The sequence below is a fragment of the Danio rerio genome, chromosome 17 (genome assembly GCF_049306965.1).
Source record: "Danio rerio strain Tuebingen ecotype United States chromosome 17, GRCz12tu, whole genome shotgun sequence".
Taxonomy (NCBI): Eukaryota; Metazoa; Chordata; class Actinopteri; order Cypriniformes; family Danionidae; genus Danio; species Danio rerio.
In genome coordinates this window covers 34,155,578-34,299,756 of record NC_133192.1, presented here as the reverse complement: position 1 = coordinate 34,299,756, position 144,179 = coordinate 34,155,578, and the positions used below count along the sequence as shown (strand labels likewise).

Below are 144,179 nucleotides of genomic sequence, written 5' to 3'. Positions count from 1 at the left end.
GCTCTAATAATTTTTACAGGAATTTGAACACCTGTTTTTCAAGTACAACATATGATATTCAAGTTGACACAGTAATGGGTTGAGAAAACAACTGCTGTCATTAGTATTTGCAGCTAGGGTTAAATGTCGACTATAGACCTCCCACAGGCTTGCCAGCCAAACATTGTTCACAAGACAGGTCACTTATAGCTTGCTTGGCCAGGCATTTTCCTGTGCCATCATGTGAATTCCTCAAGAACAAACAAACAGGTGGAAGAGTAAACAAGTGCCTTTGCAAGTGGTTCATCTAAGTGGTTTCATTTTCTGTAGTCAATTCGTAAATAAAAATCCTGCCTTGAAAATCCTCCCTTTATTTATACTACATCATGTCATAGTAAATAACTCCTACCAAAACATATATTTTCAAGAATGTTTCCAGTTTTTTCCCCAAATGATGAATTAGATTTGATTAAATGCAAATGCAGTGTAGATGCTTATGTAGTAAATGTGTTCAACCAACCACAAAATACCCCATATTTTCCATCCATTTTCCTAATACTTAAATATTATGTCATGTGTTGTTCAAATGCACTAGCCAGAAGAGATTTAAGGGATGGTTTAAACAAAAATTTAAATTCTGCCATCATTAAACCATCGTCTCCTTGTTCCAAACCTGATATGCTTATTTCATGCGGCCGCCATTTTAAAAACGAAAGCGAGGCTTTCGGCCTGCGAGGCTTTCGGCCTGTGTAGACTACAAAGAGACAACTGTTGCTGCGGTTTCAAAATGCAGATATGGGGTAATAATCACTTTAATATCATTCACTTAAATTTAATTGAAACAATTAAAAGCATATTAGGCATCAAACAAAATCATAATCTCTTTAATATGCTCAAGCATCCTCCTAGGCATCAGTTCATGGTGGCAGGTAAACACCATTGGGATGCTTCTCTGCTCAGCCTATGTAACTCGGTGAGCGATAAAACTATGCAGTCCTCTGTAGCACACCCTCGTTTTGTCTGTAATAATGTTTTACCGGGACTAAAATTTGTAAAAAATTTTCATTTGCTTAGCACTGATTTGCCATAGTATTCACAAAAGCTTAACAGAAATGACTGTGATTGGCCGTGAAGGTCATCAGTTCATCGCTCTTTACCGAGTGTGAACACAGATACACGGACACTGGATCGTTTAAAAGCTGAGAAGATCAGCGGATCGCTCATCTGTGTTTGATTGGTAAAAATCGGTGAAGTGCAGTGAACTGATTAGTTTACGTTTGTGTTAAGCAGCGCTTAAATGTTAGATGGAAATGGACGTTTTAGGTACACAACATTCCTGTGTGACTCAGGCGATACTTCCGGGATTTTTCCCATCGCAGCCTCGATTTTGCTTTTAAAATTATGTATTTAATTCACAACAGCATCCATCTATGAAGGATGTAGGCTGTCAAACATTCAGAAATGTACATTCATGAGTGGATAGCTGTCAATATTTTTTAAAATGTTTAAATATGCAAACTCTTAGCCAATCATAGTTGGAAAACTTATTTCTAAATGTTTTTTTTATGTATATATATTGATATTATCTCATGACCCCTTTAAAACCCTGTGTAAACAGGCATGCGTGACTTTGCAAGTGCATTTATTCTCCTAAAAATAACCCTAATTTCACAGTCTAGTAATTTTCTACTAAACAAAGTTGCCAAGTCCACTCATAATACATAACTCTGAGCTTCTTTTTTATATTAAAAATTCATAGGTCACAGGGTACATTGTTGAGGATTATTTAAAAAAAAAAAACACAATTCCTAAATGTTGAGAAAAATATGATAAACAACTTTGAGAATGATGATAGTTATAATGATTTCAGCACAATAACTTTCATTTTTGATTCTCAGTGTGGTTTCATTGTAATAAGTTTCAGGCCAATACATAATTGATAATATACACTCACTGGCCACTTTCTTAACTACACCTTAATTGTACTGGGTTGGCCTCTTTTGCCTTCAGAACTGCCTTAATCCTCCATGGCATATATTCAACAAGGTACTGCAAATATTCTGCAGAGATTTTGGTCCACATTGACATGATAGCATCACACAGTTGCTGCAGATTTGTCGGCTGCACATCCATGATGCAAATCTCCCATTCCACCACATGTCAAAGGTGCTTCATTGGATTGAGTTCTGATGACTGTGGAGGCCATTTGAGTACAGTGAACTCATTGTCATGTTTAAGAAACCAGTCTGAGATGAGTCACACTTGACATGATGCGTTATCCGCTGAAAGTAGCCATCAGAGGATGGGTACACTGTGGTCATAAAGAGATGGACATGGTCAGCAACAATACTCAGGTAGGCTGTGGCCCATAATGTGTCAAGAAAATATCCCCTACACCTTTACACCACCACAACCAGCCTGAACCATTGATGGATCTATGCTTTTTATGTTGTTGATGCCAAATTCTGACCCTACCATCCGAATGTCGCAACAGAAATCGAGACTCAGGCCTGACAACATTTTTCCAGTCGTTTATTGTCCAATTTTGGTGAGCATGTACAAATTGTAGCCTCAGTTTCCTGTTCTTAGCTGACAGTAGTGGCACCTGGTGTGGTCTTCTACTGCTGTTGCCCATCCGCCTCAAGGTTTGATGTGTTGTGCATTCACAGATGCTCTTCTGTATACCTCGGTTGAAACAAGTGGCTTTTTAAGTTACTGTTGCCTTTCTATCAGCTGGAACCAGTCTGGCCATTCTCTTCTGGCATCAACAAGGTATTTGCGCCGACAGAACTGTCGCTCACTGGATAGTTTCTCTTTTTCAGACAATTCTCTGTAAACCCTAGAGATGGTTGTGCCTGAAAATCCCAGTAGATCAGCAGTTTCTGAAATTCTCAGACCAGCACATCTGGCACCAACAATCATGCCGCATTCAAAGTCACTTACTGTAAATAATTTTTCTTCCCCATTTTGATGCTCGGTTTGAACTGCAGCAGTTCGTCTTGACCATGTCTACATGCCTAAATGCTAAATTTGCGTTAACGAGCAGTTAGACAGGTGTACCTGATATAGTGGCCGGTAAGAGTAAATTATTTATAATAATAGATAATCTAATAATATTGTGGTTGTTTTGGGCTTATTTTCAAGTTAGCCACAGTGCTACTAATACTCCTAATAAGAATTACTTAGCATTGTTTCTATCCTGCAGAATATCTAAAAGTTCCAAACATCAAAATAAACAGAAAGGAACATCTTGCGGTAAAAATCTATTACATAAACATATTCTTCAGAGGATTGGGTTATAAACTGCACACAAACACAAGGCTGTTTAAATCCCTAAATATCAGAGGGAGCCTCGGTCTCTCCTTATGAAGTGGCCTTATAAAAACACGTCTTCTCGCAGAGGTCTGTTTATTGTGAACCCAAAAGATCCAGTGGAGAAATGAAAGAGAGAGAATTACTCAGACTTTATTATTGTTTTTATTGGAGAGGAAGATTAAACTAGTCTTCACCAAAAAAAAAAAAAGAAATTCATTGGGTAGATTCAGGTTTCTATTCTTAGAGGAAATGTTTAAAAATAGAGGACTACACGCAGTTTTCTAACAGCTGTTTTTGATCAGAAGGAATGGCTTCGGTTGAGGATTATTTAGAGAAAGAATGATAAAGAAATATCGCAAAACGAGAGTATAAAACAAAGGAGTCCCTCAGCCCTTAGTTTTGCAACATAACCAGACCCTTTAAATTCGAATAAACTGAGTGTAGGAGTATTTGCTCAGATGTAAAACAAACTGAATTTCCACCAATAATGACTGTTTTGTATCATGTAATTTTGATGTCATCCGGGAGTTGGTTGTAACCACAAAGCACTCCATCTTCTAGCACCTCATAAAGAAAGATTAGGAGAGATGGATTATATAAATGTGCAGGATGTCTGTGTCTGGTCACATATATTTAACTTTGTCTAATAATTTATTTCACTTAATCCACTGTAAGCCTGTGTGGTTTATTGACTTAACGGACGAGCATATTTACAGAAACTGTAGCTTACAAAGAAAAAAGCAAAAGGTTTTTTTCAGTAACTAAGCTAAATATAAAGTATAATCTTCTACATAAAGTATATAAATTGATTCTAATAAGATATTAATTAAACACAGCTTTTGATCAAATTAGGATATCAATTTAACTAGATTTTATTATTAATATTTGTTTAAGCACAACGTAATTTAAGGCTATATCTACAATTAAATTTGTAAGCTGCGTTTTCGTCTTAAAAACTTCCATGTCCACACTTTCATTTTTAATGTTTTCCATCATCCACATTAAACGTCTGAAAACACTTTCATTCAGTGTTGCACATGTGCACAGACATAAGCCGCTTTTGCCTGCGTCATATCAGCCTGCCGTTTGTTTACTTTTCGTCTCTTTGAGACGTCATGGCAAAATGTCCCAAGTGTCGTCTGCATCCACCTCTGAACAACTGCTCATAGCAAATGTTCATTGTCTTTTGAAAAGAGGCAATAGGGTCATGTACAAACTGACAATAATCTTTAATAAAGCTGTCATAACGGACATCATTTTTAAGAAGGGGGACTGGAGGGTACATGGCCATGGTACACTGGACCAGCTATATCCTCAGGGTACCCGAGGGTTCATGGGAGTATGCCCAACCAGTCCACATGTGTTTTGTGGACTTGGAGAAGGTATTCAACCATGTCACTTGCGGCATTCTGTGGAGGGTGCTCTGAGAGTATGGGATCAGAGGCGGTCTGTTAAGTTCTGTCTCGTCCCTGTACGAACAGAGTAGGAGTTTGGTTCGCATTGCCGGCAATAAGTTAGACTTCATTCCAGTCCATGTTGGTCTCTGGCAGGGTTGCCCTTTGCCCTTTGGAAAAAATGGTTGGAGGGAGTCTGGTTCGGGGACCACAGGGTTTCATCTCTGTTATTCGCAGGCGATGTTGTATTGTTGGCTTCATCGAACATGGACCTTCAGCATGCACTGGGACGGTTTGGTGCAGAGTGTGACAGAGCTGGAATGAGAATCAGCATCTCTAAGTCCGAGGCCATGGTGCTCCACTGGAAAAAGGTGGTTTGCCATCTCCAGGTTGGAGGAAAGTCCTTATCCCATGTGAAGGAGTTCATGTTTCTTGGCGTTTTGTTCACGGGTGAGGGAAGGATGGAAGGTCAGATTGACAGGTGGATTGGTGCAGCGGCAACAGTAATGCAGTCTATGTATCGGTCCATTGTGGTAAAGATGGAGCTGAGCCAAAAGTAAAAGCTCTCAATTTACAGATCAATCTATGTTCCTATACCCTCACCAATGCTCATGAGCTTTGGTTCATGATTGAAAGGACAAGATCTCAGATACAAGTGGTCGTAATGAGTTTACTTCGCAGGGTGGCAGGGCGCACCCTTCTAGATAGGGAGAGGAGCTCTGTCACCTGAGAGGAGCTTGGGGTAGAGCTGCTGCTCCTCCACGTCGAGAGAAATCAGCTGAGGGGGCTCGGGCATCTGTTTCAGATGCCTCCTGCATGCCTACCTAGGGAGATGTTCCAAGCATGTCCAACTGGGAGGAGGCCTTTGGGAAGACCCAGGAAACGCTGAAGGGACTATGGCTGTTTCTCAATTCCAAGAACGCAGAGAACGGACTTGTGTTCTTGTGGAGAGCGGTCTTGCCAGGTATCCTCGGAAGAACGAACTCAGGAGACCGCGAGGACAGAGAACGCGTCCTTTGAGAAATGGGATACTACGTTCTTCCTGATGGTCACGTGACCTTCACGTGTTTTAAATGGTAAATTATTTAAACATTACAGCATTAATACAACGATTTATTGTTTGTCCCCTTTTCAAAATATATACTTTGCATAAAAACATGATAAATATACTCTGCACAATATAAATAAAACAGATTTTAATACGAATTTCAGCAAACAAACACCCTTAATGTGTTTATTCCTTTAAGATGTCCATGGTAATGTTTACTTTCACCGTTGAAACTCTTGAAACTCCTGACGTAAGTGATATCTCTAAACTTTAATAATACATCTAAATAAAATGCAGCGCTTCCCACCTCCAGTCGCAATGACTTCTGGGACTTCAAGAGCGAGTTCGGTGCTCAAGTCTGCATCGTTGCGTCCTCAATATCAAGAACACATCCGGGAAGTTTCATGCGTCCTCCGTACTTGCGGTCTTGAGTATTGGAACTGAACTTGGGCAGCTGATGATGACGTTGCACGAGAACACGAGGACGCAAGACCGCTGAAGAACGCATATTGAGAAACAGCCTATGTCTCTTGGCTGGCCTGGGAACACCTCGGGATCCCTCCGGAGGAACTGGAGGAAGTGTCCAGGGAAAGGGAAGTCTGCGGTTCTCTCCTAAAACTGCTGCCCCTACGACCCAGCCCCGGAAAAGCAAATTCATTAAAAATGAATGAATGAATAACAGGCATCATCCACAAAATTTGCTTTACAATGTTGTCCGCTATGTTAGTTGAATTAAACACATTACTGAATGAATGAATCATTTCGAAAGTCTCTATTTTTCAAGTCCAAACAGCATCACAAAAATGGCGTTTTCAAATGTATACACTTTGAACTGCATTTTCAAATGAATCATTATTTCATAAAAGATCATTTCAGTTCCTAAAAACGCTGTCTCAGTGTGGATGGAAGGCCAAAACGGAGAGAAAAATATGCATTTTTAAATGAAAGCGTATCAGTGTGGACATTTTTTTATAAATCTTTAAATTGATTTAAAGACAAAACAGTAAAATAAAAGAAATCAATCTAACTTTCCATCACAACTGAAATTAAAACATTGTTATTCTGTCATTTTCTGACAAAAAATGCTGTAGATTTTATTTAATCTCTTTTTTTATTTTATTTTTATTATTAGACATTTGAATATAACATATTTTAACATTTTGCTCAAATCCATACTCGAAAAAAGTCAGAACCTAAAAAAAAAAATCAATATCAACTCAGTATTTCATGTTAGGGCTTGACGTCCTAAATAAGGCCATGATTTATTTCACTCTCATTTGCCTGCACCACACCGCTTCACCCTCATTATAATCACAAAACATGACTTTAGGCAGATTCATTTGCCAACCTTAATGCTACACTTCCTCTCTGCCTTGTTTTTTTTTATCCTTTTTTTCTCCCTTGGCTTTTTTTCTTCTTCTCTAATATTAGGTTTCAGAATGCAGGGCCAGTCTCGGCTCTCTCCAACTCAGCCTCTGTTAGCTCAGTGAAGCAGAACAGTGGAGCTGGAGGACCTAAATGTACTTAACCCCACACAGATGGGAAGCGAAAGCTTTTCCATACCTCAGCTAGCCTCCACCAGCACACAGACGGACAGAACGCTGCTATTATTTAACAGCACTATAGTCATTTGCTTTTCAGAACCGCTTTTATAACGCCACATTTAACTGTTTATTGTCACTATGAAAGATTTATTTGGATGAAAAACAGAGGCCAGTTGAAGGATTGTGCCCTTTTGTACTGATTTAGCACCGGTTTCTTTCACCCTTGACCACCATGAGAGGAAAAAAAAGACAGTTTTGGATGCATAGCAGAGCCATGTTTAACATACTGAGCGTTTTTCCTGAGACGGCAAGAAAAACATGATGAGTTCATTTAGGGCTGGCTTCTCTGAAATAGAGCGAACAAAACTTTGGACTAAAGAGAGCTTTTAGTAGAATCACCTTTTTTGAGCACTTTAGTGGAGAGCTGTGTCCAAATGGATGTGAATGTGTTTGTATAACTATGTGTGCCTTGGCTCTACACGCTTAAACAGATCCCAAATGGTTTTCATAGCGAGTGATGCAGTGTATGGACACTTTTGAGATTCCCTAAAATAAAATTATTTTTCTGTCAAGCGTTATTTTTTATATTAATTACATTTTCATTGCCAAAGTGTGAACCAATTAGAACAAAACTTTATAAAACAAGACTTTCCCCAACCTTCTAGCTTGTAGACTTTTTTATGGAAAGGATATTTGTAGAAAAAATAAATAAATAAAAGGATCTGATGTTGCATTCTATGCAAATTTACATTCTATGTCACATAAAACGAATGCTTATCCTGTCTTTCTTTTCTTTTTTTATTTCTTTAAAGCCTGTTTTAAGGTTTTAAATGAATAATTAAAAAATAAATAAATGAACAATCTGTTTTTCATTCATTCATTCATTTTCCTTCAGTTTAGTCTGATCTTCAGAGGCCACCACAGCGGAATGAAAGCAAACTATTCCAGCATATGTTTTACACAGTGTTTACCCTTCCAGCTGCAACCCAGTATTGGGAAACACACACTCACATTCACACACTCATACACAAGGGCCAATTTAGTTCATCCTATAGCGCATGTTTTTGGACTGTGGGGAAAACTGGTGCACCACACGAACACGGAGAGAACATGCAAGCTCCACAAAGTAATGCCAACCGGACCAGCCGGGACTCGAACCAGTGACCTTCTTGCTGTGAGGCGACAGTGCTAATAACTAAGCCACCGTGCCGCCCTTAATCTGTTTTAAATTATTTTTATTTTTTTGTTGTTTTTATGTCTTAGTTATTTTTTTATGTTTTTTATTTGTTTTTATGTAAACTGCAAAAAAACGATTTTCTTAATTTTTTTTGTCTCCTTTCTAGTCCAAATACCTAAAAAAATTCTTAAATCAAGAAGAGTTTTCTAGGCAAGCAAACCATATAGTCTTGTTTTCAGAAATAATGTGCCAAATTAAGTGAGTTTTTTTCCTTAAAACAAGCAAAATAATCTGCCTTATGTCAAAAGGCAAAACAAGATTATTTTGCTTACCCCATTGGCAGATTATTTGCTTGTTTTAAGGAAAACTCACTTAATTTTGTCATATTATTTCTTAAAACAAGACATTATGTTTTGATTGCCTAGAAAATTCTTCTTGATATAAGAATTTTTAAATATTTGGACTAGAAACAAGACAAAAAATATTAAGTAAGAAAAGCATTTTTTGCAGCGTAAAACATTTTCAATTATCATTGTGTTTGAAATGTGCTACATAAATAAACTTGCCTAGTCTTGCCTTATTATGTTCAAAATAATGCAAAAAGCAGCTGTTCTGTATTTTTAATGTCAATGTGTCATGCAACATATCTATACCAAAAACAAAACTGTATGAATGGTAATAAATTATATGGTAGCAATAATTTAGTTTTACAGACTGAAAGTAAATAAATAAACAAACGTATTTTATGTAAAGAGCCCCTAGTTTGCATTACAAAAGGTAATATTTTGGTTTGCTGATATGCTTGGAAAGTCAAAAATACTTTTATTGTCTTATAATAAGCATTTGCCTTTACCTAATTTTCCCAACGACTCTTGTATGATTTTTTCAGCAATTCATTTGATCCCAAATCCCTCCTTAGTGCAAAGCTAATCTGCACTGATTGGATCGATGACCCAGTCTGTTGTGATTGGTTGACTGCGTTCAGCGTGAGACAGATAGAAATGCCCACCACGGCTACAGTATGAAGTAGCAGAAAGTTTGAGAGCCTAATGCAGGAATGCAATAAATCAATGCAGTTGAACACCAGCATATTTCTAAAAACCTATACGGAAATACTGATATCTGTGCTGGAAGGGTCTTTATATACAGCAGGTGGCAGTATATATATTTTTCTTCGACAAAGAAAAACCAGAACTGGTGCTGCACACATAAAAATTGTAAACAAAGCAGCTTTTAGGTGCCATTTTCATATTACTTCATCACAGAGGGATTCACTCGTGCAAATATGTCTGATAATTAAAATCGTTTACAAATGTTTACGAAATGTGAAAAAAAAAGTTTTGCAATTATATTAGCAAAACTTTTGCTAATGTCAACATAAAATACATAAACTTTTCACAATCCATTTTCTTAGTTTAGAAAAGTACAGTCATTTTCAAACCAAGCAGCTAACTGTTGGACAGTGTGGTAGATTTAAAAACAACAACTAAGTCTGCATCCTGGATTCCAATTGAAATGAAATAGGGTACATGCAGAGCTGTTGCTTTCCATACTGATAAACCTCCGGTAAGCGGTTAATGTGACTTTTCAAGTTTTATACATTTCCTTTTACAGCATGGATGTTGTAATGTTATTAAAATATAATCAGTTTAACAGACTTCAGTGTTCATTTACTTGTTGAAGCATAAACCGAGATGAAAAGCCGTTTACTCGCACACACTCGTCAGCATTATCAGGCTAGCGCAGAAACGCCATTGGAAATACTGGATTAAAATAAGTGCAAATACTTTAAAGACATGGCACGGAAAAATGAAATTTGATGCAGTGCTTCTTGTACATTCTGAGACCCACTTTATAGCGTGTATCACTTAAGCAGTTTATTTTCAAAGAAAACAGACCTTAAACGCGTCAATTTAGCAATGGCATACAGTTCACCGGAAGCATTTGACCCAGGCTACTGACATATCTGCTTACTCATACCATATTGGCCTTGATAATTTTAGAAAGCAATGAGATATGTGGCTACACATTTAAAGTGAAGAATGTTTCAACAATAAAAATAACTTTATTGTACTATAAGGAACTCTTTGTGCAATAGAAATGTTAAAGGTACTTTAATGGAACCACTGATATCAATAAAGAACATTTTTTTAAGAGTGTAACTGGCACCACATTCCCAGTTGAATCATATTCTTCACTTAACATTTCTTTAAATTTATGTAGGAGGTGTAGGTAATTATTCCTGGAATTATTAACTTCCATATGGGCATGCAATATGTGCAAATGTAGTTCAGGCAGAAACATACCCAGAGGCTATTAAGTCATATGTCATCTATACTTGTTAAAAATGATTCTTTTAAAAACAGCTATGCTTCATAAAAAAAAAGAAAAACCTATAATATTCTCAGCATTAATACCTTGTAACCTTCATACTATTCCACCGTCCTTCACAAAGGTCCTGTTGCTGAGAACACAGACTTAGCTTTACCACGTAAGCAAGCCGGAGGCAAGATTACACTCTTCCTGACAGATCAGACTAACACACATGGAAGCACATGCATTCAGAGCAGAGACCCCACAGGATAAGCAAACAAACATTCAGCCAGCCCTCTCGCCTTCAGTGCACCACATGGCACACAATATCCTCATAGATTAGCTACCTGAGATGACTGTTTGACCATAATGAAGAACACTCGAATATTTGTTTCATTTGGAATCTTATTTAAATTGTATCATGTGTCATAGGCTATAAATATTATTTGTTTGAAATTGTGAATCGAACTGGAGCAACACTATCAAGCTATTCAATAATGAACAGTTTCCTCCAGTGTGTGATTTATAGGTGTTTTCTGTTTATTTACTTTCAAATTGCATTATTGGCTTTTGATCTCTGCAAGTTTAATGTTGAAAGGTTAAATAAAATGTCAGTTCTCATTGTCTGGGTAAATTACAGTGCAGAAGCAGGTAGTGAGCTAACACAATCTCATGATAATTTGTAACTTTTTGATTTAGTGGCTAACTTGTATGAATTTGTACGATCTCATTCATACAATTTAGTGCGATTTGCAACATAATGTAAACAAACTGATTACTAATAATTCCAATAAAATATTACAGTCTACATTTAAAATTTCCAGTATTAATAGTTGATGGTCCAATTTTTTTAAGTATTCAAAAGCGTAAAGAATTGTCAACGCCAATGGTGTAGTGCAAGGGTTCTTAACCTTTTTCACATTTTGGAACGCCCACGTCTGAAATTCTTTCTAAAACTAATTGTCTAGAGAAAATGCTTATTTTAAACCTTTATTTATTATCAAAACATTTATTTTGCTTATACTATTATTATCTTATGTTTCTACAGCATTTTATATAAAAAAGAAACATTATATACATGTGTATTTTTATTTTATTTTCAGTTGCCCATGTCAGACCCATCTGGGGTAGCCCATGGGACTCACCTGTGATTTCCCAGGCCCATATACCTACCTGGGATTGCCCATGCAACAGTACTCTCTACTGTTCTATACATTAAAGTTGAAAACCCTGAAAAAATAGTTATATAAAAAAAGTGTAAAAAATTGGAAAACACTACTTTTTTTAAAAGGTCAATACTTAAAACAATAATATTTACAAGTAGAATATCATACTTTCTACTTCAGCATTTCATGTTTAACTCAATTGAAGAGTTCAGATGCAAAAGTCTCTAAGTGCACATGACGCAGAGAAAAAAAAGAAAAGAAATTCAGACTTTTGCATCTGAACTCAACTGTTGTCATTTCTTTATAATTATATGTAAAATAACATTTTTAGATGACATCTATTTCCGAGTAAATCCAACACATTTCTTCACACATACAGTATTTGTTCATTGATTAACTTTTTGTAGTCAAAAACAAATCTTAATCTTTAGTCCTTCCTGCAACAATCTCTTCTTTTTTTTTTCCTGACATTTTTTTTTATTAGCGTGAGGGCGGTACAGCCTGTCACTCAAATGAGATCAACCGATAGCAAACCACAACCATCCAACCAGTTCCAGATGGACAAAATCAAGTTCCACCCTGCATTTTTCTTCAAGAAGCTGTTTCACTCATAGATGTCACAATATGGAAGAAAACACTTCCATTTCAAGTTGACTTGAAACTAAATCCTGAGTAATCGAAACAGCTGGTTCAAGTCATTTACTACATTATGTGTAAAATAATCTGAAGACTGGAAGTAAAGGAATTCATTGTGACTAGTGGTAACAGCAGCTGAACTGTTGCTGTCTCTGTTGACCTGCTTGAGGCGACGGACACCTGGCTCAAAATTAAACAATTAGCTCCTCCATAATTACAGGCCCAAGAGTCAGCCCTATTAACATCAGACATCAACTGATCTGCATTGTAATACTTCATTTGGGAAAGAAAGAAAGAAGCTGTCAGGTCAGACAGATGCTAAGTATTACCATATTTGTGCAAGATCAAGCTTGAACAGAAACTAGACTGCAGTTCAACTTCCATCAGTTTCTAATGCCGATTAGACACGCTGGCTGCCACAGAACTGTTAAAAGTATTTTGGGTCTTATTATTGCCGGGCTTGTTCACCACACAAACTCATGAAAAGCATTTGAGGGATGGTTCACCCAAAAATCAAAATTCTTTCTTTATTTACTCACACATATGATCTTGTTCCAAACCTGTATAAATTTCCTTCTCGCATTGAACTCAAGCACAGAGCTATGTATAGTGGCTATAATGAAAGATATCTAAACTATCTATTGTAACATTACTGCTAACTCATATTGAAGTTCTTTTAAGGGCAAAGTTTGCTTAATAGCTATTAAACGAACACTTTCTTGACTGGTTTAACTCCTTATCTGTATCTAGTCTAGTTAAGCATAAATTATTGAATCGGATCAGATCATTAGCATCTTGCAAATAAGAGTTTAAATAATTTTCCTATTTAAAGCTCGACACTTCTGTAGTTACATTGTGTATAAGATCAATGAAAGATTAAGTTGACACTTTCTCCTTCAATATAGCTATGCTAATTTGAGATGCTAACGGTCTAATCCAATCAATGATTTATGCTATGCTAAGCTAAAAGTGCTAATAAATTGGCTAAATGGATTTAGAATTGGTATAACTTAGCTGTTTCACTGTAGGGGACTTGTAAAATGAGCCTAAAAAGTGGAGAGTTCCTTTAACATCACCTCTGTCAAGCTATTTCAGGCATTTGCATTGGGAAATCTCTCAAAATTGCTTGATAAACTTAGAATTAAATAACATGCATCAAATAAGCAACATATGTGACTTGAACTATTATAAATAGTCAGGTATCCTCTTAAAAAATGTCAAATTCAAAGGTGGACCAGCTAATCTTTTATTAATGTGATTTAGGATGACTTTAGTTAGCTTTTTAAAGTTGTAGTTATTCCGCCTTTTTCATGTTGCACTGTCCTCCATGTCCGACATCCATGCACTGTCCTCCATGTCCGACATCATGGACAGTCTTTGTTTATCTTAAGTTCTCATTGACAATAACTCTTTTTGCATACTTCTACTTTAGGGATAAACCTTATATTTTGTTGAATTATGAAAAACCACGAGTTGCTTACTGTAAGTAATGCCCTTTTCTATTTATGTATTTATTATTCTATTTATGTATTTATTTCTTCATTTAATATGATGTAACCACTGTGTTATTTCCCACAACAGGAGAAATGGATTTGGAGAGCTCACTGCGAAGTGAAATTAGTTTAGAAATTTACCCTAATATACTGTTGGGGATGTATTCATCCAGTCTAAGGTGATTTTGAGTTTTAATTTGGCCATTTTTTTAATCTTTTATCAAAGTCTTAAACATGTGAAACAACAGTGCCTTTGATACATTGTTTTTGATTTTTTTTTTTTCTGTCTAATTTACTGTTGGTGTCTGTTTTTGCCCAATTGACTTCTATTATAACCACATTTGTTTGATTGCAAAACTATTACAGCTTTTAATCATACTTTTTTGACTGTTGTTGGTTTTTCCTGTTGGGAAGAGGTTAGATTTGTCATTTTTACTGTTGAGCATCAGTTGGCACCATTAACCCTTAGATAGGCTTGTGCAAAAAAAAGCTTAGTTTCTGGATTTTATATGAAATATAAAATATGAAAGTGACCTTTGTGCACTTTTTACAGCAGTTTAATTTAGTGGATGTTTTCATCCCTAACATAACAAAAGGATAGTAAATTTGAACAGTGCACAAGGGTTAAAAATCTCTGCCTTGTTCGCTTTGCAACTTTAAAGTTAGTTTTTAACTATAAATAAGGGTATTCTTTAGATTTAAATTTATCATTTGTAACTTTTGAAAGAAAAAAAGGTATTTATAAGGGGCTCTAGACTTTGTCTTAAAGGTTTGAAGTTTACAAGTTGCAGTCAGATTTTTAAATAACTTTTTAAAAAATTTATAAGGTGACTCAGCAGTCTGAATATGACATATGACCAAATCACACCAGCGTGCATGTTTTGTATAAACAACTGAACAATAATTTGAAGTACGTAAATAATAAAATAATTGATTCAGTATAAACATAAACACAATATTCAATATAAAGACAAAATAAAAGAGCTTTTAAACATGATGTGTCTTTGATGACACAGGGCAGTGGAACAAAAAAATCCAAAGTTTAGAGATTAATTTTTAATGCTGTTTTTTTTTTAAGTGATGTGTCATTCATGAGACACTGCCACAGACACAAGCACAATACATTAATCATGTCTGTCTTGTGTACTTTTACTTAACACACACATAAAAGGAAAATATATCAGTAGTAATCAATTCTGCATGAACCGCCTCCTTTTGTGAGTTCATTTCAGTTGCAAAATGCTAAAATTGCAGTTTTGCAGGAGACATGTTGCAACAGAAATGACGTAAACCCTAAAATGGACAACAAAACCAGCCATTGTTTCTAGTTTATTTCCTTGTATTTATTTTGTTTTAACCATAGCCACTTGTTCTTGTTAAATTGCTGAACTGCAGCCTGTTGGCAGCGCTGATGTATGCTGAATCATGAAAGCATCTGATTGGCTGGCCGCAGTGCAGCAAAAAACATATCTCATTTAAAACATAGGCAAATCCTTGAGTATAAGGGCACAGGGGCTCATAAAACACCACATGCTGACTGCAGAGTCCTGTGTATTTTTGAGCCTGATTCATAATGACAGAAGGCTTTTTTTCCCTCGCACTTTGTAGAATTGCATTATAAATGGTGTATAGTGACTTCAAGCAGCCAAACCAGCAGGGTTGGGGATGAAATAAAGATTGGAGATCAACTAAAGTGAAGAAATGGGGGGCATGGAACAGGCTTAGGACACATTTGAAAACTGTGTGCTGATGCTAAATTGTTATTTATAGTTAATTAAAATACTAAGAAGAATTATAAGTAAAATGGAACTTTTTTGTCTTTTATTGGCAGTCTTTGCAGTCCCTTTATTGTCAAATTTACACAATGCAAAAAGACGGCAACACCAAAGCTCCAAAAATGCCAGTTTATTAAATTAGAAAGGCTGATACAAGCCACCTTTTGTACATATTTTTTTTCCAAATTTGCACAATGCACATTTAGAAAATATGATATTTAAGTTCAGTCTTTCAGAAATAATGTAGATAACCATAGGCCCTTTATTTGACGTTTACAAACAAAATAGCTGCAAGCAGCAATTAAGGGGCCAAGCTCTACAGAAGCAGAATGAAGAGCTAAACATAGCAGTGAGCACACGACCAGCTGCATTTTAAAGACATTTGAAACTGGTTTCAAAAATGGTAATAGTCAATGGGTTACGATATATATACAGTTTGATGCTAAATGTCAAAGCTTTCCAGAGATACAACCTCAGATGCAATTTGACAATACAAATTTGCAAATGCTTTTAGTCTAAAAGCCCATTATTTTCTCTCCATGGCTCCATTGGCAGGTTTCCTATTCTATGTTATTCGCAACACCAACTCCACCTCAATAGTGTTCCATTTAAAAGACTCTGTGCTTTTCCTCGACATATTCGGAAGGTTTAAAAAAGCCAGAAACAAAATAAACACTTGGCAGTCATGACAGTAAAAAGCGTCTTTCAACATAGCGCAGGAGTAGTAGACAGACAAAAGTGTTTTCTCTGGTTTCAGTGTCAATGACCAACTTTTGTGAAACAATTGATGGCAATAGTGTGGACAGGATTTTCAGATTAAGGGCCCTATCATACACCCGGCGCAGTGTGGCGGAAGGCGTGGCGCAGTAGTCTTTTGGTAGTTTAAGCTTGGCGCAAGAGTCGTTTTGAGACATTGCGCTACGCTGTTTAAAAAGCAAATGCATTAGCGCTCACTTGTGCGCCTATAGGCGTTCTGGTCTAAAAAGGAAGGCGTTCTGAGGTGGACTGCTGGCGCGTTGCTATTTTGAGAAACTATAATAGATTTTTCATTAGACCAAAACTAACCCGGTCTAATCTTCGGCGCAGATTTGCGCCTCGCTTACGCACTGCTTAATACGCACAAGAGAGCAGTAGGCAAATATCTTTACATATGAAAAAATGTAAATATTAAGGATATATATAGGATATAATAAGAATAGATATAGGATATAAATATAAAGGATTAAAATATTACAAAACATGTTATTTTCTAGCCTACATAAATATGAAAAACCACTGCTTTTATGTCTTCATCTCAGGAGGCTTTTTCAGTTCATTCATAACAATTTGCTTTTGTATAATGTTATTATTATTAGCAGTATTATTTATTATATCCATATTTATATTAGTTTTTTTTAAAACAAGCTTAGATTTTCCCACCTGTCAGGTTTTAGACCATATGGGGCACAGCATGTGTTTTAGGATATAACTCAGGTTTTTGAGCACATTTTGCTATTATTATTCATTTATTCGTTTGCTGGAAATTAGAACTGAATTTAGAAATAGTTTTGAAACGAATATTTGCGCTTAACAAACAAAATTATTTATTTATAGACTAGTTAATGTCTGTGCATAAAGGTTTCCCTATCCAAAAGTGAAAGTGTTCCATTATCTCTCATTCTCACGCTGTAGATGCTCTGTTTCTGTTAAAAAACTGTTAACTGTTTGCTTGTGAAATGCTTATTTTTTCCACTTAGACTTATATTGTGTCCTGTAAATAGCGAATGCGCTCTTGGCGCGACGCAGCTGACTCTTAAAGGGAATGGGAGATGAGACTCTAATTGGTTTATTCTTAAAACACACCTATAACTCATTAAGAAAATAAACTCAACATTTTTGGACCATGCTCCAAAGCGCAAGACAGATTTCCCGTCCTTAAATTAGCAAAAACGCATCCTGACACGCCCTGAAAGCATTTGCGCCCTGCGTTTTGCGCTTTGCGCATGGACCGTCAAAATAGAGCCCTTAAACTGCATCTTCAGACTAATCTGTATTTATGTAGATGTGGTCTAAGTTGAGTCCACGTTTTGGTGTGGTCTATAGATGCTCTAAATCAAAAATGTGTTTTTCAAAACTATTTTACAGTGGCTGACGAAGGCCATTCAATTATGGGATATTTGGTATCGATGTTCATGTCAGGATTATAGTTGATTATAGTTTTAGACCACGAGTTGGAGCTGTCTCAAAATATTTTAGTACCTTTAGGGCTCTGCTGAAGACACATATCCAGTTTCTTATGGCTAAATGGTTTTTTATGACTAAATGAAGAGCATCTTAAGACTGAAATAAAAATGGTCAACATGACAATTTGAAATGAGAAAAAATGGTGCGCTGTTTCAAATCTAAAGAGAAAAATATGTTCCGCTGCGTGGAACATATGCTAGATAAGTTGGGGGTCATTCCGCTGTGGCGACCCCTGATTGAAAAAATGAATGAATGGAGGAATAATTGTATTTGTGAATTATTTTGTTCCTGTTTTAAAATGTGAAGGTGCTGTTTGTTTAAGCATCACTGTTTTTTTGAAGCCATAATTTATTTTATTTAACAGCGAGGACCACAATGGAAACTTGACAGTTTTTATTTCAAAATGTATGGGATACTTGTATTTTTACTTGTATTTTTGTACAGCTTGTCTAAAATCTGTAAAAAAATTTAATTCAATTCAGTCTTGTGATTATTGTTATTGATACCTTTTTCTGTCAAACCATTCAAAAGTGAAAATTATGATCATATGACGATTTAATAATAATAAAAACTGTATTTTAGTTCCCCTCACTCCTCAACAAGTATTTTCAATTTAACACTATTGAGAATTTTTGGGATCTTTTTGATTATACTTTTTTTTAATCCAAGAAAGTTTGCATTTTCACTTGCTTGACGTTTAATGCATTATATATTATTATTTATTAAAATAAATGACAGTACATTTCAGATAATAAAATGCATTTTATGTTCCAGTAAATATAGCAAGTTCTTTTAATGACCAGAAAAAAGCAGTAGGAACATTATTCTAAATATCTGCTTTTTGTGCTCCCACAGGAGAAAGGAGGTCATGCAGGTTTAGAACAACATGGCCATTCAGTTTGAAGTTCCTACATCTACTTCACCTAAGATCTGCTTGAATGCTGTGCGTCCGGGCTGTTTTACTGAACAATGCCGCCCTGTGTGTGTGTGTGTGTTCAGGGCCACTGGCTCCAGCCTTACTACTCTAGAGCGGGAACGGGGACAGGAGCTGACACAAGGCAGCTGTCTGAGACCACTAGAGTTGCAGGACGTCCTGCCAACATCTGGTCCTTCTATTAAAGACCCTCGAGAACCAGAGCAGGCGACAGCAGCCTCTTAAAGTGAGACCGTCTCTAAAGGTGAGTGAAAGTATTGTTTCTAGTCATGAGGTCTGTGGCCACAAGCACATCACACTCTAACAATTGTGTAAATAGCTATTAGCTAATAGTTCAATTACGCTGCAAACATTGAGCTCTTTGTGGGTGGACGTATTAAATAAGAGGAATGAGTGACGGAGGTCACTTCCTCCCCATTGACGCACAGAGAAGCTACTGTTAGTAAAGCCATTAGAAAAAACATATATAATACCTAGCAACCTGACTGAGGTAAATGGAGCTGTGATAATGTGTTTATATGCTGAGCAATTACTGTCTACTTTAATAGTTTGCATCAGCAATTTACTATTATGTTCAATAAGTAAACTGGTGTTGATGGATTAACTAACATTAATTATAGTACTTTTAAAGTATTTAATAATATTCATTTGGTTAGACTTCACAAAACAGATTCTTTTGTCAACATTAAACAAAATGATGGGCTTTATTTAACTCAACATTGAATCAAAAATGGACCAACTCATTTGCTGGGTTAAAAAAGGTTATTTCAATTGACCCAATGTTGGGTTTGTTCATATGTGACCCAACATTGAGTTGAGCCAAGCATTTTTAGAGGACACTAAACTATATTAGTTGACTAAAAAGTATTTTACTAATTAATAACAAACATTAATTCTGTAACATTTATGGACCGGTAAGATTGAGACAAAATACGAGACTGTCGCAGTACAACAGTATTGTGAAAACTGCTCTAAAATCTGTTCTTTTTAAATATCTGGGTAAAAAACAATAACTTTACCCCCACTGAACAATATATTTAATTTTAAGAAACATTTAGGATATTTTGGAACAGTAGCTTTTGATGTGGAGGGTCCTTTTTTGCTGGAGATACTGTTGCCCAAAAAACATTAAGTCATTAAAAACACATTAAAAACTGTACATATATTGTAGGAACGATATAACCGAAAATTCTGGTAGTTTTAAAAACCTTCACTTTTCCAAACCACGTCAAACCTAGTAATTAATAATAAGTAAATCTAGTAAACCTAGTAGTTAATAATAAGTAAATAGTAATTTCAACATGTGAGGTTACACTTGTAAAAATATATAAAGTACCAGTTACCATTTGTTAATGCTGTATTGTGACATAAACAAAAAAATAATAAGAATTACAGAACAGATTAGTAATGGCTGTAGAATATGTATTGCTGATTGTTATTGTTTTCTAACACATTAATGAATGTTAACAAATGAGACCTTGTCATAATATGTATGTATATTTTTTACACATATTAATACATATTTAGCATTTCAAGTTCAGTATCAGTTAGCATCATTTAATGTTGTGATAATTCCAAATTAACAATATTGTAATATATGCAGTAATTAGGGGGCTATAATTGGTGTTATTACTCTTAGTGCTAATCTGCTAAATAAAAAAAGTTCATGTTAATATAGACTTAACACTCCACATGTTAAGAAATCTTAATGTATTCATGTAAATTTAACACATAAATTAAGAATACTTATCAGAGCAATGGTGCTTTTGAATATGACTAAGAGTTGTTACTCTGAAAAGTCTATTTTTATTATTATTTTAAGCTTCTTTAAAAAATGGTAGAATCACAATAATTATCTTTAATTAAAAAGAGGCAAAAAAGGCAGAAACTAGGCATGCACCGATATAGAAAATGTTACCGATATTCATAACTGATAATTCTTTAAATTTGGAGACATACAGCCAATATATAGGCTGATAAATTTAAATATGTTTTTTTTTTTTTGTAGTTTAACTCAATTTCATAGAATCATTAGACATCAACTGCTTTAATCTAGCAGCAGAACACAATTTTCTCACATTTCCTTTTTCTTTTTCTCTCTGGATAAGGGAAAAAAAACACAAAACCAATTAAAAACTATAGTAATAATAATAATAATGATATCAAATAGTAATTATTATTATTATTATTATTATTATTATAAGACAGATAAAATAACATTATAGATAAAAGTAACATATTAGGCCATACAACAATACAAAAAATATATGAATACAAATATGAAAAGGGTACAGCAGCAGAATAAATAAATAAATAAATAAATAAATAAATAAATAAATAAATAAATAAATAAATAAATTAATAAATAAATTAATAAATAAATAAATAAATAAAACACTCTCCATTCATAACTAAGCCAGGGGCAGGGAAAATTGGTCAGCTATATTATATATATATTTATTTATTTATTTTATTATTATTTTTGTATTTAATTTAAGAGGAAGGGTTGCCAAATAGTGTCACATTTTTCATTATTTCCCCAAACCATATATCTATTCCTAAATATAAATTTTTTTGCATGACTACAAAAACAAAACACAAATTTATACAGTGAACAACTAATTGTACTGTAAAACTCCAACTTCAGAAGCTTTGAACTGATCTCTGAACTTTATTAATTAACTATTCATTGCGGTGGCCAACTGTATGTAAATAAAATGTATTGCCTGTCAAATAAATGAAACATAAATAGAGTCGAATTAGTGAAACGTCAGAGAAGTGCTGTTGCAGACTGCAAGTCCTCTCTTTTTCCATAATTAAAAACTCCCCCATCGCTTATATCTACTCTATAGCAGCTTTAGCTCTTGTATCACACAAATCTGCATTTACGATGTCTCAGAAGTGACCATCAAAATTCTAATAGCCAGCAGAAAGCACATGAAGTGGTTCAAGAATACATCATTTATTGGCTTAAAGTTATCAACCCAATTTTGTTATTGGACTAATAAGGATAAAATAAAATAATAGCATTTATCGGCCGATATCGATATGGCCACCGATATCATGCATGCCTACTACAAAAAGCAACATATCAAACATCATAAAATTTCTCTTCTAATATAACAAGCTATTGGGAATCTTATTAGACAGTTGTAAATATTGCTAAATAGCATGCTTGCTGAGTGACAGACAAAGGTTGGTTGTTATTGTATGATAGCCAGTGCATTATGCATCAACTAATGGTCCACAAAGAGTAATAATGAACGTTTGGGTTTAGTTTGAGTCCCCTGCGGGTGTCTGGTTGTGCGTGAGGGATGATGTTGACCCTGTCCAGCACTTCTGAAAGAGGAAAGACATCAATCTAATGTGAAGCGTTAAAGGAAATCTGCGAGCGTGCTGTTGTTCAAACACAGTCCAGAGCCCCTGAGAGTCATTCAACAGCTTTTATTGAATGCAGAGTGCAAAGGTGTTCCCTTTCATCCACACCACGACACTCTCACAAAGCCCACCTGAGACAGATGAAGTCTAAACTACACCTGTGAGTGAGGAGAATCTACTCGCATGCAGTTGAAAAGACTCATTTATCATCATCAAGAACAACAACAAAATCCCTGCAATAATGACAAGTGGTGTGTCTTGCTATGAAAGTGTCTTTAAATGATGCTGTTGTGCTCCAATAAAACTATAAAAGCCTTCATAATTCATAGCTTTAGCTTATAAATAAATATCATATCTGTGTATAGGGCCAAAGATGTGGAAATGCCATCAAATACACTCATTTGATGAGGAAAAGACTTTTAATTATGACCCTACGGTGATTTCTTAATACATAAGGCATATAATTACAGTTATATTATTAATATTAATTATAAATACTAGCTTAATAATAGTAAAATAATGACATAAAACCACTGTAAATACATTTACACAGTTTTGGACATTTAAAACCATTTAGATAACAAAAAAAAATACCATGATAACATTTAAAATTTCATTTTACTCATATACCATTAAAAAAAAAAAAAAATCTATATATATATATATATATATATATATATATATATATATATATATATATATAATTTTTTTTATATATATATATATATATATATATATATATATATATATATAATATACAATAATTTTCATAGAATTATTTAAAATTATGAATGAAGCGTGACACATAACACAGCCCAAAACTTCAACTGCTCCTGATACACTAATACGCTCACTCAAACTTACCCAGTATATTCAGTTCTTCCTCTTATCCATGCAAACACATCAGAGCTGAGGTATTCCTGTGCAGAAAAGAGCCTCCGTGTACATGAGAATCCATGCAAGTCCTCAAGACCTTAATGAAGGTAAAAGTGGGAAGGTAAACTCTCCTGTAGAATGTGTTTGCTTATTCAAAAGAAGGCAGCAAAAGTCAGCAGAGGTCAAAATAAAAGGTGTTCAAAATGCAGAGGGCAGATGCTTCTCTTTATAACCCGAGTTAGGAAGAGCTCTGGAAGCTGGAATGTGACACGGAGAAGGCAGAAATATTCACCGCTCTGACGGACACAGACGAGTCAGAATGGAGCTCTGGAGAGCAGAGAGTATGGAAGAAAGAGAAAGAGGGAGGAGAGAGAGAGAGAGAGGAGGGGGGATGGTTGGACGACTAGTAGGGAACACGACATGACATGGGAATTTCATTCAGCCTGGACTTGGAATTTGCCTGCTAACTTTTGCTGGGAATTCTGCCCTGAGGCTTTCTGGGGAAAAAGCATTTTTAGTACATGTATATCTAATGTGTACATGGGAAACATAATGGTCAATAAAATGTACGAGCCTCAACAGGCATGAAAAATATACCTCATCAGAATAAATTTAGAAACACAAGCCATGGTTAATAATGTATGGTGTTGTTTGCAGAATATAACAAAAGAGTTGCATTTATATTCCGGAAGGACAGCACAAGAACAGTTGAAACAGCAGTTTTTCCCAGAAAAAAGATAGTTGCTTTAAAAACAAAACAATATTTATCACTATTAATGTGTTTATCATGTATTTTGGATTGTTCATATAGTTAATAAGAACTTATTCAGCATGAAAGTTACATTAAACCAATTAAAAGTGACAGTAAATGCTTTTAGTATTTTGTTTCGCAAAAGTTTTTTATTTCAGATAACATGCTTTTGGACATTTTTATCATCATCATCAAAAAAAAAAAATAATTATAGTCTACAGAACAAACCATCGTTATACAATAACTTGCCTAATTACCCTAACCTGCCTAGTTAATCTAATTAACCCAGTTAAGCCTTTAAATGTCACTTTAATACAAAATAAATCAGTTATTAGAAATGAGTTATTAAAACTATTATGTTAAGAAATGTAGTGAAAAAAAAATTTTTCTCAGTTAAACAGAAATTAAGGGAAAAAAATAAACAAGGGGGCTAATAATATTGACTTCAATTGTGTGTGTGTGTGTGTGTGTGTGTGTGTGTGTGTGTGTGTGTGTGTGTGTGTGTGTGTGTGTGTGTGTGTGTGTGTGTGTATACACGGTTTCCACAGAATGATTAAGCAGCCAACAACATTGATAATGATAATATATCAAATTACACTTTCATCATAATTGTTAAATTTTTTTCATTGTTGATTCCTGAAGGATTATGTGACAGTGACTGAAAACAGATTCAGCTTTGATGTCACAGGAATATATTATAAATATTTAAAAATGTATTATAAAAACAAAATAATTGTAATAAACTGTCATTAGATTGCTTGCTTTACTGCCTTACCGATTTATAAATGCAGCTTTGGTAAGCATAAACAAACCAACCAACTAATAGAAAAAAATATATATTATTATTACTATATATATATATATATATATATATATATATATATATATATATATATATATATATATATATATATATATTAACTGACCATAGATTTTTGAGCCATAATCTAAAATGTGCTCCACATAGTTCTAGCATCATTTGCTTGCCACTTCAACTGTTAATTTTGTTATCGAATGCAAAATTACCAATGCAATCTCTCGGCAATTCGTAATTTTTTGATTTAGTGGCTAATTCGCATGACTTCATACAATCTAATTCATACAATTTAGTACGATTTGCTCATCACCTAATGATGATTAAGTTTAGGGGCGGGGTTGGGTGCCACGCCTCCTTTTTAAAATCATACTTTTTTATATGACTGAACTCGTACAAATTAGCCACTTAACTGACAAAACATAAGATACTTATGTTTTTTTTCATGAGATCAGGCTGAAATGACAGACTTCATAACTGTGGTTTAAGTTCCCAATTGCTTTTGTTTTGTATTTGACATACAAAAATCCCAAAATAACAGGTTTACCTCTTTAAAAAGCCTAGTTTGTCTATATAAACATTGAATGTTCCCATGACCTTTGTGCAGCACTCATTAAGCTGAGTTTCTGTTGCTTTTATAGACCATAAAAGCCTGAGATAGTGTTTTACCTGCCCACCCAGTGTGGCCATCTTCCTCTAATCTGATAGCAAACAATCCAGCCGTCTTGTCTGCGACTAGACCTGAGCTTTTGATCGCTCGGCCCGATCCTTTAGCAACTCCACCGTCACCATCCATGAAGTGATCAAAGTCGCTTTGTGTGATTATGCATGTGACAGGAAGTTGTAAAAATCAAGCTAGCAAACATCGTCTTCATGTCTAAAATGTGATCTGAATTAATGTTTGAATAAGAAAAGAGACTAAATAGTTGCTAAGGCCTACATTATTTTATTATAAGTAGCAAAGTGTCGGATATTGCATGATAGTGCTTGATCAAAGAGTAACTGGGTGTTGGTGTACCTCATGCGAAATGTTCATTAATAACCTGACTAGATAACGGCTGGCAATAAAGCTGTGCGAGTAGAGACAACCAGATATAAACAAACAGTGATGCTGTTTTCCTGCCCATCTTCCATTTTCATTTTGCAACAGGTTGAAAAAGATTGGCACTAACAGTTAAACTTAATGGGGCCATCGTGATTGAGAAAACCTCTTTTCCCAGGGAAGGTAATTAGGCATTTAATGGGCATGTTAATAGTTCAGCAGCAGCACACAAGAGCACGTGTGTGAATAAAGGCTGAGAGACAGAGCCGCGTTCAGCCAGATGAGATCCACAGATTCTGAAGGCACATTATGTAGCAGATTGCAGAGCTACCGAAGAACAAACTCACTCATGGGCATGATTTGATTAGTGCGATTGTTCAAAAGCTTTACGTAATGCTGGAGCATCTCCGGTAAAAAAAAATAATGAGGAAATCTTTTCCCAGCCAAAAGATTACATCTATGGCAAAAACTATACTGATGATCCACATACAGCGAAAATCAATGCACTCTGCTAAACTATCTAAAAATGCATTTAGCATCTAAACCAGCTTAAAGTAAACAGGTTATAACAGCATTTGGACTTACCCGATGTGCCATTTAAAAATGATCATTCAATTTGATCATCAGGATATAGAACTTTTCGATGGATATAAGCATGAAACACATCCTCTAGAAACACCCCATCCAGCACTTGTGTGTCTGTTGAAACAACAGGCGTAAGTGGGTCTGCTGAAGCAGCACAATTCAGCATCAGTCATTCAACTGCCCCATTGCCCAGGCCCCATGTGCTGGCCTTGACTGCCCTGCTGCCCAGAGTCAACAAACCAGGGCTGATGGGGTGTGCCTGCATTTGACACAGAGCCCCTGATGATAGAGCAGCAGTGGAAAAATGACCAATTGAAATGAACACTGTTGACAGATTTTAGAAGGCATTCATTTAAAGTGTCTGGGTGTGCATGATGGTTTGCAAATTTGTACTGAAAAAAAAAAGTTTTTGAGTTTATACTAAGGATTTGTACTGAATGAAAAGAGTGTTGTTTTAATCACTGTGTTATTTCTAGACTCAAATAAAAAATGTAAAAATTATATCCTAATTTGCCAGCGGCCATTTTACGAAATAGACAATATAGGCTCTTTCTGAAAATGTAGCCTTATATACATTTCTAGAGATCCCGAATTATGTACCCAGAAGACTGTATGGCTGCATTTGATCATTAAAACAAACGCTCCAGAGTGATATGAAGCTTTTTCTTTTAGCACTTACCAGCTGAGCGCTTACCTCTGTATGGACAGCTTTCCCACTGTTACCAGTTTGTCCTTTAGCTCACCATGTACTACGGTGGACTTGAGATGCAGAGAGAAGTTTACCGTGATGGCGGGGTTTAATTGTGGTGAAGAATTGTTCCAGAAAGCGGGTAAGACAAAAACAGAGGCCAAAAAATAAAGTAAACAAGTAAATAACAGGGTGAGTTGGGTTTAGAGAAGTGTGTGTGCGGGTCAATCTGTGCTTTTTAAAACACTATCGGTTGGGTTTAGGGAAGGAGGAGGGTGGGTCAGTCAATCGGTAAGTCAGTCAGTCAGTCAGTCAGTCAACAGAGGCCTCTGGTGTATTTATGCAAGAACAGCAGAGAAATTTGAGAGCTCAAAAAGCTGGTGGATTTGCAAAAACAAAACTGCAAAAAAAAAAAAAACATGGGTCCTGGGTCATATTTGGCATTCTCCAGAAATGTATATAGAGGTACGTTTTCAGAATGAGCCTGGGTTGGAAATAGAAGAAGGGGATGTAATGTGTTGACTTAAACATGTATAGTTTGAGCTGACAAGTTGCTGCCTGATAATCGGACCATATAGTTGAAGCAAATAAATCATCAAATGCGATCTTCCTGTGTACAGTGTAATTTAGTACAAAAAAATTGAATTAAAATGGAAAAGTATGCGCGACCTTAGAGCACCTACCTCTAATATCAGGAACACTGATTCAAATCTTTGTGTATTAGAATCAGAGGGATTGTACTTGTGCCGTGACCTGGACAGGAGTGAGGTTTGGGGTGAATGTAAAGGCCACCAAGTAGGAGCTGAAGAAGTAAACTTCACTTCCTTCACCTTAAGGGGTGAACTACTGTAGAAAGTGATGCAAGGAGCTGTGTTGTTAGTGTTTTTATTACTGTCCCCACCTCGCATGCTGGAGATGATGTTTTGAATCCTTATTAAGTCAGTTACTGGAGAGTAGACGCTCTTTTGTAATTGCCCAAAAGAATTTATACTATGAAAGCAGATTAATCAAATGGGTTTTTGAGCACATCTGAAAGTAAAGATACACCAAATATTTGGCCGCCAAAAATTTTATTTTTCTTTTTTTTTGGTTAAAAAATATGAGCCGAAAAGTTTTTTTCTGCACCAGACTTCCCAGCCCACATGCCAAAAATTCTCTGGCCCAGCTCTGGCCTACAAAATCAACTTTTGCTTGGCCCAAATGCCACAGTGAATTACGATAAATGACTGGACCAAGTCTGGCTTCCAAACAAGGGCCAAACATCAGTCTCAGCCAAGATAATAACCCTTAAGTTGAGGTGTCAAACTCAGGTCCAGGAGGGCTGCAGCTCTGCACAGTTTAGTTCCAACCCTAATTAAACACACCTGATCAAACTGAGTCCTTTGGGCTTGTTTGAAACCTACAGGTAAGTGTGTTGAAGCATGGCTGGCACTAAACTGTGCAGGGCTGCGACCCTCCAGGAATTGAGTTTGACACCTCTGCCCTAAGTGGACCTGAACTTGGCCACATATTTTGGTGTGTCCCTAATGCAATGAATAAACCCATGAAGCATTGCACTTTATGCGTACTATGGGCATAAAAATGTTTGAAGCAACCTGATTGGTAGAAATTTTTTCTTTACTTCAAAATAATTTAAATGTGGGTCAAGATTATATGGCCCACATTTTATTTGTAACATTTGGGCTAAATATTTGACCCTCCTCTGCCAAACCTGGGCTGTGTTTTGCCCACATGCTGTATGCCAGTGCCGGAAGAACACCTGCTGTGCCAGCTTTATGCCAAATCTGGGCCAGAATTCTTTGCTACCTGGGAGTAGTGCGTCAGTTTCACTCTCTCTTCATCCATAGTCATCAAAGAGCAAGAGCAGAGGAGCACACTATCAGAAAAGTCTGTTCAAATGATGCGTTGATAAAACATTTCTATGTAATATATGTTTTCCTGCTGCTTGCAATAGCACTACTATCATGTCAACCCTGGTAAAATCAACTCATTCACTGTAAATACATTTGCCAAGAAAAGAGAGATTATTGGCTTGTGCTTTTTTAAATAATTGTAATTTAAGTTATTGAGATCATTTTACTTTTCGCATTTTCAACTTCAGTTAGAGTTTTCGGCCAAGTGCTTTCTGACTTTTCTGTTTTGGCTCAGAATTTTCATTTTGGTCATTCGAGTGATCAAAGGTGGACAAGTTTGAAACATTTAAGACACTGTTTACATCTGTAATATACTGTTTATTTTCCCCTTTGCTGTCTGAAAAACACATTGAAGGGTGTATTCTTAGCTCCTAGTCTAATGGTTTATAACATAACATTATGTACAGGATTATTTGAATATTAAAAAGCTTTTGTCAGGGTGATTCAAAGCATATTTAATTATTACAGTACTTTATAATGGTTGTATGGTGCTCTCTTACATTACAAGCTTATTTGAGGATGTAGTTTGCCTTCTCTGATGCTGATGACAAGTGAAAACCAAGATTTATTAATGCACAGAGAATCTGATGTAGAAGTTAGCAACCACGAGGGACGTATTTCAGTTTAGTTAATACATAAATCCTCATGATTGCTTTTACTGTTCTGGAAAAAGGGGGCACCCTTCATACAGACTATAAAACATTGGATTGTGACAGCCTTTTAAAATGTTTTATTTGATGTAGAATTCTATATCGCTGAAATGAGGTTTTTATCTATATTACTAAAATAAATGCTGTAGTTATAATAATTTGAATACTTCTTATTGTTAGTAAGTAACACTTTACATATGTAATGTAATAGTAGATGCTGAAATCAACATGAACAATAGACTAATCAAATCATTTCTGAAACTCGCAATGATTGAATTTGTACAGATATAAGATTAAAAGGTGACTGTTAAGGGATCTGAGCTAACATGAATAATAGTAATTAGAAATAGCAATAAATATATTATTAGTAATAGGACATATCATTAATACTAATATAAATAGTCATTCTAAAATAACATTTTGCAACACGGAAAGCAAAAATGCAGCCAGCAGAGTTGATGCTATTCTGGTCTCACGACAGGCTGCCTGAACAATGCCCACCCAAGCATTTATATGCCCTAATTCATACTTTTCCTTCTGGCCATGTCTGCTTGCACATGAAATGTCTTGGCAATGCTTTTCTTATTGATATTCCAGCTGAACATCTTTAAAACCTCTTGCTTTTGGAATATGAAGATTTACAAATTGAAACACAAGTGTATGTGTAATATACATACGTATTATTATTTCTGAGAATATATAAATAAGAGATAAACGATCAAAAATTAATTAATAACTACACTTGCATGCTGCGAATCTCCTGTCCCAGCAGATCCCAAAGAAGCTCTACTGGATTGGGATTAATGAACATCTTCTTAGAAAATAAATTCTGGGAAGGCTGCAAGAAGTGCATATTTTATCTTCTACTTATTAATATAAATAAAGCATATCTACCTGTACAGTTAAATCAGTACCGCTACATATATCCTGCACTTTGTCATCCCGTTTTGAAGTGTAACAGCCACATCCTGGACGAGTTTTTGAATGTGAATCGGATGAGATGCTCTTGTTTAATGACATTATATGTCAAAAGAGAATTTACTCGCAGGAAAGGTTAAACTACTCATCTTATTAGACACGGATGACAAGAAAAGAAACAATCATCAGGCATAAGCTGTTGACTACATAGTATCTGGAAAGCAAACATCTAACAAGCTAAGTGTTCTACTTTAAATAAACTATGGTTCTCCATTATATATGAAATTTATATTTAAGTTTTAGAATTTTGTCATGTTTGATATTTGACAAAAGGAAAATCTTAACCTTTAGGCTAGTAACCCAAAAGGAACCCAGCACTTTTTCTATATGATTTCATAAGTTCCCTAAACCTTAATCTTTGAGTTTTACCATTTTTTAATTTGACGTTTTTTTTTAATATTACGCTGAGATTGGAAATCTTATAACCATGGAGCCATTTGTGAGAGATGGTTATATTGTTATATTGATGGGAATATTGTGCCTGCTGCAGCAGTAAAGATCATTACGCTGGAATGAGAGTATTGTTCTTAGTTATATCAGCTTAGAAAATAGCAACATTTTAGTAGATTTTAGTACATGATGCAACAAAAAAAGAGTCAATCTTTGAATTTATCAAAGCTCTTTGCTCATTTTTAAGTGAGATGCTAATTGTATTATCTGATTTGATGATTTATGCAAATTCAAACTATAGGGGGGGAAATAGGGTGGGGGGTGGTATTCTGGGAGTTTTCAGGGAGACAAAACAATATGGGAGATGGGCGGGAGATGGGCCTGAAATACGGGAGACTCCAAATCTGGAGCTTGGCTAAATGGATTATTTAATTTTTAAAAAAAATTTTTTGAGGTAAAACTTAACTTTTTACCTCTTGGGAAGTTGACTTTATGTTCCTTTAACTTTTAAAAAGTTATTTAAGATGATTTTAAAATGACGTCATGGTATAGTTGAATGTAGTTAAGAAGAAATTTCAGTAACACTTTAGTTTGGGTCATAATTCATACTATTAAAAACCAGTTACTACCACTACTAGCCTAATAAGCTACTAGTTAGCTGTTTATTAATAGTTATTAAAGAAGAAGTTGGGTTTAGGTTTTGGGATACACAATAAGATTATACTTTATAACTACTAATTAACAGTTAATACCTTAACAGTAGATAGGTAATAAACAAGTATTAATATCATGAATTATGACCTAAACTAAAGTGTCACCGATATGTATTATTAAGAAGGTCAAACTAGTGAATCCAGCCCCTGGTGGCCATAGAGGCTATTTGAGTATAGTGAACTCTCTGTCTCGGTCAAGAAATCAGACTGATTTGAGCTCTGATATGCATTATCCAGTAAATTGTTGGATTATGAAGGGATGCGAATTGTCAGCAATAATATTAATGTAGAATGTGGGATTTAGACAATGCTCAGTTGATAAGGAGCCCAAAGTGTGAAAAGAAAATCTCCCTTAAACCATTAAACCACCAACTGACTAAACCGTAGATACAAAGCTAGAAACTGTAGATACAAAAATATAAAAGTAGATACAAAGCAAGTTGTTGTGTTTATTTATATGCCAAATGATATCCCTATTATCTGAATCTGTCAACAGAAATATAGAGTCATCATATCAGGTTACATTTTCTTGCTGAGCCTGTGTTAATTGTAGCCTCAGTTTGCTGTTTTTAGATGACAGGAGTATCATCTCTGTGCTCTTCATCTGCTGCTGTAGATCATCTGCTTCAAGGTTTGACATGTCGTGGGTTTAGAGATGCTCTCCTGCAAACCACGATTGAAACAAGTGAATATTTGAATTAAAGAATAGATGATTGCCTTCATTTTTGTTTTGTTGGAAGAAAGTATTTTCACATCCTGATAGCAATCATTAAATTAAGTGGTCTGGATGAATTTCTATGCTGTTTATTATTCTGTGGAAGGTGTAGGACCAGGAAAACTTTGTTAAATCAAAACTTTTGGTCCGAACATTACGATAGGGTGTCTTATCAAAATATGTAATTGCACACCTCTGTACACCCTGTTCGCACAGAAATGATCGTGTCATCATCATGTTCACGAAAGTGGTTTAGATGGCAAGCAAGAATGGTAGGCAACACATTGACACCCTACCTTCTTTTTATCAGTCCAAACTGGTGTGGCCATTTTCCTCTGACCTCTGGCATCAACATGGCGTTTTTCACTCACATAACTGAAGCTTGCTGGATATTTCAAATTTTGGACAATCCTGTAAACCCTAGAGATGGATGTAAGTGAAAATCCCAGCAGATCAGAAAATTCTGAAATCCTGATGAGCCTGTATGGCTTCAACAAGCTTGACATTTTCAAGGTCGAATCACCTTTATTTCCCATTCTCGTTTTAAAGATCATCTACATGCATAAATGCATTGAGTTATTGTCATGATTTGATATTTGCATTATCAGTTGAACAGGTCTACAATTACATAATCAAAACTGTCAGAAAAAGCTAAAAACAATCAGATAGATTGAGAGTGTAGTCAAAGCAGCACTACAAGTGGTTAAATCTGGAGTTACTTTAACAGAGCTTGACATTTGGAGTCCTGCTCTGGTTGCCTCCAGATAGCATGTGTTCACATAGAGTTGACAGTACAGTCAGAGTGCATTAGACCTGAGTGCCCTTAACTCTCTTGCGTCTAACAGCCTTCCCTGCAGACACACAATTAATCATGTGCTTTTGTGCATGACATAAAAATATGGACTCTGTGAACCTAAAGGGCAAATATTACCTCAGTCTACAGTGGGGGTCCCATGTTGAAGAGAGGGATTCAAAATCTAATTTAAAGCTGGAGGTAAATACTTAGGGGGGTTGAAAAACAATGTATAAACAAAAATCTGTAAAAATGTATGATATACATAGGTAGTTGTATGTGGTTGCCAGTACTTTACCTTAAAAATACTGAGATTTGCATTGCAACTTTGTAATACACTAGACAGGAAACATAATCAAAAGCAAGTGGTGGTGATGGTGAGAAAACCACATGATAGTCCAAGCTCTGTGCAATGCAGAGGTCTGTGCGGAACAGATTTTTTTAGTCTCACTCCCGCTAGGTTTTATTCCACACCCGACCGCTCCCACTGTATATTCAGCCTTTGTACACTCGCTGCTCGCTTAGAATAATTTCCTACCTGACCCAACTATTTCCACTAAATTTAGATCTGGTTTCTAAAATCTCATGTTTATATTGGGTACTAACAAAAAAGAGAGAGATAACAGGTAAAACTGTAGATTGTGCAAGGATTGCAGGCTAAACGTCAGTTTTGTTTGCCCCTTTGTGATGAGACATGAGTGCCGCCTTAAACCTGGAAAAAAGGTTCCAGTCTTCTGATTGCTATAGGGTAGTACTTTGAGGTATTATCACATCGCGCAGTCTTTTTTTTTTTTTTTTTTCATTTGCATGTATGACGCATGAAAAAGACAATTTCCTAACAGTAAACTGAACATTTTCGAGTGGAAGCTGAAGGACAGCTCATCTTTACTTTGATCTCCCATGTAAGGAATTCTGAGAATGTTACCGGTAACTTGCTGTTAACAGATTTTATTTATTTTCTTATTTAATTCTTATTTTTTATTTCATTTTTATTTATTTATTATTTATTTTCTTTTTTGTAATAAGATTTATTTATTTTTTTAAGGAATGTAAAATGTTGTGTTACTTTGACATTACTATTTTCATCTGAGCTGGACTTGCTTGTTAGTAATAATCTACAAAAAAAAAAAAAATTAATTAAATAAATAAATAAAAACTTTAAAATTAAAATAATAAAAAAAAATTTGGAAAATTGTAAAGCCCCTTAAACCAAAAGGGAAATGAAAAGTAAATAATGTTCAGGCTGAAGAAAATGTAAACCCACATCTGTAAAGTTGAGCTCAAACAATCTGCAAACAAGTTCTGCCTTTATACAGAAAGAATAGAGTAAATAAAAAGAAAGACCAACACTCTTTGCTGTGATTATTAAGAGTTAGTTATTTATTTTAAAGGTATTAGGGTTATGTTTTGGGGCATGTTAGAGGTAAATAAATGTTCACTTTTTAGCTACAGAAAGTATTATGTGTACACATCATACAAAACATGCAAAAAATGACTTTTGCTGTTTGTTAAATTGTTTAATTGATAGGACAGTAGAAGAGACAGGAAAGTGTAGGATCAGCATAGGACCTCGAGGTGGGAATCAAACTCTGGTCACTGTGAGCACTGGAGTGCCATGTGTCGACACATTAACCACTACGCTATAGGCACTGTCCCACTTATTTAAAATGAGCTGAAACAACACAATTCTTGAGTTTTTTTTTAAAGACAGCCTAATGTTCAATCTACTTAAATTTGTTAAAAAAAAAAAAAAAAAAAAACTAATACGTTAATTTATTTATGTTCATTTCTCTTAACACAGAGAACAGTTAATTAAAGAGAAAACTAAGAAACTAGCATTATATTTTTAAAATAACTTTGTAAAGTAATGCTTTAGTAACTTGAATAAGTAATCTGAAATTACTGTACCACAACACTTGTTTTTATACTAAACTTTTTACCTTTTTAAACATTTTGCTTTGAAGTGTACTAAAATATCTGCAGATTTACTCACACATCAAATGTGCTGTCAGATTCTTTCTGAGTCATCTTCACGAATGACGCAAACGGTAACAGTAGGAGCAGGCCTGATGATATAATTCCACCTTGTGACTCATAAGATGGAGAAATCTGATAGTGAAGCAAAAGTTCAGGATGAGGCAAAATATCGATGTATTCAGCAAGTCCCATGAAAATGCTCAGCCTTTGTTTTCACAGAAGTTGATCTCTGTGTCTGTTTAAGTCATTAAGGAGGGATTACCACCCCCTCCTGACCGACACCGGAACATTTGAATCCCCATCAAACTCTACCCCTGGGATAACCTCTGTGGGTATTTAGAGTACGCAAAAAGACGTGAATGAATCACAACAAGGATCGAATGCCTCAGCTTGAGGGAAGAAGACAAAAGGAAATGTTTTAAAAGACCCCCATATATAGCATAAAAGTAGAGCTTAGATCTTATTGCAAACACCAGTTTAAGAGTGCACGCCAAATCCTAGCCTTTGCTCCAGATTGACTCTTTGTGAGGTTTGTAGACCATTGTATTGACATCTAACATTCATGCCACTACAAATTCTGGATCTGCTGAGGTAAAGAAGTTCAACCTTAGAGTTATTTTAGGTGAGTTCATTACACTAAACTACTTATTCGTATGTTAATGAATTTCCTGTTCAACAAAATAGAATTATTTTATGATCACTAAGACTGAATTTATTTAATTTAAAATACTGTCGAATCAGTAATACTGTGAACATGTTGAATATGATTTAAAATGACCACTTTCTATTAGAATAGACTTTAGAAATGTCATCTATTTATGTCATACAAAAGCAGAATTTTAAGCAAATGTTCTGGTGTACATCCTTCAGAAATCGTAATATTATGTACACTGTATATAAATTCTTACAAACACCTTTGAACAGGGGAGTATAAATAAATTAATAAATAGACTTCAGCTTATATTATCTATAATTTTCTGATAGATAAAATCCCCTCCCCCCAAGTTATGCACTATTTGAAATTAATGTGTAATCACTTATTAATCAAAGACCTGGAAGCTTACAAATATGAAACAAACAGCTACAAAACCCCACAGTTGAATGTGCAATTCTTGTAGAATCTTCATGTTTGCTTGATTTCTGATCATATAAGCTGTGCTCTGAGCCCATTAGATGAACTATACCTGACGAATTGAATGTGGAAGAAAACAAACAGAACTCAGATGTCATTATCCGTCATGTGCCTGTTGTCATGTGATGTGCACAATTCATTCATTCAAAACCCCTGATTATATTGATTCTGCGATATCAGATGAGATTAAGCACTTCAAAGCTTTGGAAAGAAACTAATCTAAAACATCACATGACACTGATCACAGAACAGACCTGAACATAGACTGAAAAGAGCACCTATACTGTGTAACTACACATTCAAATAATAATAAATGTAGTTACAGTGGTTGCAATTACAGTTTTACATTATTGTAATCTCATTAATCTCAGTAATCAAAGACTTGATTTTGGTGTATTTATTTCTTTATTTATTTTTAGTTTTCATGAAGGTTTTTTTAATCAAAGGAATCTCTCACCTAAAGTGAAAATAATTGTTAACATAGCACATTTTTACCATTTAAAATTCATAAAGTAACTTAAAAAGTAAAATATAAACTAAAATCTATTAGCAATGCATCTGCAAAGTATTCATAGTGCTTAAATTTTTCCACATTTTTTTTAAGTTGCAACATTCCAAAATGGATTAAATTCATTTATTTCCTCCAAATTCTACACAAAATACACCATAATGACGATGTGAACAAAGATTTTTTTTAATTGTTGCAAATTTATTAAAAATAAAAAAGCTGAAAAATCATATGTACATCAGTATTCACAGGCTTTGCTCAATACTTTGTTGATGCACCTTTGGAAGCAATTACAGCCTTAAATCTTTTTGAATATAATGCCACAAGCTTGGCACTCCTGTCTTTGGGAATTTTTGCCTATTCCTCGTTGCAGTACCTCTCAAGCTTTATCAGGTTGGATGGGAAGCGACGATGTACAGTCATTTTCAAATCTCTCCAGAGATGTTCAATAGGATTTAGGTCTGGGCTCTGGGTGGGCCACTCAAGGACATTCACTGAGTAGTTGTGAAGCCACTTTATTGATATTTTGGCGGTGTGCTGTGGGTCATTGTCCTACTGGAAGATGAACTGTCGCCCCAGTCTGAGGTCAAGAGCACTCTGAAGCAGGTTTTCATTCAGGATGTCTCTGTACATTGCTGCATTCATCTTTCCCTCTATCCTGACTAGTGTTCCAGTTCCTGCTGCAGAAAAACATCCCCACAGCCTGATGCTGCCACCACCATGCTTTACTGTAGGGATGGTATTAGCCTGGTGATGAGCAGTCCCTGGTTTTCTCCAAATGTAACGTCTGACATTCACTCCAAAGAGTTTGATTTTAGCCTCATCAGAACAGAGAAGTTAGGTTCTTATGGTCTGAGAGTCCTTCAGATGCCTTTTGGCAAATTTCAGACGGGGAATGGCTTCCGTCTGGTCACTCTACCATACAGTCCTGATTGGTGGATTGCTGCACAGATGGTTGTCCTTCTGTTAGGTTCTCCTCTCTCCACAGAAGAACGCTGGAGCTCAGACAGAGTGACCATCGGGTTTTTGATCCCCTCCCTGACTAAGGCCCTTCTCCTCGATCACTCAGCTTAGATGGCCGGCCAGCTCTAGGAAGAGTCCTGGTGGATCCAAACATCTTTCACTTACAGATGATGGAGGCCACTGTGCTCATTGGAACTTTCAGAGCAGTAGAGATTTTTCTGTAACCTTCCCCAGTCTTGTGCCTTGAGACTATCCTGTCTCGGAGGTCTACAGACAATTACCTTTGTCTTCATGCTTGGTTTGTGCTTTGACATGCACTGTCAACCCTGGGACCTTATATAGACAGGTTTATGCCTTTTCAAATCATGTCCAATCAAGTGAATTTACCACCAATGAACTCCAATTAAGCTGCTGAAACATCTCAAGAATGATCAGTGGGAATATATATATATATATATATATATATATATATATATATATATATATATATATATATATATATATATATATATATATATATATAAATAAATTTGCAACAATTTCAAAAAATATTTTTTTCACATTGTCATAATGGGGTATTATGTGTAGAATTTTAATGGAAAAAATGAATCCTTTTTGGAATAAGGCTGTAACTTTAAAAAATGTGGAAAAAGTGAAGCCCTGTGAATACTTTCCGGATGCACTGTAAATGGTCATGCTTTATTTTAAAGTGTAATTCGCTGTTAACAAAACATTATCTAAGACGTTTAGCTCAATAAATGACTTATTTGCTGCTTATTTATATTTTTGTAAAGCAGCAGTTGGGTTTATGTATTGTGTAGGGATGTAGAATTTAATCATACTTTATAAGTACTAAACCACCAATATCTTAATAGAAGGCAGGTAATAAGTCAGTAGTTATTAGTAGGAATTGCTACTTAAACTAAAGTGTTACCGGAAATATTATAAACCCTCATCTTAGTCCAGCTCTGCATTGCACATTCACAAGATGACAATTTTTGATCAGAGTCACATGAATTATTTTGAAGCTGCCTAAATATAGGTTTTAAGAGCCTGACCTTACAAGAAATTTCATTCAAATGGAAATAATGAGTTGTAAAAGAGCAATGTAATTTTAAAAGGAGGCATGGCCCCAAACTTCACCTATAAACCTATACTCTCATTGGGGGAGGGGGGTGATTAAATTGTACTAAAATGTTACAAGTTATTAATACAAATTAGCTGCTAAATTAACAAAATATGAATTGAAGTGAGATTGCGTTGGATTATAGACTGTCAAAAAGGAAAATTCATCAGGAAAACTCTGGAATGCTCAACTAAAGAAAGTCAGTCTTCTACATCTTGGTTGACTTGAACGAGTAAATAATAAATAAATATTAATAAAAAAAGACATTTCCTAAACGTTATTTTTGAACATTTAGTAATGCATTATTAAAAATCTAAAGTTGTAGCTGTTTAACTTTTAATGAACCCAAGCTAACATGACCTGACAGTGACCTTTTTTATTATTTACTTTAGCAAAGATGAATAAATAATGTAATACATGTATTTTTATCATCAGTGCATTAAATAATGAGACTTTAATATACCAAAATATCGGGTCACACTTTATTTTGATGGCCAGTTTGTTAAATATATGTTACATTGCATCTACATGCCAACTAATTCATTAGATTGTAAGTAGACTGCTGGTTGGGGTTTGGATTAGGGTTAGTGTAAGATGACATGTACTTGCAAAGTTTCTTATAGTCAGTTAAATGTCTGTTGAAGGTGCAGTATCAATAGATATTAAGCAGACAGTCTACTATTACTTATACTCAAATGGACCATCCAAATGAAGTGTTCCCAAATATTCAATCCTAGATTTTCAGTGAAGATTCTGTCTATACTAGTATGTACAGTACTAAAATGTTGATATAACATTTCTTTTCCTTCTTTTATTCCACCTTCAGCGGTGCTCTCCTGCTAAGTTTTTATCCTATTATTAAGTTCGCAAAGCCTCGCTTCAGGGGTCAAGAGATAGAATAGTAAATATTGCACAGCATGAACAAGATTATCCTTAAAGTGAAGCACAGTGCTGTTGCATACAGTGCACAAAATACACTTTCTCATGAGACTTTGGGTTGGCATTGTGACAGTTGTAGAATCATTTGAAGAAATCTCTCACCATTGTAGAGATCCAGAATAAAACAAACCTTACAGCACAGTGATAAACTAGTCTAGAAGTGTGAGATCCACCATCCATCTTCACGTCTGCATGCATCAAACAGCGACTACATTTATACAGAACACACAGAACAAACCTAATGCTGAAGTGTTCAGAGGTTTGTGTCAAATGTTGAGAATCATGCTTGAAGTATGGACCGAAATCTGTGCCAAAATTTCACAAGCACAAAATTTGCTATGTTTTTTTTGCAAAACACAATCTGCTTTGCAAAGAATCTTTGACTTGCAAACAAACAGAAAGCACTTTGCAGAAACTGTCAGTTTGAGCAAAAACCCAGTGGTGTTAAAGAAATGTACACTGAAAAACCAAGCCGCAACATCCCGCTCTCTCTCGTGAAGCCAATACGGAAGTAACTGAAATTGCAATTCATCGACTGGCCTTTGGGGGCTGGCTCTAGAAACTTCAGATGTTCATTGACTACTATGCTAAATTAGTGAATTTTACAGCTGATAAAAACATGTTTGCAGCCTGGTACAAAAGATGGTTTAGCTTGTATTATCCTTGATGACAACTGTGAGGTGGTGAATTTTTTAGAAGTCATTTATTTCATTTATATTAAGTCCGCATAATTGAGGGTGTGGCCACTCAAGTGACAGCAAGGTCTCGCTGCTGGTCGTCACGTCACCTCAGCTGATTCCGGCTGATAAGCCAGTGAACTTGGTAAATCCATCGTATTTTTGTTTTGTTTTATGTGGGACTATTTTTTAGAATTATCAGAAAATATGGCATGCTGTGCACTTAATTGGGCTCACTTTTGGCCTCCATTTCCCATATGAGTGAAATTCTTACATACTTATCTATGAATGTTTTTGTTTTATTTAGGATCACTTATTTATCATTTATGATTTTATTTAGAATTTTACACACCAAAATCTGACAGATTAAATGTTAACATTGTCATAGTGTTATGCCTGGATTTCATAAATACAGATTACATTTGAAGAATTTGGAATTAATTATTTTACACCTGTAGAAAGAACAAGGTTTAGTGGCTCAAGGAATTACAACAGTGTTTTGAAACGACCAAACACAATAAACACTTTATTGATATAGTATCGAGGTAATAAAGTATTGAGTCGCAGGTACTGAAGGATTAAGCGTTTCTCTCAAAGAAAAACTCATCAAAGCAAAATGCTAGCAGGCATCTGTAGCTCCGCCTCATTGCCCTTTTTGGTCCTTTTAAGGTAAGTTGTTGCAAATAATTTATTTGGGCTGAATTTAAACAATCAAATTAGATTGAAAAACTACATTTAATTTGTTTGTTTAAATTCAGCCCTTATCATTTGCTTGCAACAACTTACCCTAAAAAAAAAAAAAAAAAAAAAAAAAGTAAATCCAATGAATACTTTTTTCAGTGTATCATGTTTTACAAATATGATTACAAACAATACGAATTTTAATATTAAATTTTTTATATTTTACATATTTTATTTTGTTTTTGTTAAGTGGTTTCTGTTTGTTTGCGGGTCGGGTGATTGTTTGCAAAGTGGATAGTGTTTTTTTCTCTTCAAAATGCTAGATTTTTTTGTAAAAGATTGGCACAAATTTTACTCCATATTCAAGGAGCATCTACGCTCTTATTTCTTAGTGGCAATAGTTGACTGGTCTGATGGAAAGACAGTCTGTAAATGCAAGTTGTCTCTGAGGATCCGCTCAATAAAATACCATTGTTTGGTTTAGGAGTAATGATGTCATGAGTCATTCTCATAAACTCAAACATGCACAAGTGGCAAAACAAGCCACAACAAAACAATAAACCTATTTACTGAGTCTCAATTGTCTCTATTGAGAAATAAAAAGAGCTATAAAATTTAAGCAGACTTGTATATTTTCTGGATGCAAACTCTTTTGCCTGTGTAAAATCACTGAATCAGTGCCAGGGTGTTGCTGATTTTTTGCTTTGATTGACAAGTATTGCTCAGAAACCACATAACAACAAAAGCTTAAGTAAGTTGAACTTTACAAAAGGTTTCATTATACCAACATGAACTAAAAATGAAAAATATTTCTACAGCATTTCTCTTTTTTAGAGATTTCTCAAATGATGTTTAACAGTGCAAGGACTTCTTCACAGTATGTCTGATAATATTGTTCGTCTGGAGAAAAACTTATTTGTTTTATTTTGTCTAGAATAAAAGCCGTTTTTAATTTTTCAAACACCATTTTAAGGACAAATTTATTAGCCCCTTTAGGCTATTTTTTTCCCGATAGTCTACAGAACAATCGTTATACAATAACCTGCCTATTTACCCTAATCTGCTTAGTTAACCTAATTAACCTAGTTAAGCCTTTAAATGTCACTTTAAGCTGTGTAGAAGTGTCTTGAAAAATATCTAGTAAAATATTATTCACTGTCATCATGGCAAAGATAAAATAAATCAGATATTAGAAATGAGTTATTAAAACTATTATTTTTAGAAATGTGTTGAAAAAAATCTCCCTGTTAAACAGAAATAATTAACAGGGGGGCTGTTACGTTTCACATATGTTTTGTAGTATTTTTTGTTGTTTTCTGCTTTGCGCTCTTCTCTCTCTTGTTGTGGTCCTATCCTGTTTCAGGTGTGCTACCATTGGTCGGGTGAGCTGTCATTCACCTTCGTCACTAAATCGGATGAATAATAAAAAATAATAAAACTAAGTCTTGAATAATAATTCAAGGTGACTAATAATTCTGATTTTAACTGTGTGTGTGTGTATAATAAAATAAAATATTTATCAATACAGCTGTGTTCAGCAGTAAAGAATAAGAATAAAGTTTTGGTAACACTGTCTTCAAGGTGATGTAGATACACATTTTCCCTCCACTTTACTATAGTAATTACAATCAAAATATACATAATCAGATGTAGCTAAACCTAAATAGAACCCATATTTTGAATAATATTACTCAATTGGTAAATGAATAGTTACAATGGAACAACGACACATTAGAATAACGTGTAACTAATGATTTTTTTTTTTATTTATTTTGTCTTCTATAACTTAAACGGGTGGTGCAGTGTTTATTTATATTGTAAGGTTTGGTTGCGTTTATTGGGGGTAAAAGGTGTACTCATGCTTCATTTGCAAATAATCATGTTATTTTCCGCCATATCTTTCCTCTAATTGGTCAGCTACTGTAATCTACTGAGTTGTGATTTGCAGATCCGCATCACGTCATGTCTCTTATGCGCTCTGTTTTGTGCAGCTGGTATCAGTTTGAACCTGAATCATACAGAAAATGGAGTGCTAAATAAAAGTTTTCTGAGGTATTATTTTTATAGCAATAAGAAGGTTGAAGGTTGATTAAAAGGCCAACCTGCATCTACAAGCAATAGCGATGTGCTTTCGTAGCAAGCGCAACTAATATTATACCACCGCATCAATGGATGTCTACACATTCAAATGAGTGAAAGAAAAACATGTTAGCAATCAGGGAAACATCAGTTTTACTAATGGCTGCAAAGCTTCTCTGTCTCAAACATCTGCAAGGGTATTTTCTTAGAAGGCTGAGTTCCTTCACAACAGGAATCCTCTTAAAAAAAAAGAACCAGATTCATGGCCGCTAAATCACCCATTCAAATGCTGTCTCTAAATGCTACATCTTGGACTAAAACCAGAATTTTCTGATCCAGGAAACGGCTCTTTTGGGGATGTATGTTCCAGAGACACAAGACTCTAATAGACGTGGCAAGCATAAACAGGTAAAATGAGTACCGTAAATCATTTCATAAAAAATAACAACTGCATTCTGAAATAATAAACAAATATTTCATTTTATGACAAATAATGACCGTTCCAACCAAGGTAAAGGAAAATGAAAACCATGTGCTCCAAAATAAAACATTTTATTCACTATACATACACATATCAAAGTGACTTTTAAAACATACTGTATAAAACCACATTGACACAAGATGCCTGCTACTAGAGAGCCTTTAACAGGTCTTTGCAATTATATTTTTCAGTGATAGTCCTAATACTGTCATGAGCCTTGATGATCTTGAGAACAAACAGCACATCAGATAAAAGTCCTCTGAAAAAAGGAAGGGGAAAAAAGGCAATATTGTAATATAGGTATTGTATAATTAATGTTCCAGTCATGCTATTTAACCATTTTTTTATATTAGGGGTGCGTGATATGACCAAAACTCATGTTATGAGTCCTTTTATTTCATGGTAACAATATTTTTCACCATATAGTTTATTAAACAGGTGGTTATTCCAGAAACATCAACAAAAAAATATAGGATTAGGCTGCGTCTGAAATTGCATACTTCCATACTGTATAGTACGCATACTAAATTAGTATGCAAGAAAAGTGATATGTCCGAATTAATAGAATTCGAAAAACAGTATGTGAGAAGTGCCAGCATGACTTACTACTTCCAGCAAGATTCTGAGGTGTGCAGCTGATACACGCTACACTATCCCATGATGCCCCGCAAGATAATTCATGACTAAGAGTGAAGCGACGCAACTGATGCGGGTAAGTCATGCGATCATGACAAAATGGCAAATGTAGTGCGTCAGAGTTCCATTCATACTACTGGCATTCATACAGTATAGATCGGCAGAATAGTGCATTGGACGCAGCCTTAAACACTTCATTAATGAAATGGACTTTACATTTTTTTTTCTTTCATTTGGGCCTTATATAAATATAATAGCTATGTACAATATTGGATTTCTTGCCAATATTCTTAAACTTTGAGATTTTATTCCTAATAAGTGCTAGCTACAATAAATTATAATGACCCCAATTAATGCTCCGTTCCTAGATAGAACTCATTTTTTTCTTTAATTGTTTTTGTGTCTTGGGGCTGGCACTCGGACCTAGTGGGATGCTGCTTTGGGAAATTAATGGAATAAAGCAGATGATGCTGAATTATGCTCTGAATGATTGTAGTCATTCATCAAGTCAGTCCTTTTTCCTTAATTCTGACCAGTATATCAAAAAACACTAGTATTTTAGTATTTTATTAAATAACTTCATATTATACTATTCTTTCCTCTTCCTAGTCTAAAGTTAATAGGTGGCCGTTAGGACCTGGGGAGGTTGTAAGTCAGCAGAGGCTTTAGCTCTACATAAGTGAATGTTTAACTTATTAAGGGAGATTGTACACAGAGTTGTTCTGTACTTACATTTTCAAGTGCAAAATGCTTGTTAGCCACACCCACTTATTTACATACTGTAATAAAGACTAAATAAAAAAAAATCTTTTATTGTTGACAATTTATTTTACTGTAATGATCTAAATCATTCATACAACCTAGTCCTATTTAATTTCATAAAAGAAGGGGGAATTAACATGCATTAACAGGTGTACATTACCTGGAGTCCTTGTTGTCCTTGAATATCAGATGTGCGGTTTGAAGAAGATGTTTGCTGAAGTTTTGCAACTGAGGTAGTGATGATCCAGTATTTAAATCAATAAACCATGATTCTGGAAAACAACCTGCAATCTTTTAGAAAGATACAAGTTAGATTTCTAGTGGATGACCTTGGTAGTATGCATGAGATTTAGGTTGAGACTGTAAACATGGGCACCTTTTTGCATTTCTGGACTGTGTGTTTTGGATCAGATTCATTAAGAATGGTTATCATCAAATAACGGCCCAGAAGTTTCTCCAACATCAGCTCTTTAAGAATGTGCTCAGGAATCAAACCACCCCATAATGCCATATTACCTAGCAACTGGAAAAAAAAAACAGTTCATATTCAAACAATCAGCATGTAATAAAGAAATATCCAAGCCTAAATATTAGACTGAATAATAATTAATGTGTATATTTATTAATGTACACAAAATTAAAGGGATAGTTCACCCAAAAATTCTGTCATCATTTACCCACCTTTCACTTGTTCCATATATGTTTGACTTTCTTTCCTTTGTGAAACACAAAAGAAGATATTGAAAAAAAAAAAGCTGTAACCATTGACATAGTATTTGTTTTGTTTTTAGTGCTATGGAAGTCAATGGTTACAGGTTTTCAGCTTTCTTAAAAATATGTTATGTTCAACAGAAGGTCTGGAACCACTTGAGGGTGATAATTAAATAGTGAGCAAATTTTGTATTTTTGGGTGAACTATTTCTTTAACACTGATCAAAACTATTAAAATGATAATACTTTGAAGTTTATTTAAAATGTAAAATGTACATTAATTATTTTTAACATTTTAAATCTTATATGCTCTTTTGTGAATATTTTTAAATAAAATATTCAAAAGAATAGCATTTACTCGAAATAAAGTCTTCTGTAGCATTATAAATATTTGCTCGTCTTTGTCAATTTTGAATTTCCTTTCTGGCTAAAACTAATAAATACTCAAAATAAGCATAATTGAAAAAGAATTACATTAGTAAATTATGTAGGTAATAATGTTAACACATTTCTTAACATGAACAAATTATGAATAATACATTAATTACAGTGTTTATTTATCTATAAACTTACAGTGCATTAATTCATCTTAACAACTTTGGATTTTAATAATGCTTTAGCGAATGTTGAACTATGATTAATTAGTAGTGTACAAATATAGTTCATTCTTAGTTCATGTTAGTAAACGCATTACCTGGCATTAACAAGTGGAAATAACAATTTTTTTAAAGACAAACTTACTAAGCCTAAATTACTGAATGGTAAATAAAAAAAAATGAAAGAGGATGTTATATTAATAATCATAACATAACCAGAAGTCAAACCTTCACCGCCGACCAAAACTGTTTGTTCTGAAACTGGAACTGCGGTGACCGCTTATCCTCTAAAAACCTTTAGGAAAAAGCACGTTTTGTTATTAAATCATGACATGACAACTTATATTAAAACACACAATCATTTTCTTAATCCACTGATCAAATAAAAATATCAAGAACAACATCTGAAACACGACTGACTGACTTTTTGGGGTACAGAGGGACAAAGACATCATCGTCTACGGCAGTCCTTAATCTCTGAATGACTGCTTCCACAAAGGCCTGTGGGATGAAATCCTATATTAGTTCAAGAGTTCCCACTTAGATATGCTTGTCATTTATAGCAGGTTTGGCATGCTGTCCCGGGAGAGAACCCTGAGCTCTGAGATATTTGAGCCCAGGGCTCCCGCCCGGTCAATAAGCATATCAGGGGATCCGAGATCAGGTAGGTCTCGATAGCTCCCCCTTTAGAAATGGGAGAAAAAGGATGAGATGGGGTGGAAGGGGAGATTCTTCCAAAACGAAGACAGAGCAATAAGGATAAAATGATCCATTTATATTAAGCTAGGATCGCTCTGATTGGATTATTACTGATTACAGATGAGTGGCCAGCAGTGTTTAATCATATCACATGCTCCTCTCGAAATTAGTTTATGAAACTTCACTTGTATTTACTGACATTATATTCATCTATTCAGAGTATTATTGCATCATAAATACGATACCTTGACAGGTTTGCTTTGTTCGCCATTAAACACAGAATAGTCATGCTGTATTCTTCTGCATAGTGTTGTCAGGGTTCGAGTCTGCTGGGCAGAAAGAGGGTCCCAGACCAGCTCTACAAAACCTGCCAAAGAACAAAATTATTTCTAAAAGATTATCTGGGACTATTAATACATATTTAATCATTTATCCTGTCAAATTATCCTGTTAAATTTAATCATTTATCCAGTCGCTTAAAATTTAAAAAGTGTCAAAAGTAATCATTCATTGAAATATTCAGTTTCCAAACTCAACATAAAATGCTTTGAACAGGTGAGTGGTATAAACCTATTAGCATAGTTATGTACAGATGTTAGAATCACCTTGAACTTTAGAGAGGATGGTCTTCTCAATTATGGTGGGCAGTGTGGTCTTGTCCATGTTCTCTGATTCCTCGTAGCCCTGACCATGACAGAACCTCTCAACAGCACAATACCATGGCAATGCCTCAAAGTCCTCACTTTCTGCCTACAGGAAACCAATGCAGTCAATTCATGTCGGAATTTCTATCAAGAATGACGAGTGGCAAGAAATCAATGACAGACAGCTATGAAAAAATTAAGGACCTTTGGTGACATTTAAATGGTCAAACATTACAGGCATGCATGTTAACATCTATTAGTTTTAATAAATTAAAAAAAAACACCTGATCATTTATATTTTTGCAAAAAAAAATGTATATGCTGATTTTTTGTTTTGTTTATGCATTGGTGACACAGTATCTCAAAATTATTCATGAGGCTGAGTCTTTATCCTATAAACCCTAAATCCTATATCCTATAAAGATTGCTTAATTTTTAAGTCAGCCTGCCATGTCCACTTTGCAGCATTTTTCTCAACTGCTAAGAACCAAGCGTTAACCTTTAAACATAATTACAAATAAAAAAGTATCTATTGAGGGAGGTGGGGAAACATTTTTGACTAATATGCAAATTTTTATCAGATTTATTTCAACACAGTTTGTAATGTAATATTTTATATCTTTTAGCAGATAAAGCTGAAGTCAGAATTGTTAGCCCCCTGAATTATTAGCCCCTCATTTATTTTTTTCCCCAGTTTCTGTTTAAAGGAGAGAACATTTTTTCACCACATTTCTAAACATAATAGTTGTGTAATAACTCATTTCTAATAACTGATTTATTTGATCTTTGCCATAATGATAGTAAATATTATTTGATATTTTTCAAGACACTTCTATACAGCTTAAAGTGACAATTAAAGGCTTAACTAGGCTAATTATGTCAGGGTAATTGGGCAAGTTATTGTATAACAATGGTTTGTTCTGTAGACTATCAAAAAATATAGCTTAAAGGGGCTAATACTTTTGACCTTAAAATGGCTTTTAAAAATTAAAAACTGCTTTTATTCTAGCCGAAATAAAATAAATAAGACTTTCTCCAAAAGAAAAAATATTATCAGACATACTGTGAAAATTTCCTTGCTCTGTTAAACGGAAATATTTTAAAAAGGAAAAAAATATTCAAAGGGGGTTAATAATTCTGACTTCAAATGTATATTATATAAGATACTTGCTTTGTTTACAAAACAAATTAATCTTATTGGATTTGCATTGTAAACAAGGCCTGACACGATATCAGTTTTATTATTTTATGCGCTTATTTTTATTATTTTCATTTTATGCACTTTATTGCAAGACCATTTTATGCCACTCATTATATAACTCCAGAATGCAAGTACACTCTTCCAAAGAACATATAATATTTTATTCATAAGAGTATTTAATTTAATTATAGTAATTTTAAAAATTGAATAATTAGGCACAGGAATCAGAATGTAAAAACGTATATTCTAAAAAACAAATAAATACTAATTATGATAAATGATAACAAAATAAGTGAAAGGTAAAAAGAACTAGTACAAACACTCTATTTTAGTCAGGCACCCAAATAAAAAATATACTATAGTAATTTATAGTATAGTATTTAAAGTGCATTGGGAAAGTATTCATAGAGCTTGACTTTTTCCACATTTTTTATGCATTCCAAAATGGATTAAATTAATTTAATTCTTCAAAATTCTACACACAACATCTATAATGATAATGTGAACAAAGATTTTTTTGAAATTGTTGCAAATTTATTAAAAAATAAATAAGCTGTAAAATCACATGTACATCAGTATTCACAGCCTTTGCAGTGAAGGTCTAAATTGAGCTCAGGTACATTCTGTTTCCACTGATCATTCTTGAGATGTTTCAGCAGCGTAATTGGAGTTCACATGTGGTAAATTCAGTTGATTGGACATGATTTGAAAAGGCATACACCTGTCTATATAAGGTCACAGGGTTGACAGTGCATGCCAAAGCACAAACCAAGCATGAAGACAAAGGAATTGTTTGTAGACCTCCGAGACAGGATTGTCTCGATGCACAAGGCTGGAGAAGGTTATAGAAACATTTCTGCTGCTCTGAAAGTTCCAATGAGCACAGTGGCCTGCATCATCCATAAGTGGAAGATGTTTGGATCCACAAGGACTCTTCCTACAGCTGGCTGGCCATCTAGGGTGGTAATCAAAAACCTGATGGTTACTTTGTCTGAGCTACAGCATTCTTCTATGAAGTAAGGAGAATTGTACAGAAGGACAACCATCTGTGCAGCAATCCACCAATTAGGCCTGTGTTAGAGTGGCCAGACAGAAGCCACTCACTGCTTGGAATTTGCCAAAAGGCATCTGAAGGACTCTCAGACCATAAGTAACTAAATTCTCTGGTCTGGTTTCTCTGGTTACGTTTGGAGAAAACTAGGCACAGCTCATCACCAGGCTAATACCATCCCTACAGTGAAGCATGGTGATGGCAGCATCATGCTGTGGGGATGTTTTTAAGCAGCAGGAACTGGAAGACTAGTCAGGAAAGAGGGAAAGATGAATGCAGCAATGTACAGAGACATCCTGAATGAAAACCTGCTTCAGAGTGCTCTTAACCTCAGACTGGGGCGACAGTTCATCTTCCAGCAGGACAATGACCCAAAGCACACCGTCAAAATATCAAAAGAATGGCTTCACAACAATTTGGTGAATGTCCTTAAGTGGCCTAGCCAGAGTCCAGGCCTAAATCCTAATGAACATCTCTGGAGAGATCAGAAAATGCCTGTACACCGTTACTTCCCATTCAACCTGATAAAGCTTGAGAGGTACTGCAAAGAGGAATGGGCAAAAATTCCCAAATACAGGTGTGCCAAGCTTGTGGCATCATATTCAAAAAGACTTGAGGCTGGAGTTGCTGCAAAGGCTGTGAATACAGACGTACATGTGATTTTTCAGCTTTTTTATTTTTAATAAATCTATGAATACTTTTTGGATGCACTTTATATTGAATCACCAAAATGTACTGAGGTCTTGTCCATGTGTTGTGTGATCAGTCGACATATTGATTATTGTGACAAGCCTATTGTAAACCTTAAGTAAAATTTAAAAAAGTATATGTTTATTTTATTTCATGTTTTACGTTACTCCCAAAATCATTCTGCGTAAATCCACAGATTTTCTTTATTTTTTTATACAAATGTGCACAGAAGATGCCTGGTCATGGCCTAAAATATGGGCCGTTTCACTTCTAAACACACCACTTTTCGATCATTTTAATGTGGCACAAAATGATATTACACAAGAGCAATATAATCTTCTCTGAGTTCTTATACAATCTATCCGCTTGTTAAGTCGTGACGTATTGGTCACATATGAAATACTGTTTCTGGGTCCAAGACGCTAGTCATTTGAACTGAGAAAGTATTGGTTTATGGCCAATTTTTAGTCCTATCACACTTTAATGTGAATGTCATATAAAATCATAGCGTACATGTCGCTCTCTGGACTTGCTGCATCACAAATACCAATTAACCTTAATAAATTACACAATTTATAAAAAAATGTATCACTTTCTGGCCATTTGATATTAGGTATGGATGTATACATTGTGATTGTGATTTTCGAAAGTATTAAGGCCAGTGCACACAGAGATGTTTTTTGCTCTTGTTTTCCATAAACGTTTAACGCCTCGTGACTAAATAAAGGGCGTCAATGTGATCGTGCGCACCAACAAGCAAAACGGCAGGCGCAAAAGCGTCATTTTTAAAAAAAAACGCTTCATGCTTGTTTTTTTGTTTTGACGTGCCGCGCCAAAACCTTCTCCACCAATCAGATTGGCACTTTTGTTCATGTGCACAGATCTGCTGAAATTACAGTAAACAACACTTGGAGGCGCTTAAGCGCAAAACCCAATTGCAAGCTCACATTGAAGAAGATGCCCAGAGGCGATATGAATGTGGAGCTGCTTATTGCTCTGTGAACAATAATAATTTCTTCACCGCTAGAGCTGGAGCTGCTACTTGAACCATCTATGCATGTTCAAGTCACCAGTAACTTTAACAACAAGCATGTGAACTTCCTCTCATTATCTTTTTTTGCGTTATAAGCGGGTGTCAGAAGCTTAAAGTTGTGTAGCGCCATCTAACATCAAGGAGTGATTTTGCATACTCTTCTGCTTGACGCCAGTGAAAATCAATTGGGTTTTAATATTGAAAAACGTCTCTTAAAACGATGACGATAAACGCAAACGAAAAGCGTCCCGGTGTGTAGGAGCCTTTACAGCGCTTTGTAAGTGTTTATTATTACCCTTTCATGAGTCTCCCCATACAGTTTGATAGAGTGCTTGGACCCGGAAGCCATTTTGTGTGATGTCACACTTAACAAGCAGATATACACAGGTCCTATATTACCTGTAGAGGGTTCCAGCCAATGAGCTGGTGTCGGATCAAGGGTGCCAGGAGTTTTGGGAGACACAGCCCAATGTAGGCATTATTGTAAGAGTCTTTAAAGGAGACGCGCCACTCATCAAATCTGGAGAGGATTTTCTTTACATCCCAGAACTCATTTTGAACATCAGCAAACACTTCCTGTGCCTTTTTCAGCAGAGCAGCTGAAAATAAAAGTCATTTTTAATATCAACTTTAAACACAGGTATTGGAAGCAATCTTCCTATTCTCATGGCATTTCTATCTCTGAAACTACTCCCACCTCTTTTACTTTCAATCTCCTCCTTCTGCTCGACCGTTGGTTCCCAGTCACACGGCACACATCCAATGTCATCTTCAGACAAGCTTGGGCACGAAAAAAAAACAGAGAATTGAAAAACTGGTGATAAATGACTTTGACAACTGTAATTTAAAGATTATAAGCATCTCGGAGAGCCTCAAAAGGCTGTAATCTGTAGGGTTTCATAATGTCAGGCTTCGTGTATCCAGTGTTTACAGCAATAACATTCAGTAATGGGGAAAGTGCAGACATAATAATCCATCTCACCTCTGCTGAGTAGGGCTGCAGTCTCCGGCTGTGTCACCATTGCTGTGTGAATCAGTGTTATCTATGAGACAACCAAAATAAACAATATCATATGAATAACGGTGTGTTCAGTCCTAAGATTGACTAAAGATATGATTATTATAATTATACAAAAATGGCCTCAAATGTGAAGTCTCATCTATTCATTTATATTTATTTATAAAGCACTTTTAAAAACAGCTCAGGGTTGACCACAGTGCTGTACTAATTAAAACAAAACACAAACACACAAAACTACATATTTCTAAACAATCAACTCTCTCAAAAAGAAATTTTAAAAACTAAAAAAGTAAAGTTTGTGGACAAACTACATACACGTTAGCACGTTTCTAGTTTGGACAGGCATGTTTCTTATTAGGCGGCTGATAGGGTGTTCTGAATGGTTGCTAAGCCATTGTTAGGGTGTTCTAGGTGGTTGCTAAGGTTTTCCAATTTCTTGTGTTGGAATATCTTGCCAATTCCATGCGTGTTCAAGAAAAAAAGGTCTGGAGAGTGTTTTCTTCAATGCCAAAAATATTAGTAATTTATTAGATATAAATGAATAATTCGATGACAGAGCTCTGGGTTACGTTACCCCAATGCAATACAAGAATTACATTCAGGAGGTGCGCAACTAACATACATTTCCTGACTCCAGCATATATACACAACTGATATTAACAGGTGGAGTTTTGGTGTAACGTCACTTGTCAGTCATTGTTCAGTCCTCCATTGGCCGCACCTTTGACATACTTCCTCTTTTTCTACAAATTCTCTGCACAACAACAAAGCATACATCTTTCTGTGTTCAGTTTTAACACCTCTCCTCAGACAGGACGTTTCTGCTGAGCTGAATTTAATTTTGGACCCGCATCTATCTACTTCTGCAAAAATGCAAATTAGTATGCACAGCACTCACACACAACAGTAGAAGTACACTATATGACCCTTACATGACCAATACAAATAATTGTTTGACTAAAAGAAAAAGAGACAAAAATAATAATAAAAAAAAGATTCCTATTTTTCAACACTTGCTAAGGTGTTGCTAGGGTGTTCTGAGTGGTTGCTAAAGCCTCCTTTCCACTGCACATGACAAACGACAAGCGTCAGACCGGCAGTCATTCATTTCCAATGGAGAGTAGTGTGGGAGCTGCGTAGAGTTCCGATCATCTCCGTATGCGGAAAGTTCGGATGCGATTTGAGCTGCGGATCCGTTTAAATATTTGAACTAGTGCGACTAGACCGTATGCGACCAGCCGACCGGATGTGATGTATTCCAGTGTTGTCCAAGCAGGTCCGTGTGCGCGAGATGAGAAATAGTAGTTTATTTTGGTGATCAGAAAAAGTCTATATTTAAAAAAAACTTTTCTATTCATAAATGTAAGTAATAAAGTAATAAAAATATTATGTTTTACGTTGTCTCCACATTCCTTCCAATATTTTTTGCGTTCCATGAGTTTCTAGTATTCGTTCATTTATTCAACCATGATAAATGCACAGAGACAATAGCCCCTTTCACACATACAGACCTTTCCGGCAATTTTCCGGAAAGGTTGTATGTGTGAACAGGTCCTTTTTAAAAATACCGGTAAATTCGTTCTGGCTATTTTCCGGAAAGAGAGGTTGTAACATTACCGGCAATTTGCCGAAATGCTGCGCTGTGTGAACGCAGAAGGAAGATTGACGGAATAAGCGCGTGCACGTCTAGAACGTGCTGACGTGAGACATCCGCTTTCGCCAATCACAACAGTCAGATGCATTTACGTCCGCGCGGTTATGAGAATAAAAGTCTTTGAATATTTTTCCAGACACATTTAGCTGCTAGAAGTTAGTCAGATCACGTTTTTATGTTCTTCTTAATGCCAACTCTGTAAATAATCATCGATGAGATGCTTATGATAAGCCGTTGTTTGTTAACCTTCAAGCTTTGCTTGTGCCTGTGAAACCGCCTGTGAGCGCCTGCACACGCACATATTATGAACATCTCAACATGCGAAAGTGATCCTGCGAAAGTTGTTCACAATATTGATCATCCACAGAGTTTGTAATTTAGTCAAATGTTTACAAATACAAGCACAGCCGTTTAAAGCTCATTTCTGGTTAATGATGTCAGAATTTACCGGTATTTTGGAATGGATGTGTGAATGCTCTTTTCCGGAAAATTTCCGTAACGTCCTCGCCTGTGTGAACAGCGCTTTTTTGAATATACTGGTAAAGTCGTTCCGGAAATTTTCCGGATATTTACCGGTATCACTGTGTGAAAGGGGCTTTTAGGCTCTTGCTTTTATTTCGCACACTGCCAGAACAGCTTCTCTCCCATGGTGCACGTCAGAACTGAAAATTTGTGCGAATGCTACAAGGGGGTGTAATCCGGCAGTCGTATCCAAATGTTGTGTGCAGTGACGTTGCTAGCCAGTTGCTAAGATGTTCTGAGTGGTTGCTAGGCGGTTGCTAAGGTGTTCTGAGTGGTTACTAAGGCATTGCTAGGTGGTTACTAGGGTGTTCTAGGTGGTTGCTAAGGCATTGCTAGGTGGTTGTTAGGGTGGTCCAGGTAGATGTTAAGGTGTTGCTAGGGTATTCTGAGTGGTAGCTAAGGTGTTTCTAGGCAGTTGCTAGGGTGTTCTGAGTGGTTGCTAAGGTGTTGCTAGGCAGTTGCTAAGATGGTTTGAGTGGTTGCTAGGCGGTTGCTAAGATGTTGCTAGGGTGTTCTGAGTGGTTACTAAGGCATTGCTAGGGTGTTGTAGTTGGTTGCTAAGGCATTGCTAGGCAGTTGTTAAGTGTACTCAGTGGTTGCTAGGGCGTTGCAAAGGGGTTACTAGGGTGTTCTAAGTGTTTGCTAAGGTGTTGCTAGGCAGTTGCTAGGCAGTTGTTAGGGTCTTCTGAGTGGTTGCTAAGTCATTAGTAGGCGGTTGCTAAGGTGTTCTGAGTGGTTGCTAGGCAGTTGCTAACATAAATTTGCATGGTTTTTATGTCAAATGTTGTTAGCATGAATTTAGTATGAATTAGCATGTTGCAAGCATGATTAGTATGTTTCTACTATGCATTTGTATATTGTTAGCATGTTGCTAGTATGATTGGTATGTCGTTAGTTTATTTCTAGTATGGTTTAGTAGGTTGCTAGTATGAATTGGTATGGTGTTGTTAGTATGTTCAATGTAAAGTTAATGGCAGTTTTTTTCAATGGAAGTCTATCGGACAGTGGCTAGGGTGCCGTAAGTGGTTGCTAGGGTGTGGCTAGTAAGATGACAGGTCATCAGTTGATTGGCAGATGGGTAGACTGAGTTGAAAATGAGCCCAACCTTAAGCATGTATGACAGTCTGGCACAAAGTTATTTAAAAAAGTTATAGTCACTTAATTCAGTATGGTTTGGAGGTTTGGAGTTAGCTTTGTGGTTGTAGTATGAACAGTCTAGAAAGAGATGCGTTTTTAAAATAGTCTAATAAGAAGAATATGGAGGAATAATAAGTATTAGTTTAACAGTATGTTGGCTCTCAAGGCACTATAATAAGGAAGTCACACTAAACTGGTGTCTCTTGAGTTCTGATTTAAAAGATAATGAAAAATATTTGTACTATATCTATCTAACTAGAAGGCTGAATGCAGATGCAGTCTTACAAGTTAACTTCTGAATCCGAGAGGACTCCTCTTGTAATGCTTCTCTTCTCTGACTCAAGAGTGCCTCCGCCTGGTCAATATAGAGACCGTGCATGTCCAGCTCAACTGAGTTTATTAAAGCCATCTGAAAGATAAAACAAACCTACTTTAGAGGATTATATCATATGGAGGATCTTTATAGAACTACACTGAATGACAAAGATTACCTTCTCAGATAGGCATTCCAGCAGGTTCTGTGAGAAAACGTTCATGGTGCGGTAAAATCGGAGCTGCTCATCTGCATTGTTGTTTTCAAGGCCCTCTAAAGAGGTTTTGGCCATTTCCACATCCAGCTGCATCCTCCTTAGCTGCGCCTCCCGTGCCCTGTGTACCTCCCTCAGCGAATCCAATCTGGAGTAAATCGGTTGATTTTTTTAATGCCTTATTTGTATTTATGACTTCACAATACCATACAAAGGTCTGAGGTTGGTTGTGCAGTTAGTTTTTTTACGATAAGTATGCATTTACTATAGGGAGGCAACTGATATAGATTTTGGTTGTACAATTATAGTCTGAGGAATAATCATGGTTTAATGGTGATATCGATTAATATACATTCATTAGTTTCCAAACTCTACTAGTTTAGAAAAATCTTATGTAAACTTCTCACACTTTAAAGCGTTATTTATTGCTGCACAGTAACCAATTGTTTGGTATTGTTTGGTATTTTCATTTTGTATTTCTTTTTCATACAAACTATCAAGCTGAATGGTCCAGTTCTTGTCACGTGACTCGACGTGCACACATGCCACTTATTCAACTAGGTGCACATGAAAAGCGTGAACGTGATGCCTCCATTGAAAATAACGTGAGCAAAAGACGACATAATTATTAATTATTTATTTATTGCCACATCAGCAACTTATGGCTATTTCATGGCAAAATTGATATATATAAAACATTACATAATAAAACAAATTCGTATTACAATAAAAAAAAGTTACTTAGACAAATATAAAAAAATGTAAATAGATGAAACTCACACAAACATATATTCAAAGTTAAATATGATATTTCAGTTAAATTTTTGATAAATAATTTAAATTTCTGATAAATTTAAATTTAAATTAAAAAATAATTTAAAGTACTCTCCTTATAAAAATTGTGTCTATTGGAATTTAAACTTCCACATTCCAACAAAATATGTTTTATGGCAAGAGCAGCCTGGCAGTGATTACATTTAGGTGGTGCTTCGTTATTCAGTAAATATATATATATATATATATATATATATATATATATATATATATGTGTGTGTGTCAACCTACAATGTCCAATTTGACATCTGGTATAGACAGTCTGGTCATGCTTGTTCTTAAAATTATAACTTGCTAAATGTCTTTCATTTCAAAAGATGCGATATATGAATGGCCCTTAGTTAATAGCTTCAGCCATTGTTAAAATCAGCCTTTAATCTAGTGTGCGTGCGTATTGCGTACAAGCTCGGAACTTTAAACACTTAAGGCCCAAGGTGTTTTTTTTTTTTTTGTATGCATTTATTTCTGTTTGCTATTTGGGCTAATTGGAACCTAATTAGAAAAATTAAGTATTACCTTTTAATAATATGTACTTTTAGAGAAAAAATATGTCCATATTTGTGGACTCATGGTCCGAATTTACATAAAACACTTTTTCCTGACTGTTTTCAATGCATACATAGTATTTTACATGTTTTGACTATTAGAGGGTAAAAACAACATTTTTTCCCCCATTTTGGACAGTTAAAAATGGTGTTTGGGACATTTCATATGCAGAAAAAAACAGTTGCAGGATGACACTGTATGTCTGTAACAAAATATAAAACATTCAAAGTATTTTAAATAGCCACTTAGGCTACGTTCACACTGCCAGGGTTAGTGCTCAAATCTATTTTTTTCTCAAGTTTAAACACCCCGGATCTAAACTATTCAGCAAGTGTCTTAGAACTAATAAATATCACCCATTTTTGTCCTAGGACAATTCTGAAAAGGTTTTTTTGATCCACTTCAAATGTTGACTACCGTACACTGATGAAAGAGACGTTGGTGTGTACTTAATGCTATGCAACTCTACAGACTTTTATCATACTACACACTAATGGAAGTGAAAAGAGGTCAAAAGCATTTGGGGCTTATAAAACAAATCCATATTTTACAACTTACTTTCCAGTGATTCTCTTCTTAATGACACCAATACTAACTACTGGAAGCGTTTCTGGGATTTCCACTCTCTTCTGTCGGGCTGCTTTCGGAGCATGCCATTCCTTCTGGGAATATAAGGAAAGGTCTTTGAAACACTATAAAACCAAAGCGTAATAAGAAGATAGTAAATATCGAGATATTGAATACTGAATGTTATCAAGTGTCACAATAAGAAGGTCTCACTTGGTGCCTTTTGACTCCTTTTCCAATCTGTTGTTCCTCCCACATCTGCTGCTCTTCCTCCTCCTGGCTGTCAGAAAAGCTCTCCTCACTATCACTCCCTACAGAAGACAAACACAGCAAATGTTTTGTATATCTCAACCAATTTGAATGTTCTATCATAAACAAATAGTGCACGTTTCTCACCCATCTTCTCAGCCATTCTCTCTCTCAGAGTTTTGGGTTTGGGTGCAAACTCAATTCTGCGCTCATGATCATCCAGATCATTGTCACTGTCTTGTTCCTTATCGCTCAGCTCGTCCTCCTTCAAGCTTCCAGGAGTTCGAGGTGAATCCAGAGAGATGTAATCTTGCTGGGCTCTGGCTTGTCTCCTTTTCTCTTTGGCAGCATGAATCTTTCTGGCATCAGGAATGATGACTGGACAAACAATAAAGGAAACAAGTGCATTTACATTTAAGCAACAATGTAACACAAACAACATAAGAAATAACCGAATTTTCAGAGACTTGAGGGACCTTGTGATGTTTTTTCATTTTTCAACAGCAAAAAAAAACAACAAAAAACCTGTAAAGTGACAATTTAACATTTTAAATGTTCCAAATTTTGTTTGGGAGGTTTCCTACTGCTACTTTACATCCATCAAAGTTCATTATTTATTTGATTTTCTCATAGTATACATTATGTTCCCGTAATATACAGCTGAAGACATTTTGAAGAAAAAATATGAGCCCGCCTGTGAAATTTGAAATCTTTTTGTGCTATTTAATAGCTTTTTTTTCAACACATTTTTAAACATGATAGTTTTAACTAATTTCTTTTGTCTTTGCCATGATGCCAGTAAATATTATTTTACTAGTTATCTTTAATTCATCTTAACATGCTATTTAAAGGCTTAACTGGCTTAGGTTAATCAGGAAAGTCGTTGTAAAAGTGCTTTATCCTTAAGAGGGCTAATAATATTGACCTTAAAAAGGCCAAAGTCAAAGAAATAAGACTTTCTCCAGATGAAAAATATTAGAGAAAATACAGTAAAAAAAAACTCTTGGTCTGTTAAACATCACTTGGGAAATATTTGAAAAATATTTAGAATATCAGATGTGGGCTAATTATTTTGTCTTCAAGATTTGTTACCACATCTTCCTAATACTAAATCCACTTGCTCTATTTTACTTTAAATGATCTATTGTTCAAAACTATTTTCTTTCAATATTTACATTTTTGTACATCAAAAGAGAGAAAATTCAGACAAATGTTGCTATGTACATTTTAAAGAATGAATAACAAAATCAAGGATTAAATCCACAGGATTGTAAATAGTTGTCCTCTAGAATTACTTTTAAACACTGCTGTTTTCAAACAACATAAGATTAATAGTACTACCTTTTGTATGAATTCAAACAGAACAATAGCACAATTTTTTAATCCAGTTTACTTTCAAATTTGTATTAATAAAAATACAATACTTCTTTATATGTTTATACTACTTTAAGCAAAAATAATTATTTGATAATTTAGAAATTATTATTGCAACGAAATAGTCTCAAAGTGTAAGACAGAAATGATGATAATAAAAACAACAAATGTCGAAACCAAATCTAATATTTATTAGATTTATTTAAATAAAAATGAAAAGTTGTGGTTATAGTATTAGAGGGAAAATTATGTAGGTTCATTTTTAGTCTTTAGATTTAGTTACCTCGTTGTGGTAGTGAAGAAGCGGAGGAACTTGACATGGTAGAACAGGTTTCTTCATCACTGTCAGGAGGAATGTCTTCAGCTGATGCATCAGAATCACTGTCAGAGAGACTGACATCCTTACTCTTCTTTCCTGAAAACATATGAAGAATCAATGTACAGAACTATGTACAATACATCCGGAAAGGATTCATAGAGCTTCACTTTTTCCACATTTTATATGTTACAGTCTTATTTCAAAATGGATTCAATTAATTTATTCCTTAAAATTCTACACACAATACCCCATAATGACAATGTGAAAAAGATTTGTTGAAATTTTTGCAAATTTATAAAAAAAAAAAAAAAAAAAAAAAAAAGAAAAAAAAAAACACACAAGTGCATCAGTATTCACATATCTAAATTGAGCTCGGGTCCATTCTGTTTTCACTGATCATTCTTGAGATGTTTCCACAACTTCATTGTAGTTCATCTGTGGTAAATTCAGTTGATTAGCCATGATTTGAAAAGGCATACACATGTCTATATAAGGTCCCAGGGTTGACAGTGCATGTCAAAGCACAAACCAAGCATGAAGACAAAGAAATTGTCTGTAGACCTCAGAGACAGGACTGTCTCAAGGCATAAGCCTGGAGAAGGTTACAGAAACATTTCTGCTGCTCTGAAAGTTCCAATGAGCACAGTGGCCTCCATCATCCGTAAGTGGAAGATGTTTGGATCCACCAAGACTCTTCCTACAGCTGGCCGGCCATCTAAGCTCAGTGATCGGGGAGAAGGGCCTTAGTCGGGGAGGTGATCAAAAACCCGATGGTCACTCTGTCTGAGCTACAGCGTTCTTCTATGAAGTAAGGAGAACCTTACAGAAGGACAACCATCTGTGCAGCAATCCATAAATCAGGCCTGTATGGTAGAGTGGCCAGACAGAAACCACTACCCACCCGGAATTTGCCAAAAGGCATCTGAAGGACTCTCAGACCATAATAAAATAAATTCTCTGGTCTGATGAGACAAAAATTGAACACTTTGGAATGAATGCCAGGCGTTACGTTTGGAGAAAACCAGGCACCGCTCATCACCAAGCTAATACCATCCCTACAGTAAAGCATGGTGGTGGCAGCATCATGCTGTGGGGATGTTTCTCAGCAGCAGGAACTGGAAGACTAGTCAGGATAGAGGGAAAGATGAATGCAGCAATGTACAGAGACATCCTGAATGAAAACTTGCTTCAGAGTGCTCTTGACCTCAGACTGGGGCGACGGTTCATCTTCAAGCAGGCTTCGAGTCCAGACCCAAATCCTATTGATCCTCCTATCTCTGTAGGGATCTGAAAATGGCTGTACACTGTTGAAAATGGCTGTACACTTCCCATCTAACCTAAGCTTGAGAAGTAGTGCAAAGAGGAATGGGCAAAACTTCCTAAACAAAGGTGTGCCAAGCTTGTGGCATCATATTCAAAAAGACTTGAGGCTGTAATTGCTGCCATCAACAAAGGTGCATCAACAAAGTATTGAGCAAAGGCTGTGAAAACTTATGTACATATGATTTCTTTGCTTTTTTATTTGTAATAAATTTGAAACAATTAAAAAATATATTTTTTTAACATCATCATGATGGGGTATTGTGTGTAGAATTTTGAGGAAATAAATGAATTTAATTAGATTTATTTGGAATAAGGCTGTAACATAAAGAAATGTGGAAAAAAGTAAAGCGCTATAAATACTTTTCCCACTGTAGTTATTACAGTTGATGTAAAATAAAACACACACCTTGAGAACTGGTTGCAGGTGCAGGAGAATCCTCTTTTTTCCGCGCTTGGAACAAAACTTCTCTGTTGACTGAACGTTTCACTTGAAAACCTCCCTCTGTAGCTGTAAGAGTCAAATTTCTTCATTAATGTGAGACACTGTAGTAGGCAAAACACTGTTTATTCATGCAACTCTATATCGTGAGGTTTTGGGCTTTTTATTTACATTTCACACCAAGTTGAAAATTCCATCATTATTTACTCTATTTAATTGTTCCAAACGAGATATAAGATATAAATAAGACATCTTGAAAGCTGTAAACCTGACCTCTAAGTTATAGCATCAGCTGTTTTTTTCTACTATGAAAGTTTACAATTATAGGTTTTCATATTTTTTTCTAAATATTTTATTATTTCTAATTAAGATTATTACTAATTATTTTATTATGCATTTAATGTAATCAATCAACTGATAAATAATTGTGATACATTTTTACCCCGATCATCTGCAGTGTTTTGCTTTAAGACACATACATTTATCAAAAACCTGGCTATAGTGTTTATACTTACAGTCTTTATCATCAGAGAAGCTGAGTGTTTTGCTGTCTGTGTGCAGTTTTCTGTCTTTGGTCTGGAGTGCTGAAACTGAAGCCTCCTCTTCTGCCTCACTCGAGTCACACTCTCGAGCTTCTCGTGAACTGCTTGAAATCCCTGCTTTTGAGGGTAAATCTGCCTTTAAATCCGCATCTTTTCCACCTTCACCAGCAGCTAATTTTCCATTGTCGTCTTCATCACTGGATTCATTTTTCCTTTGCCGGAAATTTCGGCGCGGCTTCTTATTAAACATTATAAATCCAATGCTGAGTGAAATCAACGCTTTAAAATGACGTATTTTGTACTTCCTGGTCGTCGTTGAAAAACATTTCATAATAAAAGTCCTGTGTGAATGTATTTATTTATTTATTTGTTTGTTTGTTTATTTATTGCTTTCAAAAACAGTGGCGCATTAGGTAGTGCTGTCGCCTCACAGCAAGAAGGTCGCTGGTTCGAGCCTCGGCCGGGTCAGTTGGCGTTTCTGTGTGGAGTTTGCATGGGTGCATCTTTGCATCTCCCTGCGTTCGCGTGGGTTTCCTCCGAGTGCTCTGGTTTCCCCCATTGTCCAAAGACATGCGGTACAGGTGAATTGGGTAGGCTAAATTGTCCGTAGTGTGAGTGTAAATGAGTGTTTCCCAAAGATGGGTTACAGCTGGAAGGGCATCCGCTGCGTAAAACATGCTGGATAAGTTGGCAGTTCAGTCCGCTGTGGCGACCCCGGAATAAAAAAGGCAGAAACTAAGCTGAAAAGAAACTGAATGAATGAATGCTTTCAAAAACAGTTAACAGTATATTAGAGAAAATTGGAGCATTAGAAAAAGACGGACATGTTGTGACAATCTGCAAAACACATTTTAAAGAAGGTGAAAAAAGGAAAAAACATAAATTAAGTAAATAAAAAAAACAATAAAAAATCAGAGACCAGAGGGGAAATTATATAAGGTTATACATTGAAATCCATTTTTAACTTTTAAAAGACTTTTTGTTTTTATAGCCACTAAAGACAAAATATCCTATATGACTTATAGTCAATTAAATAATAATAATCTTTTTCCAAAAATTTACACTTTATAATATGTAATTCTATAACAAGCAATAGAAAGTGACCCTCATCATCACTAACAGAATGCAAAATCTCCCCACAAAACTTGTTTTTGAAAATAGCGACACCTGCTGACCGTTCTGTCTCATGAGACATCCACATCAGTCCCCCCACTGAGATCTCCAGAATTTAGCATCCTCCTAAAAAAACAGTCCGAACCATAGTTTTTACCAAACAAAAAAAGTGTTTTGCGCATAGCATTGTTTCTTAGACCCCTGACATTAAGTGAAATGAACGATAACGACATATAAGTGACAAAAGACAAAGAACAGTTGTTGACTATGAGGTCAAACAAAGGCAAAAAGTCAAAACTGACTAAATGTAAAGGTGTTGAGATGAACAGAGCCCAATAACCAACTTAAATCACTTAGTCATAAATCCAGCAGAAAAATAAGGTAATCTCTAAAGCCGTAATGACTTGAAACAGTCAGGTTGTCATTTCAGTGCTTAAACAGTAACCTTTACACCTTCAATGAATGCACGTGTCCCGATGTAATATGCCACTTTTCCGGCAGCCCTTGACTCTTTTACTTTGGGCCACAAGCTCTTCCTTCTTTCCTGGTCCAGAAATGACAGATCCTCCTCGAAGCGCAAGTTATTTTCTTTGAGAAGCTGTGAATTCTTAGCCGCTTTACACAAGACATTGTGAACTACCCGTGAGGTAAATTGCATGATAATGGCGTGAGGTTTTGCGTTGTCATCTCTCCTCCCTATGCAATGCACAGTGTCGACAACATCAGGGTACCTCATCCTGGCATCTGGATAAGTTTCGCTGCAGATTCGAATCACCTCAGATCTGATGTCTCCCTTGAAAGATTCAGGTACCCCAAGTAGCCTCAAATTTTTCTACGAGAATATCTTTCCAGATTCGTTATACGCATTTCCCAAGCGCCCGTGAGCTTTTCTTGAATTTTCAGCCTTGCACGGCTTCCACATTCTTCTACATCTTTAACTTCAGCACACACAAAGTCTATTGTTTTTTTCATACCTTCAATCTTAAGGGTGTTAGCACTGATCAGTCCTTCAAGTGTGTCAGACATCGTGTTGATCAAAAAGAAAAATGTGGAAATAACCTTGGAATCAGCCTGCTTGGTTGGGCTGGGGTTACCTTATTTATGTGCAGGTGACTTGCTAGGAGTTACAACTGCGTCACCTGATTATTATTTGTTTCTTAATGTTCATTTTTTTTTGTTTAAAAATACAGTCAACAATTCTTGAAAATCACAAATGTCTTTGATTTATACTGAAAGCGAGGGCCGGCTTTTGTCACCAAAGATTATAGTGCAGGTTAAATCTAGGCCTACATTGTGGTTGTAGTTTAGACACATGATGAAAAGTGCTTGACCAACCCATTATTTTGATGGTATGTCATGACTCATGAGTTTTTTCTTTAAATGACCAACTTCTTCTGTGCTGCACTTGGAGGTTCAAAGCTGATATTTGTCACAAAAAAAGATAAGGTGGAATGACCAGCACTGCTCCAGAGACACCAGCAGCGGCGAAGATACATACACAGGGTGCAGCACCGAGGACCGTCCATCAGGTACAGGGAGGGTTTTATTCCTTACCTTTTGAAAATGTTTGTAATTAGGAATGTTTCTGCAGGAGACATGTCAGTGTTTATTTTAATGTAAGCTATTATTTTGTAACAAATGTTTGAATGTTTAAGTATAATTTTGAGTGTTTAAATGCATATTTATGTATATACATAATTAAATATGTGTTTAAATACATATGTTTGTGTGTTTTTTTGTTCCTCTGTGGGGGCATCACAGTAAAATTTTGCATAGGGCACATTTTGGCCAGCAGCGGCCCTGTCCGTCACTGTTTTGTCTTGCTTGATATTCCGGCTTTTTGTGCTTTGAATTATGTGTTGGGGTATCGGTATACTTATACATGTAGTGACTTTATTCTTCAATGCGAAAGTTGTCGTGTTTTCAGAGCAGTTTTTTCCTTTGCTGCTATCTCCATGGTCTCTGGCCAGGGGGAAGCCAAGCCTTCCCCAGCCTTAAACACGCTCCGCAGTCTTCGTCCTTGGGAATATTACAAATCTTCTTTGCTTCTTTATTAACAATGTTCTCCAAACTTGTGTAGTAGTCCCCAGTCTCTTGAATGAAACAAGCTGAATTTGGCTTTGATCTAGTTTGTCTTTTTTTATGCACATGAAACTTACCCATAATAATAAAAAGTTGCACCAAAAAGATAATTTTCTTTGCATTTATTGACAAAATAACTGCAAATGGGTCGTTATCACTATAAAGTGCTTTTGATGTCCCTCAAGACGGGATCAATCCTTTATGAACATAATGCGAAATAATGAAACTCTCATGTTTCAATATGGTTGGTTAAACCTTCACACACGCAGGTAGCATTGAACGTGTTTTGAAATATGTTTTTGTCAATCTGTCCATGTTCTTTCATTAAATGGATGTGATTTTGCCATGTCACACCGCTTCAGTGACTACAGAATGTAGGTCGATTAGATCAAATGAAGAAAGAGTTTTAAATATTCTCATTGTCTCTAACAAGTTATTTGACCAAAATAAAAACAACGTAATTTTAATAACTATTTTGTTTTTATAACATGATTAATCATTTTGCACGTGCCCTTGAAATTGCTCTCCACCCTGTCACGATGTGGTAAATGCCCCTTTAAGAAACCGTCTGATGTACTCATTGGCGTCCCCCATGCCCGTTTTTCCCCTTTCTTCAGAGGAGGGTAAAACATCCGCTTTGACACACAGTAACTATGTTTCCTGTTTTTCCTCATGTTGTGTTTGAAATTGAATGTTGTCAAGCTTAACATGTCCACCCCCAGCAAGCATTTTTGGTCTAAAAGACGTCTCTTAGACGTCTAAACATAGCCTAGACGTCTAGGCTAAATCAAGGCTAAATTTAGGCTGTCAGTGAAAATCTAATAGACGTCAGCATAGCCCAAGTTTAGACTAGACGTAATTTAGACGGCTTCATATAAACGTCCAATAGCCGGTGAAATTCAGTGAAAATCTAATAGACGTCCAACCGTAGCCCAAGATTAGCTTAGACGCGATTAAGGGCCGTGGACACGTACAACTCGCCCAAACTCACCCTTCCGTTGGTCGTTTGATTGACATACGCTCTGGCCAATCACAACGCCGCTATGATTTGCCCACGCCCCGAGAACCATGAAGAGACCCAGGTAAACAAACGATTAATTCGTCCTCCTCTAACAGTTTCGTAGATCCTACATGAACCGCATTACTGCTGCACCAATCCGCCAGTAAATCTCTTGTTCCATCCTTCCCTCACCCGTAAACAAAACGCCAAGATACTTGAACTCCTCCACCTGGGGTAAGGACTTTCTTCCATCCTAAAGATGACAAACCCTCTTTTTCCGGTGGAGCACCATGGTCTCGGGCTTGGAGGTGCTGATTGTCATCACAGCAGAGTCACACTCGGTAGCAAACCGCCCAGTGCAGTCATATTTAATTGTAATTTTTAGTTTTAAATAATTTGACAAAACATTCTTTGTTTTACTTTAGTATTTCAGTTTGTCATGTTTATATTTATCTTTTCCTTATCCAGTTTGTTTCAGCAAAAAAAATATTTTCACCATTAGTTTCACACAAATTTTTGCACTTTAAAGTATTTAACATTTTAATTTACTATCCATCTAATCTTTATTTTATTTCATCTTTATCTCAATCATCAATGAAGTTCAATGTTGTTTTGCTTTTAATTTTACTCAGTAATTTTGCCACATTTTTTGTTCAGTTTCATCAAAAATTTAATGTAAAATATTAATAATTCATTAGTTTCTGAGATACAAATATACAGACTACAATATATACAATATAAATCAAGGTCTCCAATAGAACTATCACAAGCAGGCTTCATACACATTTTTTACTACTAAAATTCCATAACTTTCAAGTCAGTTTTCATGACCTATTGATTTTTGTAATGTCTACGTATGCCATGAAAACAATGACGTTCAAATGTATTACAGCACATATAGAACACGCAACTGTCTATTTTGTTTAAATTTGTATTTATATCTATGTAAAATTGAGTTTGATCATGCTTAAACAGCTCTAACAATGTCAGAGCAAGTTTTTGGCCAAGGACAGAATAAAAGTAAAGACAACTAATCTAAATTCAAGTTAGGGCATCACAATATATTATTTCAGCATCGATATCACAATGTGTGCATCTGCAATAGTCTCATCTCAGGATATGCAATGTTGGGATTATAGATTAATATAGGGTTTAATCATAATGGATTAAAAGTTTATCATTTCCTAGCATTTTTAAAGAGATAGTTCACACAAACATTACTTACCATTTTCATTACACCCTTCATTTGTTTTAAACACTCTTTTTTTAAATAGAACACAAAATATATAATTTAATAACTCCTATAGTATTGAAATAAGTGAAGTGAGTAAATAGTGAATACATTTTTAATCTTTAACTCTTCCTTTAAGGCCTGTCTGTGACTGTGGGAACATTTCAATATTGTTGATTATTCAATATCTGTAGCTGAATAGTGAATACCTGAAAACTATAATTCACTTTTGTCTTTGCTAAATGTTATCTATGCTGGTAATTTATTTGTTATATAATATTCAAGAATCCCTACTTAATCACCCCAATCAATCCAAATAAATCTGTTAAATCATCTAGTGAAATTGTATTCACATCGCAATATACAGTTGAAATTAGAATTATTAGCCCCATTGAATTATTCGCGCCATGTTTTATTTTGTCCCCAATTTCTGTTTAATAGAAAAGATTTTTTCAACACATTTCTAAACATGATAGCTTTAATAACTCATTACTAATAACTGATTTATTTTATCTTTGCTATGAAGACAGTAAATAATATTTTACTAGATATTTTCCAGGATACTTTTATACAGCTTAAAGTGACATTTAAAGGCTTCACTAGGTTAATTAGGTTGACTAGGCAGGTTAGGGTAGTTAGGCGAGTTGTTGTTTAACTATGGTTAGTTCTGTAGACTATGGAAACAAAAATTTAGCTTAAAGGGTCTAATAATTTTGTCCCTAAAATGCTTTCAAAAAAATTAAAAACGGCTTTTTTTCTAGCCAAAATAAAACAAGTAAGACTTTTTCCAGAAGAAAAAATATTATCAGACATACTGTAAGAATTTCTTTGCTCTGTTAAACATCATTTGGCAAATACTTAAAAAAAAATAATAATAATTCAAACGGGGGCTAATAATTCTGACTTCAACTGTATATCACAGAAATACAAAATATTGTAATGTCAGATTTTTTCCAATATCTAGTAGTTCTAATTCCAGTATACAGATATTTGTTAAACTAATTTCCATGATTTTTCCAAAACTTTTTCAGGCCTGGAAAATGCCATGTCAAAACTCCATGACTTATCCAAGTTTTCCATGACTGTGCAAACCCTGCACAAGTCAGTATTCAAGGAAAGGAAGAAACAGAAAGAAAAAAAACCCACACAAGCCATAAAATTGGTTTATAAAATGTAATTTTTAAGCATGTTACATAACATACATAGGGCATAAAACATTTTCACAAGGCTTTTGTGAGACTAAAATCCATGGGAAATTTAAAAAAGAGAGAAAGAGAAAAAAAAAAAAATCAACCACATACACAATAGAAAAAAAAGACAAAAAGGAGAAACGAAACATAATAATAATAGTGGTCCAATCTATAATGACACTCTCTGGACAACCACACACACCTGCGCACAAAGCATTACAAACACAACTCCAATATTAGCAAGGTGGCACTGCAATGTTTTAAAGTCAACAACACTAACTCACTCGTTCCCTCTCCTCTCCAGTTCCCAGCGAGAGCGTGATGTATAATCCTTTTCACTTAAACCTGACCATCAGCGAATAACCGTGCCACAGATAGTGTCAGAATTGGTCTGCATGCTAGAGGGGAACCGCTAACTCGAAAGGGTCACTTTGAACGTAGCATTACTAAAAACAAGATCAAATCAAAAGATGCCCTAAGTTGTCTTACAAATGGTTTTAACGTCTATGGATGATCTCGATGTCCATAAAATAAGAGCAAACGGGACACTTAACAGGCCAAAATCAAGTGAAAAATAAAATGAAAACTAAATATATTATTAAACCGGAGGACCGTCAGATACTACATAACCACTGCAGATTAGCTAATATTTCCAAGGAAAATCTGAAATGCGATTGGAAACGTACACCATTTCAGCAAGTGTCGTCATCTTTTTTTTGTTTTGTTTATAATTTAATTTCCATATCGAACTATCTAAAGCGTGACTGAACACTGGTTTTCAGTGGACGTGCACAACCCGCGGTAGTGCTGAGGTGAGACGGGTAAAGAGTGTTAAAGTACAACATACAGTAGGTGTTAACTAAATTAGCGTTTCTCAACCACGTTCCTGGAGGACCAGCAGCTCTGCACATTTTCCAGGTCTCCTAAACCAAACACACCTGATTTAGATCATCAGCTCATTAGCAGAGACTGAAAGACCTGTTATGGGTGCATCAGACAGAGAAGACAACTAAAACATGCAGTGCTGGTGGTCTTCCAGGAACGTGGTTGAGAAACACTGAACTAAATGCTTCAATATCCCTGCAATTATTATTATTCTTTTTTTTTTAGTCTCAGACTTACCTGTGATGAAATGCATGTCCTTATTTTTTATTTATTCATTAATTTATTTCTTTTCCGTTAACTATCACTTTAAGATTATACGCTTGTATAAAATGACACTAGTCATACTTTTTTTTTTACTACAGCAGAAACTGCACATTATGGAAGGCCAAGACAAACCGACTAAGGGAACAAGGGTTTCTCCCCGAATATCTTTCTTTTCTTGTCCAGAAGCTGCACTGTGAAAAGACTAAATGATTTCTTTCTCTTTTTGTCATAAACAGCTCTTCATTATTAATCATGTGTTTGATCTTTACTGGAGGAATTCAGACATGGAGTGAGAAGGAATGGAGATGTGTAAAAAGGTTGTTTGTTGTTGTTGAAGGAGCGAGTGTTTAGTTCTCTCCTCCCTCGCCTCCTTCTCCCTCATCCGGTGCGTTGTCAGATGTCCATAACTGGTGGAAGAGAACAAAAAAAAGAATAATTATTTGATGAGGTCAGAAAATCATTTAGTCTTTTTACAGCTATCTAGTACAATTTATATATATAATTAAAATATTTTCAGGTTTATTTGTTAAACATGTTCCTAAAATAGCTTATTTCTATTTTAGTTAGTAATTTTAGTACTTAGTTTGTCCTTTAAATAAATATATTTGTCCTTTAGTTTGTTTTTCATTCCATATATTTTATTTTAGCTTTTAGCTTTTTTCTTTTTTCTGTTTCTATTTTTTGGTTAATTTCTCATTGTCAAATTTATTTCTAAGTAGGGATGTAATGAATCAGAGTATCTTCCGTTTAATCCATATATGTTTACAAACAAAAAAAGGAAAATGAAGAAAATGGCCATTTTTCTGTTTTTCATTTGCTCACAAAAAACGGAAAAAAAATTTATATTGGCTGGATATTTGTTTTTTAAATTCAGGGCAGGAAAATGGATAAACAACTTCAAAATTCATTATACACATGTAGGCGGTGCTGAAACACCCTTTTTTTATTGGTCAACCAAATCTGAGCTTGTGACGCAGCCCTTTAAAATAAGAGCCCTCTCTGGACCAGCACCCAGGCTCTTTAATTATTATTATTTATTTATATATATACACTAGATTTACATATTCTGTCGTTTGATCAGTTAGCAGGCTTACATCAAAAACTACATCTTTGAAGCATGCGCTGTAAAACTATAAAGCTATAAAGTATAAAAATAGTTATTCATTCTTCAGCAGATCTGTCAATGATGTATTTTATAAACTGATCATTAATAGGGACTAAGCTATAAATAACTGTAATTCTCCAAATGAAAAAGGCTTGTTTTAAGCCATTTTAAAGATTTTCTACAATTTAAGCAGAATTAGATTAAAGAGAACTTAATTCAGAATAGTGCGATGATTTCTGTGCGTATTGCGCTTTACAATAGATAATGCATCAAATAAATAAATGCACTAAATAGTAGCCTATATGCAATATTTATATGTGCAATATGGAATTGGGCACGCTATAGCACTTTAACAATTTTATTACGAAGAGCAAATGTCAAGTTCACTATTAGCGGTAATATAGCCCACATGCCATGGGCTATGTTTTTATATTATTGTTAATATCATCAGCCTATTTTTATTATTATTAATATCATCAGCCTATTATTATTATTATTATTAATATTATTATTATTTAGATCTACAGTAGCTCAGAAACAATCATGCAAACTAGGTGAAGCTTGCAAATGGCGGTTTTTGCTCAGCATCAGGTGTACAGCAGCAAGATGTTTGGTAGCGAACTATAGGCATTTATTACTATTATTATTATTATCAGCATTATTTTTATATATAGGCCTTGCTTGGAAATAATCATGCAAATCAGGACGTTTGTCAGCTAACTATGACCTTATTTTAATGACAAATGTCTAATAATACTGCTAATTTATGTTTTTATTTAATTTATTCATACGCAATGAATGTAAGCCTGCTAACTGATCAAATGACAGAACATGTAAACCTAGTTTATATATATAATTAAATAATAATAATTAAAGAGCCTGAGTGCTGGTCCACAGCGGGCTCTTTTTTTGAGGGCTGCGTCACGAGCTCAGATTTGGTTGACCAATCAGAAGAAAATGGGTGTTTCAGCATTGCCTACTTGTGTATAATGAATTTTGAAGTTGTTTATCCATTTTCCTGCCCTAAATAAAAAATAAATTAACTAAAAAAAACGAAAATTCTTTTAAGTGCTGCAGTCAAATTTGCGTTTGATTGAGAGAGTTTCAGTTTTTACACATTTTCAGTTAGTAACAAACAATTAAATAACACAGAAGAACTGGGAGAACAGTTTATAGTTCAGATATAAACACTGATGTTTATGGTAAAGATTAAAGTCTCATGTGAAAGTTTGACTTGGGTGAAAGCAAATACATTGTGTAACCAACAGGTGGCACAACAACCATCAAAATGATGTCACTGAAAAGGTTTTCAAAATGTTTTATGTGTGAATTGTTGAATCATAAATTGAAAATAAATATGATGTTGTACAAGATGTTACATGTCTATATTTAGCATAATCAGCAACAGTAGCAAAGATCATTTGTCGCATTGAATATTTTCCTTTTTTTCAGCTGGTTCTTTCTTGATTTTTATTTTTATTAAAATTACAGGTTCTAAGTTTTGTTTGTTAAAACCAAGGGTTTTTGCAGTAGTAGTTTTGTGTAAATGGAAAGCAATTGACATTTGTCTCTTCTTTTTTTTTGCTGATTCGAAAAATGGTCTGATGCGTGACTCAAAAACCGTACTGTGAGCCGAACTGTATGATTTGTGATCCGTTACGCCACTAATAGTAGGATAGAGACAGGAGTTGAACATGATTATGAAGGTGAATAATTAATATTACTTTTATAATTAATTAGTGTAAGTAACACTGTAATACACTTACAAAGAGATAATCTTGAACAAAAAATAATCTAACACCCACTTCTGTAACAGCTGTATAGACGTCTGTGACAGTAGTTTTTCACTGTACTGACGGTTTATGTGCTTCATATTCGTTCTTCTGTCAGCGTAAGTAAATGTCTTTTTGCAGTATTTGCACACAGTTTGTGTTTTTTCTGGCGTACTTCACTGCTGTCGTTTTACTTTGCCGCCCCACCTCTTGCTTGCCACTTGTGTGCAGTTAAAGCGAGCTTGCGCCTGTAAACACATCGCCGCCTCTGTTCAAAACAAGTAACACGATTTATTTAACATTTTAACCGGTTTAAATATTTACATTTGATTTGATTTTCACCCGACTCACAGTGAATTGTTACATCTCTATAACTTTCGCTTGGTTGTTGAATTTTCATTTGGTTTGGTTTACTGTCAAATATTTTAGCCTATTTGATTAAAAATAGTCAGTAGACTTTTCATTTAATAATTTAAATACTTTCATTTATTCAATTTAATTTAGTTATTTTAGTTAGTAGGGTGGCACAGTGGGTAGCGCTGTTGCCTTACAGCGAGAAGGTCGCTGGATTGAGCCTCTGCTGAGTCAGTTGACATTTCTGTGTGGAGTTTGCATGTTTTCCCCGTGTTCATGTGGGTTTCCTCCAGGTGCTTCGGTTTTCCCCACAGTCCTAAGACATGTGCTGTAGGAGAATTGGGTAAGCTAAATTGTCTGTAGTGTATGTCCTGGTCCTCCAGATTGGGGGTTAAGTGTTGGGCTAACAACTCACCTCATAAAAACTAGATGTTACAAAACACCAATATGGTGTGGCTAAATATCAACTTCAATATAAATGACCCTGGGGGTACATATTTTAGTTGGTCCCAAAATTTATAGTTAATCTAATCTTTATTTTACTTTGAGCTTTTTTTGATTTATATTTTTAGTATTTCACTTTTTTTTTTTCATTTTGTTTGGTAATTGCTACTTAATTTTAGCTTTATTTTAGTTTTACTTCAGCCATGTTACAACTTAAAATATGACAGAAATATGTTGATGTGCTACAATTAATAACTTAAAACTATCACTGAAATAGAAACTTTTTGTTAACTGAATAAAGCTTCAATAGAAATTATACATACATACATACATACATACATATATATATATATATATATACGAAAAATAAGCTGTTTTCCATTTAATATTTTAACTTTAATGAGCAAAACTATTTATTTTAGTTTTATTTAATTTGTTTTAGTAATGCAACTTATTACAATTGACTGGTTTGTTTTGCATCTAGTGTTATATTTTATTTCAGCATTTTTTGAATTCACAAAAAAAAAACAGTTTCTGCTTTTATTAAAGTCATTTTAAGTCAACTTCAGCTTATTTCAGTCAAAAAAAACTAATATTTCAATAGTCCAATTGTTTCAGCAAGAAAAATAATGATAACAATAAAAACCATCGCCATTTTTCTCCACTGATCTATTAGACTGCATTTTTAAATCCTTTTGCTTTCGCATTTCCACAGCACATCACACCACCACTCCATTAAATCACCATCTGGCCACGTTTGCTCTCAGAAGTGCCTGTGTAAAAGTATAAATGTGTGCTGTGACTCACTGTGAGGTTGTCTCTCAGTAGCTGCATGATAAGAGTGCTGTCTTTATAGGACTCTTCATTCAGAGTATCCAGCTCTGCTATGGCCTCGTCGAATGCCTACATTTGAATGAAAAACACTCGTGGTTAAAAATAAAACATGTCTGCATCCAAAGGGGACACCAAGCACGGTCATCAGGAACGTACCTGTTTAGCAAGAGAGCAGGCCTTTTCTGGAGAGTTGAGGATCTCGTAGAAGAAGACCGAGAAGTTGAGAGCGAGACCCAGACGAATGGGGTGTGTGGGCTGCATCTCTGTCTTGCTGATATCAAACGCTTTCTGGTAAGCATCCTGAGAGTTCTCAATGGTTGCTGGGAAGAATAAATAAACAGCTTTGTTAGGCATGTAATGCATATCGAGTACAATAATGTCAACAGTCAGGGGTTGTTTGAGGCTAGAGGAGCTTTACAGCTGGTTAAGCGTTGTACATTAAGTTTGTGTTGTATCTTGTAGTTTTTCTTATAGTGTGACTTAACTTACATTATCTAGCTTGTCCGAAATATGTACAAAAATGGATCATATTTTGAATGGGTTTAATAAGTGATGTTTGTTGCCGTAATCAGATTATGAATTGATACGAGTTGCATTAGATTAGCTTAAGAATTTGTACCTTTTACAACAACTTTTTTTTTTAAATTAAAGATAAAAATGTAATGTAAAAATGTAACAAAATTGTATTGTATGTTTTGTTGTTGTTTTTAGATACTTTGTGTGTGTATCCTATATACATAATAAATATCAATAATACACACACGTATATTATAGCAAAACAAACCTTAATTTTTGATGCGATTAATCGCAATTAATCTCTGCCCAGCACTATAAATACTATAAACACGTTTCTGTAAGTTTTCGTAAGGTTAATTTAAGGCTTTAAAGATTTGTGCAAACCAGGACCAACATTTAACACCTTGTGACTTAACAAAAGGTGTTAATATGAATGTGCACATCAAAGCGCAAAACACCAGGGCTAAAAGTGTAAAAGAAAAAACTCTGGCTCATTTTTTGGGTTTGAGATGCTGCATTAAAATATTAAATTAGGGCTGTGATGATAAATAAATGCTGCAATTTACAAACTCCATTGTGATTCTCTTTTTAATAGATTCTTAGCTTGCCTTTTACCACCAGATGGTGCTGTTTACTTTACCAACTCTGACAATCCTTTCACGTATCACTTGAACGTAAAAAATAATTGTTAATAAAGTTAATGGTTTAATGAAAATGTTTAAGCGAATTGCAAGAGTGTTCATAGTGAGCTGTGTGCAATAAGGTATGTGCACAGCTAGTGTTTCTTCCCATACGCATAAACTTCCGGTGAAAGCTTAGTGTGACTTTTTTCAATTTTATACAGTTCCTTTTACAGCATTGATGTTGTAATGTAATCTAAATATAATCAGTTAAATAGATGTCAGCATTTATTTAGTTGTTTACCTATAAAACAAGATGAAAAGCCATTTTCACGCACATGCCCGTCAGGACAAGCAGGCTAGCACAGAAGCTCCATTAAATATACTGGGGTAAAATAAATGTTCATATTTTAAAGACACAGCATGGAAAAATAAAATTGAATTCAGCGCTTCTTGTACATTCTGAGACCCACTTTATATTGTATATTAATCAGGCAGTGGAGATCACTGATTTTTTTTTTTTAACAGACCTTTAACGTGCCGATTTTGTAACGACATACAGTTCACCAAAAGTACTTGACCGAGGTTACTACAAAATTAAAATTCCTACCACATACTTCTGCATACACCCTAATACAGAACATAACCGAATGCACAAGCACTCTTCTTTGTGCTCATGAACAGTGTAGCCTAGAGCACCATCTGTTGGTAAAAAGACTCGATTGCAGAGAGAATTGCGATGCGCTTCAAAAATAATTACTGATTCATAAATAACAATTTGAATAAACTGATTTATTGTCCCATCCCTATATTACATATACAGTGCCTATAGAAAATCATCATAACCCTTTGAAATAATTACTTCATTTGTCATACAGCCTGAAATCAAATCACATTCCAAATACATTTTCCAGTCTTTGAAATGTTTTATAGCCTTTTCCTAACCTGTGCCTTTCTACAACCTCATCCTGAAGAAAGATTTTTTTCAACACATTTCTAGACATGGTTAGTTCAATAACTCATATTATTTAATAAACAATAGTTTTAATAACTCATTTCTAATAACTGATTTCTTTTCTTTGCCATAATGACAGTAACAAATATTTTACTCAATATTTTTTTTAGATAGTAGTATTTAGCTTACAGTGCAATTTAAAGGCTTAACTAGGGTAATTAGGCAGGTTAGGATAATAGGCAAGTCATTATATGACGATGGTTTGTTCTGTATCGAAAAACATAGAGCTTAAGGGGGCTAATAATATTAACCTAATGTTTTAAAAAAAAATTATTTTATTCTAGCTGAAATAAAACCAATAATATCTTCTCCAGAAGAAAAATATTATAGGAAATACTGAAAAAATAATTCCTTGGATTGTTAAACATCATTTGGGAAATAAAATTAAAAATTAAAAAAAAATCACAAGAGGGCTAATAATTTTGACTTAAACTGTATTTATACACATTTAATTTTCATAAATGCATTGGTAAATTAATAAATACTGCTATAACAAATATTTGAAGTGCACATATAAAAATATAAACACTGTTAAAAAGAGAAAATCCTTACTGTTGCGACCTACAAAGCTCACATGATGAAATCAGAAAGAGTATCTGTAGTGAGCAGATAATGATCAGCCTATACTCCGACACGAGACAAACTTCCCCTTGTTTAGATGTTTCCAGTTACATCATACCAAGGAAAGTCCAGTCCTCCATTTCACAGAAGCATGTCTGTAAAAGCCACTAAACCAGCAGCCCGTGCATTCTTACCTTTCTTGTCGTCTCCTGCAGCCACTTCAGCCAGGTATCTGTAGTAGTCGCCCTTCATCTTCAGGTAGAAGACTTTGCTCTCAGGATTTGAGGAATTCTCAATTAAATATTTGTTCAGAAGCTCCTGTGAGAAAAAAACAAACAAACAAATGAAAGAAATTAACCAAAAGTCGGTTTTTACATGTACTTAAGAGTACGTAAACACAAATTTTGTCACCTGAGTACCAGTATTTGAATCTCCATATAACTTTTAAATTGGAAAAGCACAGATACTGGATGAAAATTAATATTTCTGGGGCGCATGTGTTTTGGAATTAACTCAAAGACAATGATAAGCTCTGAACTTTATTACTCTATATTCATCTAAGAGCCAATCACACACCAGAAATGTGCAACAATGGGAATCTAAAAGTGTGTTAATATTAGAACGCACAGAATTTTTGCCACAGAAAATTTATCGGCCGAAAATGTTATGCCATTTAATGGTTCCTCTAATTTTTGCAGCTTCAGTCATTGTTGGGGTCCTCATTATATCTGGAAGCATTAACTTATAACTAAATACATATCATTATCATTCAATATGGAAAATAATTATAGAGATTGCATTTTTACCAAATCGCCTAGCCCTAGCCTTTAGTTAGGGCTGGGCCGATAAACGATATTATATCGAATCGCGATAAAATTTATGTCAATAACAATGTTAAGCTCTGGACTTTGATCTAAGCAAGAAATGTGCAACAATGGAAATCTAAAAGTGTGATTTGGGCCACTGAAAATGTATTGGCAAAAATATGCCATTTAAGGGACCCTCTAATTTTTGTGGCTTCAGTCATTGTTGGGGTACTCTTTTCAATCTGGAAGCATTAACAACTTATATCAAAATATATATTGTTTTCGTTCAATATGGAAAATAATTATCAAGACTGCATTTTTGCCATATCGCTAAGCACTACCTTTAGTACATTTCAGAGCTCATGATTCTGAATAAACTGAGTTGTTTTATTTCTGCTTTTCAAAGTAATTTACTAAATGTTCTAAACTATTTATTTTGCTGAACTCTATTTTATATTATGTTTATTATTTATATTGAGATTTGAAAAAATAATAACTTAAATTAAAGATTTATTTATTCACTTGCTCATTACTGGATGAACTGCACTGACAAATACATTTTTAATTGGAACCCAAGACATCAGTGTTTATTTCTCAATTATAAACATTTATCTCAGCACTACTGTGACATTTACAATATTAGTAAAACAGAAATACTGGTTAAATAATCTTAAAGATTTAGGTTGCTTTATAATGATACTTGATAATTGCTCTAAATAGCTATGTTTCCATCCAAAGATGCGACTTAAATTTATGATCAAAACAGGAATGTCAATGAAAAGACGTGTCGATAAAGCAACATTTCCATCTAACGAGTCAAAGAGAACAAAATCGTTTATTTCTGATGAACTGGCACCAAATATCTAAAGTAAAAATGGAATTTACTGAGATAGGAGAAGCAGTGCAAATCTTTTTCTCATTTAATAAACAACTTGCGTCTCAGAAAACAAATGCTGACACGTAATGAACATGTGGCGGCGTCTGAAGGCGTGAGACGCAGAGTACAGATAATTAATAATATAATAACACTAATACTGAAATGGTTCCAGCATTTTAGAATGACCAAAACCCCATTTCAGATGTTTTACAGTGGGCTCAGCCTGCTGGCTTATCCATTCACACATATTTTTATCATCACAAGATCTCTTATAACAAAATCACATGACCTTTTTTAATGCGCATTTGTTCGGTAAAAGTGTTTCCATTGTAGTTTATGGGCATCTTTTCTTATTGAATAAGAAGTTTATCCTACTCAGTTATGTACATGCGCTTTTTATGTGCAAATCCAAAATGTGCATAAAAATAGGTGGATGGAAACGTTGACTATGTGTTAAACATATTTAAATGTACTGCTGTGATTATATAAAGTTGAATAAAAACATTCAAATCATGAACATTTGGAAGTAATATTTCATGGATGTTTGAATCAAAAATACAATCGTCTAAACAAATAATTCTTAAACTCTAGGCCTTATTATTTTCACTGTTTCTTCATGTCACTTGTTTAGGCCCCCAAAATCTCATAAAGCACCAGGTGAATGACCTTAAAAAAGGCTAAACATCAGCTCATCCTTCTGTTAGTGCCAATTCCAGACTGAATCGAAGTATGTTATGGGATTTTTCCTCCAAACTTCACTTTAGTCCAGGATTAAGCTTAATCTGGGTCTCGGAGACTTGCCCCTAACGCTGGAGTTCTGTCTTCCAGTCTAAGACTGTTTCAGCAGTAATCTATGTCAGTGAAAGCAGCAGCTTTAAGGCACGGCTAAATACCAGATTAGCCACCACACCAAGGATGAGAAAGATTAGCACAGAACAGCCAACACAACATCACAGCTCCTTATCTCACCGTAGCCCTGTTTCCACCTGCTATTAACCTAAGGTCTGTCCCAAACCGCAAATTTATGCACTACTCTACGCCATTTAGTAGAATAAATAGTATAAGTAGTGGATTCACACTAGAAGTTTAAATACAGTGCATTTTAAAAACCTAGATGATGCACTTATTCAACTGTTTATAAGTGTGAATCGACTCTTCACTTCATGTACCCATGAAGTAGGCCATAGTAGACCGATTTGGCATGGAGTTGGATTACTTTTATTTTGGATTTGTGCAAGTTAAATTCTTCAACATGAAAAATGATGCTGCCTTATCAGGAAGGTGAATGAAATTGTACTCATAACAGGTGCTATTTGGTAGTTTGGTCATTTAATTCACTAATTTGGCAACCATTAAACAACATCTGAGAAACGGTTTGAATTTGTGTTTGGTAAAAAACGCTAGGTGGTTAATTTGTGACGACACTAAACTCATTCACTACATGGTTGAGTATACATGTACATAAGTGCATAGTGTATTTCACACAGGGATTCGATCATAGTCTGCATTACGTCTTAAACTAGTGTCTCATGAGGTCATATCCTCTTTTCCACTATCAAGGTGAATGGTTCTCTTTGTTTAATTTAATAACATTCTGTTCAAGTTAACATGAAAACAGTTTGACAATGATGGTGCTGATCCATAAGCTCTTTGGAATGTTCTACAAATGCGCCAGTCATTGTCAATATAGCTGTTTACAAGAGTATTGTAAACAGCTCTATGAACAATAATCAGATATTTAGGTTTTTTTCTTTGATATTTACTTACAATAATAAACAAAAAAATAACACTATTGCTTAGCCAGCTATGAAGAAACTGGCTGCAAGGCAACATATTGTAAATGTAACAAACACGCGCTCAGCACAGATCAGCCAAGATGTTGTCATGCTTGTGCTGTGTCACACCAGGTTGTTGTAGATATAGAACTGGAACTGTTCTTAGAACCATTCGGCCCAATAGAGAAAAAGCACTTCATGTGTGCTCAGATTTTGTCCATTTTAATTTGTCCCATTCTACATGAATTTTACACTCTAGCTATGTTTCTATCAATGTGCAGTAATGCTAATTTTAAAGTAGTGCATCAAATAAATTCAGAAAAAGATTTCCTAAAATTACAAAAAAGGTTTTCAGCGCTGGTAAATGTAAATGCATGTGCCATGTAAATTCTGAAATAGTGGACATTAAACCAATGTGAACATCATTAGCCATATGAAAAACGTGATGGACCACACCAAAACACACCAAATTTACATTTAGCTCATTAATATTGTTATTTTGCTAACTTTAAAAAGATTTGCTTTACATTAAGATAGAAACCCAGTATAGAGTGCAAGAATACCATTGATTAAACAAACCTATGCTATAAAGCTTACAAGCTAGTTGGAATTTTTAATTAGGAAGCTGGAAAAATATGTGTATTGTGTGGAAATATAAATTTATATTATCTAATTTTAAATGAACAATAATCTACGTATAACTAAAAAGTTATATTCTCTGGTTTTAATGATATCATTTCATTAACATCCCAGCTAGGAGGGACATTAACCTTTTGTCTTTCTGATTACAGGCTAAGCCAAAGTAATGCAAATTGTTAGTTTCACAGCATGGTTGTGTCTATTGTTTTCTCTTTTCGATCAACTGGTCAGGTGGTTTCTGTCTCCAAAACATGACGAGATCAGGCCTGAAAAGGCAGTTTACCCTGCCGACCACAACTCTTAATTTGCATGCTTTGTTTAGCCATATCCCCTCCTCCTAAGAACACAATATAGACATGAAATCTTTGTCTTAATTCAGACTTGTGAGAGACTTGTGAAAGAACTTGCTGACTGCGGACCTCTAGTAGGCTCTTGCAGACACATGGACATCTAAAAGACGCTGTATGACTGCAGATTAACCAACACGTCTCAATAAAGGAATTCTGCTTGTTTTGAGTCTCCTGGACTGGGTTCTCTCTTTTTTTCACTCATTTATTTTTTACAACAATTGAAACTATACAGTTTCAATCCTGATCCATGTATTTTGGCACAATGCAGCAAAGTGTGAACATCTTATTTTATTATACTGTCTCACAACACATCCCATAACAAACACATGAAGTTGTCGCATTTATCCAACATCATCCTGAAGTGGCTAAATGTGCACATACTACTACAGGTTTTAGACACTTTTGAAGCCCATTTGTAATATCGTCCACTTATGATAAGATTAATAAAAATGCATCTTGATGGCGGGTCAGAAATGCACCTTCAATAGTTGAATATTTCTCTTCATCCTCCTACACTTTACTGATATCTGCTTCTGTGCCTCACAAATAAAAAAAAACAAATCAGCATGAAACAGATCAGCTCAAATCTAGACTAGTCCAACATTTCATGCTCTCTGTGTGATTAAAGCGACAGTTCACAAAACAAACATCATCTCTCATCATTTACTCACCCTCATATCTTTTTAAAACCCAAATGACTTTCTTTTGTGTTCATTAAAATAGGGTGAAAGTCAGGGTGTTTTGGACCCTGTTTACTTTCACTGTATAGTTTTTTTCAAAGGAATCCCTGTTGCCTTCATAAAGGTTTAGGACATGAGTAAAGATGACAGAATTTAGATTTTTGGTTAAGCTCTCTTTTTCAGAAATGCCTTTAAATTATGTTTTGTGAGAGTAAAGGCAGCAGTCTCAAAGCAAAAGCGTCAGAAACATTCTCCAGCATGAGGGCCTGTTTCTTCTTGCTTGCCTGAGAAAAAAGACCTGCCAGATCATTTTTTTTTTTCATTTTTCACACTTGTCAAGGATTCTCAGCACAAAGATGCCAATCCGGAAAAACAAGGTCAGTGCTATCCCAGAATCCTGCTTCTGACCTGAAATCTAAAAGCTTTTAAAGCTGCACAGCATTTACATTAGTTCTCATCAATGATCTGTGTTAGCATTCATTTATGTAAATGCACTTTTTAATAATAATAATAATAATTTCTTACAATTATTTAGCGCTTTTCTGGACACTCAAAGCACATTACACATTTTTGAGGGAAATCTCCTCATCCACCCCCAGTGTGCAGGATCCACCTAGATAACATGATGGCAGCCATACTGCACATACAGCACACCAAACACCAGCTGATTGGTGGAGAGGAGACAGTGTGATCAAGCCAATTATGACATGAAGATGGTTAGAAGGTCATAATTGACAGAGGCCAGAGGGCAAGTTAGAGTTTAACCCTATTCTATTTCGAAGGACAACCAGGGATTTTTAACGGTTTAACATCTTATCCGAAAGATGGCACCATCAACAGACTGGGGCATTAGGACCCACACAGACCACAGGTTGAATGCCCTCAGCGGGTCTTACTAAAACCACTTCCAGCAGCAATCTAGCTTTCTCATGTGGTCTCCCATCCAAGTACTGATCAGGCACAGCCTTGCTTAGCTTTAGTGGGCATTGCAGAGAGCTGGCTGTCGGATAATTTTAGTTTTTATTCATTGAAAAGTAATAATAATTCCGCAAGATCCCATCGAATGTGACAGTAAAGATCTTTAGATTGGGTAAAAAAAGGATGCTTTTTCTTCTGAACTTTCTATACTGTAGCAAAGTTACAGTTTTAACATAATAGTGCAATAACAATAATAAATATTCTTTGATATTCAAATCAGCATAATAAAATGATTTCTTAAGGATCACGTGATATGGAAGACTGCAGTGTTGGCTGCTCAAATCCCAGGAATACAATTTTATCTTATTAATATATTCAAACAGAAAACAGCTATTTAAAAAAAAGCAAAATAACATCTGACAGTACTACTGTTTAATCACATGGGTAATTTTTGTTTCTAAAGTCACCCCTGCTACAATCAAACAGCTTCTTTTTGTTAGAAAACTACTGTCAGGCTCCAAATATGTTTAGCTGTTGACCACACGCAGGTGAATGATTTTGTGTACATTCCCCTGATGTTCAACAAATATAAATCAATGCTAAATGCAGGAGGCGCTCGGCTCTCCTTCACCTACCCTACTGAGCGTATGAGAGCTGGCAGCATGTGGCAGTGTGTCTGGACAGGTGGGGGTGTGTGGAACAACCTTGATCCGCGGGCAGATTCAACAGTGCGATGAATCACAGACACACCCTCAGCCGTCACACACACACGAGCTGGGAAATCAAGCTTCAGTTCTCGCTCAAACTGGTCATGACTCACTGCACAAACACACTTTACCCCTCACATGGTTTTAGACTGGACTGCTGAAAATCCACTTATGACTGACCCACCGACTTACCAGAAGGAAACTTCAGGGAATACTTTCTCTTTCTGCAGGAAGCTCTTTGTTTTACTTTTACTGGTAGTAAAACTTTCGCCTGAATCTGATAAGCCAATGTGTATAGAATCAAAATGCAGATAATAAAGTAGCACGAATAGGAAATTCACCACTTTTTTTGGAATGCATTTTCCCCCCATCAAAATGTCTTTGTTTAATCTTTTTTCTGACTTCCTAGTAATTAAAGGGCAGTTCACAACATAAATGTAAATTCTGTCATCATTTACTCACTTCTACTCAAATAAATTGAATAGAAAAGAATATATATTATAAAGTTGCAAACCGGTAGCCATAGTATTATTTACACACATAGCAGTGTTTTAGGACATCCATAATATTTGTTTTTCCTACTATGGATGTCAATGGCTGCCAGTTTTCAGCATTCTTCATATCACCTACTTTTGTGTTCAATAAAAAAAAATGCCAACTCTGACAAATGTGAGAGTAAAAATTTGTAGTGAACTTTTACTTTAATGTGTGTTTATGTCAATCCAAGCACAGGAGGATAACATTGTACTATACTGGGCTAACATGTGATTATTATGGGATGTGTTTTAAGAAAGCCAACCGAAACAGGGTATTCACACTCTGCTGTGTTGTACCAAAACACACAGATTATGATCTAAATAGTAGCTGCCATCCACATCATTATCATTCACTTACTTTCCCACTCAACGTGTAAGTCAAGTAACAAGAGTTCAATTACTCATTAGTACTCCTATGGTAGTGCTGTATTCATTACATTGTGACTTAAATATTTTATAGCGCATTGCCTAAATGCATTAAAAACAAACACTGAGAAATTAAAATCAATGTTTACATGAATTTTTTAAGTGAATGTAGGCATTACAATATTCATATGTACAGTATAAAAGGGATATTCGTTTTGAGATTACATTTAACAATATTAATAATCCTCTGAGGCACAAGATGTGTCTATCTAAAGTTATATTTTCAACAAGTCTTTTCAACAACTAGTCTTTTCAACAAGTTCGTTTTATCCTTCAGTATTCTATTCCATTTGTTCCTTTCTTTTTTAAATAAAACGGAGTCACATTATCAATGAACATCAAACAAACAAAATTATGAACATTATTTGACCTCATATGAGTAAAAATGATGTATAAGTACAACTAAAAAAATTAACATTACGCTTTGTGGAAATCAAAAATAAGATATTTAATTAATGTCTGTAATACATTCATACATTGTCCTTCGGGTTAGTCCCTTTATTTATCAGGGGTTGCCGCAGCGGAATGAACCGCCAGCTTATCCAGCAAATGTTTTACACAGCGAATGCCCTTCCAGCTGCAACCCAGTACTGGGAAACACCTATACACTCTGACATGCACACACAAACACTACAGCCATTTTAGTTGATTCAAACTTATAAACGTATAACTTCACACAGAAATGCCAACTGACCCAGTCGGGACTAGAACCAGCGACCTTCTTGCTGAGCCACTGTGTCGCCATGTCTGTAATAATATTTGCTAAAAAAATTTGGAAAAATTTCTGAAAGAAACTTAGCCTTGATTTAAACAACAGAAATGAATTTGGATCATCTTAGACCTATTTTGTGCTTTAGAAGGGGTTTGAATAGCTTTTGCATTAAAAGGGTTAAACTGGTATTTTTAAGGATTAGGCGATTGTGGCATTAATAAAAATAGAGAAAGCAAGCATGTACACATGAATCAACAATCAATCACCCAATAATTTATCTAAAAACAAACACACATCAAAAGGATTTAATATTATTAACAATTCTGTTAATATTCATATATTTTAAACTATACCCTAATAATATATATATAAGTAAGCCATTAGTGAATCTCGCAATACTAGGGGTGTAACGATACACTCAACTCACGATACGATGTGTATCACGATATAATGTTCACGATTCGGTATGTATCACGGTATTTGGAATAAAAATTGAAAATTAAACTGAAATGCAAATTTTACCAAGTAAACTATTTTTTATGTATTTCTTTTGTTTCAACTTGTTAAACTGAACCTTCTTTTAGAAAATATATTAAACAGACCTGTCTCTGGAAAATAAAACAATTTAAAAACTTCTTTAAAAATATCATTGAAATGACAGAGACAAAATTAAGGAACAATTTAAGTAAAGGTGCAAAAACAATAAGCTTTCTATTCAATTGAATTTAACAGTAAGAGCTTAAGGCTTTGCTTGGTCACTTGCGTTTTTTTGTGTGTGCAAAAAAAATCCACATTTCCAGGGATTTAATTCATATTTAGTTTAATTCATTTAGAGATATCTCTAATTACAATTGTGACTAGTCAAAACTCATTTAGATATATCTGCAAATATTTTTCAATGGAAGTCAATGGAGGAATATGACTAGTCATAATATATTTGCAGATATCTCCAATCTGATTTCGTACTAGTACAATTATAATTGCAGATATCTCTAATTGTCATTCTGACTAGTCGAATTATAATTATGACTAGTCAAAATATAATTAGAGATATCTCTAAATATATTTATGGATAGTCAGAACAAAGGTTTAAATGCTAAAACGGCTTGCCATACGCGCGCGTCTATCAAAGTCCGCCCTCTGTAGTAACAGCTCACGGTCAGCTAACGTCATGTATGATTTTGCGGCGGGAACATTATATGAAGACAGAATGATATTTTTAGGGTGAATTGTACCTTATAAATACAATATGTGACTCTTTCAACACCATTAGGAGGTATCCCTGTCGCTGTGCAAAGTATGTAAATCACTGTGAAGACTTTAAAACTTAGGATGTTTGACCCAGTATGCGTGTCAAAAAGCGGACAAGTCTAAAGCAATGACTGTACAAACGAAATGTTGCCAGACGTCTGATTTTGAGAAGATGGGCCATCCTCTATTTCAGCTCCACTGATCTTGGTCTGCTAACATTACTGCTGCTGCAATCTGAACTCACGTGCGACAGCAGGTGGAACGTAGCTCACGTGCAAACAGCTCAACTAATAAGAGAAAACGGATGTCATATCGTAATCAAATCGTCATAATGCCACAATGCATATTGTGACATTTTTGCATCGCAATAAATCGTACAACGATTAATCGTTACACCCCTATGCAATACTATTACCTATAGTCTTTGAATCGTTAATAAAATTCGGTCTCATATTAATAAACTAAGATCTTCTCTATATGAATATATTTCAGCTTTTCTGATCCACAAGAAAAGCCTCATACTACCATATCAGTTTGGCCTAAAAGAATAAAAATAACAGTGCTTCCATTTTTGGAGCAAACCTCCTTCAGGCAACATTAGACATTATTGCATTTATTTAAAGAAACAAGGTGTCTGAATAGATGAGTCTGAATTATTTCCCCAGTAGCACAAACACTGAGAAAAGGGAACTGCAGAGCTCACTATTACCCAGCAGCCATTCAACCAGCGTTACTAAATTGCACCTTCACACACACACGCAGTTGAACTTTGATCATCTCGTCTCTCTGCGAACAAGGTAAAAGACACAGCCAGAGCCATGATTTGATTATATAAATAAACACTTCCTTCTGTGGGAAGGATCTATCAGGAAACACTTCTCCTTTATGCCATATCAATTATATCAAGGCTTATACAAAAAGGTTATAAAATGCAAACTGCGCAGCGTCTAATTGGACTTATCACTACACACACACTGGATATAAAAATAATGAGACGGTGACTGTCCTTGTGCAAGACTGTGCATGCTCCCCTTAATATAGACACCCTCGTCTCCAGCGAGAGCCAAAACTGGGCTGCTGTTCCATCGGAAAAGAGGACATAATCTCTACTATGCTATGTGTAATGCACATATGTAGTATATGGAATAACATACACTTGAATACATACATCTTCATAAGAGCCAATCACAGCAGTGATTCATAACAACTGCACTGTTGCTTATGTGATTTATACAGCAAAAATGTTTAATGTGTGCAGATTATTTTCAAAGTGTACATTATTAAAAAATATCCACGCATAATTAGGAATGCACAGGAATAAAAATTCTAGACCGAAATTGAAAATCTTGGATTTCGTGTTTTACTTAATAATACAAAAGCTATTTTGGTTTTAAATTGTACTTTTTTTCTCAGGCATTTAACTTATAACTTGACTAAACATTACAAAAGTCAATGAAATACTCACACTTTACTGTGATTATTATTGAAGAGTGGAGAGGCGTTATTATTTTTTCAGTGTTACCATGACATCACAGAAGCGCTACTGCAAACAGCAGAAACAATTATACTACATAAAAATGTCCTGTCGTCTGTGCATTATTTGAGCAGATGGCACTTTCCCGGTGAGCATGTGTGGTTCATGAATAGATAAGTAAATGTAAATGACCAGAATATCCACCCACACAGTGTAAAATTGAGCTATTTTGAAATAAGTTGGTCGCCAACTTGCCCTTGCCAGCACAAACCATTGAAATGAATGGGTTTCATAGCACATCGCTATTCGCATCCGTGACTACGGCTGGAGGAAGAGTGAAACTAGAGTGCTGACAATGATGGGCAGTGTATGAAGCATATCCTTTTTCATGTTTTTGATTGTTTTCTCTTTAGGATGCACTGAACTTTCACCTACCGAAAATTATCTGCAGTTCTAGTTTTTGCTCAAATGATTTTAGTAGCTAAAAATTCAGCATAATAATTTGGACTATTAGAGTGCTTTCACACCTGCCTCATTTAGTTCAGCTGAATTGCACTAGAGTTCGTTTTCCCTCTTGGTGTGGTTTGTTAGGACAGGTGTGAATGCAGCAATCGTACTTGAGTGCGCACCAAAAGCGGACCAAAAAAGAAGAGGTGGTCTCGGTACGCTTTCAAATAAACCCTGGGGCGGTTCGTTTGTAGTGAGAATGTGATCCGAACTAAAAACAGACCCGACCGCAAAAAGTACTGCCCCTTTTGGACTAATCCAGCTGCCGTAGGCCGATGCGTTGTGCATTATGGGATATGCAGGAAAAATGTTTAAATTAATTAATGATAAATTAATTCACGCCTCCTCTTGAAGTGACGTGCGATGCATTAAAATGTTGTTTTCCAGCCGCAGCCGCACTTCATTCTTGAAATGTATAGTTTGTCTAAAGCAGGGATACAATCAGTCAGCAGTCATCCCTCCATAGTAAAAAGAGATATTTTGTGTCTGCTTTGTTTATTTGCGGGTTGATTGGCATTTTCCCGCACGTGAATTCTGACCAATCGATAAGCAGTTTAGGAACTATGTTTAACATCATTTGGCCAATGAGAGATGTGGATTTTGTCAGATGACTGCATTTTGGTTCTTTTTAACTGGTTCGGACCAAAGCCAGTAGTATGGTGTGAAAACGAACCAAAGATGGCAGAAAATGCAACAAATTATCATTTATTGCCCTTGGTCCGGACCAAATGAATCGAACAACAGATGTGAATGCACCCTTACAGACGAAAAAAATAAATAAAAAATTCTAAATGTTGTTTTAGGTTGCTCAGTGGTTAGCACTTTCACCTCACAGCAAAAAGAAAAAGGTTGCTGGATCAAGTCCCGGCTGGACCGGTATATGCCAAGCTAGTGTTGTTCCCATACGGTTACAGCTTCGATGTTGTAATGTAATTTAAATACAATCCGATAAATAAACTTTGGCATTCATTTAGTTGCTCAAGCGTAAAACGAGACAAAAAGCCGTTTACTCGCACGTGCCTGTCAGAATCGGCAGCTTAGCGCAGAAGCTCCATTGAATATACTGGGGTAAAATAAATGCTTATATTATAAAGACATGGTGGGGGAAAATGTAATTTAAAACGGTGCTTCTTACACAATATGAGACCCACTGTATATTGGATATCACTCAGCCAGTGGAAATCGCTGACTCTTAAAGAAAACAGACCCTAAATGCGTCGATTTTGCAATGGCATTCAGTTCACCGGAAGCAGTTAACCCAGGTTACTGGCAAATTAAAAGTCCTATTAGCATGCTTCGGCATATACCCTATTGGCATTTCTGTGTGGAGTTCACCACAGTCCAAAGACAAGTTCTATAGGTGAATTAAATAAACTAAATTGGCTGTAGTGTATGGGTGTTTCCCAGAACTGGGTTGCAGTTGGAAAGGCATTCGCTGTGTTAAATATATGCTGGAAAAGTTGGAGGATCATTCCACAGTGACCTCTGATAAATAAGGGACAAAACCGTAGGAAAATTATTGAATTAATGATTGTTCTTTTAAATATATATATATATATATATATATATATATATATATATATATATATATATATATATATATATATATATACATCTGGGTTTCCCATGTTTGTTTGTTGGGCTACACAACTTCCTCAAAAGGTTGATAATATATATTTTTTCCTTTTTTGTCAACATCCAGTTTTTAAGCACTTCTCAATAGAAATTTGTAAACATGGTTGGAACATTTTGCATTTCTAAGTGCAATTTGCTGCAATTTACTGCAAACGGAAATGCTCTGACACTCTAGAAAACACTAAATCATGAGCTGCTGGGTATACTTAAATTTCGACATTCTGCATTTACTGTGCATTGATGTCTGTGGGCCTTTTCTGGTGATAAAAATGATGTCACATAAACAGCTGTGAAACGTGGATGGCCAAAGTATACTAAATGCAATTTTGGTTAAATTTATATTAATCATGCAACACCAATGCAGACATTTGCATTCTTATTTGTTACTTTTTTTTCTTTCTTACAATTCATCCGTTGATCTCGTAAATAATTTTATCTAAAGAATATGTATTACTATATATGGAACTATATACCCACCAACACATCATTGCAGATATCTCGCAGCTCAGACTCCACTTTCTCCCGGTATTCCTTCACCATCTGCAATTTCTTGTCGTTTCCTTCGGTCTTCTGCTCAATGCTGGAGATGACCCTCCAGGCAGACCTCCGGGCACCCACCACGTTCTTATAGGCAACGGACAGCAGATTTCTTTCCTCGTTGGACAGCTCAGACCCAGCTTCGGTCACCGACTTCATACAGGACGCCATATCATCATAGCGTTCTGCCTGCTCTGCCAGCTTCGCCTTCTGGATGAGCTCTGTTCTGTCCATCCTGCTGCTTTTCTTTAAGTCTGTGAGTGTTTTAGGTCTATAGGACACTCGACTGATCAAAGGAGGGGAATGAACCGCTGCTTAATCCCTGGAGAGGCTGAGGGGGGGAAGATAATGACAGTGAAGACTCAATATATTGATTTGGGTATCATTTTTGTGAACAAATCTTTCTGTTTACTTCCACATACTGATGTCTACCTCTTAGAAATGAGTGACTTATGAAGACAAGAAGCATTTGACTACAAGCTGTGAAGCACATAAACTAATACATTTTACTGGATGAGTCGTAGGTGAACTAAATAAGCAATGCCTTCAGACACTTAAATAAACAATATTGGGTGAGAAAATGATTCAATTACTCATTTGCCCACCTTGTTTTTAACATAAGAGCGGCAGAGATAATTGCTTTGTAAAAATTATCACACAAACTAATACATTTTACTGGATGTGTAACAGGAATATCTTGTCGTAACTGAATCAACTATGCCATTGCACACTTGAATGAACACAATTGGTTGGGAGAATGATTCAATTACTCATTTATCCACCTTGTTTTTAACGTAAGAGTGGTCATGGTCATCTGTAACCTAAATGCGCAAGACTTCCAGAGTCTTCTTCCCCTTCTAGTTATTTTTAGCTGTATGTACAAAAGACCTTGTTATTCTGCATGATATTCTAAAGTGGTGTTAATTATCAAATTATTTTAATGTACTGTCAGGATCAAGAACTTACTGGTTTGTAGCGCAAACAAATGTATTTGTTTTTTGTACTCTTGTGTTACATAAAGGAGTGCTGTCAGAAATGAAAGGCTCATTTCAGTAATTTAAGTTAATTTCAGTAATTAAATTTTTTTCAAGTTCTGAATAAAATAAAGTCCATTGTAAACAAATTTGTCAGTATAAACTGAACACGTGTCTCAAACCTTCTTATCTAGTTACTTATTAGAAACCTGTTTTTTTAAATACAGTGTTAAATATTTTTTGTCGTAAGATATATTGCACCAAAATATATAGCAATAAACTATTTTATTGTCATTATAAGACCATTTTTATGACACTCATTATAAAATGCCAGAATGACAATATAATATTATCAAATTCTTCCAAAGAATAATATTTGATTCTTAAGAATATTTAATCCTATTAGAGGCATTTTAATAATGTAATAAATAGACATTGGAATAAGATTGTGAAAAGTCAAATCCGACAAGAATAATAATAAATCCTAACAAAAAAGTGCAACGTAAAAACACGCTTTTTAACCATACTGACACCTCAAATAGAGATAGAGATGTTGCACAATCTGTAACAATGTTGCTAGAATTGGGTATGTATGGGCGATATATATTGCATCACCTAAAATTATTGAGGTCATGTCCATATGTTTTGCGATAAATCGATATATTGATTAATGTGACAGGGCTAGCCAAATGCCTTGAAAAACAACAACAACATGTGAATCTTAAGGAAATCTCCCATCTAGATATTTTTTTCTAGGTATTTAGCAATAATTAGCTTACTTCCGAGAAGCAAAAGGCGGTAGATGCCACATCAAAGCACACGCAAACATTGTTGCCATCAACTGTCGTAACGATGCAATCAGTAATGCATGAAGCAGATTTCAAATGACTCAAAAGATTCGAATCACTGAAATCAAGCTTTCTCCGTGAATCTTACATTTACATTACCTACACACATACTAGAAACACGGAGATCAGCTAAGACGAGTGGATGCGATTTAAATCCTAGCGAGCTGCCTGCCAAAACCGCATTTCCGACAGACACGCATTGCTGTCTAGGTAGCCAGCTCACTAGATTTGAAGACACGGACAGGGTGTGTATGAATGCAAGTGTGTGTGTGCAGCTTAACACATCTGTGTCAGTGTGATCCATACAGCCCAGCCCTGTTCACAAACACACACACAAACATGCGCACACACACACACACACACACACACACACACACATATATATATATATATATATATATATATATATATATATATATATATATATATATATATATATATATATATATATGCGTATTTTAATGTCAAAATAGGGGATTTTATTTATGTATATATGTAAACGTATAATTTTAATGTCAAAATAGGACATTTCAGTTTAGCACACCGATGAAAATCATACCGAGTCAATATGAATCAATGAAATCCAGCCTGATTTCCGTAGCAATGAGGTTTCTCGTTCTACAATGCGTTTTTTGCCAAACAAATGCGCACGTTAAGACTTAATATTAGTTTATAACACCAATACAACCCTATCTAAATCAACGTTTAACAAAATCGTATTGAAAAAGCATGTTTTAAAAAAACGTTTCGACGACCCGCCTTAAACAGCGATGGGTCTCATCTTGTCCAACACATATTATAATTTTAGCCAACACATATTAAGCAAATATGCATTCTAAGGACGCAAGTATCGCACACCAAATGGAAATACATGTTTACTACAATGTAATAAGCAAATCAACCATTTTTTTCCTGATCGATATGGACGCAGTTTGGCAGCCCCTCCTGCCTCTCAACCGACCAGCGCGGTTTTACCGATTACGCCGTCCAATGAAACGATATAAACCACACATAAGAACATAAGCTTAAATAATAAACACACATCATACTCTGTGGCTTAAACACATTAAATTGCACCTCACCTCGCAATCTATAGTTGGCTCCACCGGATTGATAGCCTTTGAGCTTGGATGGTTAGGAAAAAAAATGTAGTAGAGAAAGACAATCGAAAGTGTTACCACAGAACGTCGCTAATCCCGCCTGTCAGCCAATCAGAGGCTGCGTTTACCGCCTGTCACTCGTTGTTCTTTTCGCGATCGTCCAATAGCTGATTAGCGCGGGGAATGGAGGCGGGCCTGTGCCAATGCGTTCGGTTGCCCAGTAGACTCTGACTTGAAGCCACGGGGTTTCCTCCAATTAGAGCAAGGGGGATGACGTCACTATTGCTATGGTGATTCCCCCCTCCTCCTCCTGCTCATCCCAGCATCACCATCAGCATCATGATTGGGAAGTGGATGCAGCAGCAGCAGATCCAGCTTTCCTACCGAGACCCAAATACCAGCTCTCATTAATCAGATCGCTGAGATAATTGCTTTGCTTCTTCATTTAAAGGCTGGTTGACTTTCTACAGGATGTGTTTCATGTTTACGAGAATGTACTGTGTTCTGCTTGCTGATAAGATGATTCAAGCACAGATTTAAGGTTAAGTCTGAATTCTGAACAAACACACACATGCATACACGCGCACACACACGCACGCGCACACTGTACATACACCAGAGGCTGTTCTGCATTATGAATATATAAAGGACATAACAAGGTTGTCACTGCAACCTATTTAAGTGTGACTTTATTTGGAATGCAACAAGCAATAAGTATATTTTCTGAAATTATTAACCAGTAACTTCATATTACAATATAAATTATGCATGCGTATGGGCTTATTATTAAAATGCAAATTCATTAAGTGGCATCAGTTCACTAGAATGTGGCCAGTGACGCATTCATGTTGCTATGCAACAAAAATAACAGCCTGCTATAGAGTGTTAGTGCAGAGTGCTGCTTCTGAATGTATTTTTCCCATTCTGTTGTTTCCTTTTGTTAAAGCATTATAAGCACTGAACCAAATCAACAAGCTACAAAGAGAAGCACAACATTACGAACTTTGATATCAAGCAGAAAATCAGACCAATAAACTAATTATTTGCTTTAGTGGGGGAAAGAACTATAGTCTCATGAAGCATTTTGAATGACATAATTGCATTAGAAATATTAGAAATTAGTTGTGGCAAAACAAAATGTCAAGTTTCTCACAAATGTGCATTTTTGCATTATTTTTTTGTTATTATTGTATTTAGGCCAATTTGCGGTGCTTCGAGGGAATAAGAGGACCTAAAAAACTGTTTCTGCCCCTCTTTTTCTTATTTCTGTCTTTTTTCTTTTCTTTTTTATGTATTTAACCTATAGAAGAGTAACAAACAGGCTCTATTTCTGTTGTTAAACATATAAACACCAAGGCTAGGACCATCAAATAAATAAATATGAATAACTAAATAAATAAATAGGGCAGCATGGTGGCGCAATGGGTAGCACATTTGCCTTACAGCAAGAAGGTCGCTGGTTCAAGCCTCGGCTGGGTCAGTTGGCGTTTCTATGTGGATTTGCATGTTCTCCCTGTGTTCACATGGGTTTCTTCCGGGTGCTCTGGTTTTCCCCACAAGTCCAAAGACATAGGCTTTAGATGAATTTGGTAAGCTAAATTGACTAGTTTATGAGTGTGAATGAAATTGCGTGGGTGCTTTCCAGTGATGGGTTTCAGCTAGAAGGGCACCTGCTGCGTAAAACATATGCTGGATAAGTTGGCGGTTCATTCCGCTGTGGCGACCCCTGATTAATAAAGGGTCTAAGCTGAAAAGAAAATGAACGAATGAATATATGAATAAATAAATATGAATAAACAAATATATATAAAGAAATATATAAATATAAATAAGCACATATGAATAAATAAATAAATATGAACAAATAAATATGAAAAAATAAATAAATTAATTAATTAATTTCAGGAGGTTTAATATTATTCTGTTGTCAGTCTTCTAAGGCAGTCTTCTATTTTCAAATAATTGTAAAAATTAAACCATTTTATTTTTTTAAATGTTTTTACATCAAAATTCATCCTCTTTGTTTACATACATGCTCAAAATTCAAGAAGTTTTTTATTTTAATAAAAAAAAAATTGTGAATCATTTGAATATTAAACAAAGATCTTTTCATACTGATCTTTAATCTTAGATTAGTAATGCGCTTGGCTAAGAAACTGCCAAATTTCGACAACTTTAAAGTCAATTTTCTCAGTAGTTAGACAGGTAGAGTCCTCAGATTCCAGTATATTAAACAGTTTTCATTCATTCATTCATTCATTCATTCATTCATTTCCTTCACCTTAGTTCCTTTAATAATCAGGAGTCGCCACAGTGAAATGAACCACCAACTTATCCAGCATATGTTTTACACAGCGGATACCCTGGAGCTGCAACCCTGCACTTGGGAAACATCCATACACACTCACATTTACACACATATTGTACAATAACTTCAAGCATTTCTCTATATTATAATACACGTCTATAATTGGTAAAGAACTGCATTATTCAGCCTGACCATCCCTAGAGAAGACTGAGAGCTTCAATAGACAATAGAGATTTCTTCACTTTGTTGAAGCATGTTTTGCTCTCCACACTCAATTTCCTGTGAGGTAAAAGTGCAAAAGAGTGAGTGTAATTGGGTGAGGCTGAATGGATGACACATTTTGACATCCTAGCTTTGTCTCAACAAGTAGTTTAAATCCATTAAGGAACACAATAACTCACAATAGGTGACTGTGGTTAATAAAACTGTTTTGTTTTTTAAATAATGAAAGACAGACATTCAGCCCAATCAACAAGTAAATGAAGCAGGTCATTTATTTAAAATTGTCATTGATAATTCACACTGTACTTGTTAAACTCCAAAAAAAATAAATAAATAAATAAAATAAAATAAAATATAAATAAATAAATATAATAATAATAATAATAATAATAATAATAAAAATTCATAGGAAAAAAAGTGTGTAGAATGTGCTTGCTCGGTTAATCATAATTGATAATTGTGCCTTCAGTTGTAAATGTTTAATTTAAAATGCTGTTTTATTTTTTGTGATTTTTATTTGGTTATTTTTAGTGTTTAATAATGATGTTTTATGTATTTTGCCAGTTTTTACAACTTAAATATACATATTTTTGTTGTTAACAACTGTTTATTGAGTTTTTCAGAAAACAATATAAAGTGATAAAAAAACAAGTGCAAATTTTAAAACCCACTCCTACCCATCCCACCTAGACTTCAAAAGATTAATAAAAAAATAATAAATACATAAAATAATAATAATAAATAAATAAACAAATCAAATAATTTTACAAAGAAATTCTACAAAGACTTTAAAAAAGACGACACAACATCAAAAGCTGAATGCCATATACTGACAGTTTTCACATTAGCGCATGCTGTATATGGAAAGTTGAGAGTTCCATCAAGAGAATGTCCAACAAATCCACAGTCCAGGTTCATCTGTCCATGGTATGAGGAGGATACCAGCGATTGACCAGCAATTTTTAGCTGCTGTGAGAGCAGTTAACAGAAGACATCATTGTTGAACGGACAAAGTGAGGTCCCAAAAGTCATTCGTGAAAAAATGGCGTGGAGTCAAACATAGCTCAGTTCTCAACAAATATGATAGATCCTGTGAGAGCAGAGTCCAGAAAGGTGAGAGAGAGGGACAATGTAAATCAATTAAATAAGATCTGTTGCGTAAGACATATGCCTGAGTAGCTGGCGGATCATTCCGCTGTGGCAACCCCTGATAAAAATGTCATTTTCTTTTCGGCTTAGTCCCTTTATTAATCTGGGGTCGCCACAGCGGAATGAACCGCCAACTTATCCAGCATATGTTTTACACAGCGGATGCCCTTCCAGCTGCAACCCAGTACTAGGAAACACCCATACATACACATTCACACACATGCACAAAGGCCAATTTAGAATGTTCAATTCACCTACCGCATGTTTTTGGACTGTGGGGGAAGCAGAGCACCTGGAGGAAGCCCACGCCAACAGAAAGAGAGCATGCAAACTCCACACAGAGATACCAACTGGCCCAGCTCGGGCTCGAACCAGCAACCTTTTTGCTGTGAGGTGTCAGTGCTCAACACTGAGCAACTGTGTCGCCTGAAGGAAAATGAATGAGTGAATGAATAAATAAAATAAAAATAATTTAATAACTAATTAAACATATTCCCCTTTGTTAGTAATGTTTATTAGTACATTATAGCAGACTAGTACAAATGTAAATAATATTATAATTATAATTTAATATTTCTAAAAATAAATAACATACAATTATAATACTACTAAATTTTTAAAAATATTAATATTCATTTATATCAATAAACAATATAAGAGTCCATAGTTAACGCATTACCTTAAAGTATTTTTGCAGGTCATTTTTAATATGATCGTTTAGAAAATGTACAAATTATTAGTTTCAACATTAAATGTAGTCATTTTTACATTTACTAAAATATCATAAGTTGATATGTCATCTACAAATATTTCATTTTTTATTTCTGTTTCCTTTAAATTCATTTTACTTCAATTAAATGTCGCCAAAAGCTGAAATATGTAAGCGTCTCCTGCATGTGCAGCGCTGAGCAGCGGGTCAGAGACTGTGGCTCACAGGTCAAACCGCCTGAGGGGAATCAATATGTGGCGTCAGTGTGTTCTGTCACAGACCAACAAAGACTTTCGCAAAGTCCTCAAAATGGCTCTGTTGCAGAATACAGAAGCAGAAGGCCAGACAGACAGACAGACAACAGGCTTCTCTGTCTGAACTGACTAACCCAAGCACATGGTGGCTTATGACTGTCCTATATGAGCTTGCAGACGGGCTATTCAGTTCATTCGAGGCTGGTATTTCAAGGTAGTCTGTGGTCTTAGAGATCCATACACAGCAACAACTACATGGAGGTGTTAAAAGAGCTGCTTCACATGAAGTGAACAACCCGCCCACCCTAAAGCACAAAACACACAGCATGAAAACACTCAAACACATGGTCAGCGCTGCACTTTACCCTGTCCCAATTTTCTGTAGAGAACTCTATGAAAGGCAATATCGGTCATTCTGACTGTTTATGTACCGAACGTTGTTTTTCTCAGATTATATTTACATTTCTGCTGTGTTTTAGAATGTATATCAATATATTATTGGTAAATGATCAACCTTTTTAATATAATTAGTTGTCTAAGCGCATTGCTTCGTGTCAGCTAAGCAGGAAATGTTGTTTTTGAAAGTCTAAATGCCAACAAAATGAACTGGGCCAGAATACTTTGTAGATAGAACTGGTGTGCATTGAATTTTTGAAAATATTTTCTTTCTTTTTTTCTCAATAACACTGTGAAGTTATTAGAAATCCTCCTGCAGCCACCAATAGAATCAAAATAGGATGTTAGGATCAAGGCCAGGCAGAATAAGCAACTCTTGTTTTGCTATTTATCATTCATTTATTTTATTTTTGGCTTATTCCCTTTTTTAAACTGGGGTCACCACAGCGGAATGAACTGCCAACTTATCCAGCATTTGTTTTTATGCAGTGGATGCCCTTCCAGCTGCAACCCATCACTGGGAAACATCCACACACACTCATTTACACACATACACTATGGACAATTTAGCTTACCCAATTCACCTATAGTGCATGTCTTTGGAATTGTGGGGGAAACCGGAGCACCCGGAGGAAACCCACGTGAACGCGGGGAGAACATGCAAACTCCACACAGAAACGGTAACTCACCCAGCCGGGGCTTGAACCAGCGACCTTCTTGCTGTGAGCTGATCGTGCTACCCACTGTGCCACCATGACGCCCTTTGCTATTTATGTGCAGAATATTCTAAAATGTATTCCAAATTTATGTGGAATGATTTTGATAATAAATGAGCTGAAACTCAACACATGAAGTGGAAAAAAAAGCATTTAAGGTTTACTACTAATTAGAGCCACTTGTTTGATAAACAAACCCATAGTCGGTCTCTTAAAATACATCCACTAAAAGACTATTATTTTATCATTTTATTATTTGTGAATTATCTAAATATTTGCATATTATTCAACAATACTACTAAAATTATTTAAAAAACTGGAAAAAATGATTTACACAAATTTACAATAAGTAAACGAACGCCAAAATCTTTGAAAATTGACCATCCGAAGCAGTAATATTTTTTTTTCTTGTTTTGTAATGTTAATAAATAACGATGTTAGATTCACTTATACCAAAGTCCCTTTAAGGCAAGTCATTTAACTCGGCAGCCATCTTTGAAATGCCTCATAGGCAGTATGCTCAAACATTTTGTTTGAATAAGGAAACAAATTCTCAAATCCCCAATAAGATTAAGAGTCTCATAAGTTTGGTTTCTAAATGTTCGGATCAAATGAAATCTGCAATTTTTTTTTTTTTGGGTTGCCCAAGCTAATGTGCACGCCCACTCGAAGGGAACGAGATCACGACACCAACTTTATTTATGGCTGTTCTACACATTACCATTCTCTGGATTATGATCAACAACTTGGTCTTGATGGTGAATCCCCTCCAGAAATGACAACGACTCTTTGTTTACAAGTTTGTGAGTGTTAGAGTAGTTGTTGTCATGTGATGTACGTTTGACACGACGGACTGTACCTCGCATTAATTTCATACACATTAAAAAAACAAAAAAGTCTTGTTTTCAAGTATACTTGTTTCATTTAAAAGCACAAATTTCAAGCTATATGTGGATATATTTCTGATGTCTGTAAAGTAAGTATTCACTGAGATTCCAGTTCATTCGTTGAACACAACAACTGTCGTGAAAACACACATCCGGTCTGAGCTTCTCCCTGGAGAAACATAAGTTTATGACGATCGATGATTGGCTCCTGTACTAGTAGGCGGGGCTTTATTTGCCATATTGATCGTTATATTTTTTTCCTATTCAAAACTATACGAGTGACATATCTTGTGTATTCTAGAGTCTTCATTATACTTGATTTTAACAAAGGTATTACACTGCAAAATGTAAAAATGCTTTGGTAATTCTAAGCGTTTACGCAGTTTCACACAACATGCTGATCTTCACAAGCAAGCACCGGTTCACATTCATCCATCTTTACTTAAATTAGATTCTGTTCTAATTACCATATGAAAAATACAATAACCTTGTCTCAGTGGAAACATCAAAGCGTTTGCTGAAAGTGCTCAGACCTGGAGTACTGATTATTGCTTTGCACTGTAAATGAGGAGCTGGGGTAGGGGGTGCGGGGTGTTGTATCTGTGTGGGCTCGGGGAGTTTGTGTAGGCAATCTGATTGAATGAGACGAGGGTGTATTTGGTACTCTGCATGGCTGCGTGTGAGCGTGTAGGAGTGACGGGGGTGTAATTGGCCCTTGGCACTCTAATTTTCTGTCCTTTCACCATTGTGATCATTGTCGGTGAGCGTGTTGCGTTGGATCTACTACTACTCTGCTTTTTAAAACAGCAACAAAGAGATCTTTTCTTTTTTTCTTGCACCATTTGGTAATGTTAGGCCAATTCAATTCAATAAAATTTTTATGTACTTTACTTTCTTTCTTTTAACTGTGCATTATTTAAATGAGCTTTTTAGTATAAGCTTTATATAAATAGCCACATAAAACTGAACTTTCAGTGTGTGCTGTAAAACAATGGTTGTGATTTAAATGATTAAAAATGTGTAAAATGGTTGAAGTATGTGTTCATAATATACAGTATAGGGTAAATAAACCTAAATTCACTTTTCCAGAATCTCCTACATAACCCTTCACTTTTAATGCTTTTTTTGTTGACATTACTGATTCTTCTCAGTTTTTGTTCTCATTTTATGAACTTTGGAGGTTATGGGCCATACACCCAGCGCAATACGGCGCAAGACGTGTTTGGTGCAATTGTGTTGCTATTTTCAAACCCTAATTTCCCCATTTTGCACCACGTTGTTTAAATAGCAAATCCATTTGCAACTCTTAGTGGACTCATGGGTGTGCCGGTCTAAAAAAGAGGAGTGTTAAGGCGCATTGTTGGTGCGTTGCTATTTTGAGGAACTGAAATAGACCCTGCCATTGACCAGCTGAAATCTGAAAAGAGGAAAAAGAGGCAGAATGGAGAAGGCTCATTCTTGATCTTGGCGCTGCAGATGATCTGTTTTCTCGCTAGTGAAGCGTTCCGTTTTTCCACTTACAAAGTCTACCATGTAAATTACATTTGTGCCGTGGCGTGATGCAACTGACTCTTAAAGGGACTGGGAGATGAGACTCTGATTTGTTTATGTTCAAAACACACCAATTACTCATTAAGAGAATAAGCACCACCCTGTTGGACCATGCGCCGCGGCACAGAGCATATTTTTACGTTCATAAAAGTACAAAAGTGGATTCGAACATGCCCTTAATGCTTTTGCGCCATGCGCTTTAGACTTTGTGACTAGATATAAAAATAAGGCCCAACGATACATCTAATTTCGATAACTAATTTTTTCATTCCACTGTGGCGATTCCAGATTAATAAAGGGACTAAACTGAAAAGAAAATGAATTAATGAATCAATCAATCAATGAATATCCGAACAACAAACTTACAACAAAATCTTATCCATCGTCATACCATACTAATGTACTCCTCTTAATGCTACAGAAGCTTTGGAGACTTTCATTGTGATCTAATTGAAATTTAGTTGCTGCCCTTCTACTCCATCTGAAAGTCACACAATATGACATTGTGCTGTTTTATTGTAATTGTTTTACAAAGTGCATGTATAATCATGGGCGGATTTAACCAATAAGCTAGGTAAGTGGCCGCTTAGCACCCCAGGAAATCTGGAGTCCCCCAAATATCTAAAAGTATAAATTATACCTATAAAGTATATATAACATCGTTTCCTACATATTTTGTACGGTGAGAGTTAAACAAATACAATTGTATTGTAATTTAATATTTAGTATACAATTAAATAATAATTGTGTAATAATATATATATATATATATATATATATATATATATATATATATATATATATATATATATATATATATATATATATTACTTTTAGTTGTAAATTCATTTTAAGAAAATTAATCATTTAAAATGTAGAGATTTCATTCATTTAAAAGAAGATTGAGTGATAAAAAATTATTATATTTTAATTATATATTAATAATATATCAATAAAAGTACAAACTGTGCATTGCAGGACTTGGACAGCTTGTGGCTAAATTCACCCCTGAGTATAATTACACACACACACACACACACACACACACACACACACACACACACACACACACACACACACACACACACACACACACACACACGCACGCACGCACACACACACACGCACGCACACGCCCACACACACGCGCATACACACACACACATACTGTGGTACACATTGTTACCATTCATATATACTGAAATAGTTATACCCTGCTTTGTTACATTTTACTTATTTACATTTTAAAATTTTGTGTTGCTGTGCAAAATTGGCACACATGCATGCATTCTCTAAATATACGAGTCCCGTTCTATAAATAATGCACCTACTAAGTGCAGAATGCTCAGAGGACCTTAACCACACAACCACGTGTAAATGCATGCATGTGGGCATGTTTTTGTGTGTGTGTGTGTGTGTGTGTTTGCATTCGCTATCCTAGTCTTAGTGGATGCTTCATGCATTTAAATCATCCTGTCCCTGTCTTTATATCCTAGGATTCTGTCATTGTTAACAAACCACATTCTGAACCTCACACCGAGGTGTTAGTGAAAGTGTGTGCTTTTTTTCCTGATGAAGGTGTGATATTAGCTTGAGCTGTATTTTTGCCTTGTTCAAACCTGCCTAGCTATAGTGAGTCACAACCGAGAGCTTCACTAGACTTCAATGGTCTATTAGTTAACATGAAAATATTTTGGTGCTGTTTCCATGGATTTGTATCACCTCGGATGTGATGGGTGGACAGAGAGATGTGAAGAACATAAATCTAACCAGCCAATTGCATAGCAGAAACTAAAATTTATACATATTGTCTAGTGTAGATGATCTGACGAAGTTAAAACTGAGCATCAAAATGGAAAAGAAAAGTGATTTATGTCATTCTAAACTTGGCGTGGTTGTTTGTTCCAGATGGATTGGTTTGAGTACAGTATTTTAGAAACTGCTGATCTACTGCTATTATCCCAAAATCATCACTAGGTTTTATAGCAGATGGTCAGAAGGAAGGAAAAAAATCGTCTTTGCTAGACTAGTACATGGTGATAGTATATTACAAATGACCTCTCTTTGAAGGGGTCATGAACTGAAATCTCAACTTTTAATTGAGCTTTTGTTATGTAAGAGGTCATTGTACCAAAAGAATATGCTGTAACTTTCAAAACTGAAAACGCCATTATTGCTAAAATACATTATTGTCACCAGGCCCAGAAAACACCAAATCCTGGAATGTACCCATCTACGACATCATTGAACACATTCTGAAATGAAGAATAATTATTGCTTGTGGATAAACCCAATTGCTATTTGAAGCTGTTTCAGAAGGTGTGGATATTAGTATTGAACATTATTGAAGGATCTCATACTGTTATCTGTATGACCAAAACCAAAAAATGAAGAATATTTTGAGCTGTCAAAACATTGAGTAATTTACTTATCCCAATGGTTGAGTTACAGATTTTTGGTGCTTTGTTGGGTTGTTTTCAACCTTTATTGGGTTATTTATTTAATGATTCAACCAGTTGGGTTAAATGTTTTGTGTTTTGTTGGGTTATTTGTAACCTTTATTGGGTTATTTATTTTTTTAGCTCTACCAGTTGGGTTCAAAATTTTGAGATTTTCACAGAATATAACACAGAATTTTTTTTATTTCACTGACACAGAACAGCTGTATTATTATGCGCAAGTAATGTTGTTTTTTGCATTATAAAGTTTATTTAAGAATTGACGCAAAAATTTTATTATTCTTTGTATCAAATTACCTCTCCGTGTTGTGTTTTTTATATCCATTTCACCAGCACTCTTATATTGATTAAAATGTAATAGAAATAAAAAATTTCAATATTTTTGAAAACTGCATGTTATTTATTTACACAGCCATAATTATAAAATTAAGAGTAGTACTAGTAATAGTAGAAATAGTAATATCAGAATGAATTTTTTAAATCAAAATAACCCAATGCATCGGGTTAAATTTGATAACCCAATGCATTGGGTCAAAATAACTCATAGTTGGGAAGGTCCTATAATAATAATAGTTGGGTTATTTGGTTTTTTAACCCAAGTATTTTAATTAAGTGAACATCTGTAAGCTCATCAGAGAATTATATATATCATAGATCAAGTGATGCTAATCAAGATCGTAGCTTGATTGTCAAAAACACTATACTAAAAACTTGAATGGAGTCTTAAATTGATACTGAAGTTGTGGGACATTTTGCATAAGTAAAATTCAAAAGTGAAAGAAAAACACAGAAAAAACACTGAAGAACTGTTATTCAACCAATGGATGTTTACATTCCAGCTATCAAAGTGGACCACTCAAAGTCAGTGTCAAGAGCATGGTGCGAAAGCATCTTATTCAATTTGATGTTTTGGAAAGTAAAAGCCATTCAAACATCATGAGTGAACCTCAGACGACAGAATAAAACAATATTAAATGACAGTTCATGACATCTTTAAAACCAAACTAAACCAAACCATACAGAACAGCTTCTCTGAACACACAACACATGTTGAAGCAGATGAGCTACAGCAGTAGAAGAACAGCAAATTGTGGCTACAATTAGAATGGGCTCACCAAAACTGGACAATGTAAGGCTAGAAAAAACCTGCCAGGTCCGAATTTGGCAATTCATAGATCCTGCCTTGTATCAATGGTTCAGTATATTAGTCATATGAGAGGGGCTAGACGAATCAAGGAATGACATGCAGTAGTTTAGATGACCAGTCAAAAAGCAGTCGTGAATAGCCATGACTTAATTTTCAAAAGTTTGTCTACACTACCTGATAAAAGTCTTGTTGTCGATCCCAGTTGTAAGAACAACAAATAATAACTGGATTTCTAGTTGATCACATAAAAAAGTGGCAGAAGTTAGATTTTTCTGATGAATCATCAGTTAAACTGCATCCCAATCATCACAAATACTGCAGAAGACCTTTTGGAACACACATGGACCCAAGATTCTCATTAAGTGAAGTTTATTCATAAACTAATTTCGAGAGGATCACGTGCTTATGATTTATCACGTCCAGTCTCGTATTTGCTAATCACTAATCTTCCAATCATATGAGCCCTAAGGCACCATAAATAGTCTAAGTTTTCAGTTCACTTTATCTTCGTTTGGAAGAAGCAGCTTCACCTTAGCTAGCTCCGTTGAAGAACCAACTCTAAACCAGCATGGACAACTAAAGCAGCAACAAGCTACAATCTTCAGGATCTTCATTTGGAAGAACGCTCTGCTCTGCTCATCAACTACAAAAGCTACAAGTGCTACAAGCTACAAAAGCTTCAAGCTACAATCTACAATATACAATCTAAAAGCTTCAATCTACAAGCTACAATATACAAGCTACAGCAACAACAACAACAACTACTATTGCTACCATTTCAAACAACTACAACTCCAAAAAATTCATCAACAGCTTAAACAACAACACCAAAACCTTCCACTTCAAAGAGCCTCCACAACGCATCTGCTGTGTCTTCAACCTTATTTCCCAGCAAGATATAAGCCAAAACTCCAAAGCTATTGCAATAAAACGGAACCCTCACCTTCTCCTAGCAGTACACATGCTATCCATCGTTTAACAGATTGTTTGCTGGAATGTGTTCAGCAGAGCAGCAGCTCCAGCCACAAACAATGTTGAATTTGATCAACAAAATGGCCGCCAGGCTTTTTGCACCTTTTGCATGGCCTGACTGAAACTCCTTAAACCAATAGCTGTAAAGATAAGTGACTCCATCCAATGAGCTAAAAGACTGGAGATGGTCCCGCCCTCTCTCTTGACTCTGTTGCAAAGACCTTATGAATGAATAGGCCAGACACGCTTGTAAATTTAGTTAAAAAATAAATAAATAAATAAATAAATAAATAAATAAAAATTAAAAAAAAAAAAAAAAATCCATTTGACATTTAACTTCTGAAAAGATTATTACCCAACCAGTAAATATTAACAAGCTATTGAAAAACATTATGCCATCAAGCACAGAAGTCCAATTGTAATACGCCAGCGACTCATGTGTTGATTTACAAGCGTCATATAAGATTATATAGCAAGTCAGTCGGATGTGAAAACGGCAAAGAAACAAACTTCCCACTTGACTGTTATAAATACAAATTTAAACTTCACTATCACTTCACATGCTCAGTCTTCAAGGGGTACCAGTTTTCCAGGACCACCAGACTAGCCATATCCCCAGCTCTCCATTCATCTGTCATCCCGTTAGGAGACGAACACCCACCCCTACCATCCTTGCACATCGTATCAATGAAGTCATCGGACCATGCATTATCAAAAGCGCTTCCATTTACAGCCGCCCATGCCCCTATTAAGATGCCTCGCATGGATATAAACTAAAACAATTTTCATCTCTGCCATACTTGTATTATTTTGCAAAGATTTAATTTCTGATTCTCTTTGTTTTTTCTATTTTAGAGATCATGACTGCTGGCTCCAGAAGCTGACCCTCATCCAACCTATTACACTCCACATCCTCTTCACAAAGGATACATTCCATTTTTCACTTTATCCAATCTGTCCTAACCTGCAGTCTGCAACCTCCGAACCTGAAACCGTCGATTATCTTATTAAAAAGAAATCGACAACAACTTCATGATTGGAACTCCAAGGCTCCTCCTTTTAATATCTCGCGCATTAGCCCCATTGGTGTCGCTACTCAAAAATGTTCTGGCAAAAACGCCTTGCAGTCGACCTTTCGTCCCAACACAATTGCTCCTTTCCTAGCATTAACAGCACTATCCCATTGGACGAATATTTACTTAACTACCACGACATTGATCAAGAGATCTCTCTCATAAAGATAGCCAGTCGTAACACCTGGCTAGCCAAAGAAGACATTTCCCCTACCTTTAAAATCATGCCAATCCACCCAGACTTCTGGCACCTTTTGGCATTTATTGGCGAAATCAATTCTATTTTTCGGATGCAAAAGCAGCCCAAAAAATATTTGACATGATGTCAGAAGCTTTATGCTGGATTCTGTCTAATATTTACGAAATACCATACCTCATTCACCTTCTAGACGATTTTCTTATTTCCCCCCCGTCATCTCCTCCAGCCAAACACCTAGCGATCACCCAGCAGGTTTTCGCTGATCTCGGAAGGACCCAGTACTTCAATCGAATTTCTGGGTATTAATCTAGACTCGCATAAATTCCAAGCATCCCTTCCTAAAGAGAAAATCAATTGAATAATTTCTCTATCCCAAATTTTCCTTGAAAAACAGATGTGCACACAACGAGAACTCCTACCAATTCTCGGCCATCTAAATTTCGCTATGCGCATTATTCCTTTCATTTCCCACCTCCTTCAATTATCCACCACAGTTCATGGTTTAGAAGAAACAATTTTTCTCTCCAAACCCAGTCGCGATGAACTTTGCTTATGGATCTCTTTCCTTAAGCAATGGAACGGCTGTTCCTTTTTCTACAGCGACTTGATTGCATCCCCTATTGACATCAACACATACACAGACGCTACCCCTCCAATAGGTTACAGTGGCTAATATAAAGGACACTGGTTTGTCTCAACATGGCCAACACAATTGTAATTCCATTCCAAAGACCAATGTTTTTCAGCCCTCTTCAAATTCTACCCTATCATCGCAGCAGCCATCCTGTGGGGGGACGAATGGTCTACATCTAGCATTCTCTTTCACTGCGATAACGAAGCTACAGTGCATTGCATTAACAAAGGGCGCTCCCACTCCCAATCGCTTATGCCATTTTTAAGACACCTTATCTGGATATCTGCTAAAAAACAATTTATCATGATTGCTGAACATGTACCTGGTTGCAAAAACCAAATCGCTGACTCTCTCTCTCATTTCTCTTTGCAGATATTCTGGCAACTAGCCCCGGAAGCAGACCCTCACCCAACGCCGGTCCCTCCTTATTCAGTAACGATATTTCCATAAACCACCCACTTCATAATCTTCATCAAACTTCTCTATCTCTTATCCTACAAGCAATAGCTCCCAGAACCCTCAATGCATACCTCACAGCATGGAATTCGTTCAAACAATTCCATACCATGCTAGACAACCCATTACACTCAAAATCCTTACCTCATGCATCTACACCCTCTGTAAAGGTTACATTTCCTCCCATACAGCCCGCACCTTAGATGCTATGTTCAATCTAGCATTTTTTGGGGGGGTTTCTTAAATGTTCTGAATTAACAGTTACATCCAAATTTAACCCTCTACTCCACCCCACCATCTCAGATCTAGCTTTGCAAGACAGGGAAACTATCTCTTTCCTTATCAAACAAAGCAAAACAGATTAATTCCAGAGAGGACACTCTATCCTCATTTTCAATATTCCTTCACCTACACGCCCATTCCAAACCCTCTTAGCCTAGAAAATCTCAAGAGGCTAACCCACTGGCCCCGCTTTTTACTGATGACGCTAACCGTCCAGTATCTCGATTCTGGTTTCAAAAACACCTTAAAGAAATCTTTCGCCTATCAGGTTTTTTCCCAGAGCCCTTTTCCAGCCACTCATTCAGGATTGGCGCAGCCACTACAACGGGCTCTCACACCATCAGATCCAGACCCTTGGTCGCTGGTCTTCTGAAGCTTTCAAATCTTATATACGTCTCAGTAAATACCACCTCAAGAAAGCCAACAGGCTTTAACCAACCCCCAAGCACCTCCTCACACGGCTCCAACTCAAAAAGGTGTCTAACAGAGCCTCGACTCTCGCAAGAGTCATCCAAACCAAACCCCGCAGAAGCTCAATTGTCCACCCATGGCACCCTTACATGTTTGCCAAGGACTCCCTCAAGGGCCATTGCAGTTAGCATCTTCTGCAATCACCAATAGCTATTTACAGATGCAGACGTTTGTATCCACATGTTCTTTGCGCATTTACTGCGTTTGTACATATGTATTATATTTGTGCTTGTTCCCTTCTTCCAACTTTTCCAAATCTTTTATCCTTATAACCCTACTTTTCAGCCTCTCGTTCCTTTCTTCTCTACACTCCACTCCCAACTAATCTATTTTACACTCTACCTCTAATGATCTTGTTTCTCCTGTCTAGACTCTTCAAGCTAAAACTTCTTCACTCTACTTCAACTACCTCTCTTCTCCTTATGACTCACCCTCTAGCTCTGACCCCCACAGGGGTCGCTCCGAGCCCCAATCTCTCGCAAGAGTTATCCAAATCCTCTTTCCCACTCACTGATATCTATCTCCTCCTATCCGCAATCTACCCTCAAGCTCTGACCTCCACAAAGGTCGCTCAGAGCTCCAACTCTCACAAGAGTTACTCTCTTCCACTCACTGCTACCTATCTCCCCCTATCTACACTCTACCCCCAAGCTCTGACCTCCACAGAGGTCGCTTCAAGCTCCAACTCTCGCAAGAGTTACTCTCTTCCACTCATTGCTCCTCCCAGCTACACTCTACCCTCAAGCTCAAACCTCCGCAGAGGTCACTCCTATCTACACCCTACCCTCAAGCTCAAACCTCCGCAGAGGTCACTCCTATCTACACCCTACCCTCAAGCTCAAACCTCCGCAGAGGTCACTCCTATCTACACCCTACCTTCAAGCTCAAACCTCCGCAGAGGTCGCTCCTAGCTACACTCTACCCTCAAGCTCAAACCTCCGCAGAGGTCACTCCTATCTACACTCTACCCTCAAGCTCAAACCTCCGCAGAGGTCACTCCTATCTACACCCTACCCTCAAGCTCAAACCTCCGCAGAGGTCACTCCTATCTACACCCTACCTTCAAGCTCAAACCTCCGCAGAGGTCGCTCCTATCTACACCCTACCCTCAAGCTCAAACCTCCGCAGAGGTCGCTCCTATCTACACCCTACCTTCAAGCTCAAACCTCCGCAGAGGTTGCTCCTATCTACACCCTACCCTCAAGCTCTAACCTCCGCAGAGGCCGCTCTAAACTCAAACTCTCACAAAAGCTCCATCTTTCGTAAGAGCTACTCTCCTCCACTCACTGCTCCATACCTTCACTCTACTCTGGCCCCCGCAGGGGTCACTTAGAGCTCCAACTCCCACAAGATTCACTCAAAGTTCTCTTTTCACTGCTTCAAACCACCTATTCTCCCCTTCTTCTCAACCCCGAAAACCATGACCCCCGCAGGGGTTCCTTCAAACTCTAACTCCAGCAAGAGTTATTAGAATCCTCTTTTCACCCTTATTAATCCTACCTAATTAATGCCAATGCATTTAACCTCTTTCCTTCTATTATATCCAGCAGCCGGATATAGCTCTAAATTTCCTGCCTTTTGGGGGGTTTTTTCTTCGAATACGCGGCTGCTGTCCCGAGCGATTAATTTCTGCATTTTGGGGAGTTCTGAGATCCACCGAGCTCAGGCTCCCTTCTTGCTCTGCCAACGGGAGGAAGCCCCGGGCTCGAGGAGCCCTTGAGCTCGGGGCTCTCTCCCGGGACAGCATGCCAAATAAGCTTTGTAAATCATCAGCTAAGTGTGAACTCTTGAAGTGAAGTTTATTCATAAACTAATTTCGAGAGGATCACGTGCTTATGATTTATCACGTCCAGTCTCGTATTTGCTAATCACTAATCTTCCAATCATATGAGCCCTAAGGCACCATAAATAGTCTAAGTTTTCAGTTCACTTTATCTTCGTTTGGAAGAAAACCCCCCTCCTCCCCTATTCTCCTCCTTTACCTGCAATTGGGCGGCACGGCGGTCCAGTGGTTAGCACTGTGAACCACACAGCAAGAATACTGCTGGTCCTAGTTCGATAGGACCGGTGAGTGTTTCTGTGGGGAGTTTGTATGTCCTTCCCGTGTCCGCGTGGGTTTTCCCCGGGCTCTCCGGTTTCCTCCCACCATCCAAAGACATTCAACATACTTAACAATCAAGCTTGTCTAATTCCTTACGTTCCCTTAGCTACAGCGGCAGGGGAGTTCTGAGATCCACCGAGCTCAGGCTCCCTTCTTGCTCTGCCAACGGGAGGAAGCCCCGGGCTCGAGGAGCCCTTGAGCTCGGGGCTCTCTCCCGGGACAGCATGCCAAATAAGCTTTGTAAATCATCAGCTAAGTGTGAACTCTTGAAAATCAGTCAAGTTTGGTGAAGAAAAAAATCATGGTTTGGGGTTACATTCAGTATGAGAGATCTGCAGAGTGGATGGCAACATCAACAGCCTGAGGTATCAACACATTTGTGCTGCCCATTACAAACCACAGGAGAGGGCAAATTCTTCAGCAGAATAGCGCTCCTCCTCATACTTCAACGTCATATTTCCTGAAAGCAAAGAAGGTCAAGGTGCTCCAGGATTGGCCAGCCCAGTCCTCAGACATGAACATTATTGAGCATGTCTGGGGTAAGATGAAAGTGGAGGCATTGAAGATGAAGATGAGTCTTGATGAACTCTGGGAGTCCTGCAAGAATGCTTTCTTTGCCATTCCAGATGACTTAATAAGTTATTTGAGTCACTGCAGAGATGTATGGATGCAGTCCTCCAATAAATTTTTTTTTTTTTACCACTTCACCATGCTTTATATTCTATACTGTACATTATTTCAGTTAAGTGACAAGACTTTTGTCTAAGCAAAGTCAGACCTTACTGTCCTAATTTAATAATTAAAAATCAAGGCATGATCATATTTTGTTTTGGTCAAATAAGCGTAATCTAGAGGCCTTTGCCTTTCTTATAAGCCCCTTCTGATATCAAATGATCAACTAGAAGTCAGGTTATTATTTGTTGTACCTAAATCTTGGATAGCTCAGGTAGTGTACATTAAAATGCCACACCAGATTTCTAAACTAAAAACTTTAGCATTTTCAAAATGCTCCGTCTTTGCAAGTCAAAGATGACAGAATAGCGTGAATATCATAACTGTAACAAAGCGTATACGTTTTAAAACAAAAAAAAAGTGTAAATGTTTAGTGTAAATGTCATCTTACACTGTGTATGCACTGAATGAGCCTAAAACAATGCTCACGATGTGAATGATGAAGAGGTATTTAGGAAACGCTGATTTAAAATCAATGAACACCTGAATCAAAGGCGCTAATGTTGTAAGCAAACCCAGATCTTGCTTCAGAGCTGCAGACGTACATGGAGCGGTTAGGAGGACGTATAGATAACTTGTGTGAGGCAATAATCTCTGCTCTCTGTACGGTGTGGAGGTGGAGAGCTGTTATGTAAGCAGTGGGTGTCCTCCTACTAGCTGCTGTAGATTTCACTGCACAACTCTGCTGTGTGGGACGAAGTGCTTTTGTCCCTTTTCACTTTCTCTCTTCCTCCTTAGCCTTCCCACCTCCTCATTTAGACTTACTTTCTTCCAAACTCTCGTGCCAAAGGTCATGACTGAATTACGTAAAGCACGCACAAATGCACACATACTGTACAAGCGTCTTCCTGGGAGGAAACGCAGTTGTAGCGCTGCTGTGTCAGCAACAATGCTAAGCAACTGCAGGACAAGATAATTCAGGGTTTCATAGCAACCCATTTAATTGGAGAGCATGGCTTGAATACTAAATATGGAACAATTTACATTTCTCCTTACCTTATTATAATAAGAATGATTTGTCTGTTTGCAAAACAGAAATATTAGTTCATTACTTGCTGAGTGACCAATTACAAACCCATAAATAGTAAATACATAGTAAACATTTTCTTTAAACTTTAATGAAGCGAATGCAAGTGGTGTTTGCCAGGCTTGATAGTGTGCACTGAGTGGTTTTAGTGTGTTGCTATGCAGGTGCTAGCGTGATTTGAGTGATTTTGGCTTGTAGTCATTTTCCAAGGCTGTTCTTGGTGGTTTTAATATGTAGCTATGTGGTTGCTAGGCTTTTCAGTTTGGTTCAAGTATGTCGTTGTGTGGTTGTTAAGGTGTTCTGATTAGTTCAGTGATACTGTGCGGTTGCTTAATTGTTTTGATTGGTTTTAATTGTTGCTATTTGGTTGCTAAACTAATTGTTTTGAATGTGTTGATAAAGCATCTGCGAGGGTGTTCTGAGTGGCTGTAATTTGGGGGAACAGAGGTAACAGTAAGTACAGTAACAAAGCAATTTTCTTAAAAGTCCTGACAACATTTGCTTTACTTTTTTAAATTGTATGTTCATTTATTTATTCATTTTCTTTTCGGCTTGGTCCTTTTATTAATCTGCGGTCGCCAACTTATCCAGCATATGTTTTATGCAGCGGATGCCCTTCCAGCTGCAACCCAACACTGGGAAACACTCATACACACTCATTCGCATACATACACTACAGACAATTTTTGCTACCCAATTCAACTGTACCATATGTCTTTGGACTGCCTACGTACTGTCATACCTCTTAAACTTATTATTCCTCCGTCTTCTTCTTCTACTTAGACTAAGAACGCATCTCCTTCTTGACCGTTCATAATACAGCTACCAAGCTAACTCCAAAACTCCAAACTATACTGAATTAAGTTGCTATATTTTTTCCAGTTGATCTGACCTGCGATTTTCCAAAAACTGACCTGGAAAATTCTGAAAAGTCCCATTGACTTAACATTGGACCAAACTTTATGACCTCATAACTTTGTGCCAGACTGTCATACAGACCTAATGTTGGGCTCATTTAATTCAGACTTCCAATCTGCTAATTACTGATAACCTTTAAACTTACTAGCCACACCCTAGCAACCACTAACAGCACCCTAGCAATTGTCCCATAGACTTCCATTATAAATAAATCATTGACTTTACATTGGACATACTAACAACAAACCAGTCATACTAGCATACTAAACCATACTAAAACACATTATTGACATGCTAATCATACTAGCAACATGCTAATTTATATAAACATACTAGCAACATGCTAATTCATTCTAGAAGAATGCTAATAACATGCTAATTCATACTAGAACCATGTTAAAACATGGTAATTTATGCTAGAAACAAGATAGCAACATGTTAATTCATACTAGAACCATGCTAATTTATGTTAGCAACTGCCTAGCAACTACTCAGAACATCTTAGTAACCACCTAGCAACGCCTTAGCAACCGCCTAACAACCACCTAGCAACACCTTAGCAGTGACCTAGAACACCTTAGCAATCGCCTAGCAACACCATAGAAACCACCTAGCAACACCTTAGCAATGACCTAGAACACCTTATCAATCATCTAGCAACACCTCAGCAATCACCTATGAACGCCTTTGCAACCGCCTAGCAACCAATCAGAACAACCTAGCAACAGTTTAGCAACAACCTAGAACACCTAAGCAACTACATAGCAACACCTTAGCAACCACCAAGCAACACTTTAGCAACTGCCAAGCAATACCTTAGGAACTACATAGCAACACCTAACAACCTGACAGAACACCCAAGCAACCACCTGGCAACACCTCAGTAATGACCTAGCAACACCTAAGCAATGACCTAGCAACACCTTAGCAACTACCTGGCAACACCTTAGATACCGCCTAGCAACATCTTAGAAACCACCTAGCAATACCTTAGCAACCATCTAGCAATGACCTAGAACAACTATATACAACTATAACACCTAGCAACATCTTAGCAACCACCTAAAACACCACATAGCAACACCTTAGCAACTGCCTAGCAACCACTTAGAACACCTAAAGCCTGATTTATACTTCTGCGTCAGGTGACCGGCGTAACCCACGGCGCATGCAACGCGCGTGGCTGTGCATTTATACTTCTGCGCGCTGTCTCTGTCGGTCTGCATTAACACTTCCGAAATGCTAGTTGGCAGTGAGATGTAAATGTTCCTCTGTGTCGAGTTTTTTCGCTACTTTTTTGCTTTTCCTGAACACTTCCGGGATGTACAAGTGGCTCAAACTCGCTCATTTTGAGGCAGGAACCGGCGGACGTGCAACAACTTTAACTATTAGGTAAACACAAAACAAAACTTTCCATCCAGAGCTCCTTCACAGGACTCCACACTTGTAAACAATCGCTCGCGCGGCATCGCGCCATTCGCGCGGCTCTCGGCCCCGCCCAGACTCGTCAGCGCTACCAAGCCGACCAATCACAGAGCTTTTATAGTGAGTTAAGGATCGCCTGATACAATAATCTGTCATTAGCTAAAGTTGGAACAGCTGTGAACAATCATAAGCACGTGATCCTCTCGAAATTTGTTTATGAATAAACTTCACTTAATAGTTTTTGCTGACATAAAGAACAAAGAACATTTGCTGTTAACTAGTGGCACAACAGATCACAAATCTCACACTTAGGACCATGTTATGGTTTTTAGTCACGGATCGGACCATTTTTCAGATTAGCCAAAAAGAGGAGACAAATGTCATTTGCTTTCCATTCATTACAAAAACAGTACTGCAAGGAACTTTTAGTTTAACAAACAGAACCTAGAACCTGTCAGCTTATTAAAAATAAAATGAAGAAATAAACAGCTGCATAAAGATAAATTGTAATATATTCAGTAGTGTGAAAAATTCACAGTTACTACTACTGTTACTGATAACGCTAAATGTATACATTTAACATTATAATTTGTACAACCCTTATTTATTTTTAGTCTCATTTTCAAAAAATGATTCAGATATTCATTTATAAAACTTCATGTTTCATTGCTGGATGTGTCATTTTTGAAGAATTGTTCAGTGGCACATTTTTGATGTCTGGTTGTCGCCACCTATTGGTTAAATTATGTAATTGCTGCCTACAATTTTCATTTTTGAGCATCGTTAAAAGCATATGATGGTGATTTTAATTTTTACCATAAACATCATTAGTGGTTTACTCTAAACTATAAACCGTTAACCCAGTAGTTCTATGTTTTTGATGGTTTTAACACTATGTCAGCTTGACGCATACATCGGCAGACTTGAGATGCAGAGCATGACTGGGTTCGAGTCTGGTGAAAAACAGTTCCAGAAAGCAGGTAAGACAAAAACAGAAGCCAAAAAATTAAATAAACAAGTTAATAACAAAGTGAGAATGTGGTAAAATCTGAAAATGTAGTGAAAATCAGGGAACTTTTCATGTTTGTTTGTCTGGATTGCTTTTCAAAACACAGTTGGTTGGGTTTAGCGAAGGGGGTGGTTTATCTGTGCTTTTTAAAATACTAAATACTACTAAATACTTTACAACCCCCCCACCCCCACCCCTCCCCCATCCAAAAAAATTAAAAAAAAAATATCTCAATTGTGAAAAATATATGTATATTTACCTAAAATAATTGTCTTAGTAAAAAGAAAAACACATTTATCATTGAAAATGCATTTAGAAAGCATTCAGAAAGTTGCCCCTCCTCTTCCTCAAAGTGGTTTGGTCCACTGCATGCTTTCCCTCATCTCACCAACTCACACAGACACACCTCAGGTGTACATCTGCGGCTGAGTTAATGTTGAATTTCAGTAAGTAGGGGGTTTTATTCACCTTAAATAAAGCGATTCTCTTCAATGTAGTTAATACAGACTCGTTCATAAATTAGTTGTGTCAAAAATGCTGATTACCGATGTAATTGTCCATGAATCTTCTGTATTAGCGATTAAAATTACTAATCTAGTTAACGTTAGCTTGTTGCTAAGTGCACTGCAACTTAGCACGCTAAAGCCGTTTCCCATGCATTGTTTCATTTGTGACGACTTGGCATAATGTTAACTTTACATTAACCACCAAAATTAGCATATTGTTTAGCTGTGTATTTGCTAAATGAGCACTGTGCTACACTGTGCACACTAACCCCACTGTATTTTTTTGTTTAATCAGTTTCTATTCCGTTTGAAGTGACTCAATTATTTTGAAATTAAAATGGTAACCTTTTTTAATTCTTTGTTTGTATTGTTTTGATTATTTTATGATAGTTTTGCATTCTTTATGTAAATCACTTTGAATTACCATTGTATATAAAATGTGCCACAGTACAAATAAACTTGCCTGGCAGTGTCATGTATTGGATAAAATGACAGAGAAAATAGACATTTTTCATTGCAGCTAAACGCCAAGTCCAAAAAGTTCACATATTAAGGCAATTTGGCTTTAAGAATGAGTGCTTATGAAAATACTACTGTCACATTATCAATCACAGGCAAAGGAGAAAGAAATGATTGAGGAACAGGCAGAGCAGGGTCAATCAGATGTACAGTGTCAGGTAAGGGTGTTGTGCTTTATTGAAGGGATTATGAAAATTCTATTGGGGGGGTGAACATTTTTTAAAATGTTTTTGGAGTTGTCGCTGTTTAGCAGATGAACTTCACAGGCTTACTGATTTACAATATGATCGGTCATTTTAACAAGTGTAATGTAAACAAGTCAGTTATTTTGAGTATGGAAAATGTCTTATCCTGCATTTATTCTGCTTCAGGAGTAAGACTGTTGACTGTAAACAACACAACAAACAATGCAATAAGTAGTTTTAAAGGAAAAATTTGCTTTGTCATTGAACCTGAGAAAAACTTTGAAAATAACCACTATGACATAGTCTCCATGCTATAATAATAATGATGAAACCATTGTTAGCTAAAGGGACATGTCTTTATTAGTACAATTTGGCTGTATTATTTGTGTCCCCTTCAAAAAATGCTTGAAAGAAATTTTATATATGTTGTCCCCCCCTACTGTTAAATCAGACTTACGCCCATGGGTGTGGTGCATGACAGGATTTGTTGTTCCTGTGGTGACAGTCCATGTAACAGTAAATGTTCTGTATAGCGATCAATAAAGGTTAGATCGCTGGTGATCGTGACACAGATATTTAATATAAACAAGAGTAAACCTAGCATATATTGTTAGGTAACTTTTGACACACCCATGTATTACTTTTGTCTTTGCTAACAGGGTCAAAAGCAACAGTATGCAATTTATGTTTAAAGTGAAATTATTTTGTTCTACATTTCTACATGTGTGCGGTAGAAACCAAAGAAAAAAAAATTATATATATATATATATATATATATATATATATATATATATATATATATATATATATATATATATATATATATATATATATATATTTCTGGGTAAAACTACTGTTGTCCCCACTCTCCCTTACTATGCGATGGTTAGACTGTTCAGATTGGTTTAATTGTTTTGCTATGTGGTTACTAAGGTGTTATAAATGGTTTATGATACTATATGTTTGATAGAATGTTCAGAGTGGTATTAATCTGTTGCTATGTAGATTCTGGGATGTTTCGGGTGATTTTAGTTTGTATAATGTAGGGTTTTATAATGTGTACTTTTTAGGTGTTCTTTGAGTAGTTTCAGTTGTATTACTATACAGCTGTCTATGTATTCTTATTGGTTTTAAGTCGTTGTTATGTTTTGTTCTTTTCCGAGGGGTTTTGATTGTTGCTAGAGTGTTCTAGGTGGTTTTGCAGTGATGCTATGTGCTGAGGGGGTGACAGTTACATCAAATTAGCATGAAGCCTATTAAGCGTCTAGCCTTTTCTGAATAGCAGTGCTTTGATCATGTTTAGTGCTCTACTTAGTGTGGGAGAGTGCAGGGCACTGACTGTGGAGGAGGGGCAGCGTAGGGTGTGTCTCATGGCGGGAAGCCAGTGGCTGAGGTGCCGTTGACTCATAAGAAATAGAGCTCTAAAGAGGGCGCACCCGCCTATTAAACTCACATTCAGAGCTTTCAGTGATTGAAAATCAAATGACCGGCAGCTGATTTCACTGTCAGAGAACAGCAAGATAACAGGTGTGGCAGTAAAACTGTGGTAGCTCACCATTTCATAATGTTTTAATCACTTTTCAGAGGTCTGTGATCATTCTTCTTTCCATTATGCACTATGCTGCAGTGTTTTCAGATTGTGTCACCATGGAAAGCTCTGGAATTTGTGCTATTGCTACTATGAGGTCAGGACTTTGCTGGTTAGCATGAAGCTGTTAGCCCCTGCTGGTAGATATCTAAACTACACTGCAGATTTTAATCTAGTCATCATTTACTCAACCTTCACTGTTTCCAAACCATTTAGAGTATTTATTTTAGTTCTATTGAAAATAAATAAGAATGTTTAAACCTGTATCCATTGACTTCCATAGTATGTTTATCATAATATTGATGGAATTCACGTTTATGCAGAAAAATAATTCATTTGTAAATTCAGCAACTGCACTATTCAGTTGCTTCAATGCATTTGCATTTCTGCCACTGGGTTTTTTTCAGTGCCTCTGAAAAGCTTCTGTTATGACAGAGTTATTAAGGATATTGTCTGACAATGACTAATAAAACATTGGATTCCATTGCAATCATTTTGGCTGGAGCCTTCCGGTCTCATTCACTTCTATTAATTTTTATATGTTAAAAGCAGATTCCTATGCTGCTTGATATATTTTTATTCTATATTATTCTACTTTTTATGTATAGTCATGAACACACTGGTTTGTAGGTAGTTTGGCCATTTTCTGCTTTTTTTATTGTTATTCATTTCTCCCAACTGAATTGGAGGTTCTAAAACAACCGCAAAAACAAGCACACATTGCAGAATAAGGTCAATACTGTCACTATTTTAGAATGTTGCAACTGTCCTGGTGCCAAAGCCCTCGTCACATTCTTAATACTAAGCGCAATGTATACATAAAAACATTGTGTGTGTAATTTGTAAAAATATGTGTAAAATCATGATTTGTTTCTTCACTAAACTGCTGGCCTGGCATGAATAATACTGACTTTGATTTTGTTTATGGATCTACAGTATATTGTCTGTTCACACATACAGTTTGTAGCTCTTACATTCTTGTCTGAGCCTACATCTGATTTCTATTTTTGGAAAGATCAAGGCCCAATCCCAATTTGCCCCTTAGCCCTTCCCCTTACCTCTACCCCTCATTTTGCGCGTTCCCATGAAGGGGTAGGGGTGTCCTGATTCTCTTTATCTTGAAGGTGTAGGGCTAAAGGGAAGAGGTAGTTTTTTCAGAACCACACTCGAAACCAAAGGATAAAAAAAAATTCCCAGAATACACCAGCCACAACGACAGGATCGCTGCACCCGGAAGTAAGGAGACCCACAAATCAGTATTTTTTTTGTCATTATTACGAATTTTTACAACAAACAAGCACATGTTTTAATATATTCATAACTGCATTGGTGTTTAACTGTCATGCTTAAAAAAAAAACTAAAAAAATAACCGCTAAATTTCCATATCTTTAATCCAAAATAATAACATTCGAATACCCGATCAGAAATGTCTAGTGGCTATAGCTTTTTACAGAGTCTGCTATAAGGTTAATGTTGTTTTTGGTGTGATTACATACAGTTAAAGTCAGAATTATTAGCCCCCTTTTGATTTTTATTTACTTTTTTAAATATTTCCCAAATGATTTTTAACAGAACAATGAAATTTTTACAGTATGTCTGATAATATGTTTTCTTCTGGAGAAATCTTATTTGTTTTATTTCGGCTAGAATAAAAGCAGTTATTAATTTTTTTAAAAACTTTTTTGGGACAAAATTATTAGCCCCTTTAAGCAAATTTTTTTGGATAATCTACAGAACAAACCATCATTATACAATAACTTGACTAATTACCCTAACCTGCCAAGTTCACCTTATTAACCTAGTAAAGCCTTTTAATGTCACTTTAAGCTGTATAGAAGGGTCTTGAAAAATATCTAGTCAAATATTATTTACTGTTATCATGGAAAAGATAAAATAAATCAGTTATTAGAAATAAGTTTTTAAAACTATTATGCTTAGAATGTGCTGAAACAATCTTTCCAGAACAGAACAGAAATCAGGAAAAAAATAAGCAGGGGCGATAATAATTCAGGGGGGCTAATAATTCTGACTTCAACTGTAGAGGAACATGGCTACTGTGTTAATACACAGTATACTTGAGATCTTATTGCCATATTAGATCGTTATGATGACATAATATATGCCTTCAGTGATGTCTTGAAGATAAATACCAAAAAGTAAAGCAACTGGAATAACTACAGCAGTCCCGATCATCTGATCTCATATGAAGCAAGAGATAGTGATGACATATTATGACGTGTGCAGGTGCTGCTGTAGTGCTGTCCCATTGCTTAGGGGTAAATTTTGAAGCCCTTCCCCCACACACTCGGATTTAAGGGCCAAAGGGAAGGGGTAGGGTACAAAAATAGAATTGGGATTGGACCCAATATTCACCTCTCCTTCTCCTCACCAAGCAGTTTATTGTGCTGGACAACAGAGGGCCTTCAAGTTCACATGACTGAGAATAAGTCTTCAACTTATTATGATTTTAAACATAAATTTACATGCAGAAAGCATTATTCATTTCTTTATATGTCAATTTTAAATGAGAAACACATACTAACACATTTATAAAGCATAGATCACCCATGTAAATTCTGTCATCAGTCACTCACCTTCTCGCTCACTCTTTCTTCTGAACACAAAAGAAGACATTTTGAAGAATGTTGAAAACTGTAATATTTCCCCTTTATTATAGAAGCCTTTCTTCCAAATATCTTCCTTTGTGTTCAACAGAAAAGAGAATAGTTCATTTTAAGATTTTAAGACACATAAACAAAACATTAATTTCTAACCATGTTTTTAATACACCTTTTATTTTTACAAAAGCACGATTTATTTCCTCAGAAATATCCAGCTCACCATTTTACTTGCTTAATGTGAGTTTAAGAGCTTTTATATCTGTCAACTTTTATTCCACAACTTATTTCAAAAAACCTAAAATCCCTAATTATCCAACATGAATGTATTAGCAATAACTGCACCTCTGTTAAATAGGTGACGTCATGCTGAAGGAAATACAGTAGATGAAGCACACAGCGCTCAGCCTACATTGATTGAATTGGCAGAATCTCCCTCCCTATCCTTTTCTCTGTTTTTCTCTTTCTCTTGTTGAGTGCATGGCCAGTGGACAAATAACGCAGGCTGCAAGACGAATGTAATTACAATTCTGCTGAGTCACTTTGTTTTGCCTCTAGATGAGTATCAGAAAGATCATCAGAGGTCACGCTTGGAAAACTGCATTAGGCCGAGCTTTGAATTTATGTGTACTTATTTATTTATTTTTTTGGTGAACAACACAGCTCACGTTACTCATGTTTTTTTTAAGAACAGAGCTGGATGACGATTTTCTTCTTGGGCCTTAAAGAGGTTTCAGTTGCCTTTGAACATATGCTTATATCACTGATTCCTCATCAGCAGAAATGTATTTCTGTGCATTAAAGGAATGGTTTACCCAAAATTGAAATTTACCTCCCAATTTATTCACCTTCAAGGCATATTTGGTATTTTGTTTCTGTTAGATTAACGCAGTCAACGTCAGCGTCAATAGCCTAGTGGTACAGTGTGCTGACATACCTGCTCACGGCGACCTGAGTTCGATTCCCAGCTTGAGGTCCCTTGCTGATCCTTTCCCTCTCTCTGCTCCCAATGCTTTCCTGTCTGAAATCTCTCCTGTCCTATCATAACAAAGGGTGAAAAAAACTAAAAAATAATAGAAAAGAAAAAGATTAACACAGTCAAAGTAGTTATACATTCTATCCTGGCCCTTCCATGCTGTATAATAGTGTTGGATAGCTTCCAAAAATGCATGAATAGCATCATTAAACTAACCCATACACCGCTAAGGGGTTAACATATATCAAACGAAGTGGAATTCAGTTATTTAAACAGTTTTTTAAAGCCAACTACTGTAGTTTTCTTTTTGTCATTGTCTTCTGTGCTAAATAAACTCTTCGGTGAGTGGATCACACAAGATACATCTGTTTGCTTCAAGATTTACACTTGTGCTGTAAAACGTATGGTGATATATAGATCAGGGCTATTCATCTAGTTTGTCATGGGGGCCAGTTTATGAAAAGCATCCTAAAAGACAGATATGACTTGCTCTATGAGTGATGACACAACAGCAATAGAAGAGGCCATATGCTGTATTTTTGCTTCTTAAGAAGCACCCAAGTTGGCCTTTTCTACATTAAAATATTAATATGTTGTATTTTGCAACTACATAACATCACTGCATTGTACAATGTGGCTTTTTTACAATCATACTCAAATGTTGTACTTTAAAGCACAGCAAAATTAGTGTATTGCCCAAGTAAGCTTCTTCTACATTCAAACACTTTCATATGTAATGTTTTGAACTGCAAAACAATTACGGATGCAACAATTATTAATTCTGGTTGCAATTAGAAAAATCACAAGAAAACTGCTCCAATTTTAAAGTGTAACCAAATATAGCACAAAATATGAATAAAAAACAAACAATAGTCCATTTCTCTCTTTGGACTTAAAAATAAATGAAAAAGTTTTTGAATTAAACATTATAATTTTATAATTTAATGAAAATAAATATCAGAACAATGAATACATGCATAAAAAAAGAATAAAAAATAGTGTTTGTTAGTTTAATGTTAGTTTAAGCTATTTATTACCTACGAATTTAAATGAATTGTTGTTATCATCTGCGTTCATACATACATCATTTTATTAATATGTAATAATTAGTCTAACATATCTTTTGTTTACATTGCACTGAAAGCCTCGCACCACTCTCACCACTACAGCGTGAGATCATTTCTACTGTGTGTACCTGGAGGTCGGTTTGCGAGCCGTGCACCCAACGCTCCCAATATGCGCACATCTCTATTGGAAATAATGAACTAATAATATGTGAACAGCCTGATGCTATAGTTACTGCAGTGTGCGTGCATATTAGCCCCGTTATAATCTTGGAACTTTAAACTAGCACACAGTTGGCATAACTTTGATTAGTTGCAGGAGTTCAATCCGTGCAACAGAAACACAGCGTTAAGAAGTCTTTAATTAGCCGTAATGAATTAAAGCACTGTTAATAGTGAAACCGCCTAATCATTGCATCCCTATTAACGATATGAGTGCATTGTACAAAAGACCTTTTCTACAAACATATCCAAATGTTTTCGCTGCCTGCATCACTTCATAACTATAGCGACCGTTTTTTCGACTAAACTAATTTTATTTTTGATGCCTTGGTCACACTATTTGGAGGGCTGGAACAAATTGCCTTGGGGGCTGGGTTCGGTCTGCGGGCCGCCAATTGAATAGCCCTGATATAGATAGTGTGTACAAAATTACATTAAATGGTTAGATCTTTCGGTAATTCGCCGCACAATGAATAGGTTTTGATCATTGCATTTTGCAGTCTTTAAATTATTTTTTTACATTGCGGAATATTTATATTTTCATTTTTTTTTGATAATTTCTCTTGTAGAAATAATTTTGCTTTAAAATTTCAGTAGTTCTTTATTTTTGGAATATATAAAAATTCTGCAATAGTACTGTTTTTGTCATTTTAATAACTCTTTTTAAATTTAAATATGTCAGGATTTTTTAAGTTATTTTCAACCTTAATTTTAGTAATCATTAAACTAATACAGCTATTAATAATATATTACTGTATTTTTTCATTATTTTCTTTATTTATACCAGTTTGTTTTTTTATTTTTGAGAATACAAAATATTCCCTGAACAACAATAGCTAAAAATAAAACAAGTTCATATATTTTAAATGAATTTTAGTTCATTTTATTTCAAATTAATTGACTAGCCCTGACATATAATTAAATAGTTAACTAACCCTGGTCCAAATATCTTTACACTCACTATTAGTTCACACATATAAATAAGAAATAAGAACATTCTGACTACTCATGCAAGCCATCTGTGCTTAAAAATGTGTGTGTGTGTGTGTGTGTGCATGTGTAAATCACGACCCCCTCTAGTTCACACATGATGCATGTTGAATCATCCTGTGATGTTGTTTTTATGTATTGATCACTCACTTCTGTGAATCTCTCAGTCCTGTTTACCGCCAGCTGATGCCATGTTTTAAAATGAGAAAGACAGCAGTGCAGAGTCCTTTTTCTCACTATAATCTCACTTTCTGAAGGCCTGTGTTTCTCCCTCCGCCTTTCCAGCTATGCGCAAAACACCACCCTCGTAGTATGTATAGCAATCCTCCAGCACAACCTACACGTCCTGTTCTTATGACATGCTGAGATTAAATGCACAGGACAAAACCAACAGAGCCTTCTTTGTTTTTCCACTTTGTAATGGATTTAAGGTGAGACACTGCAGAAAAAAAAAGCTCTTACGGATTTTTTTACGCATCAATTTTGAGGTTTTGGGCATTTTGGATTTTTATAGTGTTTTATCAGGCAGTGTTTTATGTGTGCAAAATACTCTTTTTTGTGGCAGTTGATCTATTTGTGTATGTAGATTTCTATTACAATAAATGTTTTTTCACATGCGTCTCAAAATGATTTATTTTTCTTCTGCAGTAAGCCATAAATCTCCACTTCAGCAGTTTTTACATACACCAACCTGCAGTTGTGTTCATATCGATATGCTGATGCAGTTGTTTTTTTTTTTTTACAGAGGAATACAGTAGGATTATGTTTGATTTGGCATATTATATAAAATAATACTTACTCCCGTGACCATTTATATCAAAGTTGATATTTAGCCACACTGTGTTGGTGTTTTGTAGCATCTAATTGTTATGAGGTGGATCGTTAGCCCAACGTCACCAACCTGGAGAAGCAGGACATACACACAGACACTATGGACAATATAGCTTACCCAATTCACTTACAGCGCATGTCTTTGGACTTGTGGGGGAAACTGGAGCACCCGGAGGAAACCCACGCAAACACGGGGAGAACATGCAAAATCCACACAGAAATGCCAAACAACCTAGCCGGGGATTGAACCAGTGACCTTCTTGCTGTGAGGTAACAGTGCTACCCACTGCACCACCTATATAAAACAATACTTTACAACAAAAAAGGAACTTGGGGAAAAAATTCTGATGCTTGCATTTTTTCCTCAGCTAGAGAGATTAAAATAGTTTTCAAAAATGTTTCCCTCCGTAAAAATCTTCAATCAATCAATCAATCAATCAATCAATCAATCAATCAATCAGTCAGTCAGTCAGTCAGTCAGTCAGTCAGTCAGTCAGTCAGTCAGTCAGTCAGTCAGTCAGTCCATCCATCCATCCATCCATCCATCCATCCATCAATCAATTAAAATAATAATCAAAATACTAAAAAATGTTTAAAAGTCAATTAAAATAAGTTTTTGGACTCATACAAATATTTTGGATCCAATATTTAAGCTTTATAATAATATATAAAAATTAGTGCATATTTAATGATGTAATGCGTGCTTACTGAAGCGTAATAGTAGTAGTATATATGAAATCAGTCAACTGGGAAAGAAATGATGGTGGCAAGCAGAAATGTCTCAGAATTTGCTTCACACATTGACATCCTAAGAGCATTGTTTTTGGCCACAAAGCATGTAAATCTGACTGAAGCCCATTTATGTAGACCAAGGGTCCCCAAACTTGGCCCTGGAGGGCCGGTGTCATGAGAAATCGGACTCCCCCTGACAATTGGCTCCGCCTAGGATCCTATTGGTTAACTGGAGTTGTAATAGGTATAGTTTGTAGTTTATTAAAATATTAATTGATTAAAATATATGTATAAATGCAGTGAAATCTCGATTAAATTCATGTAATTTAAAAGAACGTTAAAATGACATAAAACTATTTTAAATTATGTATTTCGTATACTGATAACTGATAACTACGACGCTACCATTTCTTATGTAAATATATAATGTTACATAAATACATAAAAGCATCAAAAAGCCATCATTTAATGTTTACAAACGTTTCCATTATTTTAACTATGCATATCTTGAACTTTTAGTTACCGATAATAATGTTAATATGGTTAGTGTTGTTAAAATGTCAAGACTGAGAATAGACTATAAAAAGCAGCAAATAGGATTGTAATGTGAAGAATACAATAGTTTTTGATCAGGCATTCAACGCAGAGGATCAATTGAGGTCCTAAGCGGACTCGATTGTCAGGGGGGACATGATTTCTCACCACACCGGTGTCCTGCATAGTTTAGCTCCAACTTCCTTCAACACACCTGCCTGGAAGTTTCTAGTGTACCCAGTTAGAGCTTAATTAGCTAGTGCAGGTGTGTTTAATTGGGGATGGAACTAAAATATGCAGGAATCCGGCCCTTCAGGACCGAGTTTGGGTGCCCCTGATAGACCATTTTAGGGGATATAAACAATAACAATGATACTAACATATATGCTGTTCAAAAAGGTCCACATATTATTAAATAATGTTATGCCGGCTGTTTGAATTACATCTTGTTGCATTTCACAGGCCGATGACATCACCACATTGCACTAATCTGTACACTAAATGAGCTTTTAGGGGGCTGAAATAACATTTAATGACACAATTATCATCTCCAGAATAAATGCTCTGTGATATAAAGCGCACTTTTTAAACTGCCATGTCGTTTGGATGTTACTGTTGTCATGGCAGTATGGTTGAATAAACAGAGTGGTTTCAAGAAGACGTTACTTATGTCTTTCCATGATTCACTGTTGAGTTCACTTGTTCCGCATGTGAGTATAAATACACAGAGTGGAAAACTGTACTTCATGATCATACTCTCTCACTGTAGCAAATCTCATTGTGCATTACAAACCACCCCCTACAACTACCTCAAAATACAAATTACTATTTAGGAAATGTTTGAAATGCTCAAGCAGACTTTTCTTTTGTTTGTTTAATTTCTGTTCTGTTTGTAATTGGAGTCTGTTTGGCTACTGTTTGGTCACATTGTCAGTTTAATAGCTGAGAATTAAAACCCAAATTTCAAGATGATGAAAGAAAATAGGTACTACTACATAAACATTTGGAATAATTCATTCATTCATTCATTCATTCATTCATTCATTCATTCATTCATTCATTTATTCATTCATTCAATTCTTAATTAATTCATTAATTCAATAATTTAAGTATTCATTAATTCAATCATTCATTCAATCATTTATTTATTCATTCAATTATTCATTCAATTATTAATTCATTCATTTGTTTAATTATTCATTTAATTATTCATTTTATCATTTTTTTCAACCATCATCAATTTAATGATAATTCATTCTAAAATACACAAATAAATTTATTGTATATTTCATTCATTCACTCATTCATTCCATACACACACACTACGGACAGTTTAGCTTACCCAATTCACCTGTACCGTATGTCTTTGGACTGTGGGGGAAACCGGAGCACCCGGATGAAATCCACATGAACACGGGGAGAACATGCAAACTCCACACAGAAATGCCAACTGACCCAGCCGAGGCTCGAACCAACGACCTTCTTGCTGTGAAGCGAACATGCTGCCCACTGTGCCACCGTGCAGGCCTTGTATATTTCACTCCTTATTTATTAATTAATTTATTATTTTATTTATTTATTTATTTTTTTTCGTAATACACATATAAATTCACAATATCAAGAGATTATAAATCTATTATAAATTCTGTACCTTTTTTTTCTTACAGTCGATGTTACAGTAAGTGATTTGACATCCAATTTAAATTTAGCAAAAGATAGATGCATATTTAAATACTGTCCATTAAAATTCCTTGTTATTTTATTATTCATTCATTTATTCATTTTTTTCAACTTAGTCCCTTTATTAATCTGGGGTTGCTACAGCGGAATGAACCGCCAACTTATCCAACTTATGTTTTGCGGATGCTCTTCCAGCTGCAACTTAGTACTGGGAAATATCCATACACACTCATTCACTATGGACAATTTAGCTTATCCAATTCACTGATACCACATGCCTTTGGACTGTAGGGGAAACCGGAGCACCCAGAGGAAACCCACGCGAAGGTACAAACTCCACACAGAAATGCCAACTGACCCAGCAGAGGCTCAAACCAGTGACCTTCAAATCAGCGACCTTCACTATGTACTGCGCCACCGCATCCCCAGTTATTTTATCATTATTTATAATTATAGATTACAGTAAATCTGCCAAGATTTCTATGTAGTTTCATATTTGTATTTTTTACAAATCTAAAACAGTGTAATGGAGACCATCTCTACCTTAATATAATGAAATATCCACTGTTACTTGTCATTTTAATAGCCAAGTATTAAAATGAAAAATGATCAACAGTGGTATGATATACTGTATGTCTAAGAATGACAGGTATCATACAGTAAAAATGAATGTTCTCTGCAGTAAAATCTCTTACAGCCATTTGGGATTTGTGACGTGATATTCAGTGTAATTCTATTCCACACTGTGTCTACTGTAACGCAGTACAGTATTTGAATCAATTATTGCAGCATGCATTTGAGATATCATATTCTTGGTGATTCGATGACTCTGTGCTCTTGTCTCCATGGTTACCAATATGCTGGGGCCGAATGTGGGCCGAAACTGATAACAAGTCCACAGAGAAAATCAGTGAAGGAAAATGCGTGGACAATTTCTCTACATGTAGAGAATGTGTGTAGAGGTGTTTGAATGAAAAAAAGTGAATGGAAAGGAACATTTTGGTCTCCATCAGATGGGTTACAACTCTTAAAAAAAAATGGACAAATAATGTATAATATAATTTATCTTACCATAGAAAAAGGCAGGTCACAAAAAAAGGAAAATTTTAAAAGTAAAGTTTTAAAGTAAAATCTTAAAGCAATTAAATTTTTTTTTAATGCCAAACACTTATTATTTATTGTATATATTAATTCTATTCTATTCTTTTCTATTCTGTTCTATTCTATTCTATTCTATTACTGCTATAGTTGATTTAGATATTTTTTGATTTAATATATTATTTTATACTGTTATATATATATATATATGCATATATAAACGAACATAAGGTTATATATACACGCACATGCACATACACACACACATACACACTCTTTATATTGAGTTTTATATATTGTCGTTGCACTAGAGTAAAAAAATCAAACATTTAAAATATTTGTAATATAATTTTAATAAATGTATTTCATGTATCATGTGAATGTGTTAAACTAAAATTTTTATTCCACACGTATATAATTAAAATGAAAATTAACAAGAACAATTATTCACATTTTACAATGAACTTGTAAATAAATTATTTAATTCTAGTTAATGTAGTTAACATGAACTAGAATGGGCAATAATAATTACTCAGCATTTAATCATAGTTCGTAGATCAACCCATAGTTCTTATGCATTATTAAAATCCAAAGTTGTCCTTGTTAAGATTAGTTAATGCACTGTAAGTTAAAATGAACAAACTAAGATGAATATATATATATATATATATATATATATATATATATATATATATATATATATATATATATATATATATATATATATATATATATATATCATTTTAAGCTGTATAGAAGTGTCTAAAATATATATCTAGTAAAATATTATTTACTGTCATCATGGTAAAGATAAAATAAATCAGTTATTAGAAATGAGTTATTAAAACTATTATGTTTAAAAATGTGTTGAAAAGATGTTCTCTCCAATAAACAGAAATTGGGGAAAAAATAATGAGGGGGCTAATAATTCGGTGGGGTTGGGGGGGGTACTAATAATTCTGACTTCAACTGTATATAGCTGTCCTTTGTCTGAAGAAATGCATGAATGGATGAGAACACACATAATCAGATGCACATTAAAGATAAAAGGCCATACAAAGAAAAGACCTACAGAGAGCAGCAGAGACCAAATTACTGCCTTATTATCATAACGTATTCACATGTCGCTTGCAATCTGCACATCAGTTCAGCTTAAAGAGTATCTTGTCATGTGCCTTCAAAACATGCACGGTAAGTAAAGGTGAGATGGGAGAGAGAGTTCATCATATCACTCATCTACAGCATCAGCACTATGATTTCCATAAACACTGAATGAAAGAGATAGTCTGAATAAAACATGCGGTGAGTAAAGAGAAACAACAGTCATTAGACTGGGTGAAGTCATGGTGGTGAGATATAAATTCTAAGAATAATGCAGAAATTATTATTAATCATTTTTTTTTTTTTTTGGAAATCAATCAACCTTTACTATTAGCAAGAAAATACTACAGCAAATATTAGTGTTTTTAAACCCATACTATAGTAATTCAGCAACCTGAATTAATAAATTGTGGTAATTCCATAGCTGCTGTGGTAATACACAAATTACTCTATAGTTTTCTCTACTACTATTACTACACAAATTAAACTACATATGTCTTAGGCCTAAAATGGAACAGTTCACTATACACAGTACAGTACAGGCTTTACAATTAATTAGCCTATAGCCTAATATCTTTTTTATACTAGTGAAGTACAAAATCGTAGAATATTGAGTATTAGTTCAAATGTATAATGTGTTATGCAATTTCAATGTTTAGACATCAAGCAAAACTATATTTGAATCGGTGCAACATGAAAATATATATTAATGCACAAAATCAGGAATAGTTCGATGCTGCCCTCTTGTGCTTATAAGCTAAAATCATTCATTGTTTGGAAAGCAGTTTGCTATGTGCAAATGTGTCCAATAATGTTCAAGCTATAGGCCTATAAGCTATTTAGCCAAGTACAATGCGATCTTGGATTAACATCGATCCTGGAACATCATTTATTTTTGTTGGAAAATGTAATTCATACCTATTCCCAACCCCTAAACTCAACCTTAACTGCAATCTATTCTCAAAATCAGAGCAGAATAATAGTTGGATAACAATCATGTAGAAGTATAGGCTTATACACCTAACCAAGTCTAAATTTAACATAAGCCGTAAATGTATTCCTTAATTCTGATTGGCTTATTGAAATGTTGTTTCAGGTTCATCATGGATGTTAATCTAGGAACATGTTGATGTAAGCAGGTTGGCCTTTATCTTGCACATTGGGGAGCAGTTTTTGTGTAATGGCCTAGATATAGGCCTATATTTCTTATTCAAAACGGTTACTGACAAGAAGTTGTGGTGTTTATTAGTTTTGTCGTTTCTATTGCAAAAGATGCTGTGATATATCAATTATTTAGCTACAAACACTTGCAAACTTTTATAAATTGAAGCATGACAAGAATCGTGCCTGTGTTGTGCTGGGAAATGCACCTCTGCCAAATTAAACACCCCCTCGCTACTTGCTTGCCTGATCCTAATCCCAACACTGTATTATACTGGCCAATGAGGGGAGGCCAAATCTAGCAATTCACTTTTGGTATTTTGTGATCAGTAAAGCCTTCTGTAATATAAATGGTCTTCACAGTTATGTTTGACATTAAATAGTGCTGTTAGACCAGCCTTAACATTTACAGTTAATTAAAAACGTTATGTTTAAGTGTTAAAACGAAGAATTATGTATTTAAAAATGAGCTAATTTGCATGCATTTGTAGTCCAAACAATCTGAAAGCGTTAATATTCTTGAAGCATTATTACAGTAATTTGCAAAAACTATTTAGCTAAATTAGCAGAAGTGTATGTGTGTGAAAGAGTGTGTATGTGTGTTTCCCAGTGTTTGGTTGTGGCTGGAGGGGCATCCGCTACATAAAAACATATGCTGTATAAATTGGCCGTTAATTTCGCCGTGGCGACCCCAGAAATATAAAGGGACTAACCTTAAAAGAAAACGAGTTTACAAAAATTATTATTAATATTGTTTTTTTTAACAGAGGAAATATTTTGTGTCACTTGGTGACAGAGAAAAAAGACAGGAATTGTATATTTAGAAAAACCTTCAGAATACAGGTGTAGGTAAAATCCCAATTGTGACAGGTGTATAATAGGTGGTTTGTATTTAAAACAAATATATTTGGAAATAAAATATATAAAAATATCAACCTTACAACTATGAATAACATTTTTTAAAATCTTTCACGCCCCAACTTTAGATTAAATCAATACACATTTGTTTTACAACGTATCAACATTTTTGGTAGCAAAAACAGAATAGATACAAAACTCGTTTGTTCTTTTTGACCTATATACCCACATTGTTTCCTCTGAAATCAACTAAATATAAATTTTTTAATATGTACGATTGCTTATATAATCAATAAGTTTATTCAGAATGTGTATATTTAGTCGTTTAGGCTTATAAACTCACCACTGAAAAAAAATTGCAGGGATCTAAACGATTCCTTCATGTTGTCATGTTTTTACAAATTTAAGTGCATTGAACATAAACTTAACATTGTCTAAAAAACAACTTAAACTGTGTAGTTTCAGCTCATTTCAAATATTTATTTTGAACAAGCAGCAAAATCATTTTGTGAGTGAAGAATAAAAGTGCCAGCTCCGGTTTCATCCACATTCCAAAAACATGCTCTATAGGTGAATTGCATGGGTAAACAAAAATTAGCCATATGTATGAGTGTATTTGTGAATATGAGAGTGTATAACTGTTTCCCAGTACTGGGTTATGGCTGGATGGGCATCCACTGCATAAAACATATGCCGGAATGGTTAGTGGTTCATTTCACTTTGGCGACCCCTGATAAACAAGTGACCAAGCTGAAGGAAAATGAATTAATGAATGAATAAAGTTGCCAATCAATGTACATCTCAAATATAATGCAATAAATAAGCTACACCAATAAAACAAATTCTTTATTGCAGGATAATTATGTTCAATGCAAAATAAAATCCACGTTTTAATAACATGCCTCCTCCCATTAGGTGAGTTTTGATGATACATCGTGTCGGCAATCTGACGGTTGAGGAAACAATCCTGCTTTCTTTTGAAGAGCTTTGATTTAGATCTTGAGGAGCATGGGATGGGCAGTAAGACTAGTTTAGAGGTTACACGGGACAGGTCAGACTGGTTTTCATACATTCACATCCACAACTGCGCTGAGATTAATCCAAGACACTGCTGACTTTTCTCTTGTTTTTTTATATATATGATTTATACATCACAATTATATACATACAATTAAACATATGCATATAAATTATTTATTTAAACTTCAGTAGACAAAAACACAGTTGTCTAGAGTGATAGACTAGTTAAAAGTATCTATTAACAGGTTCTGTATTTTGTGATTCACAAGTGTTTTTTTTTTGTTTGTTTGTTTATTTAGGGTTGTGAAATGCATAATGGGAGTTTTATCTCTGCTCGGTCCACTTTTAATGTTGAAATTTCAACTCTCTTATTGACATTTTAGTAGTTTGAGACAAGATATTGTTAAGAATATGCAGAAAACTAAGGTTGTAAAATAACAGAAAATGTACCTGCAGTTTATTTCCAGGTTTTTGTAATATAATTTATAACACAAACACAGACAATATATTACTTTAAGCTATTAAAAATGTCAATTAAAGTCACATTTTCAAACTTTTCAACATCAAGTTTTTGGAGGAAACATCAACATCCCAAAATGGAATTCAAAAAATATTTTGGAAACAAAGTGGAACAACGAATCACAAATAAAATTTACAGCGTACAGTATATCATCATAATACATGCTTAGTTTAGTTAAAAATGTTAAAAGTTAGAGTTACAGTTAAAAAAATATTACTTAATAATACAATTTTATATGCAACTATATAACGAATATTTTAATTTGTTTCTGATTTAATATCTACACATTTCTGTTGCTTAAAGGGTTAGTTCACTCCCAAAACTTGTATTACCTCATCATTTACTCTCCCTCATGAGGATTTAAACCAAGAGTCTAGAATTGGTATAGACAGAGTGCAAAAATCTCCACCAATATCCACCAATTACTGAAATGTCCCTACCAATAATTTAATCAAATTCAAAATAAAGTAATTGCTCCATCAACTCTTAACATGCATGTGCACCAAGTCAAGTTCACTATGAGTTTACCGTAATACTATTAAACAAAGCTGTGCAATTAATCAAATTTCTGTGTAAATTTTGGCCTACACGAATACAAAAAAACCCCAAAAACAATAATCGTGATAAAACTGTTAAATTGCATCACACACCTCTCTAAATTTCTCTACATATCTCCTCAAACCCAGACTGCAGAAAATCTTGTAAATTGACTTTTGCAGCATGGGACGTGGTTATTATTTGTATTATTAAGTGTTTATTTTATAATATTATGTACTTTATTCATGTTTTTTAAAAGTGTGAAACAGAATTCTTCTTGTTTTAAACCTTTATGAGTTTCTTTTTTCTGTAGAAAAGAAGATATTTTGAGAAATGCTGATTGCTGGCACCCATCAACTTCTTTAGGGAAAAACAAATACTATGGAAGTCAATGGGTGCCAGCAACCAGCATCTGTCAAAATATACAGAATTTAGATTTTTGGGTGCAATATTTTTAAAATGCAGTTGACATTACTGTGTGGAGTTTGCATGTTCTACCCATGTTTGCGTGTGTATCCTCCGGGTGCTCTAGTTTCACCCAAGGCATACACTATAGGTGAACTGAATAAGCTAAATTGGCCGTAGTGTATGAGAGTGTGTGTGAATGCGAGAGTGTGGTGTTTCCCAGTTTTTGGTTGCAGCTGGAAGGGCATTCGTTGTGTAAAATATACGCTGGAATTGTCGCCGGTTCATTCCGCGGTGGTAACCCCTGATAAATAAGTGACTACGCTAAAGAAAAAATAATGAATTTATAAATATTCTTTAAATGTATTGAGTAAAAAATATGTTTAAACATTTAAAAAAATGTACAAACTGCCATAATGAAAGAGTTTTTTTGTGAAATTTAATTAGCTTTCAATTCAACACATTTAACTCTCAAATAAATATAATTTGTAATATTTTAGTCAATTTTAGTAAAAGCGTTTACTAAATGTATTTGTGAGTGGTGTTATGATCACTGAATTATGATTTTCAGTAAAACCCGGAATGCTGCCTTTTGCCTTTTAGTCTTCAAGATCTGGCTCAGCTTCAACTGAAACTCCTCTGTTTTTCACAGTTAGTCGATTTGCCCCCGAGTGTATCTGACACTGTGAAATCCTCTTCAATCCCATTATTTCACACTTCACTCACTCAGTGAACATCAGCTGCTCCTCTGCTTTTCCAACTCTTTTGAGCAAAGTTTTTATGCTTGGGTGCAAAGCTCCCACAAAAACCAATGCTAGTTGAGTATTCAGCTGGGATTTCCAGTAAGTTTGACTCATGTTATAATTTGTCTTGTTTTGACTGCTGAGGATTATTAGTCGTGCCAAACCTTGTCCTGGATAATTACTGAAAGTGTGTCATTTCTGGAAAGCCAGAAACAAAATAAGACAATGAGATTGATAGCTGATAGCTGTTGTGACTCAAACTTTACCAGTCAATTTGACCCTTGATGATTTTTAAGAAACCTGCAAATTAGGTCAGTGTTGGGAATATGGCTAAAACTGTCATACATCAAATTGTAATGTAATGTAATGTGTGTATTTACACCCAAAGCGCTTCACAATCATGAGAGGGGTCTCTCCACACCACCACCAGTGTGCAGCATCCACTTGGATGATGCGACGGCAGCCACAGGACAACGTTGCCAGTGCGCTCACCACACACCAGCTATTGGTGGAGTGGAGAAACAGTGATAGAGTCAGTTGGATGGGGATGATTGGGAGGCCATCATGGGTAAGGGCCAAATGAGAGAATTTGGCGCGGACACTGAGATTACACCCCTATTCTTTACGAGAAGTGGGTATTTTAATAACCACAGAGAGTCAGGGCTTAATGTCTCATCTGAAAGACGATGCTCACTGACAGTATAGTGTCCCCTTCACTATACTGGGGCATTAGGACGCACACAGAGCAGAGGTTGAATGCCCCCTGCTGGCCTCACTGACACCCCTTCCAACAACAACCTAGTCTTCCCATGTGGTCTCCCATGCAGTTACGGACCAAGCTCAGCCTAGCTTCGCTTCAATAAGTAACCAGTCTTGGGCTGACGGGTGATATGACTGCTGCATTTGTAAGTACATTTTCTAAAACAACTGATTGATAACTGTTTTTAAACAATAGTTTGTCATACGGTGTAAACTAGAATTTGGTAATGATGAAAACAATATGGGAATATTATAGAAGCACATTTAAGATATTAAACATGTTCGGTATAAAGTTCTAAACTAATCTATATTCAAGCCCACACTGAAAACATTATGATCAATTAGTCATAACAACATATTCAATCATTCAGTTTCCTTAAGCTTAGTCCTTTTATTCATCAGGGGTCGCCACAGCAGAATGAACCGCCAATTATCCATCATGTTTTACACAGTGGATGCCCTTCCAGCTAGAACACAGTACTAGGAAACACCCATACACACTAATTCACATACACATACATACACTACAACCAATTTAGTTTATTCAATTCATTTTATATTACTTATATATTCACGCCAACATGAGGAGAACATGCAAACTCCACACAGAAATGCTAACTGACCCAGCCTGGGCTCAACTCAGCAATCTTCTTGCTGTGAGGCGACAGTGCTAACTGAGCTGCCCATGACAACATATGCTTTAATTTATAACTTCTTAAACTAAGCTAATCATGTTCTAACTTAATTTTATAAGCTGTTCTAAAATAAAGTGCTGCCAAAATTATTAAGTAAATATGCTCTGAGTGACATCAAGTGTGAAGTTATTACTGGACTATAACAGGGATCCCAAGGCAGAATTAAACATGGAAAATAGCATTCTTTAAAACAACAGAAACATGGGGTGTTTATTTTGAAAGGAGCCAAATCAATGGTGTAGTATCTATAAATATGACGACCGTTTTCTTTTTCCAAGAAAATTGTCAGTGGGAAGATGATTCACATTTCAATATGATAACAGGTATACAAAACAAATGGTGGTCAGAGGACAGAATTCAATTACATGGTCATCTTTTAACCAACCGAATTGTTACGTGGTCTATAAGATATCTTCATACACATATAAAAGACAGTCACAAATGCATTTCATATATGGCCTTACAGTGCTCAGCATGAATGAGAACACTGCAAAAAAAAAATAATAAAATAGCTTTTTAAGACATTTTTGGTCTTGTTTCTAGTAAAGAAGCATCTTCTAGAAAAATATTGTAAAATATTGTCTAGTAAAAAATAATCTACCAATGAGATAAGCAAAATAATCTTGTTTTTGGCTTTAAAATAATGTTATCCCGCTTTTGGCAGAATATTTATCTGTTTTCAGGAAAAACTTGCAGCATTTTGACATACTAAAATAAGACTTTATTTATTTAAGATTTTTTTGCTTGTCTAGAAAATGCTTCTTGATTTAGGACTTTTTTTTTTTTTTAGATATTTGGACTAGAAACGGGGCTGCACTGTGGCTCAGTGGTTATCTCTGCTGCCTTACAGCAAGAAGGTCACTGGTTTGAGTCCCGGCTGGGCTAGTTGACATTTCTGTGTGGAGTTTGCATGTTTTCCCAATGTTGACGTGGGTTTCCTTCGGGTGCTTCGGTTTCCCCCACAGTCCAAAGACATGCGGTACACTGTAGGTGAATTGCATAAACTAAAATTGGCCGTAGTATATGAGTGCATGTGTGAATGTGAGTGTATGGGTATTTCCCAGTACTGTGTTACAGCTGGAAGGGCATCCACTGCGTAAAATATATGCCGGAATATTTGGCGGTTCATTTCACTGTGGTGACGCCTGATAAATAAAGGACTAAGCAGAAGGAAAATTTATGAAATAAATAAATGATCTAAACAAGACCAAAACTCTAAATGAGAGAAAAATGTTTCCCCCTTTGAATGCCATCTTTTTAATCTTTAAGATTTTTGTTTTATTTACTATTCATATTTATTAAACAGTTATATCCACTAAACGTTTGACCAACTAACATATTTAGGAACAGAAACATAATACATACAGTATAGATTCAAACAAGTTATTGCAAAAACTACAAAATTTCAACTAAATTAGATTTTTAAAAAATATTTGTCCTGTTTATTAAAATGTTGTTTAAACCAACATATTAATTTAGATGTACAACGTTTTAGACAGTCTTAAGTTTTTGGTTTGTTGTTTGTTTGTTTGTAAGATTAGTTCTAGTTTTGGCTTTGATACTGACTAATTTAATGTACTGTCTATGCATAAATATATTATTGTATAGCGTCTGAAAATAAAAGATCATTTAAAAGAGAGATCTGTGAGGGGTGTACTCATTTATGCTGAGTGAAAATAATATATACAAAAACAAATACAGCTAGAACCTTTCTTAAAATTTTTAAGAAGACTTTTAAACATTTTGGCCTCAAGCTGATCTTTGAATAGAACCAAAGCTCACACAGATATCCTACAGGTATATTTCATCATAACAATTAGCAACATGATTTATGACTATATGGTTTTGAACAGTATTTGCATGTATTTCCTAAATGTTTTTGAGAAGTAGCAAAAACATCACTTTATTTAATATGCTGGTATTATCTAATGATAAGTGGAAATTTAGTGGACATTATTTGACCAATTGGCTCAAATAAATAAGTGCTGAAAAAAATGTATATACAGAAATATTACTCTTAACATAAAACGTTTTCTGAAGGCACCAAATAAGTTTATTATATTTATAATGATCTCTGAAGAATCATTTGGCAAAGCTTTTAGCAGAAAAGCTTTTTAATATCAGAATTTATTAGTTTAAAAGTACATATTTAAAACATATTTACCTAGAAAAAAAGTTATTTTAGTATTCATGCTATTACTGTTTTTATTTTTCCCTTTTGGGGAACATACATTTTATTTTTAGCAGAATTTTGACGCGTCTATTTGTTTAAAAGTAGAGTGCAAAAATGAATGAATTCAGAAAATTATAGTCATTAAAAATCTACCATAATAATAATTATCTATTTTTTTGTTTTAGATTTTTATTAGCATTTTAAGCTAGAGTAAATAAAAATGTGAAAGTTTTCAAAATGACTATCTATGGCCGTTGCCTAATACTATGAAGATAAATGAGCGGTTAGCATTTTCTGCAAAGCTCTGTCAAAGAGTGTGTTTTCTTTCACTACCTCACTGACAGCTCTTCACACTGCGACAGTAACTTACGTGGCAGAGCATTGTAACAGGAGACAGATGTGTGTGTACAGGGCTGTTTGTGGTTCTGACTCTGAGGTGACTGTAATAAGTTCAGGGTAATGGCTTTGGCTTAGACTCAAGTGAAACCTGCTTGTTTCTACCTGCCCTGAGACTGAATGTTACCTCCATCGCACAGTCACACAATATGTCGATCAGAGCTTATCTCTGCTGCAAACTGCCAATTTCTCTGTGTTTGTTTTCATTTTCAACTTTTTTTTACATGCAGAAATGATCTGTCTCATTTTAAGGTTTGCTCTCAGTGTTCTGGGAGAGAAATTGCCTCTACTGTGTTTTTTATTTTGTTTCTTTCCAAGGTCCAAAATGTTTTATTGTGATGCATTTTGCTGCATCAGCTCTTTTTTAAGTCTGAAGATTATTCTGGTCTCTTTAAATCCTGCCGTTCTGAGAGTCAGCGCCGCTCTGATTGGTCAGATGGCTCAGTTTATTGTAGCGTATTGGTTGGTCTATTTTTACTTTATTAAGATCAACAGTGATAATGCATTTTACAGAAGGGTTCTTTTGGTACGTTGTTGATTATTTCAATGAATATCCTGTGCATTAAATGGTTGGGGAGTGTAGAAGCAATTGTATTAGAAATGTTATAGACTTGTGTCCATTGAGTGGCTTTCAGAGTTACATGCACTCTACAATATAATTATCCATTTTTAAGTATATATTTTTATATTACACGCTACCCTGCAAAAAATGCATTTCTCACTTAGATTTTTTGTCTTGTTTCTGTCCAAATATCTAAAAATTCTTAAATCAAGAAGCATTTTCTAGACAAGTAAAACCTATAGTCTTGTTTTATGAAATAATATGTCAAAATTAAGTGAGTTTTTCCATAAAACAAGCAAAATAATCTGCCAATGAGGTAAGCAAAATAATCTTGTCGAAAGGAAAAACAAGATTATTTTGCTTATACCCCAATGGCAGATTATATTGCTTGTTTTAAGGAAAACCTCACTTAATTTTGCCATAGTATTTCTCAAAACAAGACAATATGTTTTGCTTGTCTAGAAAATGCTTTATGAATTTTTAGATATTTGAACTAGAAGCCAGACAAAAATCTAGTAGAAAAAGCATTATTTGCAGTGTACAAACACAAGCTGTCTGAAAAGAAACCTTTCAAGGATGAAAATTCTGAAACAATGCAAGGCGGACCACAATCAGCGCACAATTTAACAATGTATACATATTTTTCTTTGTTTGACTTTTTATGATTGGGAGTTGATGGCACGGTATCTCACAGCACCTCACAGTAGCTATGTTTCCATCCAAAAATGCGAATAAACTTTATGCGCAAAACTGGATTATTGCATAAAAGTTGTGCGTATAAAGTATCGTTTCCATCCAATGAGTCAAAACGAACAAAATCGTCACTTCCTGATTAACTGGCGCCAAATATCAACAGTAAAAACTGCATTTGCTGCAGTAGGAGAAGCTGCGTCAATCTTTTCTAAATGAATGCGCCTCAGAAAACAATCCTGACAAGCAGTGAGCGCACAGTGGCGTTTGAAGGTGTCAGACGCGGAGCACAGGAGCTCTTGATTCTGGAGGTCATTAATAATATAATAACATTAATACTGAAATGGTAAGGCGTTTTATAATGACCAAAACAACATTTCAGATGTTTTATAATGTGCTCAGCCTGACGTTTTATCAATTCACACACATTTTAAGCATCACATAATCTCTTTTAACAAAATCCCATTACCTTTTTTAATGCGCATGCTGGAGTTTGTGCGGTGAAAGTGTTTCCATCGCAGTTTATGCGCATCTTTTCTTATCGAATAAAAAGTTTATCCTACCCAGTTAGGCGCATAAGTTTTTTATGCACATTTTCAAAATTTATGGGCATAAAAGAGGTGGATGGAAACATAGCTTGTAAAAAGGTCACTGGTTTGAGTCCTGACTGGGTCAGTTGGTATTTCTGTGTGGAGTTTGTTTGTGCTCCCCGTGTTGGCGTGGGTTTCCTCCGGGTGCTCCAGTTTCCACTACAGTCCAAAGTAATGCGGTACAGGTGAATTGAATAAACTAAATTGGCCGTAGTGTATGTGCGTAAATGTGAGTATATGGTTGCTTCTCAGTACTGGGTTGCAGCTGGAAGGGCATTCACTGCATAAAACATATGCTGGAATAGTTGGCGGTTCATTTCACTGTGGCGACCTCTGAAATAGAGTTTAGCTGAAGAAATGAATGAATGATTGGGAGTTATTATTGACTGATATGGTTGATCATATTTTGTGTTATTTTAGAGACAAAACAAAACACATTTTAAGGAAACTGCCTTTTAAAATATGCATTGTAATTGAAATCTAACAGATGAATCCAACAAAGGAAACATTTGAAACAGTTCTTTTCATTTGACAGAAAACACTTCATGAAAAGCCAAAAATCTCTGAATTGAGAGGTGTAAATGTACTCAACTTTTTGTAATTTAAGAATGCTAAACTTCAGCTTACTAAGAACTTGCATGGTGATATATTTACTATATAAACTCAA

The 144,179-nt window shown here is 35.5% G+C and overlaps 3 protein-coding genes and 2 long non-coding RNA genes across 10 annotated transcripts in view; 1 reads left to right on the top strand and 4 right to left on the bottom strand.

Annotated features, from left to right (window-relative positions):
- The window catches only part of LOC141378616 (uncharacterized), a 33,885-nt gene extending 11,185 nt beyond the window's left edge, over window positions 1-22,700 (top strand). Inside the window, exons 2-3 of the long non-coding RNA XR_012393496.1 lie at window positions 19,063-19,241; window positions 22,275-22,700. This is a non-coding gene — a long non-coding RNA (uncharacterized lncRNA). The remainder of the gene's footprint in view (window positions 1-19,062; window positions 19,242-22,274) is intronic.
- The window catches only part of eva1ab (eva-1 homolog A, regulator of programmed cell death b), a 40,135-nt gene extending 13,549 nt beyond the window's left edge, over window positions 1-26,586 (bottom strand). The window contains exons 1-2 of one of the 3 annotated variants that reach the window (XM_021467232.2): window positions 26,444-26,586; window positions 23,240-23,348 (exon numbers count right to left, since the gene is read on the bottom strand). The gene's annotated coding sequence lies outside the window, so the exon portion shown is untranslated. Of the gene's footprint in view, window positions 1-23,239; window positions 23,590-26,443 lie in introns of those variants that run through there. The other 2 variants (XM_068214455.1, NM_001076587.3) reach the window with 2 other exon arrangements.
- A 5,620-nt stretch (window positions 26,587-32,206) lies between these two features.
- On the bottom strand, window positions 32,207-32,910 carry LOC108179784 (uncharacterized). The gene is made up of 2 exons (XR_001796332.4): window positions 32,787-32,910; window positions 32,207-32,438 (listed from the first exon to the last, which is right to left on the bottom strand). It is a non-coding gene; the product is annotated as an uncharacterized lncRNA (long non-coding RNA).
- Window positions 32,911-43,898: 10,988 nt separating this feature from the next.
- gcfc2 (GC-rich sequence DNA-binding factor 2) lies at window positions 43,899-63,224 on the bottom strand. Of its 4 annotated transcripts, none has more exons than XR_012392757.1 (18): window positions 62,897-63,192; window positions 62,349-62,450; window positions 60,584-60,715; window positions 59,074-59,304; window positions 58,891-58,988; window positions 58,669-58,772; window positions 56,695-56,878; window positions 56,489-56,612; window positions 52,852-52,912; window positions 52,567-52,649; window positions 52,269-52,468; window positions 47,856-48,000; window positions 47,496-47,617; window positions 46,976-47,052; window positions 46,780-46,846; window positions 45,621-45,767; window positions 45,275-45,535; window positions 43,899-44,353 (listed from the first exon to the last, which is right to left on the bottom strand). XR_012392757.1 is itself a non-coding variant. In NM_001110107.2 (18 exons), the coding sequence occupies exons 1-18, from the start codon at window positions 63,171-63,173 to the stop codon at window positions 43,997-43,999; spliced, it is 2,394 nt and encodes a 797-aa protein (NP_001103577.2). In that variant the 5' UTR covers window positions 63,174-63,224; the 3' UTR covers window positions 43,899-43,996. The 4 variants fall into 4 exon arrangements, 3 of the variants coding, with proteins under 3 accessions (NP_001103577.2, XP_005158788.1, XP_005158789.1); NM_001110107.2 differs by having other exon boundaries at window positions 43,899-44,105; window positions 45,405-45,535; window positions 62,897-63,224; XM_005158731.6 differs by having other exon boundaries at window positions 43,899-44,105; window positions 45,405-45,535; window positions 58,669-58,802.
- Window positions 63,225-69,508: 6,284 nt separating this feature from the next.
- On the bottom strand, window positions 69,509-94,705 carry ywhaqb (tyrosine 3-monooxygenase/tryptophan 5-monooxygenase activation protein, theta polypeptide b). Its single transcript, NM_201484.1, is given in 6 exon segments — window positions 69,509-71,095; window positions 75,171-75,266; window positions 75,354-75,517; window positions 78,104-78,227; window positions 91,680-92,070; window positions 94,644-94,705. Coding segments are annotated over 5 exon segments (738 nt in total). The 5' UTR covers window positions 91,974-92,070; window positions 94,644-94,705; the 3' UTR covers window positions 69,509-71,035.
- Between the last annotated feature and the right edge of the window lie 49,474 nt (window positions 94,706-144,179).

Excerpts from the sequence above, each read along its gene's own strand:
- gcfc2 (XM_005158731.6), bottom strand. The coding sequence starts at position 63,173 with ATGTTTAATAAGAAGCCGCGCCGAAATTTCCGGCAAAGGAAAAATGAA. Across the intron at positions 45,768-46,779 it reads AGTTTTGGTCGGCGGTGAAG|TTGCTAGGTAATATGGCATT; the intron begins GTTTGACTTCTG and ends TTTTTTTTCCAG. Across the intron at positions 45,536-45,620 it reads CAGTCCAGAAATGCAAAAAG|ATTGCAGGTTGTTTTCCAGA; the intron begins GTGCCCATGTTT and ends TCTTTCTAAAAG.